The following is a 144,179-nucleotide window of genomic DNA, read 5'->3' as shown; positions in this document are numbered from 1 at the left end:
TCTGGACCAAATACAAACAACATGGGAAGGTTGTTAAAGGCAAACATACTGGTAGACCAAAGAAGACATCAAAGCATCAAGACAGAAAACTTAAAGCAATATGCCTCAAAAATCGAAAATGCACAACAAAACAAATGAGGAACGAATGGGAGGAAACTGGAGTCAACGTCTGTGACCGAACTGTAAGAAACCGCCTAAAGGAAATGGGATTTACATACAGAAAAGCTAAACAAAAGCCATCATTAACACCTAAACAGAAAAAAAACAAGGTTACAGTGGGCTAAGGAAAAGCAATCGTGGACTGTGGATGACTGGATGAAAGTCATATTCAGTGATGAATCTCGAATCTGCATTGGGCAAGGTGATGATGCTGAAACTTTTGTTTGGTGCCGTTCCAATGAGATTTATAAAGATGACTGCCTGAAGAGAACATGCAAATTTCCACAGTCGTTGTTGATATGGGGCTGCATGTCAGGTAAAGGCACTGGGGAGATGGCTGTCATTACATCATCAATAAATGCACAAGTTTACGTTGATATTTTGGACACTTTTCTTATCCGATCAATTGAAAGGATGTTTGGGGATGATGAAATCATTTTTCAAGATGATAATGCATCTTGCCATAGAGCAAAAACTGTGAAAACATTCCTTGCAAAGAGACACATAGGGTCAATGACATGGCCTGCAAATAGTCCGGATCTTAATCCAATTGAAAATCTTTGGTGGAAGTTGAAGAAAATGGTCCATGACAAGGCTCCAACCTGCAAAGCTGATCTGCCAACAGCAATCAGAGAAAGTTGGAGCCAGATTGATGAAGAGTACTGTTTGTCACTCATTAAGTCCATGCCTCAGAGACTGCAAGCTGTTATAAAAGCCAGAGGTGGTGCAACAAAATACTAGTGATGTGTTGGAGCGTTCTTTTGTTTTTCATGATTCCATAATTTTTTCCTCAAAATTGAGTGAGTCCATATTTTTTCCCTCTGCTTGGTCTAAAAAAGTAACCGTTACTGACTGCCACAATCTTTTTTCCTGATTTCTTATAGTGTTTCTTAAAGCCAGAAAGTTGCCATTTGAAATTACTTTAGTTTTGTGTCATGTCTGTGATCTGCTTTTTTCTACAAAATTAAACAACTGAATGAACATCCTCCAAGGCCGGTGATTCCATAATTTTTGCCAGGGGTTGTATAAACACAACAATGTGGAACTGAGAAGTGGCAGAGTAACCAGTCCCGGCGGCATGGGCGGGCCGTGCCCGCCCTAGGCTGGAATCTTTCTTTTATTTGGGTTTCTGTTTTTACATCGGAGTGGCCAACACTTTTTTATTCCTGTCTTGGTTTGTCGATCATCCAACTAACAAATGAAGGCAACGTTCCTGCCCATTACAGGTGGCGGGGGGCGGGTCATTGCGTCATACTCATGAGAGGCTACGCTGTTAGTACTCAGTGTCCATGGTCACAGCTCTGGTGTTCAGTATGGACATTTGTAAATTTTTTCAAAAAAATATGCGGAGAAGTGACGACGCGAACGGGAACAAGCAGGAAGCAGCGCCATTCACTTCTACTGGAAAACGTTAGCACTGAAGTCAACAGTAACACTGTAGTAACATTCATGCTAGGAGAGGTAGCTGCACCAGCTAGGAAGCACCAGGAGCAGCACCCAGCAGGGAACTCATCTGCATGGAAGAAACATGAGTGATAACGTTGACAACAACAACAACACAGAGGTTCAAACTGTTCACAGTAACATTACAGCTGTGAGTAACAGCAACAGGTCATTATAGCTGACTGACCTGGGCACAGAAGAGCCCCAAAGACTACTCATGCAGAGCTTTCCTTCGCTCCTTTTCTCAGGGAAAAAAGGTCATTCTGCAGTTCCTGGTTTGGAAAGCTTTCCCTGGCTGGAGTACTCAGTTCAAGCAGATGCTGTATACTGCTACCCATGCAGAATGTTTCAGGGACCCAGACACAGTGATCAAACTTTCAGTGTGACTGGTTTCCATGACTGGAAGCATGCAATGGAAAACAGAAAGGGACTAAACAGGCATGCTGCATCCAAAGAGCACCTGACTTGTGAGGCCATGTGGAGGGACAAAGGAAAAACGGATTCACACAAGTAAGGAAATCTCACACTAATTAACACTGATCAACTGCAGCGCAACAGATATTATGTGTCTGCAGTTATTGATGTTGTGGAGTTCCTTGCTGTGACCAACTCCCCTTTAGAGGTGACCATGATGCTTACAGTGCTGTGAATGAGAATGGATGTGGACTATTTTTGTCTCTATTTGATTTTGCACTAAGGAAAGATGCTGAATTAGCAAAAATAGCAAAAACTATTCCTCGCAATGCAACATACACAAGCCATGAGATTCAAAATAACTTAATAGATGTGATGAGTGCTTTATTAAGAGAGCACATTGTGAAAGAAGTTGGTGAATCATTCTACACGTTAAAAGTGGATGGAACCAGAGACCCAACAGGGAGAGAGAATATAGCCATAGTTATCCGCTTTCTGAACGAACTGAGTGGCTCCTAACAATAGCCACTGCTGAGCAGGGAGATGCGATTACATTGACTGACGCCATCTTAGGAGAACTGACCACAGCTGGCCTGAGCTCTGAGAAAATCATCAGTCAGGTGTATGATGGGGCTTCGCTCATGTCAGGTAAACATGGAGGGGTACAGAAACTGCTGCGGCAAAAAACTGGACAGAGAGATAGCAAGTAAACTGTAGGTTGAAAAAGTTTGCCCCCCTGAAAAAAATGTAATGCTCCCCCTTAAATGTTTTTCTGCAGCCGGGTCTGAGAGTAACCGAACCAGCGGCCTCATGTACAAAGCATGCTTATACCACAAAAATCTGGCGTCCGTCCGTCTCCAAGTCCATGTGTAAATATATCAAAAGTGACGTGAGCATGGAAATGTGCGGTGTGTCACGAAAAAATCCAAGCTGGTGTAGTTTGTGTAACTGATCCGAACATAAACCAGCGCGGGCACATTTGGGCATGTGCGGCATTCAAATGTTTATTATTATTAATGTCTTTTTTTTATTTTTGCTTGATGGTGAGCTGCAGAGCTTGTTAACAGGCTTCCTGTATGTCAGTATTTGTCAATAAACGCGTGTGTAAGTTGTGAATGTTACGCTGTCAGTGGAGGTGCACCTCATCTTTTTAAGCTCAGAGTGTCAGTCTCACACATACACACGTTCCGTCACTCTCACAAACAGTTTCTAGTTTCATGATTAATCCATTTAACAGTGCACTGAATAATTCGTCCCTGCGTCTCTCCACATAATTTCCAGTCATCTATAGTATAATTTCTTTTCTGTGTTCATGTTGTCTGATGTGACGTCGTGGGGAATCCCTGCTCTCAGGGCCTATTTCCATAAACCCCAGATGAACAAAACATGAAGAACCAAAGGAACACATGTGGGAGACAAAACAGACATAAATGCAGGACTGGGAGCACACACACACACACACACACACAAAACAGAACAATGCTATCATTTGCTTTGAGTGCACTGTCTACGTACATGGACACTGTATTATTTATTATTTTCACCGAGCACCCATACATCAGAGGACTTGAAAAACCACAAAAGCTTGGATGTGTATAAACCAGTTTCAGGGCTCTGCTCCAGCTTCCTCCCACATCCAAAGACATGAAGGTTATGTGGATTGGAAACAGTCTGGAATTTTGAAATGGAAAGTGTGTAGAAACCCTGAGTAGACATTTTCTGTCTTTGGCTGCTCTGGTAACTTCTCCACAACACATCTGTTAAGGATCTGAATGCTGAGTGTTGGTTATTCCTCCAGATGTCCCTCCTGAGCGAACGCCAGATCTCCAAGGACAAAGAAGCCAATGTGCTTGTTTTAATGGTGGACAGGATCCCACACAGACATGCAAAAAATATGGTCACACGGAAAGCAATTGGACAATGTGCCTATGTGCTGCCCTATCACAGTAAAATACAGTTATTCAAACGTGGTGTCTCAGATTGAACCTATATTTAATGAGCTATTACATCATTATCCTTTTACATCTTCACACCTTTACAAAACAGAGGTACAGCCATCATTTGTACATTATGTAAATGTACCACAAAAGGAATGTGATCATTGAAGAGTCCTTGGTGCATTGCAACAGGTTTTCATCTGTACACAGTATTTATACAATGTGGACACCATTATACAGTGTGTGTTATATCTTATGCATTTACAGGAAATTCCCAGTGTCCACAGACCTGGAAATGAAGAAAATGTGTAGTTCAAGTTCCAGGATGCTTTACTGTAAATGTCAAAATGCCACTGGTCCAACTCTTCATAAAGAAGGGCTAAAAATGGGCAGAAAGCTAAAGTCTTACCAGACACCTCATGGTGATTTATAGTGGCGGTGTCCCCACTGTTGATGATCAGCTGGATCGTGATGAGTCAATGGTACCACAGTAAATCCATAATGGTTTAGTTGACAAATATAAAGGCCATAAAGTTATAGTAAAACTACATCATACTTCATCAAGAGCTGTGGGAAAATGAATTACTGCAAATCAGCAGGAGCATATCAGTAGACAGGCAAACTGCACAGATTTCCGAGGTTCTCCAGGAAAACTCCCAGAGCAGCTTGAGGTTCTCAGACCAGAGACAAAAAATGAGGCACAGGCTTAAAAAATCGTGGAAGAATTGGACTTAAAAAGATGCAGCTTATTGCGCTTTGGAGTGTTGTATATCGCGCAGTTAACAGTCTATTAACTTTCCTCCACTGCTTTGTTTTAAGAAAATGATTCATCTCATCAATACTAGTATTAAGGCACTTCCAGTACACCTCGGATAAAATACAGTCAGGTACATATGGAAGTGGGCAGTGACATAATTTCTGTAATTTTTTTCTGTATGCCTGAGGCCCGTTCGTACCATCATCTCTCATCTCTGGATTCTCTAGCGTTAAGTGGATGAGCGTCAACAACTCATCCTGGAAGGGACACCAGCCCGACACAGGTTACTTTTCCAGCCAAGCCCGGTGCCCAAGGCTGGGTGGAATGGGACAATACAGATAAAGTATCTTGTCCAAGGACTCAGATGGGTAGTGTTACCAGGTCTGCATGTTGGTAACCAAACTCCTACCTTGGTAAACCACCTGCTGTGTACACCACCATGATGGATTTGAAAAGAAGCAAAAAAAAAAAAAAAAAAAAAGTGACTGAAGTGTAAACTTTCAGCTTTTACTGAAGGGGGGGGTTAAAAACAAAAATAACACATTAACCATTTACAAATTGCATCCACTTTTATTCATAGTCGGTCCAGTTTTGGAGGACTTAAGTATTTGGACAATTGGCTGAGAAGAGGAGTCATGGCCAGGTGTACCCCATTTCCTTGTGATTTCACAGCAAATTAAGTAGGAAAAACGTTTAATTTTAATTCCAACTGTTGAATTTGGGTTTAGAAGCCGTTCATTGGGACTCTCAATATGAGGTCCAAAGATGTGTCAAAGAGGTCATAATCAGGCTGGAGGAGAAGGACAAAAATGATCAGACGGACAAATGGCCAAAACAATGTGTGACATTCTTAAAAAGAGGGAGTGCGCTGGTGATCTAAGCAACACCAAAAAGCCCAGAATCCAAAAAGAGAATGTATACTCAACAAAAATATAAACGCAACACTTTTGGTTTTGCTCCCATTTTGTATGAGATGAACTCAAAGATCTGGACTGCAGGCAGGCCAGTCTAGTACCCGCACTCTTTTACTATGAAGTCACGTTGTCGTAACACGTGCAGAATGTGGCTTGGCATTGTCTTGCTGAAATAAGCAGGGACGTCCCTGAAAAAGATGTTGCTTGGATGGCAGCATGGGTTGCTCCAAATCGTGGATGTACCTTTCAGCATTGATGGTGCCATGGGCACTAACACACCCCCAATACCATCACAGATGCTGGCTTTTGAACTTTGCGCTGGTAACAATCTGGATGGTCTGTTTCCTCTTTTGTCCAGAGGACACGATGTCCATGATTTCTAAAAACAATTGGAAATGTGGACTCATCAGACCACAGCACACTCTTCCACTTTGCTGTGTGTTGCAGGCATCCATTTCAAAATGAGCAAATATTTGCACAAAAACAATAAAGTTTATCGTTTGAACATTAAATATCTTGTCTTTTCAGACTTCACCAGAAAACAACAAAAGAAACAAAAAAGTTCCCAGTTTGGGAACAAGATTCTTTGGCCCAATGAACTCAACTAACTCGTGCCAGAATGATGGAAGGCAAGAGGGTGGAGAAGGACAGAAAACAAAGTGCACTGCGTCATCTGTCAAACATGGTGGAGGTGGTATTTTGACATGAGAAAGTATAGCCGCCAATGGGAGTATTAAGTTTATTGAGCTGTACTATCTGCTCAGATTCGGCCAAACTGGAAGGACTGAGCTTCAAAGTGAAGATACATATGACACCCACCCAAGGTAACCAGGGGGGTGGGGTGGGGGGGGTTGGCATTTTGGTGATATCCATGCCAAGTACTAACAATAATCCTTACATTAGTTTGTGCAGTTACCTTGTGCCTGTGAAAATAGATGGACTGTGTATAAAAGAGCAAAATGGTTAATGAGGTATTTTTGTTTGACCCTTTGATTGAATATCACATCTTAATTGTGCGTCACCTCCATTGTGGTGGTGCACAGAGGCTAAATTACAGAATTGTGTCACATCAAAATACCTTTGGACCCAACTGTAAAAGGAAAACAAATGGCATGAAAAGGACGAAGAGATGCATGTTGAAAAAACTGTAAACATCTAAGTACTTAAACAGGACCAAGGCAAGCAGCAGAATACTATTAAGTACAAATGTGTGCATATTTGCCCCGTAAGTGGGTGAAACACTCAATATCCCTCCACAAACCAATCTGCTACACATTCTTTCAATAAGGCACATCAGGGCAGCAATTTAGTAAAAAACAAAACACACACACACACACACACACACACACACAAAACCCTGATTGTTACAGATGAGGGCTCCAAGGGGGAAGTCCAAATGATAAAAGACAGCATACTGAGGAGTAAAGGCCACGACGACACACTGTATCTGTACGAGAATATGGTGAAATCTGTCTCTTTAACAGTCAGAGTCTAGCAGTACAGATCGCTGTGGTCAGTCTTGGGCTTTGGAGACAGTGAGGGATTCAGTCTCTGGATCTTCCTGAGGAAACACTACAAAACACACCTTCTGGCCCAGGTAGGTGACTCTTTCTGCAACACAACAGAAAACAGTAGCACATCAGCAGGTGTGTGGGTAAGTGGTGGCCCTAGGGCTGACAACAAACCAAAATTTTACCCACTTGAATTTTAAACCACTTTGGCACACATATACTATTTCATGGGATAATTATACAAAACCTTTCCTGCAAACAAATGTTCCTCTAATTTAGCAGATGTGCAGCAGTGTTAGAGGTACAAATTTTGTTGTTTTTTTCCACACTTTCGACATACTCAAGATTCCTCATTAATAACAAATACACCATATGGTCTAAGGGTTGGAATAGTAGTTGGGGTTAATGGGGCCAAATGGCTTTTTGCACCTTGACAGAGGAATGTACACCAAATATCTCTATAGTTACTGTATTTACGAAACCTACACGTATTTAAAGACGCGTGGAATCAGTTTCACCACATATTCTCTTAATAATATCTGAATACCTTGACTGGAACAACAGTAAGTTCACAATTACATTTCTAGAAGACTCAATACCACTCACCGACTACTCTGTAGAGACATTTGGTTTTGTTCTTCCACTGAACAACCCACAAAGTAAACAGGGACTCCAGTCAGCATGATGACCATTCCCAGACCACAGACCACCAGGTTCAGAGTACAGGCTGAAGCCCAGCCAGCACCGCCCAGAAAATCAGGTAGCTGATGGGACCAATATGTTGACCTACATACAACAAAAGAGAGAGGATAAAGGATTAAAACCCAGTATTATTGTGTTGTCTCTTCAGTGAATAATGTCTGTAGTAGGGTTGAGTCGGACACTCGTTTCAGATGAGTATCCGGTAGGGTTAAAGCATTTTTGATGAGTAGGAGCATTATCCGAATAAAACTCATCAATATCTGTGCTCGTGCTGAAGGAAAATTCTCATTCGCTAACTGACTGTCTTCACGCTCTGTGATTGGCCAGTCACACACAGCGCCCCGCCCCTCCCTACACAGATACGTCGTCTGCAGTTTCTCTCTCTCTCTCACACACACACACACCCACACACACACACCACACACACACACACACCACACACAAACAACACACACACACACACACACACACAACACACACACAACACACACACACACAGGATCTCTCTCTCTCTGTGCTTGGTTTGATTCACCTAAGTTTTCTTCAGCTCGCCTCTTTTTCAGTTTGTATGATATTATTTAATGTTACTTGGTGAACTTGTTTCGTATCGTACGCGGAGCATATTTGACAAGACAGAGCTGAAAACGGCTCCTGTCACGTCAGTCAGTCTCCACTCCGGTCTGTTTTTTTTTTTTTTCTTTTTCTTTTAACCATTTGCTTGCTCTTCATTTGGTTGGGTGATATAAAATCAGTTGGAAAACTTTGCTCCTACTGAACGCGGTGCTTTGGAGAAGAATACAGTAAACAAGGCTGACATATTATTTCCCTGTTTGCCATCACTGGATGTTTGCATGAATCACCAAGTTCACATAGATCATTAAAAAATAAACAGTCTTACAGACCACTTACACACATATACAGTGCGGCAAAAAAGTATTTAGTCAGTCCCTGATTTTGCAAGTTCTCCGACTTAAAAAGATGAGAGAGGTCTGTATTTTCATCATAGGTACACGTCAACTGGGAGAGACAAAATGAGAATCACACTGTAGGATTTTTTAAAGAAAAACCCACTCTTTATTCAACACTGTGGTCTTTCAGTCTGAGAGCATGATTGATTCATTTTACTCATTCTCTAAGACTCAGCATGTTCTCTTTTAGATCTTGTTTTACAGCAGTTGGCATCCAACTTAATGCTCTGGAATGCACCACCTTCTATTCTGGAATGTTGATCAAACAGTACCTCATTCAGATCAGTATACAGGAGCAACTTCTTGTGTGTAGAAATTGCCATTTAGTGGCCATAGAACATCCATCCATTTTCTATACTCCAATTAAGGGTCGGGGCGGGTGCAGTCTATCCCAGAAGTCATAGGGCATGAGGTAGGATACATCCTGCACAGTATGCCAGTCTGACACAAGACCACATACAGACAGACAAACACATACACACAGACATTTTAAAGTTTCCACTTCAGCTAACCTGCATGTCTGTGGATTCAATTTCAATTAAATTTATTTCATTTTTATAGCGCCAAATCACAACAAAGTTGCCTTGAGGTGCTTCACACAAGTAAGGTCTAACCCTACCAACCCCTACAGCAAGCACACAGGCCACAGTGGTAAGGAAAAACTCCCTCTGATGATTTGAGGAAGAAACCTCAAGCAGACCAGACTCAAAGGGGTGACCCTCTGCTTGGGCCATACAACAGACACAACTGACAATACAAATATACAGAAAATTTAGGGAGTCCATGTTGGTGTACAGGATGGGAGACTTGCAGAAGAACACACCACCTCCACCTCTGGATGAAGTTGCACCTCAAGCAGAGAGAGAGAGACAGAGAGAGAAATAGAATCAGGCAGCAGAAAGACAACAAATATAGTATAATTTGTCAGCATTAAGCAGCAAGAAAAACAGAAGAAATACTAAGGTGCTCTCTAACCACTAGCCCTAAGGCTCACTAAAAGATCCATACTTTAGATAAAGTTGAGGCCACGGCCTGCTCCATTTCCTAATAAAATTAATTTAAATGGTAAATGGACTGCATTTATATAGCACTTTTCCATATGCATCAGACACTCAAAGCGCTTTACAATAATCCCTCACATTCACCCCGATGTCAGGGTGCTGCCATACAAGGTGCTCACTACCACCAATCAATTAGGTGATTAAGGACCTTGACCAAGGGCCCTTAGTGATTTTCTGGTCAGGCTGGGATTTGGACCAAGGATCCTCTGGTCTCAAGCACAACGCTTAACCACTAGACCATCACCTCCCCAAAAGGGTAAAAAGCATAGTAACATACTATACCAGTATGCTAGCCATACAAAATGGAAATAAGTGTTGTCTTAAGTCTGGACTTGGAAGACTCTACAGAATGACTGTTTTATTGATGCAGGGAGATCACTGCACAGAACAGGGGCATGATAAGAGAAAGCTCTGTGACCCGCAGACTTTTTATTCACCCTAGGGACACAAAATACCCCTGTGCACTGAGAACGCAGAGCCCGTGTTGTGAAAGTGTAGGTACACGGACCCACAACAGGGGCGCAAATGAACGGACAATGAAGGAAGTCAAATAACAACACTTTACTGTTGTGAAAAAGCACAACACACGGCGAATGTGAAATTTAATAGTCAGTCAATTACAAAGGTGACGTGTGGGCAGGCTCGAAGATAAGAGACGTCCATCCATAGCAGAACCGGAACCACACGATTTCCTCCGCCACCGAACCCCGGGAATACTGGAGCCGCCAAGTCCCGAACACCCAGGTGGCCACTGCCTCCACTTGTCGGATCTGGTACTGCTGGCGAGGAACAAAAACAGTTAGATGTGGGTGCGTGTGCACCCAGCAACACGTATGGTGGGAATGCCACCTCCACCTCTCGTCGAAAAAAGAAACAGAATATCTGCTGTCCAACACACACAAGCAATAGATATTCCTGTCAGAGAATCAACACAGTCAGCTGAGATCGTTACCTCCTTGGTAGAGCGATATCTCGGCAGAGAAGTGGAGATGACGTCTTGCAGATATACCGCTGCGGATCAGATGATTGGTAACAGCTGTCGTAGGTGACAGCTGTCACCCCGGCTGCTCCTGTGAGATGGCAGCGCCCTCTGGTGCCTGGAGCCCGCACTCCAGGCAGGGTGCCCTCTGGTGGTGGTGGGCCAGCAGTACCTCCTCTTCAGCGGCCCACACAACAGGACCCCCCCTCCTGGCGCCCGACCAGGCTTGTGGGTGGCGGCGGTAGAAATTGGCCAGGAGGGCCGGGTCCAGGATGAAGCTCCTCTTCACCCAGGAGCGTTCTTCGGGGCCGTACCCCTCCCAGTCCACCAAATACTGGAAGCCCCAGCCCATCCTTCGGACATCCAAAAGCCGGCGCACAGTCCAAGCCGGCTCGCCATCGATGATCCGGGCAGGAGGTGGTGCCGGACCCGGAGTACAGAGGGGTGAAGTGTGATGTGACTTAAGTCGGGACACATGGAAAACGGGATGGATCCGCAGTGAGGCCGGAAGCTGAAGCCTCACTGCGGCTGGACTGATGACCTTGAGGATCTTAAACGGACCGATATACCGATCCTGCAATTTAGGGGAGACCACTTGGAGGGGAATGTCCTTAGTTGACAACCACACTTCCTGCCCTGGCCGATACGTAGGGGCCGGGGTCCGCCGACGGTCTGCATGGGCCTTCGTCCTCATCCGGGCCCTCAGCAAAGCAGAACGGGCGGCACGCCACACCCGACGGCACTTCCGCAGGTGGGCCTGGACCGAGGGCACACCGACCTCTCCCTCAACCACCGGAAACAAAGGAGGCTGGTACCCCAGACACACCTCGAAAGGGGAGAGGCCGGTGGCTGACGACACCTGGCTGTTATGGGCATACTCGATCCAGGCCAAATGAGTACTCCAGGCTGCCGGGTGCGCGGCCGTCAAGCAACGCAGGGCCTGTTCCACCTCCTGATTGGCCCGTTCTGCTTGCCCGTTGGTCTGGGGATGATACCCGGATGAGAGACTCACCGTGGCCCCCAGTTCCCGGCAGAAGCTCCTCCAGACTTGCGAGGAGAACTGGGGACCGCGATCGGAGACAATGTCTGTTGGAATCCATGCAGCCGGACGACGTGGTGGACCAGGAGGTCCGCTGTCTCCTGGGCCGTCGGGAGCTTCGGGAGGGCCACGAAGTGGGCCGCCTTGGAGAATCGGTCCACTATCGTGAGGATGGTGGTGTTGCCCTGGGACGGCGGGAGGCCCGTGACAAAATCCAGGCCGATGTGGGACCAGGGGCGATGACGCACGGGCAGCGGCTGGAGCAGTCCCGAAGCCCTGCGATGATCAGCCTTGCCCCTGGCACAGGTGGTGCAGGCCTGGATATAATCCCGGACGTCGGCCTCTAGGGACGCCCACCAGAAGCGCTGCCGGACAACTGCCACGGTTCTTTGCACCCTGGATGACAGGAGAGCTTGGAGCCGTGACAGAAGTCCAGGACTGCAGCCCTAGCCTCTGGTGGGACGTAGAGCCTGTTCTTCGGCCCAGTTCCGGGGTCCGGGCTTCGTACCAGGGCCTCCCGGACGGTTCTCTCTACGTCCCAGGTGAGGGTGGCCATGATAGTGGACTCCGGGATGATGGGTTCCGGTGGATCCGACAACTCCGCTTTGACTTCATCTTCAAGTACCCGGGACAAGCCATCCGATCTCTGGTTTTTGGTCCCGGGACGGTAGGTGATCCGGAAGTCAAAACGGCCGAAGAACAGTGACCAGCGGGCTTGCCTGGGGTTCAGCCGCTTGGCGGTCCTGATATACTCCAGGTTCCGGTGGTCAGTGAAAACCGTGAATGGCACGGACGTTCCCTCCAACAGATGTCTCCACTCTTCAAGAGCCTCTTTCACCGCAAGGAGTTCTCGATTGCCGGCGTCATGGTTCCGTTCGGCCGGGGTCAACCTGCGGGAAAAATAGGCACGGGTGAAGGACCTTATCGGTCTTCCCGCTCTGGGAAAGCACAGCTCCTATCCCTGAGTCCGAGGCGTCCACTTCAACCACTAACTGGCGACTAGGATCGGGCTGCACCAGAACGGGTGCAGACGAGAAGCGCCGTTTCAACTCCTTGAACGCGGCATCGCAATGATCTGACCAGGTGAAGGGGACTTTTGGTGAGGTCAGGGCTGTCAGGGGGCTAACTACCTGACTGTAGCCCTTAATGAACCTCCTGTAGAAATTAGCAAAGCCGAGGAACTGTTGCAGCTTCCTACGGCTGGTGGGTTGGGGCCAGTCTCTCACCGCCGCGACCTTGCCCGGATCAGGAGCGACGGAGTTAGGGGAGATGATAAACCCCAGGAAGGACAAAGAAGTGCGGTGGAACTCGCACTTCTCGCCCTTCACAAACAGCTGGTTCTCCAACAACCGCTGCAGGACCTGACGTACATGCCGGACATGAGTCTCAGGATCCGGAGAAAAGATGAGTATATCGTCCAGATATACGAAGACGAATCGGTGCAGGAAATCCCGCAAGACATCATTAACCAATGCTTGGAACGTCGCGGGGGCGTTTGTAAGACCGAACGGCATGACCAGGTACTCAAAATGACCTAAGGGGGTGTTAAATGCCGTCTTCCACTCGTGATACGCATTTCTAAGATCTAGCTTAGTGAACATTTGGGCTCCATGCAGGGGCGTGAATACTGAATCCAACAAGGGCAATGGGTATCGGTTACGAACCGTGATTTCGTTCAGCCCCCTGTAATCAATGCATGGACGTAGTCCGCCATCCTTTTTCCCCACAAAAAGAAACCTGCACCCATCGGGGAGGTGGAATTCCGGATCAACCCGGCAGCTAGAGAGTCCCGGATGTAGGTCTCCATTGATTCGCGCTCAGGTCGTGAGAGGTTGTACAGCCTGCTGGACGGGAACTCAACGCCTGGAACCAAATCAATGGCACAATCGTACGGGCGGTGCGGGGGAAGGGTGAGCGCCAGATCCTTGCTGAACACGTCCACAAGGTCATGGTACTCCACCGGCACTGTCCCGAGATTGGGCGGGACTCTGACCTCCTCCTTAGCCTGGGAACCGGGAGGAACCGAGGAACCTAAACATACCCGATGGCAGGTCTCGCTCCACTGAACCACTACCCCGGACGGCCAATCGATCCGGGATTGTGTTTTAACATCCAGGGGAACCCTAGAATCACGCGGGAGGTGGCAGGAGTCACAAAAAACTCGATCTTCTCCCGGTGGTTCCCTGACACCACCAGAGTTACTGGAGGTGTCTTATGTGTGATTAAAGGGAGTAGGGAGCCATCTAGTGCCCGTACTTGCACAGGTGAAGTAAGTGCCACCAGAGGGAGCCCTGCCCCCTGGCCTATTTGCTGTCTAGCAAATTCCCTTCTGAGCCCGTGTCCACCAGTGCTGGGGCCTGAAGGGTTAAAATCTCATAAAGGATTGTAACCGGGAGTCGTGTGGACCTTTTGTCGAAGTTGAACGGGAACATTTGGCATCCTCACCCAGAGCGTCTTCAACTGTACGTGTGGCCCCTGAAGGGGCAGACTCCATGTTGAGCTCTTGTGATCAAGCTGTAGTGCAGACTATACTGAATGCCCATGTGCCCTCCACTAGGGCATTGTACGCAACAGATGGAAGCTTTTTACTTCTTGGTGCAGTACGCAAGCGTGGACCCTGAGCGTTGTCCTGTGCCAGTGCTGCTTAGCTATCTTCAATCGTTGTTTGACAGCGGTCTTTCTCTCTCCACAATTAAAGTTTATGTTGCTGCTGTCTCTGCGCGCCACATTATGGTAGATGGTCGATCAGTAGGATCGCACTGCCTGATATGCCGCTTTTTAAAATGTGCTCTTCACCTTTGGCCTCCAAGGATTGCACGTGTTCCATCCTGAAATCTTCCATTAGTTCTTGAGGGTCTATGCTCTTCACCGTTTGAGCCACTGAGTGCCAGTGACCTCAGTTGGTTGTCAGTTAAGACTGCATTTCTCCTTGCTATTTCATCCACAAAGCGCGTTGGAGAGCTCCATGCCTTGTCAATTGCTGACAACTGTGTGTGCTGGAATTCTGATGGGTCAGGGGTTACTCTATGGCCGAACCCCTCCTTTTAACCAAAGACGGTTTTACCATTCCATGCTAACCAGCTGGTTACCTTGGCTGCCTTTACCCCTCAATCTACTGCACAAACTAATTTTAGCCTGTTGTGCCCTGTTCGTCCACTTAGACGTTATATTGAATTGACAGCTGCATTTCACAAAAGTGATGCTCTGTTTTTCTGCTATGGGGGCCCCAGGAGGGGCTGTGCCTTGTCCAAGCAAAGGCTGGCATGGTGGGTTGTTAACGCTATATTGTAAGCTTACAGGAACGATGACCGTCAACCTCCTCCAGTGAAATATCGTTCAACTCGAGGCATATCCACCTCCTGGGCTGCCCTGAGAGGTGGGCCACTGACTGATATCTGTACTGCAACAACATAGGCTTCCTCCTGTATTTTTGCCCACTTCTACAGAGTGAACGTGGCTGCTCCTCACCCTGTGGCGACAGCCGTATTATCGACTTCCTCAAACTGCAGCTGAGGTTGGTAAGTGCACATTGGAGGTTTGGCAAGTGCACACTCCTCGTGACCTTGTTGGTATAAGGCCATCCAGGTGCTAAAGCACCGCCCTCTGGCTGTCAGGAGGAATGATATAGAATGAGAGTTACGTATATAACTATGAATTCTGGAAGACCGCCAGAGTTGGTTGTCAATCGGAGTCTAGGCTGTAGATTCCAAAAGAACTGAATGCTGGGTAATGTGCGCTTATATACTGTGGCTGACGTCACCCAGGTTACACCTACTGGCATGACTTTGTTGGTATAAGACTCGACCTCTGTGCATGCACGCATGGAATAATCCAGGTGATAAAGCACCGACCTCTGGCGGTCATCTGGAATTCATAGAACTGTAGTTACATACGTAACTCTCATTCTTCTTTCAGCAGCACAATAACCCTAATCTGTAGCTCATCACCTGGGTGTATATAAGCTTCACTGGTTGCACTAGTCCCTCACCAGATCGTTGTGCCTTCTTTCCAGCTCTGTTCGTGTGTTTTTTCTAGTCCTGCTTGCCTTGTCGTGTTTTTGATCACCTGCCTATTTACCTGACCACACGTCTATCCTGATGATTTTTGTACTTCTTTTGGACTGCTTTCATGTGTACTGACGTCTGCAAAATTTTTCAGTAAACCGTTTTAAACTCCAGAGCTGTTTGAGTCCTGCATTTGTGTCCAGCCATTCCTGACCATCAAGCCTGATATATATAGCACCTAATCACAACAAAGCTGCCTCAAGGCACTTCAGACAAGTAAGGTCTAACCTTACCAACCCCTAGAGCAAGGACACAGGTGACATTGTAAGGAAAAACGCCCTCTGATGATTTGAGGAAGAAACTTCAATCAGACCAGATTCAAAGGGTTGACCCTCTGCTTGGGCAATGGTACCGACACAATTGACAATACAAATATACAGGACATTTTGGGAGTCCATGTTGGTGTACAGGATGGGAGACTTGCAGAAGACACCCACTCTCACTTCTGGATGGAGTCGCACCTCAAACAGAGAGAGAGAGAGAGAGAGAGAGAGAGAGAGAGAGAGAGAGAGAGAGAGAGAGAGAGAGAGAGAGAAAACAGAATCAGGTGCCAGAGAGACAAAAAATATGGTATAATTTATTAGCATTAAGCAACAAGGAAAAATAGAAGAAATACAGTCTCTACAGAATCTGACTATTTTATTGACGCAAGGAGAACATTCCACAAAGCAGGTGCACGATAAGAGAAAGCTCTGTGACCACAGAGCTTTTATTCACCCCAGGGGCACAAAGTAGTCCTGCGCCCTGAGAACGTAGAGCCTGGGCCGGTACGTAGGGTTTAAGTAGGTCAGCTAAGTAGGGAGGTGCTCATCCGTGAATAATTTTATACGTTAATAGCAGAACCTTTAAATCTGATCTAACGGGGACAGGAAGCTAGTGAAGAGACCCCAAAATGGGAGTAATGTGGTCAAACTTCCTGCTTCCTGTTAAAAGTCTTTAAGCAGGATTTTGAACCAACTGGAGACCCCTAATGCTGGATTGTGGCAAACCAGAAAATAGAACATTGCAGTAGTCCAATCTAGAAGAAACAAATGCATGAATTAGGGTCTCAGTATCAGCCATAGACAGGAGGGAATGAATGTTCACTATATTTCACAGGTGGAAGAAAGCAGTCCTCGTAATATCTCTAATGTGGAGGTCAAAGGACAATGTAGGATCAAAAATTACCCCAAGGTCCGTCACTTTGTCAGTGTGACATATGTCACACAAGCCTAGGCTAAGCAGTAGCTGGTCAAATTGATGCAAATGTCTCACTGGACCAAGAACCATCATTTCAGTCTTGCCAGAGTTTAAAAGTAGGAAACTGCTAGACATCCAGCTTGTCACTGATGCAAGGCCATCTTCTAAGAATTTTATCTGGCTGAGATTACTAGCAGTTATCAGCATGTTATCAGCATAGCAATGAAAGGTAATCCCAAAATGCCACAATATGTGCACAAGGGGTGCTGTATAAAGGGAGACAAGCAGGGGGCCTAAGACGGACCCCTGTGGTACCCTAAATTTCATGTCATTAAGTTTAGAGGTAGTGTTGTACAAAACACAGTGATAATGACTGGTTAGGTATGATGTCAAACATGCAAGGGCATTCCCAGTTATCCTAAAATGATTGTCCAGCCTATCGAATAGAATATGGTGATCCACGGTATCAAACACAGCACTAAGATCTAACAGCACCAGAACCGTGGTGATGTCTGAATCCATTGCAAGCAGAAGATCATTTACCACTTTAGTGAGAGCTGTCTCTGTAGAATGACCCAGGTTCTTGATGGTCATCCCGATCTCCTCCCTCGACGTAAAAATCTCTTCATATCTGCTATTTACATTGTCATTATAATTATCATACGTTTGTTTATGGCAGTTGAAAAGGTCCTCAAAGTGGCTCTTCCAAATTGCAGCTATGGCAGCATCACCTGACACTCCATCCATGGTGGTCCGCAGGAAAGTGTTGCTTCGATTCATTTTTAAACCTCCTTCCAAAAGGATTTACATCCAAGTTGGAAAGCTTTTTGGCCAGTGACTCTTTCCGCATAATGTTTTCATTATTTGTTATAAACCTTATGGTGTACTTACATCTCACTTTGGCTGTTTTGTGAAGGTCAAAAATTAGGCCCTGTTTAGGCTTGCCTGCACCTAACCATATTTCTCTCATTTCACGTGAGGCTTTATATATGTCAGCCACATGTTCCTTCCATCCTGTCATATTAAATCTACTTTGGTTCCCAACATTATTGAAGACCTGACACAGCATTTTAACGGCAACTCATAATGTCATTGTACAATAATTTAACTCCATCTACATGTTGGATATTGCTACAGTTTGTATCGCTGCAATACACACAATAATTTGCAGGAACATCTTTTAACAGAACATCAATTATACAGGCATATCTATTATACTCTACTTCAGACAGAATTTCCCAGTTCAGTCTAGGGGTGCAACTGTTGGTAAGCCTAGACTGAAAAATACCACAGTTCCCATTTAAGCAAATTTTCCCAAAGGGTTTATGTGTAGACAGACAGTCATACACTAGACAGGGTTCCTATGCAGTATGGAAAAGTATGGAACTTGATTTTAGTCATTTCCATATCTGTATGAATATGAAAAAATAAATTTGGGTATGGAGAAATATTTGGTTTCCAGACTTTTACCACTGCATTGTACATTAAAATTCAGATAAAATGGTTGGACCAGAGAAATATGTTGTATTTTGCCAAGCAAAGACTTGCAGCAATGTGATTTGGTTCTGCATTGAATCAGTGGAGATGGTCTAGTGTGTTCATGTAGTTTCCCAATAGTGTTTTCACTGATGTCAGCATTATGCATGTGATCTAGATGTTTGGCCATCTTAGATGCATACAAAGCAGTAAAGCACGGTTGTTAATACGAAATGAAGATGAAATCAATTACTGGTGAAGATGTTATGCTGTAACTGAATGAGGTTTGAACCCACAATACAGGCAGTGATGAGGCAAGCAGTAGGTGCAAACACACAGGTGATTTATTGTCCAAATAATGACCAAACTTCCAAATAAGGGCAAAAATAAGGCGTGGCAATAGGGACCAAAATAAACACACAAGCAGAGTTCAGAGTCACTGGGAAAATGAGTCAACACTCAAGGTAGCACACAGGAGCATGCAAATTCTGAGTACTCACAATCCAAGGAGCAACATGAAAGAAGTGGCAAACTAACAGCACCAGAGGTGTGGCTTAAATGTAAAACAAACTGATGAATAAAAGAAAGACAGGTGTGTGCAAAAAGTCAAAGGTCAAAAGACAACAGGAAGGTGGCAAAAAACAGCACCAGAAAGTAAAAGATAAAACAGACAGGTGTGTGAAAAAGACAAATGTCAAGGGACAACAAAAAGATGGCAAAAAACTAACAGCATAAGAAGGTAAGAGGTGATAAAAAACGATAAGAACTGAACAAAAACCAATAAATTCAAACAGGAAAGCAATATGGGACTCAGCAGTGCGTTATTGGCAATGGAGGGGAAAAAACTAACACATATAAAAAGGAACAATCATAAATCTAACAACAAAGAGAACTGAAGCACATCCAAAAACTACGCCCAGAAATACAACCCCTGGCAATAATTATGGAATCACCGGCCTCGGAGGATGTTCATTCAGTTGTTTAATTTTGTAGAAAAAAAGCAGATCACAGACATGACACAAAACTCAAGTCATTTCAAATGGCAACTTTCTGGCTTTAAGAAACACTATAAGAAATCAAGGAAAAAAAATTGTGGCAGTCAGTAACGGTTACTTTCTTAGACCAAGCAGAGGGAAAAAAATATGGACTCACTCAATTCTGAGGAATAAATTATGGAATCACCCTGTAAAGTTTCATCCCCAAAACTAACACCTGCATCAAAACAGATCTGCTCGTTAGTCTGCATCTAAAAAGGAGTGATCACACCTTGGAGAGCTGTTGCACAAAGTGGACTGACATGAATCATGGCTCCAACACGAGAGATGTCAATTGAAACAAAGGAGAGGATTATCAAACTCTTAAAAGAGGGTAAATCATCACGCAATGTTGCAAAAGATGTTGGTTGTTCACAGTCAGCTGTGTCTAAACTCTGGACCAAATACAAACAACATGGGAAGGTTGTTAAAGGCAAACATACTGGTAGACCAAAGAAGACATCAAAGCATCAAGACAGAAAACTTAAAGCAATATGCCTCAAAAATCGAAAATGCACAACAAAACAAATGAGGAACGAATGGGAGGAAACTGGAGTCAACGTCTGTGACCGAACTGTAAGAAACCGCCTAAAGGAAATGGGATTTACATACAGAAAAGCTAAACAAAAGCCATCATTAACACCTAAACAGAAAAAAAACAAGGTTACAGTGGGCTAAGGAAAAGCAATCGTGGACTGTGGATGACTGGATGAAAGTCATATTCAGTGATGAATCTCGAATCTGCATTGGGCAAGGTGATGATGCTGAAACTTTTGTTTGGTGCCGTTCCAATGAGATTTATAAAGATGACTGCCTGAAGAGAACATGCAAATTTCCACAGTCGTTGTTGATATGGGGCTGCATGTCAGGTAAAGGCACTGGGGAGATGGCTGTCATTACATCATCAATAAATGCACAAGTTTACGTTGATATTTTGGACACTTTTCTTATCCGATCAATTGAAAGGATGTTTGGGGATGATGAAATCATTTTTCAAGATGATAATGCATCTTGCCATAGAGCAAAAACTGTGAAAACATTCCTTGCAAAGAGACACATAGGGTCAATGACATGGCCTGCAAATAGTCCGGATCTTAATCCAATTGAAAATCTTTGGTGGAAGTTGAAGAAAATGGTCCATGACAAGGCTCCAACCTGCAAAGCTGATCTGCCAACAGCAATCAGAGAAAGTTGGAGCCAGATTGATGAAGAGTACTGTTTGTCACTCATTAAGTCCATGCCTCAGAGACTGCAAGCTGTTATAAAAGCCAGAGGTGGTGCAACAAAATACTAGTGATGTGTTGGAGCGTTCTTTTGTTTTTCATGATTCCATAATTTTTTCCTCAAAATTGAGTGAGTCCATATTTTTTCCCTCTGCTTGGTCTAAAAAAGTAACCGTTACTGACTGCCACAATCTTTTTTCCTGATTTCTTATAGTGTTTCTTAAAGCCAGAAAGTTGCCATTTGAAATTACTTTAGTTTTGTGTCATGTCTGTGATCTGCTTTTTTCTACAAAATTAAACAACTGAATGAACATCCTCCAAGGCCGGTGATTCCATAATTTTTGCCAGGGGTTGTATAAACACAACAATGTGGAACTGAGAAGTGGCAGAGTAACCAGTCCCGGCGGCATGGGCGGGCCGTGCCCGCCCTAGGCTGGAATCTTTCTTTTATTTGGGTTTCTGTTTTTACATCGGAGTGGCCAACACTTTTTTATTCCTGTCTTGGTTTGTCGATCATCCAACTAACAAATGAAGGCAACGTTCCTGCCCATTACAGGTGGCGGGGGGCGGGTCATTGCGTCATACTCATGAGAGGCTACGCTGTTAGTACTCAGTGTCCATGGTCACAGCTCTGGTGTTCAGTATGGACATTTGTAAATTTTTTCAAAAAAATATGCGGAGAAGTGACGACGCGAACGGGAACAAGCAGGAAGCAGCGCCATTCACTTCTACTGGAAACGTTAGCACTGAAGTCAACAGTAACACTGTAGTAAACATTCATGCTAGGAGAGGTAGCTGCACCAGCTAGGAAGCACCAGGAGCAGCACCCAGCAGTGGAACTCATCTGCATGGAAGAAACATGAGTGATAACGTTGACAACAACAACAACACAGAGGTTCAAACTGTTCACAGTAACATTACAGCTGTGAGTAACAGCAACAGGTCATTATAGCTGACTGACCTGGGCACAGAAGAGCCCCAAAGACTACTCATGCAGAGCTTTCCTTCGCTCCTTTTCTCAGGGAAAAAAGGTCATTCTGCAGTTCCTGGTTTGGAAGCTTTCCCTGGCTGGAGTACTCAGTTCAAGCAGATGCTGTATACTGCTACCCATGCAGAATGTTTCAGGGACCCAGACACAGTGATCAAACTTTCAGTGTGACTGGTTTCCATGACTGGAAGCATGCAATGGAAAACAGAAAGGGACTAAACAGGCATGCTGCATCCAAAGAGCACCTGACTTGTGAGGCCATGTGGAGGGACAAAGGAAAAACGGATTCACACAAGTAAGGAAATCTCAACACTAATTAACACTGATCAACTGCAGCGCAACAGATATTATGTGTCTGCAGTTATTGATGTTGTGGAGTTCCTTGCTGTGAACCAACTCCCCTTTAGAGGTGACCATGATGCTTACAGTGCTGTGAATGAGAATGGATGTGGACTATTTTTGTCTCTATTTGATTTTGCACTAAGGAAAGATGCTGAATTAGCAAAAATAGCAAAAACTATTCCTCGCAATGCAACATACACAAGCCATGAGATTCAAAATAACTTAATAGATGTGATGAGTGCTTTATTAAGAGAGCACATTGTGAAAGAAGTTGGTGAATCATTCTACACGTTAAAAGTGGATGGAACCAGAGACCCAACAGGGAGAGAGAATATAGCCATAGTTATCCGCTTTCTGAACGAACTGAGTGGCTCCTAACAATAGCCACTGCTGAGCAGGGAGATGCGATTACATTGACTGACGCCATCTTAGGAGAACTGACCACAGCTGGCCTGAGCTCTGAGAAAATCATCAGTCAGGTGTATGATGGGGCTTCGCTCATGTCAGGTAAACATGGAGGGGTACAGAAACTGCTGCGGCAAAAACTGGACAGAGAGATAGCAAGTAAACTGTAGGTTGAAAAAGTTTGCCCCCCTGAAAAAATGTAATGCTCCCCCTTAAATGTTTTTCTGCAGCCGGGTCTGAGAGTAACCGAACCAGCGGCCTCATGTACAAAGCATGCTTATACACAAAAATCTGGCGTCCGTCCGTCTCCAAGTCCATGTGTAAATATATCAAAAGTGACGTGAGCATGGAAATGTGCGGTGTGTCACGAAAAATCCAAGCTGGTGTAGTTTGTGTAACTGATCCGAACATAAACCAGCGCGGGCACATTTGGGCATGTGCGCATTCAAATGTTTATTATTATTAATGTCTTTTTTTTATTTTTGCTTGATGGTGAGCTGCAGAGCTTGTTAACAGGCTTCCTGTATGTCAGTATTTGTCAATAAACGCGTGTGTAAGTTGTGAATGTTACGCTGTCAGTGGAGGTGCACCTCATCTTTTTAAGCTCAGAGTGTCAGTCTCACACATACACACGTTCCGTCACTCTCACAAACAGTTTTCTAGTTTCATGATTAATCCATTTAACAGTGCACTGAATAATTCGTCCCTGCGTCTCTCCACATAATTTCCAGTCATCTATAGTATAATTTCTTTTCTGTGTTCATGTTGTCTGATGTGACGTCGTGGGGAATCCCTGCTCTCAGGGCCTATTTCCATGAAACCCCAGATGAACAAAACATGAAGAACCAAAGGAACACATGTGGGAGACAAAACAGACATAAATGCAGGACTGGGAGCACACACACACACACACAAAACAGAACAATGCTATCATTTGCTTTGAGTGCACTGTCTACGTACATGGACACTGTATTATTTATTATTTTCACCGAGCACCCATACATCAGAGGACTTGAAAAACCACAAAAGCTTGGATGTGTATAAACCAGTTTCAGGGCTCTGCTCCAGCTTCCTCCCACATCCAAAGACATGAAGGTTATGTGGATTGGAAACAGTCTGGAATTTTGAAATGGAAAGTGTGTAGAAACCCTGAGTAGACATTTTCTGTCTTTGGCTGCTCTGGTAACTTCTCCACAACACATCTGTTAAGGATCTGAATGCTGAGTGTTGGTTATTACTCCAGATGTCCCTCCTGAGCGAACGCCAGATCTCCAAGGACAAAGAAGCCAATGTGCTTGTTTTAATGGTGGACAGGATCCCACACAGACATGCAAAAAATATGGTCACACGGAAAGCAATTGGACAATGTGCCTATGTGCTGCCCTATCACAGTAAAAATACAGTTATTCAAACGTGGTGTCTCAGATTGAACCTATATTTAATGAGCTATTACATCATTATCCTTTTACATCTTCACACCTTTACAAAACAGAGGTACAGCCATCATTTGTACATTATGTAAATGTACCACAAAAGGAATGTGATCATTGAAGAGTCCTTGGTGCATTTGCAACAGGTTTTCATCTGTACACAGTATTTATACAATGTGGACACCATTATACAGTGTGTGTTATATCTTATGCATTTACAGGAAATTCCCAGTGTCCACAGACCTGGAAATGAAGAAAATGTGTAGTTCAAGTTCCAGGATGCTTTACTGTAAATGTCAAAATGCCACTGGTCCAACTCTTCATAAAGAAGGGCTAAAAATGGGCAGAAAGCTAAAGTCTTACCAGACACCTCATGGTGATTTTATAGTGGCGGTGTCCCCACTGTTGATGATCAGCTGGATCGTGATGAGTCAATGGTACCACAGTAAATCCATAATGGTTTAGTTGACAAATATAAAGGCCATAAAGTTATAGTAAAACTACATCATACTTCATCAAGAGCTGTGGGAAAATGAATTACTGCAAATCAGCAGGAGCATATCAGTAGACAGGCAACTGCACAGATTTCCGAGGTTCTCCAGGAAAACTCCCAGAGCAGCTTGAGGTTCTCAGACCAGAGACAAAAAATGAGGCACAGGCTTAAAAAATCGTGGAAGAAATTGGACTTAAAAAGATGCAGCTTATTGCGCTTTGAGAGTGTTGTATATCGCGCAGTTAACAGTCTATTAACTTTCCTCCACTGCTTTGTTTTAAGAAAATGATTCATCTCATCAATACTAGTATTAAGGCACTTCCAGTACACCTCGGATAAAATACAGTCAGGTACATATGGAAGTGGGCAGTGACATAATTTCTGTAATTTTTTTCTGTATGCCTGAGGCCCGTTCGTACCATCATCTCTCATCTCTGGATTCTCTAGCGTTAAGTGGATGAGCGTCAACAACTCATCCTGGAAGGGACACCAGCCCGACACAGGTTACTTTTCCAGCCAAGCCCGGTGCCCAAGGCTGGGTGGAATGGGACAATACAGATAAAGTATCTTGTCCAAGGACTCAGATGGGTAGTGTTACCAGGTCTGCATGTTGGTAACCAAACTCCTACCTTGGTAAACCACCTGCTGTGTACACCACCATGATGGATTTGAAAAGAAGCAAAAAAAAAAAAAAAAAAAAAAGTGACTGAAGTGTAAACTTTCAGCTTTTACTGAAGGGGGGGGTTAAAAACAAAAATAACACATTAACCATTTACAAATTGCATCCACTTTTATTCATAGTCGGTCCAGTTTTGGAGGACTTAAGTATTTGGACAATTGGCTGAGAAGAGGAGTCATGGCCAGGTGTACCCCATTTCCTTGTGATTTCACAGCAAATTAAGTAGGAAAAACGTTTAATTTTAATTCCAACTGTTGAATTTGGGTTTAGAAGCCGTTCATTGGGACTCTCAATATGAGGTCCAAAGATGTGTCAAAGAGGTCATAATCAGGCTGGAGGAGAAGGACAAAAATGATCAGACGGACAAATGGCCAAAACAATGTGTGACATTCTTAAAAAGAGGGAGTGCGCTGGTGATCTAAGCAACACCAAAAAGCCCAGAATCCAAAAAGAGAATGTATACTCAACAAAAATATAAACGCAACACTTTTGGTTTTGCTCCCATTTTGTATGAGATGAACTCAAAGATCTGGACTGCAGGCAGGCCAGTCTAGTACCCGCACTCTTTTACTATGAAGTCACGTTGTCGTAACACGTGCAGAATGTGGCTTGGCATTGTCTTGCTGAAATAAGCAGGGACGTCCCTGAAAAAGATGTTGCTTGGATGGCAGCATGGGTTGCTCCAAATCGTGGATGTACCTTTCAGCATTGATGGTGCCATGGGCACTAACACACCCCCATACCATCACAGATGCTGGCTTTTGAACTTTGCGCTGGTAACAATCTGGATGGTCTGTTTCCTCTTTTGTCCAGAGGACACGATGTCCATGATTTCTAAAAACAATTGGAAATGTGGACTCATCAGACCACAGCACACTCTTCCACTTTGCTGTGTGTTGCAGGCATCCATTTCAAAATGAGCAAATATTTGCACAAAAACAATAAAGTTTATCGTTTGAACATTAAATATCTTGTCTTTTCAGACTTCACCAGAAAACAACAAAAGAAACAAAAAAGTTCCCAGTTTGGGAACAAGATTCTTTGGCCCAATGAACTCAACTAACTCGTGCCAGAATGATGGGAAGGCAAGAGGGTGGAGAAGGACAGAAACAAAGTGCACTGCGTCATCTGTCAAACATGGTGGAGGTGGTATTTTGACATGAGAAAGTATAGCCGCCAATGGAGTATTAAGTTTATTGAGCTGTACTATCTGCTCAGATTCGGCCAAACTGGAAGGACTGAGCTTCAAAGTGAAGATACATATGACACCCACCCAAGGTAACCAGGGGGGTGGGGTGGGGGGGTTGGCATTTGGTGATATCCATGCCAAGTACTAACAATAATCCTTACATTAGTTTGTGCAGTTACCTTGTGCCTGTGAAAATAGATGGACTGTGTATAAAAAGAGCAAAATGGTTAATGAGGTATTTTTGTTTGACCCTTTGAATTGAATATCACATCTTAATTGTGCTGTCACCTCCATTGTGGTGGTGCACAGAGGCTAAATTACAGAATTGTGTCACATCAAAATACCTTTGGACCCAACTGTAAAAGGAAAACAAATGGCATGAAAAGGACGAAGAGATGCATGTTGAAAAACTGTAAACATCTAAGTACTTAAACAGGACCAAGGCAAGCAGCAGAATACTATTAAGTACAAATGTTGCATATTTGCCCCGTAAGTGGTGAAAACACTCAATATCCCTCCACAAACCAATCTGCTACACATTCTTTCAATAAGGCACATCAGGGCAGCAATTTAGTAAAAAACAAAACAAAACACACACACACACACACACACACACACACAAAACCCTGATTGTTACAGATGAGGGCTCCAAGGGGGAAGTCCAAATGATAAAAGACAGCATACTGAGGAGTAAAAGGCCACGACGACACACTGTATCTGTACGAGAATATGGTGAAATCTGTCTCTTTAACAGTCAGAGTCTAGCAGTACAGATCGCTGTGGTCAGTCTTGGGCTTTGGAGACAGTGAGGGATTCAGTCTCTGGATCTTCCTGAGGAAACACTACAAAACACACCTTCTGGCCCAGGTAGGTGACTCTTTCTGCAACACAACAGAAAACAGTAGCACATCAGCAGGTGTGTGGGTAAGTGGTGGCCCTAGGGCTGACAACAAACCAAAATTTTACCCACTTGAATTTTAAACCAACTTTGGCACACATATACTATTTCATGGGATAATTATACAAAACCTTTCCTGCAAACAAATGTTCCTCTAATTTAGCAGATGTGCAGCAGTGTTAGAGGTACAAATTTTGTTGTTTTTTTCCACACTTTCGACATACTCAAGATTCCTCATTAAATAACAAATACACCATATGGTCTAAGGGTTGGAATAGTAGTTGGGGTTAATGTGGCCAAATGGCTTTTTGCACCTTGACAGAGGAATGTACACCAAATATCTCTATAGTTACTGTATTTACGAAACCTACACGTATTTAAAGACGCGTGGAATCAGTTTCACCACATATTCTCTTAATAATATCTGAATACCTTGACTGGAACAACAGTAAGTTCACAATTACATTTCTAGAAGACTCAATACCACTCACCGACTACTCTGTAGAGACATTTTGGTTTGTTCTTCCACTGAACACCCACAAAGTAAACAGGGACTCCAGTCAGCATGATGACCATTCCCAGACCACAGACCACAGGTTCAGAGTACAGGCTGAAGCCCAGCAGCACCGCCCAGAAAATCAGGTAGCTGATGGGGACCAATATGTTGACCTACATACAACAAAAGAGAGAGATAAAGGATTAAAAACCCAGTATTATTGTGTTGTCTCTTCAGTGAATAATGTCTGTAGTAGGGTTGAGTCGGACACTCGTTTCAGATGAGTATCCGGTAGGGTTAAAGCATTTTTGATGAGTAGGAGCATTATCCGAATAAAACTCATCAATATCTGTGCTCGTGCTGAAGGAAAATTCTCATTCGCTAACTGACTGTCTTCACGCTCTGTGATTGGCCAGTCACACACAGCGCCCGCCCCTCCCTACACAGATACGTCTGTCTGCAGTTTCTCTCTCTCTCTCACACACACACACACACACACACACACACACACACACACACACACACACACACACACACACACACACACACACACACACACACACACACACACACACACACACACACACAGGATCTCTCTCTCTCTGTGCTTGGTTTGATTCTACCTAAGTTTTCTTCAGCTCGCCTCTTTTTCAGTTTGTATGATATTATTTAATGTTACTTGGTGAACTTGTTTCGTATCGTACGCGGAGCATTTGACAAGACAGAGCTGAAAACGGCTCCTGTCACGTCAGTCAGTCTCCACTCCGGTCTGTTTTTTTTTTTTTTTTCTTTTTCTTTTAACCATTTGCTTGCTCTTCATTTGGTTGGGTGATATAAAATCAGTTGGAAAACTTTGCTCCTACTGAACGCGGTGCTTTGGAGAAGAATACAGTAAACAAGGCTGACATATTATTTCCCTGTTTGCCATCACTGGATGTTTGCATGAATCACCAAGTTCACATAGATCATTAAAAAATAAACAGTCTTACAGACCACTTACACACATATACAGTGCGGCAAAAAAGTATTTAGTCAGTCCCTGATTTTGCAAGTTCTCCGACTTAAAAAGATGAGAGAGGTCTGTAATTTTCATCATAGGTACACGTCAACTGGGAGAGACAAAATGAGAATCACACTGTAGGATTTTTTAAAGAAAAACCCACTCTTTATTCAACACTGTGGTCTTTCAGTCTGAGAGCATGATTGATTCATTTTACTCATTCTCTAAGACTCAGCATGTTCTCTTTTAGATCTTGTTTTACAGCAGTTGGCATCCAACTTAATGCTCTGGAATGCACCACCTTCTATTCTGGAATGTTGATCAAACAGTACCTCATTCAGATCAGTATACAGGAGCAACTTCTTGTGTGTAGAAATTGCCATTTAGTGGCCATAGAACATCCATCCATTTTCTATACTCCAATTAAGGGTCGGGGCGGGTGCAGTCTATCCCAGAAGTCATAGGGCATGAGGTAGGATACATCCTGCACAGTATGCCAGTCTGACACAAGACCACATACAGACAGACAAACACATACACACAGACATTTTAAAGTTTCCACTTCAGCTAACCTGCATGTCTGTGGATTCAATTTCAATTAAATTTATTTCATTTTTATAGCGCCAAATCACAACAAAGTTGCCTTGAGGTGCTTCACACAAGTAAGGTCTAACCCTACCAACCCCTACAGCAAGCACACAGGCCACAGTGGTAAGGAAAAACTCCCTCTGATGATTTGAGGAAGAAACCTCAAGCAGACCAGACTCAAAGGGGTGACCCTCTGCTTGGGCCATACAACAGACACAACTGACAATACAAATATACAGAAAATTTAGGGAGTCCATGTTGGTGTACAGGATGGGAGACTTGCAGAAGAACACACCACCTCCACCTCTGGATGAAGTTGCACCTCAAGCAGAGAGAGAGAGACAGAGAGAGAAATAGAATCAGGCAGCAGAAAGACAACAAATATAGTATAATTTGTCAGCATTAAGCAGCAAGAAAAACAGAAGAAATACTAAGGTGCTCTCTAACCACTAGCCCTAAGGCTCACTAAAAGATCCATACTTTAGATAAAGTTGAGGCCACGGCCTGCTCCATTTCCTAATAAAATTAATTTAAATGGTAAATGGACTGCATTTATATAGCACTTTTCCATATGCATCAGACACTCAAAGCGCTTTACAATAATCCCTCACATTCACCCCGATGTCAGGGTGCTGCCATACAAGGTGCTCACTACACACCAATCAATTAGGTGATTAAGGACCTTGACCAAGGGCCCTTAGTGATTTTCTGGTCAGGCTGGGATTTGGACCAAGGATCCTCTGGTCTCAAGCACAACGCTTAACCACTAGACCATCACCTCCCCAAAAGGGTAAAAAGCATAGTAACATACTATACCAGTATGCTAGCCATACAAAATGGAAATAAGTGTTGTCTTAAGTCTGGACTTGGAAGACTCTACAGAATGACTGTTTTATTGATGCAGGGAGATCACTGCACAGAACAGGGGCATGATAAGAGAAAGCTCTGTGACCCGCAGACTTTTTATTCACCCTAGGGACACAAAATACCCCTGTGCACTGAGAACGCAGAGCCCGTGTTGTGAAAGTGTAGGTACACGGACCCACAACAGGGGCGCAAATGAACGGACAATGAAGGAAGTCAAATAACAACACTTTACTGTTGTGAAAAAGCACAACCAACACGGCGAATGTGAAATTTAATAGTCAGTCAATTACAAAGGTGACGTGTGGGCAGGCTCGAAGATAAGAGACGTCCATCCATAGCAGAACCGGAACCACACGATTTCCTCCGCCACCGAACCCCGGGAATACTGGAGCCGCCAAGTCCCGAACACCCAGGTGGCCACTGCCTCCACTTGTCGGATCTGGTACTGCTGGCGAGGAACAAAAACAGTTAGATGTGGGTGCGTGTGCACCCAGCAACACGTATGGTGGGAATGCCACCTCCACCTCTCGTCGAAAAAAGAAACAGAATATCTGCTGTCCAACACACACAAGCAATAGATATTCCTGTCAGAGAATCAACACAGTCAGCTGAGATCGTTACCTCCTTGGTAGAGCGATATCTCGGCAGAGAAGTGGAGATGACGTCTTGCAGATATACCGCTGCGGATCAGATGATTGGTAACAGCTGTCGTAGGTGACAGCTGTCACCCCGGCTGCTCCTGTGAGATGGCAGCGCCCTCTGGTGCCTGGAGCCCGCACTCCAGGCAGGGTGCCCTCTGGTGGTGGTGGGCCAGCAGTACCTCCTCTTCAGCGGCCCACACAACAGGACCCCCCCTCCTGGCGCCCGACCAGGCTTGTCCGGGTGGCGGCGGTAGAAATTGGCCAGGAGGGCCGGGTCCAGGATGAAGCTCCTCTTCACCCAGGAGCGTTCTTCGGGGCCGTACCCCTCCCAGTCCACCAAATACTGGAAGCCCCAGCCCATCCTTCGGACATCCAAAAGCCGGCGCACAGTCCAAGCCGGCTCGCCATCGATGATCCGGGCAGGAGGTGGTGCCGGACCCGGAGTACAGAGGGGTGAAGTGTGATGTGACTTAAGTCGGGACACATGGAAAACGGGATGGATCCGCAGTGAGGCCGGAAGCTGAAGCCTCACTGCGGCTGGACTGATGACCTTGAGGATCTTAAACGGACCGATATACCGATCCTGCAATTTAGGGGAGACCACTTGGAGGGGAATGTCCTTAGTTGACAACCACACTTCCTGCCCTGGCCGATACGTAGGGGCCGGGGTCCGCCGACGGTCTGCATGGGCCTTCGTCCTCATCCGGGCCCTCAGCAAAGCAGAACGGGCGGCACGCCACACCCGACGGCACTTCCGCAGGTGGGCCTGGACCGAGGGCACACCGACCTCTCCCTCAACCACCGGAAACAAAGGAGGCTGGTACCCCAGACACACCTCGAAAGGGGAGAGGCCGGTGGCTGACGACACCTGGCTGTTATGGGCATACTCGATCCAGGCCAAATGAGTACTCCAGGCTGCCGGGTGCGCGGCCGTCAAGCAACGCAGGGCCTGTTCCACCTCCTGATTGGCCCGTTCTGCTTGCCCGTTGGTCTGGGGATGATACCCGGATGAGAGACTCACCGTGGCCCCCAGTTCCCGGCAGAAGCTCCTCCAGACTTGCGAGGAGAACTGGGGACCGCGATCGGAGACAATGTCTGTTGGAATCCCATGCAGCCGGACGACGTGGTGGACCAGGAGGTCCGCTGTCTCCTGGGCCGTCGGGAGCTTCGGGAGGGCCACGAAGTGGGCCGCCTTGGAGAATCGGTCCACTATCGTGAGGATGGTGGTGTTGCCCTGGGACGGCGGGAGGCCCGTGACAAAATCCAGGCCGATGTGGGACCAGGGGCGATGACGCACGGGCAGCGGCTGGAGCAGTCCCGAAGCCCTGCGATGATCAGCCTTGCCCCTGGCACAGGTGGTGCAGGCCTGGATATAATCCCGGACGTCGGCCTCTAGGGACGCCCACCAGAAGCGCTGCCGGACAACTGCCACGGTTCTTTGCACCCCTGGATGACAGGAGAGCTTGGAGCCGTGACAGAAGTCCAGGACTGCAGCCCTAGCCTCTGGTGGGACGTAGAGCCTGTTCTTCGGCCCAGTTCCGGGGTCCGGGCTTCGTACCAGGGCCTCCCGGACGGTTCTCTCTACGTCCCAGGTGAGGGTGGCCATGATAGTGGACTCCGGGATGATGGGTTCCGGTGGATCCGACAACTCCGCTTTGACTTCATCTTCAAGTACCCGGGACAAGCCATCCGATCTCTGGTTTTTGGTCCCGGGACGGTAGGTGATCCGGAAGTCAAAACGGCCGAAGAACAGTGACCAGCGGGCTTGCCTGGGGTTCAGCCGCTTGGCGGTCCTGATATACTCCAGGTTCCGGTGGTCAGTGAAAACCGTGAATGGCACGGACGTTCCCTCCAACAGATGTCTCCACTCTTCAAGAGCCTCTTTCACCGCAAGGAGTTCTCGATTGCCGACGTCATGGTTCCGTTCGGCCGGGGTCAACCTGCGGGAAAAATAGGCACACGGGTGAAGGACCTTATCGGTCTTCCCGCTCTGGGAAAGCACAGCTCCTATCCCTGAGTCCGAGGCGTCCACTTCAACCACTAACTGGCGACTAGGATCGGGCTGCACCAGAACGGGTGCAGACGAGAAGCGCCGTTTCAACTCCTTGAACGCGGCATCGCAATGATCTGACCAGGTGAAGGGGACTTTTGGTGAGGTCAGGGCTGTCAGGGGGCTAACTACCTGACTGTAGCCCTTAATGAACCTCCTGTAGAAATTAGCAAAGCCGAGGAACTGTTGCAGCTTCCTACGGCTGGTGGGTTGGGGCCAGTCTCTCACCGCCGCGACCTTGCCCGGATCAGGAGCGACGGAGTTAGGGGAGATGATAAACCCCAGGAAGGACAAAGAAGTGCGGTGGAACTCGCACTTCTCGCCCTTCACAAACAGCTGGTTCTCCAACAACCGCTGCAGGACCTGACGTACATGCCGGACATGAGTCTCAGGATCCGGAGAAAAGATGAGTATATCGTCCAGATATACGAAGACGAATCGGTGCAGGAAATCCCGCAAGACATCATTAACCAATGCTTGGAACGTCGCGGGGGCGTTTGTAAGACCGAACGGCATGACCAGGTACTCAAAATGACCTAAGGGGGTGTTAAATGCCGTCTTCCACTCGTGATACGCATTTCTAAGATCTAGCTTAGTGAACATTTGGGCTCCATGCAGGGGCGTGAATACTGAATCCAACAAGGGCAATGGGTATCGGTTACGAACCGTGATTTCGTTCAGCCCCCTGTAATCAATGCATGGACGTAGTCCGCCATCCTTTTTCCCCACAAAAAAGAAACCTGCACCCATCGGGGAGGTGGAATTCCGGATCAACCCGGCAGCTAGAGAGTCCCGGATGTAGGTCTCCATTGATTCGCGCTCAGGTCGTGAGAGGTTGTACAGCCTGCTGGACGGGAACTCAACGCCTGGAACCAAATCAATGGCACAATCGTACGGGCGGTGCGGGGGAAGGGTGAGCGCCAGATCCTTGCTGAACACGTCCACAAGGTCATGGTACTCCACCGGCACTGTCCCGAGATTGGGCGGGACTCTGACCTCCTCCTTAGCCTGGGAACCGGGAGGAACCGAGGAACCTAAACATACCCGATGGCAGGTCTCGCTCCACTGAACCACTACCCCGGACGGCCAATCGATCCGGGGATTGTGTTTTAACATCCAGGGGAACCCTAGAATCACGCGGGAGGTGGCAGGAGTCACAAAAAACTCGATCTCCTCCCGGTGGTTCCCTGACACCACCAGAGTTACTGGAGGTGTCTTATGTGTGATTAAAGGGAGTAGGGAGCCATCTAGTGCCCGTACTTGCACAGGTGAAGTAAGTGCCACCAGAGGGAGCCCTGCCTCCCTGGCCTATTTGCTGTCTAGCAAATTCCCTTCTGAGCCCGTGTCCACCAGTGCTGGGGCCTGAAGGGTTAAATCCTCATAAAGGATTGTAACCGGGAGTCGTGTGGCAATATGGGTGTGTCCCACGTGAATGTCTTGGCCCACCCCTAGCCCAGTTTCTAGGGGCGGGCATTGGTTGTTTAACCGCTCGGGGCAGTCCCTCACTTGATGCTCTATCGAGCCACAAACAAAGCACGCTCCGCGGACCAGCCTCCTCTGTCTATCCGGTGGTTTAAATGTGGCCCTGCTCGTGTCCATAGCTTCATCAGCAGGGGGAGCTGTAACCACACGGAGCGTAGAGGCAGTGGAGCGTGGGGAGGGCGGAGCTCGGTTGGAACCGGAAGGGAGAGGGACGGCGCGTGCCCGGCCACGCCCTTCGTCTCGTTCCCGACGGCGTTCTTCTAACCGATTGTCTAATCGTATAACCAGATCAATAAGCCCGTCTAAATCCCGCGGTTCGTCCTTAGCCACCAGGAGCTCCTTCAGGACCAACGACAGTCCGTTTACGAAGGCGGCACGGAGGGCAGTGCTATTCCAGCCGGACCTCGCCGCCGCGATGCGGAAGTCGACTGCATAAGCAGCTGCGCTCCGGCGCCCCTGTCTCATTGATAGCAGCACGGCTGAAGCAGTCTCTCCTCTATTTGGGTGATCGAACACTGTTCTGAACTCCCTCACAAACCCATCATATGTCTGAAGGAGCTGTGAATTTTGCTCCCAGAGCGCTGTAGCCCAAGCGCGTGCCTTACCGCGAAGCAGATTAATCACATAAGCTACCTTACTAGCATCAGTCACGTACATGACGGGACGTTGTGCGAAGACGAGCGAACACTGCATAAGAAAGTCCGCGCACGTCTCCACACAACCCCCGTATGGCTCTGGAGGGCTTATGTATGCTTCAGGAGAAGGTGGGAGGGGTCGTTGAACGACCTGTGGAATGTCAACGCTGCGCACAGGATCGACAGGAGGGAGAGCCGCAGCAGCGCCCTGAGGGCGCGCTTCTACCTGAGCGGCGAGAGCCTCCACCCTGCGGTTAAGGAGGACGTTCTGCTCGGTCATTAGATCCAACCGAGCCGTAAAGGCGGTGAGGATTCGCTGCAACTCACCGATCATTCCTCCTGCAGACGCCTGTGCGCCCGGTTCTTCCATTGGCCGTTCAACAGCCGGTTGACGCCCCTCGGGGTCCATGACGCTGGCCGAGATATCCTGTTGTGAAAGTGTAGGTACACGGACCCACAACAGGGGCGCAAATGAACGAACAATGAAGGAAATCAAATAACAACACTTTACTGTTGTGAAAAAGCACAACCAACACGGCGAATGTGAAATTTAATAGTCAGTCAATTACAAGGGTGACGTGTGGGCAGGCTCGAAGATAAGAGACGTCTGTCCAAAGCAGAACCGGAACCACACGATTTCCTCCGCCACCGAACCCCGGGAATACTGGAGCCGCCAAGTCCCGAACACCCAGGTGGCCACTGCCTCCGCTTGTCGGATCTGGTACTGCTGGCGAGGAACAAAAACAGTTAGATGTGGGTGCGTGTGCACCCAGCAACACGTATGGTGGGAATGCCACCTCCACCTCTCGTCGAAAAAAGAAACAGAATATCTGCTGTCCAACACACACAAGCAATAGATATTCCTGTCAGAGAATCAACACAGTCAGCTGAGATCGTTACCTCCTTGGTAGAGCGATATCTCGGCAGAGAAGTGGAGATGACGTCTTGCAGATATACCGCTGCGGATCAGATGATTGGTAACAGCTGTCGTAGGTGACAGCTGTCACCCCGGCTGCTCCTGTGAGATGGCAGCGCCCTCTGGTGCCTGGAGCCCGCACTCCAGGCAGGGTGCCCTCTGGTGGTGGTGGGCCAGCAGTACCTCCTCTTCAGTGGCCCACACAACAGGACCCCCCCCCTCCTGGCGCCCGACCAGGCTTGTCCGGGTGGCGGCGGTAGAAATCGGCCAGGAGGGCCGGGTCCAGGATGAAGCTCCTCTTCACCCAGGAGCGTTCTTCGGGGCCGTACCCCTCCCAGTCCACCAAATACTGGAAGCCCCAGCCCATCCTTCGGACATCCAAAAGCCGGCGCACAGTCCAAGCCGGCTCGCCATCGATGATCCGGGCAGGAGGTGGTGCCGGACCCGGAGTACAGAGGGGTGAAGTGTGATGTGACTTAAGTCGGGACACATGGAAAACGGGATGGATCCGCAGTGAGGCCGGAAGCTGAAGCCTCACTGCGGCTGGACTGATGACCTTGAGGATCTTAAACGGACCGATATACCTCTTCAGCGGCCCACACAACAGCCCGGGCTGGTACGTAGGGTTTAATTAAGTCAGCTAAGTAGGGAGGTGCTAGTCCATGAATAATTTTATAGGTTAATAGCAGAACCTTAAAATCTGATCTCACAGGGACAGGAAGCCAGTGAAGAGACGCCAAAATGGGTGTAATGTGGTCAAACTTTGTGCTTCCTGTCAAAAGTCTGGCAGCAGCATTTTGAACCAATTGGAGACCCCTAATGCTGGACTGCGGTAAACCAGAAAATGGAACATTGCAGTAGTCCAATGTAGAAGAAACAAATGCATGAATCAGGGTCTCAGCATCAGCCATAGACAGGATGGGACGAATGTTCACTATATTTCGCAGGTGGAAGAAAGCAGTCCTCATAATATCTCCAACTAGCTGAGTTACCCGTTCTACGTACAGGTAATAGAGAATTTTAGCTACGTCATTGTATATCTCATGTCACTTTAGTTAACGTACAGTAAGTTGCATTGCATTGTGTGTATGTTGTCATCATTAATTTTCGTAGAGCAATTTGTGACATTGACATTATGACACTGTGACCTTGATAAAAGGTCCTGTCATATCACTGCAATGCTCTGGCATGTTGTGCACAGCAGGTACATTTTAATTGAAAAAAATGCACTCCTTAACTCATACGCGGCATGCGCTGGCCTGTTCGGATGTAATGCACCCTAGCCAGTCGCTAGTATGTAGTAAGTAAAGTCTGGTGCTTGCTACCTGATCTGAGTACCACAAGAACTGCGAAAATAAGGGCTCCAGTGAGCGGATCATGATCAATTATATAAGGCTGACCGTGTATGTCTGTGTGTGTCTGTGTGTGTTCGTGCATGTATGCTTTCAACCTAAAGACCCTAGTGATTTCCCCCTTGGTGCCACCCGACGGAGCAGGTCGTGATGTAATATTTAAAGGCTGTCCGTGTGTGTGTTCATGCACGCACGCTTTCTACCAAAGGGCCCCAGTGACCTCCCCCTTGGTGCCTCCAGTCACCATAACAAATTTGGTGCAATTGCTTAATTGCTGTGGCTGTGCATAGATATAAGGCTGGCCATGTGTGTGTGTGTGTGTGTATATATGTGCGTTCATGTACATGCACTTTTATTTTAATAGAAGTCTTTCCATGAACTTGCCAAAAGTTCAGGATTGTTTATATAGTGCAAATTTCTGAGACATGGTTGAAAGAGGAGCATATGGACACTGTCCAGCTTGAGGGTTATGATTTCTTTCCTATAAATAGGATGAATAAATGGGGTGGTGGTGTAGCACTTTCCATTAGTTATGCTTATCACTGTGAAATCACTCAAAACGTGTTTTTCTTTGGAAAATGTAATGGAATGTGTCATTGTGGAAATTAAATGCGAAAAATAAAAAATATAATTATAAGTTGTGTTTACAGAGCACTAGGATCAAACAAAAAATTTGTGGGAAAGCTGACTGAGATGTACAACACTATTAAAAATAAGTTTTTATTTGTTTGTGGAGACTTCAACATAGACTTCTTAAATCCTCATGGTGAAATACATATCACTGAATTTATAAATTCTGTATTTTGTATGGGAATGTATCCAGTGATTACCCATCCAACTAGGATATCTGCGAACACAGCGACATTTATTGACAATATATTGACAAATGTTACCGTGGGGAATTTAGAGGGGGATTACTTATTAGTGATATCAGTGATCATTTGCCGGTTTTTGTAGTTTTCAATTCTTTAGTTGACAAAATTGACCATACTGTTGGGAAGGTGTCGTGACACGGACCCACAACAGGGGGCGTTAATGAACAGACAATGGATAAGCCAAAAGTAACAATTTAATGTTGTGAATCGCACAACGAAATACAGACAATAACAATAATGTGGATTGTCAATTATACACAAGGTGACGTGTGGGCAGGCTCGAAGATAGAAGACGTCTGGCGAGAGAAGAGCCGGATCCCACACAGCTTCCACCACCAACGGATCTGAAGAACACCGGAGCCGCCAAGCCCTGCGCCCCAGGTGGCCACTGTCTTCAGCAGTCAGACCCGGTACTGCTGGCAGAAAACAGAAACAGTTAATGGTGGGTGTGTGAATACACACCCAGCAATCGTGTAAAGCTTAGTTCCTCCAGGAGGGAAAACCTCCACCTCCAGATACAGAATCACCCGTGCAGCTCCTGTCAGTCACTTCCCTGGAAGGAGTGAGAGGCGAAGACGTCGCGCTCACACTATCCGCCAATCCAGCTTCAGACTGTCACCACAGGAAAACGGCTGCACACAGAACAATATTCAGTCTCAGAAAAATTCACAGCAGAGAAGGTTACCTGGAACGGTAGCTGATTTCTCGGCAAGGAGGTGGAGTTGCAGTCCGGCTTATATGGTGATGAGTTGAACGAGTGACAGCTGGTGCTGATAAGTGACAGCTGTCACTCCCAGCAGCTCCGACGCCCTCTCGTGCTTGAAGCCCGCACTCCAAGCAGGGCGCCATCTGGTGGTAGTGGGACAGCAGTACCTCCTCTTCAGCGGCCCACACAACACATACTGTAAGTACAAATTTCAAAAGCAAAATAACAGGAAACTTTGGAAAATTTTAGAATGGATTTAAGGGATCAAAACTGGAGTGACATTTACGTGAAGGATATTGATCAATCTTATGAATCACTCATTTCTATTATCTCCAATTTATATAATAAGCATTGCCCTTTGGTGTCAAATGTTGGAAATAAGCAAAATGCTGACAAACCTTGGATCACTAAGGGGCTGCAAAATGCATGTAAAAAGAAGAATTTTCTGTACAAGCAGTTTTTAAAACTAAGAACATTTGATGCCGAGAAAAGATAGAAGACATATAAAAATAAACTACCATTATGCAAGCTTGTAAAAGGCAATATTGTCATGATTTATTGGAAAAAATAAAACAAACACTAAGGGTACTTGGAAGCTTTTAAATGAAATCATAAATAAGAGAAAAGGTGTTAAAGAATATCCTGTCCTTTTTTACACCAGTACTGGTACAAGTTCTATCCATCCATCCATTTTCTTCCGCTTTATCCGGAGCAAGTACACTGGAGCACTGGTACAAGTTGTTAAAGAGAATAAAGCTATAGCAGATCACTTTAATGATTACTTTGTAAATGTGGGTAAAATTTAGCTGATTCAATTGTATCTTCTGTAGTGTGCTCTTTGGATTACAGTAAAACAATTAATTAAATTCAGGATTCAATGTTCATTAAAGAAACTGATGAATACAAAATAATTGACATTGTTCATAAACTCAAGGGGAAAAAAAATCAACTGATAGCAATCATTTTGATATGTTTTTGAAAAATCTTATTGATTCTATTATTAAACCTTTCTCATACATTTGTAACTTGTCACCAATGACTGGGAAATTTCCTTTCAGAATGAAATTGACTAAAGTGATACCGCTGTTTAAATCTGGCGACAAACATGCCTTTTCAAATTATAGACCAGTCTCACTCCTGCCACAATTTTCCAAAATTTTGGAAAAGGTATTTTTAAAGAGGTTAAATTATTTCATAACTAAACATCACATAGCGAACAGCAATATGGTTTTAGAAAAAATGCACTACTTCACTGGCTGTAATTGATTTTGTTGAACAGATTACAAATGCAACTGAAAATAAGCAATATACTGTAGGGTTTTTTTTTTTCACAGAAAGCATTTGATACTATAGACTATAGACTGTGCTATTGGACAAACTACAGAGGTATGGTATCAGGGGATTGGCATACAACTGGATAGTTAGCAATTTATACAATAGGTATCAGTGTGTACATATTGGTGGGACAAATTCTGAACTCATGAAAATTACTTGTGGTGTTCACTTCTGGGGCCATTGTTGTTTCTCCTGTATATTAATGACATATGTTTGGTTTCCATGTCCATCAGTTCTATTTTGTTTGCTGATGATACAACAGTGTTTTGTAGTAGGGATCACTTGGGACAGACCTTGTACATGATGGAGAAGGAGCTACACAAGTTTAAACAATGGTTTGATTCAAAAAAATTATCGCTTCACTTTGGTAAAACAGAGTGTATCATATTTGGAAACAAGTCCAGGAGTTCCTGCAGAAATTTATTATTAAATGATATTGAAACTGAAATTGTAACTGATACAAAATTTCTTTGTGTTGTTACTGATGATAAACTGAGCTAGAAAATGCATATAAATTTTGTTAAATCTATCAATTGCAATGTCAAAAGCCATTGTAATTCTGCATAAAGCACAAGATTTCATTTCCCAACATTCATTAACTATTTTATATCATTCATTGCTCATTCCATATATGACCTACTGCATTGAGGTATGGGAAGATACATATAAAACTAATACTAATCTAATATTTTTGTTGCAAAAGAAAGCTATAAGAAATATCTGTAACAAATCACATTGCAAGCCAACAAATCCATTGTTTGCTTGTTTACATGTTCTAAAATCCTGGGTCTTGGTTGATTACATTACAGTACAAATTATGTATAAAGTTAAGTTTAATTTTGAGCAATTAAGGATCCAAACCACTGCAAAAAGTCATTGTGTGTCTGTTAAAGTTGTTAACATCTGGAACAACTGTCCTGACAATATTAAAGTACTTAGTACTTGGCTTTAAAAGGCATTGCCAGAATAACAAAATTGCTTGCTATAGTTGAAGACTTAGGTCTATTGATTTGTTATTACTTTTGGGTTTGTGTGTTGTGTGCCAGTGTTTGTCTGGTTGTATTTTGTAAATTTGAGTTCACTGACTAACTTTGCATTGCTTTTGTCTTTTTGGTATTGTCATCATGTGTGTGCGTATGTGTGTGTGTGTATATATATATATACATATATATATATATATATGTTTGTTTTTTTTTACATGTGTGCATGCGTGTATATATTTTCTTAATTTTTTTAGTATAAGGGATGGGTATTATAAGCTTTGCTTCTGCCCACACCCTTTTGGTTACACGGGATCACTGTAAAGTTGTTTGCTATGAGTTTTTTGTTGAATTGTGTGCCGAATAAACTCATTCATTCAGTCATTCATTCATTCAACTTAAGGGCCCCAGTGACCTCCCGCTTGGTGCCACCAGTCACTACAGCAAGTTTGGTGTTGATTGTTTAATTACTGTGGCTGTGCATAGCTTAGCAGGTCATAATGTAACCTATAAAGGTTGACCCTGTGTGTGTGTGTGTGTGCTCATGCACGTACGCTTTCTACCTAAGGGCCCCAGTGACCCCCCCCCTTGGTGACTCCAGTCACCATAGCAAGTTTGGTGTCGACTGCTGTTCACCCGCAGCTGTCGACTGCAGTTCACCCCGAACACAAACCGTGCCACATATATAGCATTTTTTATATATATAGATGCCAATCAATCAATCAATCAATTTTTTTATATAGCGCCAAATCACAACAAACAGTTGCCCCAAGGCGCTTTATATTGTAAGGCAAGGCCATACAATAATTATGTAAAACCCCAACGGTCAAAATGACCCCCTGTGAGCAAGCACTTGGCTACAGTGGGAAGGAAAAACTCCCTTTTAACAGGAAGAAACCTCCAGCAGAACCAGGCTCAGGGAGGGGCAGTCCTCTGCTGGGACTGGTTGGGGCTGAGGGAGAGAACCAGGAAAAAGACATGCTGTGGAGGGGAGCAGAGATCGATCACTAATGATTAAATGCAGAGTGGTGCATACAGAGCAAAAAGAGAAAGAACAGTGCATCATGGGAACCCCCCAGCAGTCTACGTCTATAGCAGCATAACTAAGGGATGGTTCAGGGTCACCTGATCCAGCCCTAACTATAAGCTTTAGCAAAAAGGAAAGTTTTAAGCCTAATCTTAAAGTAGAGAGAGTGTCTGTCTCCCTGATCTGAATTGGGAGCTGGTTCCACAGGAGAGGAGCCTGAAAGCTGAAGGCTCTGCCTCCCATTCTACTCTTACAAACCCTAGGAACTACAAGTAAGCCTGCAGTCTGAGAGCGAAGCGCTCTATTGGGGTGATATGGTACTACGAGGTCCCTAAGATAAGATGGGACCTGATTATACAAAACCTTATAAGTAAGAAGAAGAATTTTAAATTCTATTCTAGAATTAACAGGAAGCCAATGAAGAGAGGCCAATATGGGTGAGATATGCTCTCTCCTTCTAGTCCCCGTCAGTACTCTAGCTGCAGCATTCTGAATTAACTGAAGGCTTTTTAGGGAACTTTTAGGACAACCTGATAATAATGAATTACAATAGTCCAGCCTAGAGGAAATAAATGCATGAATTAGTTTTTCAGCATCACTCTGAGACAAGACCTTCTGATTTTAGAGATATTGCGTAAATGCAAAAAAGCAGTCCTACATATTTGTTTAATATGCGCTTTGAATGACATATCCTGATCAAAAATGACTCCAAGATTTCTCACAGTATTACTAGAGGTCAGGGTAATGCCATCCAGCGTAAGGATCTGGTTAGACACCATGTTTGTGGGGCCAAGTACAATAACTTCAGTTTTATCTGAGTTTAAAAGCAGGAAATTAGAGGTCATCCATGTCTTTATGTCTGTAAGACAATCCTGCAGTTTAGCTAATTGGTGTGTGTCCTCTGGCTTCATGGATAGATAAAGCTGGGTATCATCTGCGTAACAATGAAAATTTAAGCAATACCGTCTAATAATACTACCTAAGGGAAGCATGTATAAAGTGAATAAAATTGGTCCTAGCACAGAACCTTGTGGAACTCCATAATTAACTTTAGTCTGTGAAGAAGATTCCCCATTTACATGAACAAATTGTAATCTATTAGACAAATATGATTCAAACCACCGCAGCACAGTGCCTTTAATGCCTATGGCATGCTCTAATCTCTGTAATAAAATTTTATGGTCAACAGTATCAAAAGCAGCACTGAGGTCTAACAGACAAGCACAGGAGATGAGTCCACTGTCCAAGGCCATAAGAAGAATCATTTGTAACCTTCACTAATGCTGTTTCTGTACTATGATGAATTCTAAAACCTGACTGAAACTCTTCAAAATAGACCATTCCTCTGCAGATGATCAGTTAGCTGTTTTACAACTACCCTTTCAAGAATTTTTGAGAGAAAAGGAAGGTTGGAGATTGGCCTATAATTAGCTAAGATAGCTGGGTCAAGTGATGGCTTTTTAAGTAATGGTTTAATTACTGCCACCTTAAAAGCCTGTGGTGCATAGCCAACTAACAAAGATAGATTGATCATATTTAAGATCGAAGCATTAAATAATGGTAGGGCTTCCTTGAGCAGCCTGGTAGGAATGGGGTCTAATAAACATGTGATGGTTTGGATGAAGTAACTAATGAAAATAACTCAGACAGAACAATCGGAGAGAAAGAGTCTAACCAAATACCGGCATCACTGAAAGCAGCCAAAGATAACGATACGTCTTTGGGATGGTTATGAGTAATTTTTACTCTAATAGTTAAAATTTTGTTAGCAAAGAAAGTCATGAAGTCATTACTAGTTAAAGTTAATGGAATACTCAGCTCAATAGAGCTCTGACTCTTTGTCAGCCTGGCTACAGTGCTGAAAAGAAACCTGGGGTTGTTCTTATTTTCTTCAATTAGTGATGAGTAGAAAGATGTCCTACTTTTACGGAGGGCTTTTTTATAGAGCAACAGACTCTTTTTCCAGGCTAAGTGAAGATCTTCTAAATTAGTGAGACGCCATTTCCTCTCCAACTTACGGGTTATCTGCTTTAAGCTGCGAGTTTGTGAGTTATACCACGGAGTCAGGCACTTCTGATTTAAAGCTCTCTTTTTCAGAGGAGCTACAGCATCCAAAGTTGTCTTCAATGAGGATGTAAAACTATTGACGAGATACTCTATCTCACTTACAGAGTTTAGGTAGCTACTCTGCACTGTGTTGGTATATGGCATTAGAGAACATAAAGAAGGAATCATATCCTTAAACCTAGTTACAGCGCTTTCTGAAAGACTTCTAGTGTAATGAAACTTATTCCCCACTGCTGGGTAGTCCATCAGAGTAAATGTAAATGTTATTAAGAAATGATCAGACAGAAGGGAGTTTTCAGGGAATACTGTTAAGTCTTCTATTTCCATACCATAAGTCAGAACAAGATCTAAGATATGATTAAAGTGGTGGGTGGACTCATTTACTTTTTGAGCAAAGCCAATAGAGTCTAATAATAGATTAAATGCAGTGTTGAGGCTGTCATTCTCAGCATCTGTGTGGGATGTTTAAAATCGCCCACTATAATTATCTTATCTGAGCTAAGCACTAAGTCAGACAAAAGGTCTGAAAATTCACAGAGAAACTCACAGTAACGACCAGGTGGACGATAGATAATAACAAATAAAACTGGTTTTTGGGACTTCCATTTGGATGGACAAGACTAAGAGTCAAGCTTTCAAATGAATTAAAGCTCTGTCTGGGTTTTTGATTAATTAATAAGCTGGAATGGAAGATTGCTGCTAATCCTCCGCCCCGGCCCGTGCTACGAGCATTCTGGCAGTTAGTGTGACTCGGGGGTGTTGACTCATTTAAACTAACATATTCATCCTGCTGTAACCAGGTTTTTGTAAGGCAGAATAAATCAATATGTTGATCAATTATTATATCATTTACCAACAGGGACTTAGAAGAGAGAGACCTAATGTTTAATAGATCACATTTAACTGTTTTAGTCTGTGGTGCAGTTGAAGGTGCTATATTATTTTTTCTTTTTGAATTTTTATGCTTAAATAGATTTTGCTGGTTATTGGTGGTCTGGGAGCAGACACCATCTCTACGGGGATGGGGTAATGAGGGGATGGCAGGGGGAGAGAAGCTGCAGAGAGGTGTGTAAGATGTCATCACAAACTTCTATGTGCGTGTTGCAGCTGTAGTCCAAAGAAGAGGAGCATGAATTGAACATGTCATCAATTATTGAACTTTGTAGAAAACAAGAGACAAAGTGGGAAACCTTTGGTATCAAATGTTAATTTGATGCTTCTGTTACAAGTCTGTAAATAGAATTTTCGAATAAGTTCTCATTTCAAAAACGTGTGTAGTGGTAAAGTGATAACATTTTATTGGCCCACCTTGTATATATATGTGTATGTCATGGGATATTCGTAGTGTCTCTGTAGATCTCTCTCCAGCTCTTACATTTCATCCTTTTAGCACGTGGGGTCTTATGATTTTTATGATCTAACGCCCCCTGCTTCTGGAAGGCATATCGACAGTTTGCATGCTGTACACAGCAGGTACATTTTAAGTCAAAAAGAACACACCTTGCATGCAGTGTGCACTGGCCCGTTCGGATTAGAATTAAAGTCCACCCTCACCAGCTGCTGCTATGCAGTATGTAAAGTGCGATGCTTGCTACCTGACCTGAGTACCACGTGGACTGTGAAAATAAGGGCTCAAGTTTGGTGTCGATCGCTTAATTACTGTGGCAATTCACCCCGAACCACATACATTGACATTCACACTGTGCCACATACATAGTGTTTATTATATATATATAGATGTGGAGGTCAAAGGACAACATAGGATCAAAAATTACCCCAAGGTGAATTGGGCTAGACAGTGGCCTCTCTCTCCTAGCCTGTGACTGGTTGGCAGCTGAGACACTGAGCTCAGCCTATACGTCAGCCTCACGTTGATGTGGCGCGAGCGCTGCTCTCCTATTGGTCATTTAGGAGAGGGAATTCCAGTGCTGCTCTCCTACTGGTCGTTTAGGAGTGGGAAATCTCACTCCAAAATGGAGCCCAATTCATAGCCGGGAAGGTTGTCGCGCTAACTTTGTCAGTGTGATGTATGTCACACGAGCCTAGGCTATGCATTAGCTGGTCAAATTGATGTCAATGTCTCACTGGACCAAGAACCATCATTTCAGTTTTGTCAGAGTTTAAAAGTAGGAAATTGCTAGACATCCAGCTTTTCACTGATGCAAGGCAATCTTCCAAGGATTTTTTATGTGGATGAGATCACCAGCAGTTATCGGCATGTAGAACTGAGTATCATCAGCATAGCAATGGAATGTAATCGCAAAATGCTGCAATATATGCCCAAGGGGTGCTATATAAAGGGAGAAAAGCAGGGGGCCGAACCTGTATATATGATGCCTGGAAGTAGGTTTAGGTTTGAGACATTCCCCGCGGGTTGTAGGTAGCAGACACAAAATATTTGATATTGCTGGAACAGCCAGCAGGCCATCCTCAATTTCAACGTCATCCAATGTAGTAATGGGTATTAAGCTTACAAAGCATAACCCTCTATGATTTTTATGGACGCGTCTGCGGAAACAGACCACAGTCTCAACTGGATGAATTTCCCTCCCAGCCACATACACCACACTATCACCATAGTAGATTTTCTGTACTACTTTACCTGCTAAGGTCATGGATTCCACATCCACATTCATCATAAGCCTTGCAGGGTCTCTAATCACCTGTTCCATGGCTTACTGTAAAGTCCAAATATTACCCTCCCTGTAGAGCTCTATCTATGTGTGGATGTGGGATGAACCCGGAGCACACAGAGGGAATCTGCACAAACACGGGGAGAACATGTAAACTCCACACAGAAATGCCACAGGTGGGAATTGATGCCATGACCTTAGGCAACAGTGCTAACCACTAATCCACCATGCTGCAGCCACAGAAGATAATGCAATAATTTTTTTTACACTGTTGTAAGACCAGCCAAACAAGTAAAAAAAAAAGTGTGACTTATAGTTGGGAAAACATGGTAAGCAAAAAGAAAGAAAGAAAGAAAGAAGACCAGAGGGGTGCACTTTCTGAAAGGACTCCTTTTCACTCTGCCACTTTACATGTGACTGTGTCCAGGACAGTCTGTCTCTGGTTCAGAAACCATGATGAAACAAGACCCTGTTGTCCTACTGCTGGATCCTCCTTTGCTGCAGGGAGAGGACCATCATCACAACATGCACGTGGTCCTTCTGCAATATGCTGCTGCGTCACATTAATACATTACAATACTGTCATACTTCAACTTTCAGTGGCAGGCAACATGGAATAGGAATGTTGAGTTTATTTAACAGTGTTCATCTAACCAGTCGCTGTGATGAAGTCTGGTTTTAGGGTTGTCATACCTTGATAGGTCTGTGCAGGTTGGGTCTCTTCCTGCGAAGGTAGAGGAGGCCAGCGATGGTAACCCCGTAGGACAGATAATTGATGAAGGACACATAGTTGATGAGGTTGTGTGTGTCTCCAATACACAGGATCAGTATTGTGGCAATGCACTGTGGGAAATGCCAAATCAAAAAAGGACATTTTAATACAAAAGAGTATATGTTTCTGTGTAGGCTCTCAGTTGTCCAGGTGGTTTCCATAGTAAAGAAGCTTGAATCTTCGACTGTCGAAGATTCAAGCTTCTCTACTACAAAAGAGTATAGAAAAATTGGCAAAAGGATACAAAAAAGTGGTGCAGATTTTACTGCTATTTCAGGACATTCCTGATTACATGCCTGAATGTTTTTCCATCACTATTTTCTCTTATTGTACAGTTTATTGAAATGAAAGTAAATTTTTTGAACAGTGATGTTCAGAGGTGGTTTTCTTGTTTGTGTAGTACTCACACAGACCAGCAGAGCGGGGATAGGGGTACAATTCTTGAGGTGGATCATGGCCAGCAGATAAGGCAGGTGGCCCTCCCTGGCCCCAGAAAAACACAACCTACAAAGACAAAAACACAACCTGTGTCTGAGTGGATTTCGTTTTGGCAAAGTGTGTTTTTAAGGAGTCTTTGACAACTGGATAAGACACCACTATGACCAATAACCTGTGGCCATGGAGTATTTGTTCGATTGTTCACTGATCTAAACAAGAGTCATCAGGAGATGACATATCACACTGGTCCCCACAAATCAGTAATACAAAGTGTTAGGGGATGAGCAAAGGATACATTTATGCTAAATATGAATGAGATTGGTCAACTGGTTTCTGAGATATCGTGCTAACAAAGGTGTCAATGACAATATCTTAAATATCTCGCTGTGACCTTCAAATTCATCCAAAGGTCAACGTAATCGACTGGTGTCAGGGGATCACCCAAGTACAGTGCATTAGGAAAGGATTCACAGTGCTTTCCACATTTTGTTATGTTACAGCAGTGGTGTCCGAAGTATTCTAGAAAAGGCCAAGAGGGTGCAGGTTTTCTTTTCAGCCACTGACTCCAGCAGGTGATTTCACTGATAAACTCATCCCATCTGATCAAACTGATGTAGTCTGAGGTCAAGAGCACTCTGCAGCAGGTTTTCATTCATGATGTCTCTGTACACTGCTGCATTCATCTTTCCCTCAATTTCCCTCAACTAGTCTCCCAGTTCCTGTCGCTGAAAAAGATCCCACAGCATGATGCTGTCACCACCATGCACCATGACGCCTAGCATTCACACCAAAGAGTTCAATTTTTGTCTCATCAGACCAGAGAATTTTGTTTTTCATGGTCTGAGAATCCTTCAGGTGCCTTTTGGGAAACTCCAGATGGGCTGCCATGTGCCTTTTACTAAGGAGTGGCTTCTGTCTGAACACACTACCATACAGGCCTGATTGGTGGATTGCTGCAGAGATGGTTGTCCTTCTGGACAGGGTGACCATAAATTTGCAAAAATCTAAAAAAAAAAAGAAAAAAAAAAAGAAAATGGTTTTCACATCGTTATTATGGGGTATTGTGTATAGAATTTTGTGGAAAAAATGAACTTCATCCATTTTAGAATCAGGGTGTAACATAACAAAATGTGGGAAACGTGAAGTGTTGTGAATACTTTCTGGATGCAATGTACACCCTTATGCTAAATATGAATGAAAGTGCTCAACTGGTGCTTGAGATATCACGCTAACAAGGGTGTCATTGACAATATCTTGAATATGTCTCTGTGACCTTGAAACTGACCCAAGATTACTGTAATCAAATGGTTTTGGGAGATCCCACAAGTACACCCTTATGCTAAATATGAATGAAATTGGTAAAGTGGTTCTTGGGTTATTGCTCTAACAAGGGTGGCAATGACAGTATCTTGACGATGTATTGTCCCCAAGGTTACCATAATTGACCAGGGGATCACCAAGAACACGCTTATGCTCCATATGAATGAAACTGGTCAACTGGTTCTTGAGATATTGTGAAAAGAAGCGAAAACGGACAGTTGGACGGATGGACATGTTGATCGCTATATCCCAATGTATTTCATATCGGGGGCATAAAAACATAAAAAGACAAAATGTGGACACAAGACAAAACCCAAAACAACTGGTACCTTTTGATTGTGCTAATAAATAAATAAAATTCAGTAAAGTTGCAAAAGGTGCAGGACAATTAAAAAACTACCAACTACATCACATTTCAAAATAATTCCATTAGGTAAAATGCATGACAACTATTCTTGAAAAGTTCATGGCCATTAAGCTTTTTAAGATTTAAGGCATGAAAAGAACTTTCTTTGTCACCACTACAACTTCATTTATCAGCCTTTAGATAGTATAACATTACAAATGAGCATGCAGCCTGCTGAATGTGACGTGCAGCCAATCAAAAAGCGGATGCATGGAGGACACATGGAGGACGCATGGAGCGAAATCTAAAATCAAAACGGCTTACCACAAAGTCTGGTGGTCACGCTGTCTCCACTCCTTTAAAGAATGCCGCTTCTTTTTCTGTCATTTTTTTTCCTCTGTCGTAATAGTCCATAAACTATCTCTATTTGTTTACTCTGAAGTCACGTTTAATCTCGAGAGATTTTGTGAGATTTCGTGTCTGACCTGGTAATGTTTGTACGTGAAATCTTTTTGTGTGTGGTGTGTTGTTTTTACCGTGTAGCTGCACACCACACAATGTACGACCAAACCTGTCAAATCTATGATTTTTTTTATCTCCATGTGTGTGGTCTCTCAGGTTTTGGAAAACTACAGATAATTTTAAAATGTGAACCAGGTGATTTAGGTCGACAACACTGTGATATAACAGGTCGCCAGCAGAAGGCAGTGTTCTATGCATTTTGACACCGGTTATATCACATGGCTGTTGACCTGAATCACATTTTATCACTTTTGGCTTTGCAAATGCCTTTTTTTTTACACAAATGAAAAAAATTACATATTTTAGAAAAGTGCATTTATTTGTAAACACCAACACACACGTTACATTGATTCATTTGTGTTGGTTTTTATATAGTATGAGTGGAGGCTAAGTTTACCCATAATCCCTTTGGGCATCTGTGTGTTAATTTTTCAAATCTTCAGAATTAGTGCATTATTTTAAAATTAACAGATATGTGTTATATATTCACTTCATACATTTTAAGAGTTTACATTAATGTAGTTATTCTATCTGGAATAATTTGATTTCTAAATTAAAACCATAAGTCAAACCTGCTTTCCATTTCAAGACCTCTGCCTCATGGCTGGCCCACTGGATGATGTTAAGGAGTAATGACTTTTTTTTTTGGCATTCTGCCAGCCAGGCCTTTTCTGTTGGGGGCAGAGTTTAGCGCCACTCCTCTTAACTAGCTCACTAATACAAATACAAAGCAGACTAGAGCAAAAGGGATTCTGAATGTTTATCAACATTACCAGCTATCCACCCTTTTCAGGTTTCAAATCCCACAAAACCTCGGAGAGGTCGCCGCGCTGCGAGATCTCAGTAACATTGAGAACTGTATTGAGATGCTCTGATCACGCTGCACTTTAACCGCTGCACACGGACAACACCATTAACATCGCAACATAAAACTATTTTTATATTGTGCCTAAAACTCTCATGAATATATTCTCTGGGTTATAGACGTTGTTATTGCATTTGTTTTATGTAAACACGCAAGAAGGCTCACAGGCTGTCTCTCCATTATTTTCAGTGGGAGTTGCTGTGAGCTACGCTCGCTTCCTGATCATGTCGTTCTGGGAGAAAGTGAAGTTTGGTCTTTAATGTCTTGATTATTGTTCTTTACAACACTGTTTGTCTTCTTTGTTCCAGACTAATATATATAATCAGTGGTGGGCACAGATAAGCAAAAAATTAACTTCAATAACAATCAGATAACTGAAAAGTTATCTTTGATAAAGATAAACCAATAAACCACCCAAAAATGTATTGGAAGTTACAGATAATCGATAAATTCCAGTATTGGCGCTGGTACATTTGCAATTATTGAGAAGCTGAAATTGACTTAACACGATCGCTTTGAAAGCATCAAAAGTGACAAAAGACCCAAAGAATGAGCCAGTATTTCCATGTTTGACCATGCTGCCCCCTGTAGGAAGCTGCACAAAAGAATCCTGAGAGCACCCACAAAAATGAGTTCTCTATTAATTATAATGCTCTGGTCAGGCGGAGGTCTTGAAAAATAAAGTCATACTAACTTATGGTTTTGTGAAAATACTGATAGAATAACTCCATTAATATCAATTCTGTCATTTGTACAAAGTTAAAATATAACATATATCTTTTAATGTTGAATAATGCACTAATTCTGAGGTTTTGTAACAAACACAGACTGCAAAGCATTCTGGGTAAAAGTGCCTCTGCTAAACACTGATTGGTTCAGTCATTCATTATGTAAACCAACACGTTAATGTGACGTGTGTCCTGTGTTGGTTTAAAGATAAATGTGCTTTTGTAAAATATTCCATTTTTATTTGTAAAAACAGGCATTTTTACGGAGCCCTGGAAGTGTCATCGCAAAATGTTTTGCATGTGGAGAGAATGTTTGATGATGTGCGCACGTTTTATGATGTTGTAAAACGTGCACTCAATATTAGTAAGTAAGTAAGTAAATTTATTTATATAGTGCCTTTCACAGACATAAGTCACAAAGCACTTCACAGGTTAAAATGCAATAATAAAACATAGATAAAACAAAGGACAAGGTTAACAATTGGTCAGTTCTGAAAAGCCTTATCTTGACACATAAATGTTGGCTTTACACTGTGCGTGTTTTGGCCATTTTTCAGATGATTTTTCATTCGTGCGAGAATTTTTTGGACCGAGTTTCAGGTTAATCGCGCGTCCTGCATCGTGTAGTGGAGTAACAAGTTTTAACATCTCACGACCACCTCCTGCTGCTGAAGAGCTACAAAACATCCAACCGCAGAGCTGTCTTGTAATGTTTTGTTTTTAAACTTAATTTGTAAAAAAAAAAAAAAAAGCCATTTGCAAAGCCAAAAAGTTGATTTGACTACCATCTGATATAACCGGGTCAAAATAAATAGAACACTGCCATCTACTGGTGCCCAGACGCTTAGTACTTGGGGCGAATACTGCCATGAACACTACTGGCCAGTAGATGGCAGTAGCGGCCTTGAAAACTTGCCAAACAAAATTCCAGATAATCCGTCTGCTACATTTAAGATGCGTGGAATTTAAACGCAAATACAATAACGTCTATAAACCCAGAGAATATATTCATGAGAGTTTTAGGCACTAGAGTTTAATGCTGTTGTCCGTGGAGCCTGAACAGAGTGTCTAAAATGCATTTGTCCTGTTGTGAACGGCTGAGATTACCCTATGCTACCCATAATGCATTGCTGCCGGGCACAGCATGTGCTCACAAAACCTAAAAAATTAGCACATTACTTTAAAACGAAAACATATATCTGATATTTTCACTTTATAAAACTTCAGACATGACAGTAATTTTAAACAACTTGTCCAAAATGAGTAGGTTAAAATTTGAACCATAAGTTAAAAATGTATGCCTCTGGATGACTTGGGTGATATTGCGGTTATATCAGTATGGTGTTAAAGGAAATGATTTTTTTTTTTGGGTCACCAGTTCTCCCTCAGTTCTCTCTCAGTACGAATTTAGGAGCACGCAGACACGCCATAGAGGTTTTAGTGCATGCAGAACTTTCGCTGTGGTCAGGCTGCGGATTCACCAGCAGTACAGATTCAAAGCAGCACATTTTCGTTCAATTACTATTGAATTAACCAAATCCGTACGTAGGCAGTACGGATTACAGCACTCACCACATACTATGGAGGCCGACAGACTTGCATGCACAATGCAGCTTCTCACTTGAACTTGGACTTTATTTCCAAACGTCAGAAACACACTCCACAGCTTCAGTATGATAACTAGCTGTAACTTTTCGAGGCAAGTAGCTGCAGGCTGGACATGCTCATGCATCGCCGACGCCGAAAAACACCTGCCGCTCTGGTCCCGCTCATAAAAAAGAAAAGCAATCCCACACACACACACAGCTTTATTGTCAACTCTCTTTATCGTTACACTCCTAGAGACGTGCGTTGAACGTACTCCCTCCCTCCTCTTGCTACTGCCTCCGTATGTTTTCACAAAAACGTAGTGGCCATGGCATCCGCAGAAAACGTACAGCAAAAAAAAAAAAAACGCACAGTGGGTTGTGACTGGTGCTTTATTAACGTGACGAAAAGCATAAAAAAAATACATTTTTTGTAGTATAATATTCATTTACAATTGTCATTGTGTGGATTCTCTATATTGTTTTGACTGCAGTGACTCTCTGGCGCGCAAGGGATTATGGGATACATGAAAACCCTGGATGTATAAAAAAAAACGTCTAAACGTTATCGGAACTAAATTTATCGGAAGATAATTGGTTGGTCCGATGATGATTTCAAAACTTATCTGAAAAGCTAATCGGTTAACAAAAACATTAGCTTTGATAATTATCAGTTATCAGATTAGCTGAACAGTGCCCACCACTGCATACAATTATATACTCAACAAAAATATAAACGCAACACTTTTGGTTTTGCTCCCATTTTGTATGAGATGAACTCAAAGATCTAAAACTTTTTCCACATACACAATATCACCTTTTCCCTCAAATATTGTTCACAAACCAGTCTAAATCTGTGATAGTGAGCACTTCTCCTTTGCTGAGATAATCCATCCCACCTCACAGGTGTGCCATATCAAGATGCTGATTAGACACCATGATTAGTGCACAGGTGTGCCTTAGACTGCCCACAATAAAAGGCCACTCTGAAAGGTGCAGTTTTATCACACAGCACAATGCCACAGATGTCGCAAGATTTGAGGGAGCGTGCACTTGGCATGCTGACAGCAGGAATGTCAACCAGAGCTGTTGCTCGCGTATTGAATGTTCATTTCTCTACCATAAGCCGTCTCCAAAGGCGTTTCAGAGAATTTGGCAGTACATCCAACCAGCCTCACAACCGCAGACCACGTGTAACCACACCAGCCCAGGACCTCCACATCCAGCATGTTCACTTCCAAGATCGTCGGAGACCAGCCACTCAGACAGCTGCTGAAACAATCGGTTTGCATAACCAAAAATTTCTGCACAAACTGTCAGAAACCGTCTCAGGGAAGCTCATCTGCATGCTCGTCGTCCTCATCGGGGTCTCGACCTGACTCCAGTTCGTCGTCGTAACCGACTTGAGTGGGCAAATGATCACATTCGCTGGTGTTTGGCACGTTGGAGAGGTGTTCTCTTCACGGATGATGCGAAGGAGATGTGTTGCACTGCATGAGGCAAATGGTGGTCACACTAGATACTGACTGGTATCCCCCCCAATAAAACAAAACTGCACCTTTCAGAGTGGCCTTTTATTGTGGGCAGTCTAAGGCACACCTGTGCACTAATCATGGTGTCTAATCAGCATCTTGATATTGCACACCTGTGAGGTGGGATGGATTATCTCAGCAAAGGAGAAGTGCTCACTATCACAGATTTAGGCTGGTTTGTGAACAATATTTGAGGGAAATGGTGATAATGTGTATGTGGAAAAAGTTTTAGATCTTTGAGTTCATCTCATACAAAATGGGAGCAAAACCAAAAGTGTTGCGTTTATATTTTTGTTGAGTATACATTTATTGTTATTTACATTAATTATTAAGATCTTAATGTCAATACAATAGTTATGTTTTAACGGCATCTGCAGGATGGCATGTGTGTGTACATACATGAGCTTTTGACAAGCATAAAAGTTAGCTTTGAGTTAGCGGAGGTTAGCATGCACGTTGACGTCGGTGAAATGGCTTGTAACTCCAGAGGTATTATTGGGTTACAGAGTTTTTGAAGTGTTTTTCTCACTAGCCTTTACATAATATATGACAAAGAGGTTATATTTACACACAAACAAAACAGAGTTTGCAGCTAGCTAGACTAGCCACTGATGTCACGGTGCCGCTCTACTCTGATTGGCTGTCACCCCGCTGCTCAAAAAAATCAAACAAAAAAAAACAAACAGAATGAAATAGAATGTGACTTTTTAACCTCTTAAAATAGGTCAAGGTTAGCCATCGCTGAACTTGTCCAAGGTCTGTGTCCCAAGAATGGTCCCAGTGAATTTGAAGACTCTGGCAATAATCGGACTGGAGTTATGCTGAGTACAGACAGACGGACGGACAGATGCAAAGGCTTCGCAATACCCGATGGCAAAATTTGATGGCCATCAGGTAAAAAAGAGCTTTGAATGCAAAATTTCAGAGTTCCACTTTAATATAAGGACATATTGTGTTCCTAAAACAAGACCCTGTCAGTGCCAGTGATCAAGTCTGAGGCTGAATTTGAATGTGTGTGTGTTTTTGGTTTACCTGGAGGAGGTGAACAGGTAACCGTTGATTCCTCCGAAGGTGGACAGAGCGACAGAGATTGGCATGACCCAAGAAAACATCCCCAGCAGCTTCTCACCAAATGTCTGAGCAACACGACAGATCAGAGACATTTTTTAGCGTCACCCGGCCACATATTAATGATGAAAATTACAACAATCCTTTCATTTTAAAGGTCAATAGTGGCCATGCCTTTAATTATGCCTGTTTAATCATAGAAAACGAGAACTTTTAGCATCAGAACGCAGAGAAAGCCTCACCACTGCCACGGCGTTAGAGGCCAGCAGCTCCTTGGGACTCATGGAGGAGAAGTAGGCGATGTTGGTCATGGTGTAGACCAGCGTCACCAGCGGGATGGAAATATAGATGGCACGAGGCAGATTCCTATCAGCAATAATCACAAGTACGAGAAATTATTTGGTCATTTTATAAAATGATCTATACTATAATAGATAAGTGGCCTTTGTGTGTGTGTGTCTGTGCGCGTGTCTGTGTGAGTGTGTGTGTATGGCTTAGATCATGGTGGAACTGGGGAGAGCTGACATTTGCCGTTTGGTAACCTTACGTATTTTGTGTCAAGGATGAATGCTACAAAAATGCAAAGTTGATAGGACAAATATTTTTGGAGAAATCAGTGATTTTAGCTAACCAGTAAACAATGGGCATTGTGCTGCAATGCAGCATGGGAGTTCTGGGTTTGGGGGTTTTAAATGTTGCTATTGTGGTTCATGTTAGCTTAATAGCACTTACAACAGAATGCAGGAAAGCCAAAAAAGTTGTGTGTGTGTGTGCAATTTTGATCACGCACAAACTGGGTAGAGCTGGCATTTGTTGTTTGGTATGTTTATGTATTTTGGGTCAAAGATGAACAGGTGCCAAAACTGAATGGTGATAGGACTAATAGTTTTAGAGAAGCCACATACAGTATATTAGGGCCCCTTCACACATAACACGAAAGACGCAGAAACCGGAAGAAAATCTACAAACCAAAAACGAAACGGGGAACCACGATACATTCCACCTGCGGCTTGCTGTGCACTTTGGCTGGCCACTCCCCATCTGTACATACATCAACATGTCATGCAAGGGGTTGTGGGGCACACAAAACACATGCACCCACATGTTGGGGGGTGCACAACACACATGCAATACACACGAACGGCCCATGTGTTGAGGGCGGAGCCGACACTGTGGCACGCCACGTGTTTTACTTGGCAACTCCACAGTCGTGGGAGCACTTACACAAATTCCACAGCCAGCTCGAAAGTGATCGTCTGCTCACTATTTTCATGCTGACAGTGCGAATGGCCACACATTTTCTAAGTGAGCGGTGTTGGATGTTCTTGGTGTCACCTGGAATTTTGCCGACACCTGCTGCGAGAGGGAGCAAATGGGCTCTTACAGGGTACTGTCTGTCTTTCGGCCGCTGGTGTACACGAATAGTTGTAGCGACAGGTGTATGAGGCTTTGGAAGCAGCTCCGATTTTTCATGACTGGCATGCAATTCCTCCTTCGTGCGCTAGTTGACTTCAATCGTGTTATGTGTGAAGGAGCCCTTTGATAACAAAACTGAACAATGGACACTGATATTTACATTCTGGACTCAAGTGCAAATCTAGCAGGGGGAGGTAAATCCTCTATATATGACAAGCGTGTGTGCGTGCGTGATTTTATTTTGTAAGTTGTAAATTGAAGTAAAATGCAAATACATTAACAATACATGTATGACACAAGAAAGTGAAAACACGTATTTCCATTTTGGTCCATTTAAAAATCAAATGACACAACAGAAGTAGAAATAAAGCAATTAACAATAATAATTACAAAAATACAGATAATAATAATAATATTAATAACAACAATAATAATAATAATAATAGTGTGTATATGATAAAACCTAAACAATTTATGTAGCAAATTGCAGTAAATTAACTTTAAGAAATTACGTATGTAATAAACAGAAAATAAAAGGGTTGAGTTACCCTTCTAAAAACGAGGTCTAAGGTTCTAAAACATTGTGGACTTGCACACCATTCCAACTCATTATGGATGGATGGATAGCTTTATTATCATTGTCATTACAACAACGAGATTTCCACACTCACATTCCACAGACAAACAGCAATCAATCCACAATTATTACTTGTTTACCGTAATAATGGCACACATCAGAATTAAGACAACACATATACATTTGACACTGTTTATGTGCACTAAACTTGAAACAGTCCATTTTCCAAATTGAGGTGTGTGAGTGTGTGGTAGCCGCTGCAACTGGAGTCGTGCCGCTGACTTATAGAAACATTGCATAATTTATTACCACCCTTGAAAAATGTCAGCTACCTATTTTATAAACACTCCCCAATCTAGGGCCCGTGGATCCCCACAGACAACACACTAGTTTACCTCTAATCAGATAGTGAAGTCTACGTGCATGCACTGGTGCTGTGCTTCAATGCATCAAAGACATCAGAGAACCATCTTGGGTAATGGATGGCAACCACCCAGGCACACAATCAGTCCATTCCCACTGCTAAGCAACCACTGGTTTCGTATCATCCTGGTGTTATCCAAGGATCCTCCGAAGAGACCTGGTGCCAAAGGCATGCCAAAGGTCTTCCAGCATGACAATGACCCCAAACACACAGCCAGGGCAACTAAGGAGGGGCTCCATAAGAAGCATTTCAAGGTCCTGGAGTGGCCTGGCCAGTCGCCAGACCTGAACTCAATAGAAAATCTTTGGAGGGAGCTGAAACTCCAAACCTGAAAGATCTAGAGAAGATCTGTATGGAGGAGTGGACCAAAATCCCTGCTGCAGTGTGAAAACCTGGTGAAAAACTACAGGAAACGTTTGACATCTGTAATTGCAAACAAAGGCTACTGTACCAAATATCAACATTGATTTTCACAGGTGTTCAAATACTTATTTGCAGCAGTAACATACAAATAAATTATTTTAAAAAATCATACATTGTGATTTACGGATTATGTCTCTCACAGTGGACATGCACCTAAGATGAAAATTTCAGACCCCTCCATGATTTCTAAGTGGGAGAACTTACAAAATTGCAGGGTGTTCAAATACTTATTTTCCTCACTGTAGAAAAACTGTGACAATGTAGAATCATCACAATCTATTCCTTCATCTCTGAAAATGTATTAAATTAAATTGATGTAAATCAGTAAGCCACAAGTTAGCTGTCAATTTTGATTTAATTTTTTGTCAGAATTACCACTAATTAATTCCATTAGAACATACTGCATGCGGTTCAATTGATTTTATTTTTACCATAGTAGTTACCAACAGGGCTCATGAACATGATAAATACTAGAACAAAGTGGTTGACTCTGAAATTGTTAAATGAATCAGAAGATACACTAAATCACTCAAAGTCTAGATTTCATAGATTTTATTGTCATACATTATGAGACCCACGCACAGTAGTAATGAGGGTGTATCATTTTCAGGTTCAGTGTATCTGAACAAAATCACTCAAAGAGGTTTGATCTGATTTGCACCAAACTTGGTGGAATGTTTGAGAGTCAGAAAAAGACAAATTTGATTTGACTGAGAGAGAAATCAGTTAAAATCCAAGGTCACAGCTCAAGGCCAAGGTTTTTGCTCCAGTATTTAGAGGGAATACTTGAAATGGCTATTTTAAGGAATTGGTTAAAACATACACCTATATGTATCACGCTTCTACTGGTCAAATGACCTTTGACTTTAGGTGACCTTGAACGGTCAAAGTCATTTAGAATGACTGTTTTTGAGGAGCTTCAAGACCAGTTGTCTATCTGGGTGGTTGTCATTCCGGACCAAGGGTGGGTGTGTTGGGTGGTGGATGGCGATGGCCTGTTGCACTAGCGTGTGCTCCTGAACAGTTACAGATACACTTATAGTTTGTGTTAAATGTTAATATAAAGTCGTGTCACTTTCTACTGTCACATGACCCTGAAATGTCAAATTCCAGCTCATAACTGTTTAAGGTGATGGTCTAGTGGTTAAGTGTTGGGGCTTGAGACCAAAGGATCGTTGGTTCAAATCCCAGCCTGACCGGAAAATCACTAAGGGCCCTTGGGCAAGGTCCTTAATCCCCTAGTTGCTCCCGGTGTGTAGTGAGTACCTTGCATGGCAGCACCCTGACATCGGGGTGAATGTGAGGCATTATTGTAAAGCGCTTTGAGCGTCTGATGCAGATTGGAAAACAGCTATACAAATGCAGTCCATTTACCATTTTTACCACTCCAACAGTTTCAAGCTAATGTGAATTAAATATGGATGAGTTGTGTGTTGGCAGGACAGAATTGAGCACATATTAATACCACAAAGAACCAAATATTATGACACTGATTGTTTAAGAATTAATTTGCATGAATCGGTGTCAAATGTAATGGCCCCTTCACACATAATATGATTGAGACTGAATGGCGCATGAAGGAGGATTCAAATGCCACTCGTGAAAAAATTGTAGCGGCCTTGAACATCTCATACAGCAGTGCCACATCCATTTGGGCACAGCACATGCACTCTGCATTTGCATGTTGCTCGCGCCGGAAACTCATCTGAACAATGGGCAAGATGAGGTGGCACTGCCATCTGATCGTGCTTGCAACATTTGCATGGCATGTCAAACGCAGGCTAGACATATGCCACGGCCAAGGAGCTGCACGAAATCATAAGCTACATTGAACCCTGGCCAAATGGTGCGATCAAGGCAGCCTTCACACCAGCAGCCGAATGATGGCTAATGGTGTGTGAGGGCCCCATTCAACCCAGTCTTGGCAGGAGTCAGGCAGAGTCCAGGTGCCACCCACGAACATTCAACATCACTCGTGGGGCACTTCGAAAAGGTGGGGCCATTCGTGCACCCAGCACGAAAGTAGAGCACAACCAACCACTTTCAAGCTGACTGTGCGAATGGCCCGCATTTTCTTGGTCCCCCTGTGAAGTGTGTCATTTTCTCCCGAGCAACACAAATGTCATGCAAGTGTGCAGTGTGCCCCCCGCAACACAAATGCCATGTGAGTGTGTCGTCTCCCCCACGCACACACACACCACAAGCCTACATTGTTGAGGTGCGGGTGAAGTGGCAATGGCGTGAATGGTGGCCAGAGTGCAGTGCCATCACTGTCAGCGCAGTGCGCACATCTGGACTGCTGTCATGTACATGATGGACCAGCTGGCAGCTGTGGAACACCATCATGGCATATCCAGCATGTCCCACTGGAGGTGGTATCACTGGCCAGCAGCATTCCCACACCACAACAACAGAGATAAAATAAAAACCCTTCTGTTCTGGCTGCGTGTCACAGCGCCAGCACGCCATCCAACCAGATAGGCACATCACGCGACACACAACTGCAACATCCACACGGTCTGGCCATCATGTGACAGTCTGACTGAAAGATCAGCCACATCCTGGAGGTGTGAGCCCATTCATGTTAGTGCGTTGCTGCTCTGGACCGGCGAGGTCATAGCTACTCACAGCCGGAGATCACATATCATGCTATGAACATCACCGCTCAACATGCCACCGTGATGCACATGTGTGGGCAGGCTCTTTTGACATGGTAAAAAATAAAAACAGCTCACCAGTCCACTGCGCCTCACATGACACGCGATTGCAACATCCACTCATTCTGTCCATCATGTGACAGCCTGAGTGACAGCCTCACTGACAGATCAGCGTGCTACCGTAATGCATATATGTTTGCATTCTCTCCTGACATGGTAAAAAATAAAAACATGTTACCTTTCCAATACATTCAGCAGCTCCTCAGTGCGCACTGGACACCATCAGGCTGCCCCATGTGAAAATATCCATCTGATCATGTGAACGGTTAGCTGGTGATCCAAATGTCACATCCACCACATGAATTATAGCCCACATGACATGGTGTCCTTTGGAGTGCCATGCGCTGGACAGCTGGACACACAGGGCCGGCTGATGTGTTGTTGATATGAACGCATCAATTCATTCATGTCAGTTCATTACACTTGTTTACATCATGCCATGGTTCATGAACATAAAGGAACAGAAGGATGATAACTCTTGTAGTTTCTGCTCGATACAACAGAAATTAAATATTTTAACAGACAAAACAAAATCCATTTGTTTCGTCATTTCCAACAGACAGTCAAGTCATCAGGCATCACTTACAAATCATTACCAGTAACATGATTGTCTTACATAATGTTCTGTGCTCTCTCATTTTGTCCTACCACATTTTCATTGATTTATGTTCATTTGTCCAACATTTAATTGCTGCCACTGCTGTGTGAGCGCAATGTGGTATCACACCTCTCACGTGGTCACACTATGTTTGTGTGCGTGCACACGAGCATGTACAAAACCATTGCCACAGGATCGTACGGCATCCGTACATGGCTGTCCGACCGTCTGTCCCTCCCGACAGCGGCTGGAATTTTTCGAGGTTCGCCAATTCTGTTTTTGTCCTGCATTTTTTGGCTGGTTTTGGTGTCATTCGCCCAATTTCGTGTTATGTGTGACGGGGCCCAAAGGCACGGGTGTCGTAACACTGACATGACTGTTCGTGTTTCAGAGATTAATTGGTGTGTGTGTTTGTTGCTGTACTTGCGTGGCTCCACGACCTCCTCTGTGACATAGTTGAGGAAATTCCAGCCACTGTAGGCGAAGGAGGCTTGCAGGAATGCTAACGCAATCTGCCCCACCGAGGGATCCTGGATGAACTCAAAGGCCACAGAAGGTCGCAGGGCATCATAGTAACCTGGACAAAATCAGACACCCTGTGACATCATCTTGTTAGGAGAACACGGTTTGACCTACTGGGCCATATGATATTTCTGTCATTGTTTGTTGGTAATGATCATCTTTTCTTCTTTTGTGCACGTGTGTTACCCCCTATTAAAACACCGTGCTTGTAGAGCACAAACCTCTGACAACACTAGCTTCCAATTCCACAAAATCTTTACCTTGGAAAACATTTCAAGGTCCTGTTAGAAGTGGCTTTTCATAAGATAAATTAGTTGTGATCAAATATCAGGAGTATGTATTTAGTTCATGCACTTGAATCAAAGTTTTTTGTGGTGTTATGAGGTTTTTTCAACTTTTTTGGTTTCTGAATTCTTTTTCAGATAGTTTTCACAGAACACTGTTATCCTGTTATCTTCTAATTGGTTATGCACAATTTGTCATTACGTTTTGGCACTTGGTTTCCGACTGATAACTGGAAGATAGACAAACAAGCATAACACTGGAACCTCCATCCAATTTTGGTGGTGTAGGTAAATCTATAACAGAAAAATGAGAGTGACTGAGGCACTTTTGATTGAGATATAATGCAAAATGTACATCAAATGGGCTTTTCAATATTAAATGTTGAGGCCTCATTAACCCTCCTTGTGGGTTAATGAGGCAAAACGCCTTCTTGATATCTTTATCATGAATAGCAGAGATACAGAGGAACATAATAACACAAGTTTCACTAAAATCCATAGGGGGCGCACCGAGATATGGCCAAATGAAAATCTCCAAATATCGCGTTCTTAACATAAAGAGCACTACCTATGCAAAAGCGCCCTAACTAAGCCACCGCCATTTATGCAAATTTGGAAAGAACTTGTCCCAGTGTATCCAAATATGCATAAATAAGCAAAGCTTATTCAGGGTGCAGGCCCTGGGAGGGTCCCAAATGTAGCCCAAAATGCCAAAAGTTGTGACTTGAAGCGCCACCTATAGGCAGCGCCCTCAGTTAGCCTTGAAAAATATAACGCTAAATGGCAGAACTCCATCCATACATTCATATACCATAAGCTCAATGAGGCTTACTGAGGGCGCACAACGATATTCAAAGGTCAAAATTCACATTTTGACTATGTCACTGTTTTGGCCCCTTTAACCCTACCCTAAAAAGGGCCGCAATTTTCTGCCCAAAGGGATCTTTGGATAAAGAACGTAATTTTTGTCAATTTGGACAATATATCTTCCCCTAAAAAGACTTTCAGTGGCCTACTGAAACATGATATATAACCCCTTCTATAAACCATTTCACAGTTACAGACTATGGCTCTTAAAGAAACTAGACACAAACCTTCAAAAAAAAAAAAAACAGACACAGCAGCACTATGGCTAAAGTTTGACTGAGGTGGATTACTGGTGCAACACTTTCCAAAAACACTGGGACAGGGGCAGGCTAATAATGGGGATTAAAAAAATGAATAATGTTCTTTAACACAGGTGATGTCAACATGTGCACTGTACACACACATATATATATACAGTAATAATAATACAGGTGAGCCCCATTAACTCGCACGAGTTGGGGTCTACAAAAGCGGACCGTGAGTAAAAGTTGACCAAAAACACTAATTTTAATAGTTTTGACAATTTGAAGCATGATTCCTTCCTGATGGTGATGGTTTCTACATCTGGAGTGGGTTTGTGATCTTCTTTGGTCCTCCTCCGACTGCTGCAAGCCAGTGAGGGCTTCGTCAGTGCATCATCTGCCTTCATCGCTGACCTGCAGCAGCCGGAGGAGGAAGAAGAAATCACTGTCCACAGTGATGATCCCTCCCACAAATGGTCAAATGAAAACAGACTTTTATAGGTAGTCTAAATTTTCAGGGTCCACAACCTGACCGGGAGTAAAGCCGAATTGGGACTTATGCGTGCGAGTTAACGGGGTTCACCTGTAATAATAATAATAATAATAATAATAATAATAATATAACAATGGGCATTGATCTTTTTAAAGACTAGCTCAGGTTTAGAAACCCATTTAGTTAAGTGGTTATACTGAATTTGTTCAACTTAATTTAGTCCGTGGGCCAACATAGGTATACGTGCACCCCCCCCCCCCCCCCAAAAAAAAACTCTACGAATCTATATTTTTCTGAAGCCTGTGTGTCCCATTAATGAAACTGAATGTTGGTCCTCACTACCTGTTTTCACACAACAAATAGACATACCCTATAATCGCCATTTTTCATAAGGCAAAAACACCAAAATTCTTCACTGTATTTCAGATAAAATAGCCCAACAGCAATGTCTAAAGTATTTTTAGTGTAAAACAATGTTAAAATGTTGAAATAGAGGTACCCCATAATTGTCCAGTTTCATGCTTTTCAAAATAGTTTTCCTTATGTAGAAACATAGGCCTATGACTCCCACAAATATGTATAACATACATCAGAATTCACACACACACACACACACACACACACACACACACACACACACACACACACACACACACACACACACACACACACACACACACACACACACACACACACACACACACACACACACTCATCTTCAACTGCTTATTCCAATTAAGGAATTCATGGTATGAAATTTATTATCTTTTTCATCACAGAAGACATATAAATAATTAATAAAGAAAATCAACAAGTACAAATGAACATATAAAAAGAGGTTTATTGATGTGTGCCAAATAAAAATGTTAGGGTCCCTTCACACATAGTGCGAATACGTACAACTCAGGGCGACTCATGGCGGTAGAGCTCATATGAGCGGACCATGAAACACTGCGCTGACAGGCAGGCATGCATGATGCCAGTGTGACGGTTTGTGCGTGCGATGGTGTCTTTCGAGCAGGAACACTGTGTTCCATGGGATGAGGTGCACCACATTGCGCCGCTGATATGGAGGAAAATTAAATAAAACCAGCTGTATAATTAGTGAATATCACAAGGGTTGATATAAATAATACATAAAAGGGGACACAATACAGAAGCCGCTGTTAAATAACCCCGGTTAAAAAAAAAAAAAAAAAAAAATCCATGGGATTGGAACCCGCACGCTCTGATTACCAGACAGAAACTTTACCACTGCGCTACACAGAATTGCACCCGGGCAAAACCCCCTCCGAGAGCTCCCCCGCCACAAAAATTTGCATAAACAGCCATTTTTAAAAATTATTATTTTATTATTAATATGTCACAAGTGCCCCTTCAATTGAAATTGATATCAAAAGACTGCAGGCTGCAAAATAGCTCAAAACATCCATGAGTTGCAAATTTGAATAAACACACCCTTAACATCTTAAATGTTTGTCATTAGATGCTTTACTTAAATCTGTATTTCAGGGACAAATAATTATCTCTTTTATTAAGGTGTATATTCGTCTCAACATTTAGCTAAATATTTAGCTTGATGTTTGTAAATATTTGGCTAAATGCGTAAATACTAGTTAAATAGTTAAGCATTAACTATTCTGCTAAAGTTTTAGGTTTGATAGAAATAATAAATAAATAAATAAATAAATAATAAATAATAAATAAACAAGTTAATTATGAAGAAAAGCTTCATTTTAAATGTTATTATTATTATTATTATTATTTTGTCAGTGTACATGATATTAAAGAGACTTGCCAGCTGCTGGAAATTTTTTGTAAAAACACATACACACACACTCTTGCAGGCACACAAAAAAGGGTCAGATTCAGTCACTTCAGCTAGTAATGTGACCACAGCATAAATTTGAAGCCGTCTTTGGCTCTCCTTTCTGCAAACTTTTTTTTTTTCTGCAAGTGGGCAGTTTGTTCTCTGCAGTGACATTCAAACCCGTTCTTACACCTTGTCTGTCTGTTTTCAGAGTTTTTAATTTGCCAATTCCACACACTGACACAAAAACCATTTTGCGGTGGAGATTATTTTTTTGTTCAGTGCTCCTGCGCACGGTGCCACCCCACCAAAAATGGCCCCCGGGTGGCGGCTCGTACTAAAAACGCTACTGGCGCCACAATCACTGTGTTGTAACAGGAGTGTGAAATGGCTAGCAACAAGCAAATAAACGTATTTTCTAAAAAAAGAAAAAAAGTGCTGTGATAACTGACCAAACACTGTTTGGTATGGTGTATTTCTGCTGACACGTGACTGCGTCCTGCGGCGCGCCTCTCACAGCCCGACACGTGGGTCCTGTCAGACGTGACACAGATCGCCTGCTGCATGTCCAAATGGACTGATGGTCCATTTCTCCTCCCATCAGCTGCAGCTGTGATGTCCAGAACTGGAGCTGTGGGCAGCCAGCCATGCCCCCTGTCCTGTCAGCGCACAGACCAAGATGTCACTCTGTGATCAGATGAGAGATGCCTCGCCTACAGGGGCACAAACCACACGCACAGATGTGTTGGGGGGGGGGGGGGGAGCACACACACGTGTTGTGGGGATAGCCGACACTCTGGCACGCCACATGTGCACTCGGCAACTTCACAGTCGTGGAGCACTTAAACAAATTTCACATCCACCTCGACAGTTATCGTCTGCAGACTGTTTTCATGATGATAGTATGAAGGGCACACATTTTCTAAGTGCCACGCGAGCGGTGTTAGTTGTTCGTGTGTGTCAGTTGGACTTTGGCCGACACCTGCCGCGAAAGGGTGTGATGGGCTTGCACAGCGCACCCTCTGTCTTTCAGCCACTGGAGGGCAAATAGATGTAACAACAGGTGTAGGAGGCGTTAGAAGCAGCTACGATTCTACACGTTTTTCATGCGCACTTTATGCGCAAATCAACCAAATTCGCACTGTGTGAAGGAGCCCTTAGAGATAAATTATCTCTCATTTATTAAAAACAAAAGTAGATTTATAAATAATAACAAGATGTTTTGTTCTCTTTTAGTAACAAAATAATATATATTTATATATACACAGTATGCCACTTTTCATAATTCATATATTCTACAAATAATGAATGTTTATGAAATCAATGGTACGAATATTCCATTCGCCTCATTGAATGGTGTGCTCCAGCTGTCACCTCATTAAATATTCGTTCCATTCAAAGAATGTAAAAACATTCATTATTTGTTTTATATAACGGCTAAAATAGATCCTTGTCATTTGATATTTTATTAATTTATAAACAACAGAAAAGGGACTTACATTTTGGTGTTCCACTGCTCTAAAGTCCAAATTGTAACGTGTTTATTTTAAAACCATTTTCAACCTACATCCAACTGTTTTTTTAAGTGAACAATGTTGTACCAACATCTTGGAAGTTATCAACTTACTAAAATTGTCGTGATAACGTGGTCACGTGGTACAGAAGGTGGGAGGACACAACATGTAAACTCAGACAATGCGTTAGAGGTAAAAGGAACTTTATCTTTTAAGCAAGCCAGGGTCCGGTACACAGAATGGCAGGCAGCACAGCAAAGGTGCAGGTAAGTACGAGGCAAAATGCGTGGTCAAAAACAGGCTGAGTTCAAAAGGCACGGAGAGACACAGTTTCATACGCTGAAGCAAAAGGCAAAATCCAAGAAAACAGAGCGAGGTTAAAAACACTGTGTGGCAAAACAAGACAAAGGCTGGAACAAGGATGCAAAGATCAATGAGTTGGCACCGAAGTGGAGAAAGTGAAGGCCTTAAATAACACAGGTGAAGTAATCAGTGAAACACAACACAAGTGTTAGAGAAGGTTCTGGAAGGAGGTGTGGTTTGGTGAATCAAAGAAGAGGGAAGAGAGGCAAGAGAGTGAGTGAGTGAGTGAGTGAGTGAGTGAGTGAGTGAGTGAGTGAGTGAGTGAGTGAGTGAGTGAGTGAGTGAGTGAGTGAGTGAAAAACAAAACAGACCAAAGCAAGAGGAGTAAGTGACAGGAAAAAACCAATGGTGAAAAATACAACGTGCTCAAAGACCAGCGATACTAAACATGAATGAAACAAAAGGGACAACCTAGGAAACAGAGTGACAACCCTAAAAAGAGGACAAGAAAACTAAAAGGCTATAACCAAACCAAGAACTGAACTGATCATGACTGAAGAATAAATGTTCCAACAATCACAGATAATAAAAACAGCAAAACAAACTATGGGCTGACCATAAAATGCATGTTGAACAGATAACAAAACCAGAATAAAACAGGAAATGCCATAAATGACAAAACAAAAGACAAACAAGAACCGAGAACAACACAAATGACAACCAGAATGTAACCAGATAAAACCAGAGAATACCATAACACAAACCACTCAAAACCAACGGGAAAAAGAGGGGCATAGAGGGGAAGACAGACACAACCATGGACGAATCCATAAGGCGGACCCGGGCAGGGCAAAATCTGACAAAAAATATCAACATGCAAAAACCTTATTTTTTCATGCTGAAAGAACTGAACAATTTAAGTTTAGCAAACTAACCCCATGAAGCATTTTTTTATAGTGCTAACACACTGTTAACTCACTGCTAACACAAACATTTTAGTTTCATCAGTAAAAGACGTTTAGGGATACGTACCTCTGCAGATCTGGACGAGTCCCACCACTATGATGAGCCCCAGAGCCAGCAGTTTTCCGACTGTAAAAACATCCTGTATTCTTGTCGCCCAGCGCACACTGGAGCAGTTCACCCAGGTCAGGAATACTACACACACACACACACACACACACACACACACAGAGAGAGAGAGTCAATATTACCAGTGTCAATATTAAAAGAAATTAATGCACTTTTATGAACTCAAACCTTAAACTTAAAGGGATGCAACTTATTAATTAATTAGATTTTCTAAAGCATTGAACAAAAGTAACTAGTACGAAGGCCGGGCAGTTCAGTGGCTGGCAGTCTTTAGTCATGCCAAGAAGGTCTGTGGTTGGGAACCGTTCTGTTTTTGGTGTACCCCACTCAAACAGGATACTGGGTGTTGTTATTATAATATTATGGTAAAAATAATATTTTGGCTTACTTTATAGTAATATGGTTGGTGTTAAATACCTGCTGAGATTATGCCATGTGGCCTCCAACAAGTAAGTGTGCTATATGTTTCGTTGAAGGAACAGGTCATGAGGCTCATTGACGTGTCACTGTATGAAGCAACAAAGCTTCATATCACCATCACTGCTCTGTTTGCCAATATCCAATAATTTGTCAAAATTCCATCTTCCAAGATATGCTACAAGTGCACACTCCATCAGCAGTTTCATTAAAAAAAAAAAACAGGTTTCATCTTTGTCCACTGTTGGAACATCTTGATGAGTTCCAAAGACAAACGAACAAGCAAACAAACAGGACATCATGTAGTCTGAGGACATAAACATAAGTAAAATTATGTCTTTCCAATGGTTGAGTCCTGTGCTAAAAATATGGAAAAAAAAAGATTTGACAACTTTTCAAGACAAATGTACAGTTACTGCAATAGAGGATAAATACATTCACATTCACACCCTCACTCACATCAACGGCCAGTTTAAAGTGTCCAATTCACCTAACATGCACATCTTTGGAAGTGTGGAGAAGCTGGCACACCTGGAGGTAAACCCACATAAACATGGGGAGAACATGCAAACTCCAGGCAGGTCATGAAATTTTCAGCAGCTGTTCTTAGATACTACATGCCTAACTACTATTAAAGAAGATCCACAATTTCATATTTGTCACTTTATAGCTTGCTGAAAATGAATAAAATGCTTTGGAGCAGTTTTGGCCTTCTGTATTTCCACATTGAAGCACTTCAGAACTTTCAAATTTTAGCATTTACCTCTCAACTTATAGTATTATTTTTGTAGCTAAGCATTTTTCCGATAGAAATAAAATTTTCTGATATATGAGGCATCAAAAATGGGGGAAAAAACATTTCATGCCTATATTTCAATTTCAATTTATTTTCATTTATATAGCACCAAATCACAACAAAATTGTCTCAAGGCGTTTCACACAAATAAGGTCTAACCTTACCAACCCCTAGAGCAAGCACACAGGCGACAGTGGTAAGGAAAAACTCCCTCTGAACAAGAAACCTCAAGCAGACCAGACTCAAAGCGGTGACCCTCTGCTTAGGCCATGCTACAGACATAAATTACAGAACAATTCACAAAACAAACATACAGGAAATGTTACTGGTGCACAGGACAGGAGGGTTTCAGAAACAGACACCATTCCCATCTCTGGATGGAGCCGCACCTCACACAGAAAGAAAAAAAAAGAATCAGGCACAAGAAAGACAACAAATACAGTATAATTTGTCAGCATTAAGCAACAAGAAGAACAAAAGAAATACTGAGGTGATCGCCGGGCACAAGCCCTAAGCTTCACTAAAAGACCCAGAATTTAGATAAAGTTGAGGCCGTGGCCCGCCTACTAAAATGAACTTAAAAGAGTAAAAAGCATAGTAACATACTATGTCAGTATGGTAGCCATACGAAAGGGAAAATAAGTGCGTCTTAAGTCTGGACTTGAAAGTCTCTACAGAATCTGATTGTTTTATTGACGCAGGGAGATCATTCCACAGAACAGGGGCATGATAAGAGAAAGCTCTGTGACCTACAGACTTTTTATTCACCCTAGGGACACAAAGTAGTCCTGCATCCTGACAACACAAAGCCTGGGCTGGTATGTAGGTTTTAATTAGGTCAGCTAGGTAGAGAGATGCCAGTCTGTGAACAATTTTATAGCCTCGTAGCAAAACCTTAAAATCTGATCTCACAGGGACAGGAAGCCAGTGAAGAGACACCAAAATTGGTGTAATGTGGTCAAACTTTCTGCTTCCTGTCAAAAGTCTGGCTGCAGCATTTTGAACCAAATGCAGACCCCTAATCCTGGACTGCGGTAAACCAAAAAATAGAACATTGCAGTAGTCCAATCTAGAAGAGACAAACGCATGAATCAGGGTCTCAGCATCAGCCATAGCCAGGATGGGACGAATCTTTGCTATACGAGGTCTATTAGAAAAGTATCCGACCTTATTATTTTTTTCAAAAACCATATGGATTTGAATCACGTGTGATTACATCAGACATGCTTGAACCCTCGTGGGCATGCGAGAGTTTTTTCACGCCTGTCGGTTACGTCATTCGCCTGTGGGCAGTCTTTGAGTGAGGAGTCGTCCACCCGCTCGTCGATTTTTTTTCATTGTTTAGGAATGGCTCAGAGACTGTTGCTTTGTTTGATAAAAATTTTTTCAAAACTGTAAGGCACAACTGAGTGGACACCATTCAATAAATTCAGCTAGTTTTCGGTAAAAATTTTAACGGCTGATGAGAGATTTTGGTCTGGTAGTGTCGCTTTAAGGACGGTCCACGGCGCCTGACGGCGATCTGCGCTTCGAGGCGGCAGCGTCTCGCCGTTTCAAGTTGAAAACTTCCACATTTCAGGCTCTGTTGACGCAGTAAGTCGTCAGAGAACAGAGAACTTTCAGAAGAAGTCGTCATGAGGAGTTTATTCGGACATTCCATTGTTAACGGTCATTTTGTAATGAAAGAACGTGCGGGCAGAGTCGCATGTCAGGCTGGACCCGACCGCGGGGGGTCGCGGCAGGAAAAACACCTCCGTTGGAAATCTTAACGGGCAAGTTGGAACATGCCCAAGCTGTTAAACAATTTCTCAGTTACTCACTTGTTGAAAGCCATTAAAAGCCGCCTGAATTCTACAAATGGTTTTCAACACGGAGGTGTTTTTCCTGTCGCGGCGCACACAGATTTGCCGAGTCGTCACGGAAACGACTCGGCGAATTTGCGCGTACGTCTTTCATTAAAAAAATGTCCTTAAACAGTGGAATGTCCGCATAAATTCTTCATGCCGGCCTCTTCTGAATCTTCTCTGTTCTCTCACGATGTCCTGGGTGAATTAAGCCTTAAATTAGGATGTTTTCAGCTCGAAACAGGCCGACGACAGTGCCTGGAAGCGCTGCAGGACGTCCCGCTCTATGGGAAGTCCTTACACCGACAGAAACACCCCATAATCTCTCATTAGCCGTTAAACTTTTCACAGAAAACCATCTTAATTTCTCGAATAGTGTCCACTCGGATATTCCTCACAGGTCCAGAAAAATTTTGATAAAGCAACGCGCGCCGTCTCGAGCAGCGTGTGAAACAAAGGAATTCAGCCGAGAAGGCGGGACCACATCTCACTCAAGGCCTGCCCACAGGGAAATGACGTCACCGACACGCGTGAAAAAACTCACGCATGCGCACAAGGGTTCAAGCATGATTGGTGTAATCGCATGTCATTCAAATCCATATAGTTAAAAAAAATAAATAAAAGGGTCGGTTTATTATCTAAGAGACCTCGTATTTCGCAGGTGGAAGAAAGCAGTCCTCGTAATATCGCTAATGTGGAGGTCAAAGGACAATGTAGGATCAAAAATTACCCCAAGCCTCCTCACTTTGTCAGTGTGATGTATAACACACGAGCCTAGGCTAAGCGTTAACTGGTCATATTGATGCTGATGTCTCACTGGACCAAGAACCATCATTTCAGTCTTATCAGAGTTTAAAAGTAGGAAATTGCTAGACATCCAGCTTCTCACTGATGCAAGGCAATCTTCTAAGAATTTTATGTGAACGAGATTACCAGCAGTTATTGGCATGTATAACTGAGTATCACCAGCATAGCAGTGAAAGGTAAACCTAAAACACCGTAATATGTGCCCAAGGGGTGCTATATAAAGGGAGAAAAGCAGGGGGCCTAAGACAACCCCAATTTTCATGTCACTAAGGTTAGAGGTAGTGTTATTATACAAAACACAGTGAGAACGACTGGTCAGGTATGACGGCAACCACGCAAGTGTAGCGGCTGCAATCTGCGTTGTGTTGTTATGACTCCACCCATTCGCTCCCCTCGGGATGCGAACTCACGAGCTCCGGGATGGGAGTCGGACTCTCTAACCAGAAGGCTAAAACCCAGGGCTCTGGCCTGGGTTTTCTCTGGGTTTTCTCTGTGACCAGAGAATCCTTTTGAGCTGCTGGGAGTGAGGTTTACTAACTACATCTGCACAGCGACACCTGCTGGCCTCCATTACAGTAGGGCACTCCCAGTAATCCCAAAATGATTCTCCAGCCTATCGAGTAGAATATGATGATCCACAGTATCAAACACAGCACTGAGATCTAACAGCACCAGAACCACAGTGGTGTCCAAATCCATTGCAAGCAGAAGATCATTCACCACTTTAGTGAGAGCTCTCTGTGGAATATTTTCTAAAAGCAGTGACTGCAGTGACTCAAAAAGATTATTCTCAGTAAGGTGGTCCAGGAGCTGCAGTGAAACCACTTTTTCCAGAATTTTAGTGCAAAATGATAGATTTGATATCGGCCTCTAGTTTTTCAATACACTAGGGTTAAGATGAGATTTCTTAAGTAATGGTTTAATCACTGCAGATTTGAAACATTTAGGAACAGATCCAGAAGTTAACGATTAATAATTTCCAGCACAGTCGGCCCAAGAGTGGGCCACAGGTCCTTAAACAGTTTTGTTGGTATAGGATCAAATAAGCAGATTGTGCTTTTTGTAGAGGTTATAAGTTTCATCAGCATGCCTAGTGAGATACTATGAGTTTATGCAAATCTAAGTAACACCTCAGCAGGGTTCTAGCTAGAACCATTTTAGTGCTGGGTAAATTACATGATCATGACTCACAGCTGGGGAGCCCCAGTGGTGGTCAAGCTATATTAAATGGACTGCATTTATATAGCGCTTTTCCATCTGCATCAGATGCTCAAAGTGCTTTACAATTATGCCTTACATTCACCCCGATGTCAGGGGTGAATGTGAGGCTATATTAGGGTTTTGTACCTCTAAAACCTTATTGGCAAGCTCTATTTTAACTAATTTTGAGTGGTTTTAGATGCATTAAAGAAAGAATAATAGACAAAAAAAAAAAAGACATTTATGTTGGAATATTTGTATTACCAAAGTTGTTGTTTAAATGTTTCTGTCAAAGTCTAAGCTCATAAAATAAATAACATTGAAAAGGTTAAAATACATTAACACTTTATGATCCATTTTTGGACAAATCCAGCTATTACTCCTGTGCAACCTATAGTCCAAAAAATATGGTAGCCAGATTTGTCTCATGAGGACTAATGGATTGTTGATCTTTCATACGATGGATGAAGAATAAGGCTGTTATGACCCAGTTGCTGGGACTGTGGAAAAGACCCGGGTCATGTAAAATACTTGAGTGAATTCAATGAGGACACTCCAAGGTTAAGAACATGGTCGTCATCACTGATATAAGAGTTCAGTACTTCCCTTCATCTGACTGTAGCACAAAATTGACAGGATTCTTATCGATTTTATACTCTTCTTGCAGCCTCCTGCCTTTTTACTCAGAGAAGAAAATATGGAAACATTCAAGACTAAAGGCTGCCAAGTGTTTTGATTCTCCATCTTTCTTTCTTTCCTTCCCATCATCTTCATTCCTGCACATCATTTTTCTTTTCCAACATGCTCCTCAGACACACCATTTTGTGCATGCACGTGCACACACACACACACACACACACACACACACACACACACACACACACACACACACACACAAACAGGTTGTGTGTGTACACACACATGCAGGAGGGGGCATCATCAGCCATGTCATCAATCAAAGAGGCAACACTTCCCCTCCCACCACAGAAATCTGAACAAACTGTTTCCGCTATGAGCGTGCACGTATGTGCACACACACACAGGAGTGAATTTTTGGCAGGAGGTTGCGGTGGCACCGGGTGCAGCTTGTGTTTTATCGTCAATTACCCGATGGGTGTTACATGCATTTCCGTTCTTTGTGCTTCTGTGACACCCATCCCCTGCTCCACCTCCGTCTCCATTTCTCCCAACTTTCCTCTGTTGACCCTGACAGGAAGGAGGTGCCAGTGGGCCTTTGAATCCAACAGCGCAGGTAAATCTAAGTCCTGCCATCAGAGCTGCTACTGAAGGCAGACTCTGCACCGGAATACTAAACTCATCACTGTTTTTAAACTTAATGCATTCTGATCCAAACTCTGTGCAGATTTATCAAAGGGCTTTAACCCCAGGAACGCCTGCGACTGGCCCAAGAGCTGGTCACTGTACTCATGAGACAACTTAAGTCACTTATCATGAGGCGATAAAAGAACAAGCCATCATTACCATTATTTGACAACACCAATGAACTTATTCTCAGATCCAAAACAAGTCAAACTTTGATATAATATCCTGAAACCAGTACAAATTTAACACTCCTCTTCCACAGGGCACCCTTCTACTATGATCGCCCACAATCCAAACAGTGGGGGGAAAAAAAACGGGGTGAAACAGTTTATAAAGTGCAGACCTGGCAACAGGCTTATAAAATGTAGAACTGGCAACACACCTAAAAACACAAGTAAGGAGCTTAGCTCTCGGCCAGAACAACAACAAATGCTGCTTTGGCTCCAAATTTTTTCCAAAATAAAGCATGATCAAGCAAGTTTCAAGCTGTAGTCACTAGGACTACCCTGATTAAACACGTTTGAACATGATTGAAGCTGTTAAGACGACGACACCTGGAAGTTACCACGCACTTGACAATTTTATGAATTGGATGAAATTTTGTATGGGTCCAGTCGGAATTAATAACTTCAAAATGAATTGCCACTTTAAATAAAATGACACCTCTTACAAACGTTGTATTACAGACAAGAAACTACAAGCGACTAAATCATTTTTTTTCCTCCTAAAATGAGACGTCTTGCATTCTTTATTATAAATTACACCCTAATGTGCAGCACAGCACAGCTGCAAGAGTTCAGCTCATATGTACAACCCCTGGCAGAAATTATGGAATCACCGGCCTCAGAGGATGTTCATTCAGTTGTTTAATTTTGTAGAAAAAAAGCAGATCACAGACATGACACAAAACTAAAGTCATTTCAAATGGCAACTTTCTGGCTTTAAGAAACACTATAAGAAATCAGGAAAAAAAGATTGTGGCAGTCAGTAACGGTTACTTTTTTAGACCAAGCAGAGGAAAAAATATGGAATCACTCAATTCTGAGGAAAAAATTATGGAATCACCCTGTAAATTTTCATCCCCCAAATTAACACCTGCATCAAATCAGATCTGCTCATTGACATTGACCCTATGTGTCTTTTTGCAAGGAATGTTTTTGCAGTTTTTGCTCTATGGCAAGATGCATTATCATCTTGAAAAATGATTTTATCATCCCCAAACATCCTTTCAATTGTCCAAAATATCAACATAAACTTGTGCATTTATTGATGATGTAATGACAGCCATCTCCCCAGTGCCTTTACCTGACATGCAGCCCCATATCATCAATGACTGTGGAAATTTACATGTTCTCTTCAGGCAGTCATCTTTATAAATCTCATTGGAAAGGCACCAAACAAAAGTTCCAGCATCATCACCTTGCCCAATGCAGATTTGAGATTCATCACTGAATATGACTTTCATCCAGTCATCCACAGTCCACAATTGCTTTTCCTTAGCCCATTGTAACCTTGTTTTTTTCTGTTTAGGTGTTAATGATGCCTTTCGTTTAGCTTTTCTGTATGTAAATCCCATTTCCTTTAGGCGGTTTCTTACAGTTCGGTCACAGACGTTGACTCCAGTTTCCTCCCATTCGTTCCTCATTTGTTTTGTTGTACATTTTTCGATTTTTGAGACATATTGCTTTAAGTTTTCTGTCTTGGCGCTTTGATGTCTTCCTTGGTCTACCAGTATGTTTGCCTTTAACAACCTTCCCATGTTGTTTGTATTTGGTCCAGAGTTTAGACACAGCTGACTGTGAACAACCAACATCTTTTGCAACATTGCGTGATGATTTACTCTCTTTTAAGAGTTTGATAATCCTCTCCTTTGTTTCAATTGACATCTCTCGTGTTGGAGCCATGATTCATGTCAGTCCACTTGGTGCAACAGCTCTCCAAGGTGTGTTCACTCCTTTTTAGATGCAGACTAACTAGCAGATCTGATATGATGAAGGTGTTAGTTTTGGGGATGAAAATTTACAGGGTGATTCCATAATTTTTTCCTCAGAATTGAGTGATTCCATATTTTTTTCCTCTGCTTGGTCTAAAAAAAGTAACAGTTACTGACTGCCACAATCTTTTTTTCTTGATTTCTTATAGTGTTTCTTAAAGCCAGAAAGTTGCCATTTGAAATGACTTTAGTTTTGTGTCATGTCTGTGATCTGCTTTTTTTCTACAAAATTAAACAACTGAATGAACATCCTCCGAGGCCGGTGATTCCATAATTTTTGCCAGGGGTTGTATGGAAAGACATTTATGCCAATAATGTCTGAAAGGAAATGCTTTTGACAAAAACTACAGATTTTGTTTATTCCTATTTATGTCCAGATATCAAGGATCCACCACGCAAAGTTTATGTCCAAAGTTTAAGGATCCAGTGACCAATTTCATATTTATTTACTTTAAGACTCAATAAAATGTTGTTCAATTTAAGTTCAATTTCAATTTAATCGGCTTATAAAGTGCCAGATCACAACAAAATCCGTCTCAAGGCGCCTCACATAGAACAGTTCAAAATAAAAAAATTAAAATAAATAAATAAAAATTAAAAAATTCAAATACATAATTAAAAACAGAAGTAAAAGAATAAAACAGATACAAAAAAATAAAAACTATTCATAATAAAGAGAATAAAAATAGGCTTTAAGTCTTGACTTAAAAATGTCCACGGGCTCCAACTGTCTCACGGTTGCAGGAAGACTGTTCCACAGAGCGGGTGCATGATAAGAAAAAGCTCTTTGACCTGCTGACATAGAAAACCTGTAAAGCCTACTTTTAGCACAGAAAAAATTCACAAGAGGTTTCCTTGTGAATCGATTCCCTTATTCATATAAGGAATCGGATCAATAAGTGGAATCGATAATGTTATCGATATCAATAAAATCTTATCGATACCCATCCCTAATAAACACAGGGGCAAAGTCGAGGATCATCGACATGCCAGTCTGCAACATCGGCACTGGCAAGGTGATTTTCGATACACTTGATGAAGTTCTGAGGTATGATTCATTATTATTGTTCATTATATTTGATTTATTTTTCATTTTATTAATGTATTTCCATTAGTGACACACAGTTCTTGTTTCTGTAAAAAAAAAAAACTAAATTTGACGCATTCAGTCCTATAAAATTCAGCTTTACGCATGAATTCTAGATCTCTATTGTCTGAAATTCAACTGTGGAGGACTTTAATGTCATTGTGGCAACTCATAATATGTGGTCAAAAACCCAGTTATGTGATACCGCTATGCGGTTGTGTGTACTGTAATAAAACTGATTTTGGTGCAGTTTGGAGGTTATAAGGATTCTGTGTTGATTTTATGGATTTTCTCACTTGGTTATACAGGTGGACCCTCAAAGGGGTTGACATGTATGTTTAGCCATTATATAAAACAAATAATGAATGTTTTTACATTCTTTCAATGAAACAAATATTTAATTTGGTGAAAGCTGGAATGTTCATTCATGAACATGTTCATGAACATTCCAGCTTTCACCAAATTAAATATTCGTACTACTGAACTTACAAACATTCATTCATCCATCCATCAATTTTCTTCCGCTTTATCCGGAGACGGGTTGCGGGGGCATATTATTGCACAGTGTGCTGAGCGTACATATATGGTGAACCCGTTTATGTCAAGTGTGTCACTAACCACTAAGCCACCGTGCTGCCATTTTTTATCATCATCATCTCCCTTAATGTAAAAATTATACTGTAAAAGGCTTTCTGGCAACTGGCACAAAGTCAACAAAAGCTGTGTGAGGAAAAATGCCCAAAACTCATAAAAGACATCCAAAATCTCACAAAATGCCCCCCCCCCATCCCCACTCTCCCAAATAAACAGGTCAATCTTTGTATTAAACAGCCCAACAGGTCTCACTATACATGTAATTGACAAATATGATGTATGTAACAACAGTCTCCTGTGACAGACTGGCGCCCTGTTCAGGGTGTACCCCGCCACACACCCTATAACTGCAGGGATAGGCTCCAGACCCCCATCATCCTTCATTGGAGTAAGTGCGTACTGCAAATGAATGAATGAGCAAACTTAAAGACGAACCAGAAATATTTTCCCTCATGCTCCCATTATAATGTGACATTTCAGTGAACTCCCCAAACCGCTTTAGGAGGAGTTGCACTTAGAAAATCCAGATCACATGATGCATCCAATGAGCAAAATCCAATTATTTCCCCTTGAGGATTGGCTGGAGTTATTTTCTTTCATGCACATATGGCGTTACCTTACCACTGTGAGAAGTTTCTCTAAATTACATTAATATGTTTAGGAGGAGTTGTGTGATTCCTGTAAACCTCCTAAAGTTTTAAATAAAGTTTTACATAAAGACGCAAGTAGGTCATAAAAGGTTGTCAAGTTTCCGACTGTTGTATGGCTGGGGGGCCTGGCTGCCTTTTTGTTTCTGTCTTTTGTTTTTCCTTCCAGGTGGCTTGCATTTGGGACTGAGTGGCTGTGTAGCTGAGTTTATCAGGACCTCACCCTGATCACCTGCGGCTCGTCAGGACTCACAGCTGTGGTGCATCTGTGGTGGTGGAACATGGTGGCATTTAAGACTGGAGTACACGGTGTGTATTTGCCAGAGACTCGACCTTGTGACCAGACGGGTGAGATCGTTGTCTCGAGAGCCATCTCATCATCAGTGGATGCAGAGAACGTCCAGGTTTGATGCATGGTCTGTGAAAGAGGAGGGGGTGAGGTCTCACGCTCGTCAGCACACTTCCTGAGGTACGTTAGATTTTGTGACTAACATTTATACAGTCAGTAAATGTGGTGTCCCTCACACCTTATTATATTGAGCTGTATGTTGGTCGTTTAAATCAGCTTCCGCTGCAGTGAGTTTGTGAACTGGATGTTCCATGCCTGCAGGGTGGGAAGCTGATTAGTAATTAAGCCAGGAAGTGTTTGCTGTTTGTACACCTTTGAGCGTTCTCTCTGTGTGTTGAGTGTGGACTCACATGATGATTTCTTCTTTCACAGACTCGGTCTGTCGCGGCCACCTGGGGGGTGTCGGCGGGGTCCTTGGGTCCGAACCAGTTCTGGCTCCGGACCGTTAGCGCTGCTGGGAGCGCACCGCAATCCACCACGCCAGACCGCACACTTCTATATTTTTCACAGCACTGTTATGTTCATTAAACTCTGTTATCCTTTGTACCGTGCTCTGCTTATTTTATACTGGGTCCTTCAAACGCTGGTCGGTTCTCCGGGCTGCGTCCGACACATAACACCGACATCATCTCTGTTCTGTAGAACCTTGTGATCTCAAAAACCACAGGGAGGTGTGGCACAGAGCAGCCAATAGGAACACCCGATGCTCAATCAGAATGCCAGGCAGCCAATGGAAATCCTAGTGTCACAGTAACCGCTGTGAAACAATGCATGTCAGCATAGAAATGGCACGTGATTATCGGCAAGCACAGAGACTGACATCATTATGCCCTGAGACACAGATACAGACATGCAACGGGTACGCCGCAAAGCACGGTCCCCTGGCTCAGTGAGGCAGCAGTTGCAACATTCTGTGGCCAGAAATAGTGGATGTCCAGAGATGTGATGTGGAAATGCTAAATCCAGCTCAAAGCAAAAGCACACGGTCAGGCACATGCTGTCCAGCACACAGTTTATCCCCAATCATCTGGTTGGGACCAGCTGTAACTGGCTGGCGTGCAGACACGCTGCAGCTGACTTCTGCTTCCGGCTGGGTAAATGCAGGCTGCTGTTCTGGATCAGCTCACAAGAGATACTCATCGGATTAAAGCATGGGTGCTGCTGCAGTGACACCCATCAGCACGGCGAAAAGCAGACATTAAATGGGTTTTTATGCACTTATTACACACCAATGTGCATGCTTCAGCTGCTTGCTCGTACTGTACCACACGGTCAACAGGGAGCTCCCGACAGCTCGTACTTATCTGGCTGATTGTATCGATTTTACAGTTTTCTGTGCCAGTTACAGAAATAACATAAGTCAACATGATTTTTCTCGCATGGAGCTTTTCAACGGATTTTGGGTAATCTGGGGGCGCTGAATCCGAATCTGGTGTTAGTTTTTGCCAATCACATTACATTTTTGAGATATGAAAAACATATTTCTCGTGTTAAGCAGTGAAGCAAAAGCTGCAGTCTCATATGACATCTGATAATCTGGCCATGAGCTCATGCTTTCAAATTTCCATTCATTCATCCACTTAATGCAAGCGCAGCGGTTTATAGTGTCACGAAAATACACTTTAACAGGGTTACGTTGATACAGTAAAATATGCAGTACTCCTGGGACTTTCACAAATACTGAGCTAACTTTGCCTCCAAATCTGAAGGTTTGAAACTACCAGTAGGACGTCCCCCTCCAAACGCACATGGAGGTGGGCCTCCAGCAAACCCACTAGTGGGTGTGCCTGTCTCTAAAATGAACCAGTGGATGTCTGGGTCGAACTGGACCACACATCGGACCACCTCTGCAAGCCAGGCCAGGCTCGACAAAGTACGCTGTACCTGAGCACGGTCCACAGCTTTTACACTAGTCAAGCAAATTGAACTTTGTGTGTCCAATGTGCCTGGGCACGGTAAGGATTGCCTAGAGTGAGTACATCCTTCACCAAAGACGACTGGATGGATAATCTGTTGATGATATACTCTATATGCAGTATTTATGAAGACGTGAAAACCCACAGGAACTATCTCACTGAGCAAATAGACTGGTGGACAGCATTCAGGGAATTTTTGTTGTTGTTTAAACCATTGAGCATGTGAATGCTTGCAAATGTGGAATCTAAAGCAGTCTACTGTTGGATGATCACCAACACAAACTATGCTGATGTACTTGTAGTTTGCATTGTTAGTCCATGGCCCAAGCAGATTTTTCAGTACCAGTTAAGGGGATGAAACAACACTTAGAATCCAGCATCAGTGTACCATGGCCTACACAAAATGTATGATAGCCATCCCATGGTGGTAGTTATAGCCGGGTAGGGGACAATGAAGAATTACACAGGGGTCAAAATATAAAAATGCTCCAGTCATATTGAGAAATATACATTATTTTTCTGATTATAATGATTCCAAAAAGGTATAGTTTAGACTATCTATGACTGAATTCTATGGAGTTATGGGGTAAAAACAACAAAAATGGTGACAAAGGTCAGTTTCAGTTTGTACAGGGGTCAAAAGTTAAAGTCCCTCTAATTTTGGTAAAAAAGTGATCCAAAGTATTGCTTGATTTAAGAGGGTTTTATAAAGAAATCATTTTCACCATGCGTCATGCTTAGTTATCACGTTACATGGTAACATATGTCACATGTCATAGAATCCAACATACGTCGACCTTATTTGGCGTTTACTTTGGAGACCAAACATTCAACACAGTCATAACTATTCCAGACTGACCTTTGTCACCATTTTTGCTGTTTTTATCCCGTAATTCCACAACATTCAGTCATAGTTAGTGATTGGACGATCCATCATAAACTGCAGGATGGCTACTAAAAAATAACTAACTGGCCAAAAACAATACAGTTAACATTAGTGTTACGAACACGTTAAAAATGGAGTGGCTCAGCAGTGGATCAGCACTTTGGAACTAGTGTTCCCCACATTTTGTAACCTGTGTTTCTCAACAAAATGGTAATATATGAATTTCAATTTCAATTTATTGAACTTATAGAGCACCAAATCACGACAGTGTCGCCTCAAAGCGCTTCACAGAAAACAACTCAGCAATGAAAAACCAAAATAAATTAAAAGCATAATAAAAAAGTTAAAAAGAAAAAATTAAGGTCTAACCTTACTAACCCCCAGAGCAGCAGTGGTAAGGAAAAACTCCTCTGAGGAAGAAACCTCAAGCAGACCAGACTCAAAGGGGTGACCCTCTGCTTGGATCATGCTACAGACATAAATTACAGAAAAATTCACAAAACGAATATACTATACCCTAGGGACACAACGTAGTCCTGCACCCCGAGACCGCAAAACCCGGGCCAGTACGTAAGGTTTAATTAGGTCAGCTAAGTAGGGAGGTGCTAGTCCATGAACAATTTTATAGACTAGTCGCAGAACCTTAAAATCTGATCTCACTGGGACAAGAAGCCAGTGAAGGGATGCCAAAATGGGTGTAATGTGGTCGAACCTTCTGCTTCATGTTAAAAGTCTGGCTGCAACATTTTGAACCAATTGGAGACCCCTAATGCTGGACTGCAGAGAATTCACATCAGGCAAATCCAAGGGGGAGAACCGATTCACATTTCGCAATGGCGAGTGTGATCAGGGTATCACAACTGGGCACCAAGCCCTACGGGGCTTCCCCCGCCTAGCCACAGTCCAAAAGGCGCCCTCCACAACCGGCGTTTCTAGGCTGATGCTAATGGTCACACTAGCCGGCCGAACACTAACCTCATCTGGAGTGCCCATAACATCTAACTCCACTGAGCTAAGAAGCTGAGTAATGTGGGAGTAATGTGGTCAAACTTTCTGCTTGATGTCAAGAGTCTGGCAGCAGCGTTTTGAACGAATTGAAGACTCCTGATTCTGGACTGTAGCACCCCAGAAAATAAAACATTGCAATAATCCAATCTAGAAGAAACAAATGCCTGCATCAGGGTCTCACCATCAGCCATAGACTAGATTGGACGAATATTCGCTTATAGTTCACAGATAGAGGAAAGCAGTCCTTGTGATGTCATTAATGTGGAGGTCAAAGGACAACGTAGGATCAAAAAATTACCCCAAGGTTCCTGACTTTGTCCGTATGATGTATAACACACGAACCTAAAGGCCCCTTCACACCTGCCGCAAAAGGGATCGATGGGTTTGCACAGTGCACACCCTGTCTTTCAGCCTCTGGTGTGTGCAAATAGTTGTAGCAACAGGTGTACAAAGTGCATAAGATTCCTGCTTCATGTGCATTTCGTGTATACTTCGACCAAACTATGTATGAATGGGCCCTAAACTAAGCGCTAGCTGGTCAACCCAATGCCGATGTCTTGCTGAACCAAGAACCATCATTTCTGTCTTATCAGAGTTCAAAAGCAGGAAATTACTAGACATCCTGTTGTGGTTTGCCCCTGGTCTGCTGGTTTGTCTGTCTTTGTGTTTGCAGGTGAAGTTGAGGTGGAGCTGCTGGGTGAAGTTGCCACAGGTGTATCTGCTGTGGGTTGCTCGTGGGCCCCGCCCCATCTGTCAAATTGGCACGTGAAGTGACAGAGCAGTGTCTCACAGCTGATTTACATTCTGCTGAGTGGGAGCTTCACAGCTGAATCTCATGGCAGCTCATCATCATTCTGGATTTAACCTCGGAGCTTCGACTGGTTCGGGGCCAGAATCTTTTCTCACACCACCTGAAAAACCTCCACGTCCTCCTTGGTTGGAACCGGGTTGCCACGGGTACCCAGCTGTGCCATGCCATCGCTCTCAGCCGGTAACCGTCCTCTATATTTTGTTTTGACTTTAGTTGGCGTTCCGCCGTCACTAATGTAGCTCTGACTTTTTTCCTTGCTGTGAGTCTCTGAGCTCATTAATTTTTTCCTGTCATGCTGAACTTTGATCCTGACTCCTACACTGAAGGAACTATCGAAATTTGTATTGGTGTATTTATGTCTAGGTGTGCACCTGCACATTCTCAACCGCCCTCTCATCTCCCTTGCAGTGTTCCCGCCCCAGTAGCTCCACAGGCTCACTTCACCTGGTCCCTGTCCAGTCAGTCCCAGTCCTGTCAAATTCTAGTCCTGTTGTCCTGTCGGTCCCTGTCCAGTCAGTTCCTGGTTCCAGTCCACTTGCCCTGTCTGTCCTGTCTACTGCGCAGTTCCCCCTTATTCAATAAACGTTTGTGTTTACCTCCTGTGTCTGCCTTATTGCTCCTGCACTTGGGTCTAACTCGCAACCCGGTCCCCAACCATGACACATCCAGCTTCTCACTGATGTAATGCAATCCTCTAGGGATTTTATATGAATGAGATTACCAGCAGTTACTGGCATGTACAATTGAGTGTCATCAGCATAGCAATGGCAATTCCAAAACACCACAGAATATGCCCAAGGGGTGCAAGATAAAGGGAGAAAAGCAGGGGGCTTAGGATTGATCCCTGTGGAACCCCAAATTTCATGTCACTAATGCTACGTTTACACATAACGATGACAGGTCACAAATGCCACGAAGTCCACATTCTTGGCCACTGATCACGAATGTGATGATTCGGGGCAGAGGCATCAGGTGTCCTCAGGAACTGCTGCAACCTGTTACCACACGTTACGATTAATGGCACATGTTACCGGAGAATTATCAGGAACCATTACGCACGGTCAAGAATAGTGTTCCTCGTTGTTACGCGCTACTGCGCCTAACAGCGCATCGTTAAGTTCTGTCACGTTGTGAACGAGGTGAATTGTCTCCACACACACACCCATATTCATCCAACCAAATTCAGATCGCTCCAGTTTTTCAGAAGAACTTTGTGACTGCATGCGTAGTTGGGCTCTGTGCCATGGAGTGGCGCAGAGAGGAGGAGGAGGACAGCGCCAGATGTGTGGCTTCATGTGGCAAACATCAGGCACATGCAGCAGGTGGAACACCTGCATGAGCGCGCTGAAGAGCACTGAAATTTGACTTTTAGCCGACTTGGTGTCAGCAATCAAACAATGTTGTGCAGCGCAGGGTTTAATTGTGCGCGCGCTTCTTCCTCCGCCGAAATGGAGGAGGTGCAGAGATGTCTGGCTGCACGTGAGTCTCCTCTCGCTCCTCTGGTTCAGACTCGTTCTCCTGCTCATCAGTTACAGCAGGTGGAACTCCTGCAGGAACGTCCTGAGGAGCTTCAGCAGGAACTGTGGAATGACATTTGGAGCCGAGTTTAATTGTGTGCACATGACAGAAAACTGATCCGTCATGGCGCGCAGTGAAATGTGACGCCGCGTTACAAGTCGTGTCAAAACTTGACAGTTTCCGTGTCACTTCGTAATAACGCGTGACAGTTTGGGCTCCAAGAACCATCACAGGAACCACTACGAACGTTGTCACGTTCTATTAAGGATCAATACTCATCAAGACGGATCAATACGCTCAGTTGCGACCTCCACGACGTGAGACGAAATGAGGGTGGTGTGTGATGTTCATGGAAAATTTTTTGACAGGCAAAAACATGCTCCACGAATATCAAGAATATCACGCACCAACACGCCCTATTAAGAAACATATTCAGATGCGTTAAGTCACATTAAGAATGTCAGGAATGTGTCATAAATGACAGAAAAATGACATTCGTAACGCGTCTTGCTTATGTGTAAACGCACCTTAAGGCTAGTGGTAGTGTTATTGTGCAAGACACATTGAGAATGACTGGACAAGTATGACATCAACCATGCAAGGGCACTTCCAGTAACCAAAATAATTCTCCAGCCTATCGAGTAAAATATGATGATTCATGGTATCAAACGCAGCACTAAGATCTAACAACAATAAAATCACAGTGGTGTCCGAGTCCATTGCTCGCAGATGGTCATTCACTACTTTAGGGCCCAGTCCCACTGGTGTTTAGGAAGATCCGCATATGGATTGCGCATAAAATTGGCTCATATTCGCCAAACATCTGCAATATCCGTGAAACATGCTTGTATGAGTCAGCCAACACCCGCACACGTCCGTAATTATCTGCAGAGGCACATTTTTCCGTTGCCAGGATTTTTGAGCTGCAAAAAATTTTGGTTGCAGATGCCATCCGCCTTACATACTCAATACATACTGACGCTATGCGCTGTACATCCGCCGTTAGCCGCTGATATCCGCAAGTGACTGGGATTTGCGGCTTGGCAGCGGACTGGGTTTTAGCGAATGCATACAGATTGGCCACGGATAAAGCATTTGGATTACGTCTGCTTTGCAGACAATCTGCGACTGCATAACAAACACGTCACGCAAACCCAAAGTACACCATCTCACAACCCCCAGCGGCTTCCCCTCTCCCGCTCCCTAAACTCATCATATATTCGCAGTACATTATTAATATATCCATAATTCATACTGGGACATTTGCCATTTTTGGCCAATTTTGTTGCAGACGACAACAAACGCCTGTACTTTGTATACTCAATTCATGCGCAATTAATCCTCTCCCCAGTGGGACCAGGCCGTTAGTAAGAGCTGCCATCTGCTTCCTAAAAGCAGATGACAGTGGCTCAAAAAGATTATTCTCAGTACCTGATGTCCTGGGTTGCTGGACCACTCAGCATTACCCAGTGAGATTACACTTTTCCCCCACATAATGTAGGAATTTGTATTAGTTCTTATACAGATGTCTTGCTGGACCAAGAACAGGGATGGGTATTGATAAGATTTCGATATCGATATCGATGCCATTATCGATTCCACTTATCGATCCGATTCCTTATCGATTCCCTTATCAATACCTCTTGTGAAATTTCTGTGCACTAAAAGTAGGCTTTACAGGTTTTCTATGTCAACAACATTTTACTGAGTCTTAAACTAAATAATTATGAAATTGGTCACTGGAACCTTGATCTCTGGACATAAATAAAAAATAAACCAAATCTGTAGTTTTTCCTCAAAAGTATTTCCTTTCAGACATTAATGGCACAAATGTAACTCCATACATAGCCTCTAAGCTGAGCTCAGCCGGCTGCGCTGCACATCACCATCAATGTATAATTCATAAAGAAAGCATGATGTCCCATTTTGGGGGCCAAAAAAACAAACAGTTTTGGTCAATTGTAGTTTAATGTTTGTACTGCAACGTTTGGAAAGATGTGGCATTTGATTTACAATGACAATTCGCTTTGAAGTTATTATTTCTGGCTGGACGCTAACTTGACTCGGCAGAGAGCGCCCAGCGTTTGTTGCCTGCAACAAGACAAGAGTCCCAGTTAGTGACTTTAATCCACACAAAACTGACTCATGATTGACATCTTTAAATGGCTTTGAGAAGGGTTAAGAAGCGGACTTGCCGCTTCTGAAAAGTAGTGAAGCAGAGAACCAATGAAGCAGCGGATCGGAGCACTGCTTCAATGATTCAAGCTTCAAGCAGAGTCATGCTGCAGAAGCGGTTGATTACAGACCCCCAGGGTCTGCAGAGTAATGCCCCCAACCTCCCTGTGAACCAGAATGGGCAATGTTCAAAGCTTCCATTGCTGAAGCTGCAGCGGGGAGCTGTGGCCTGAAGGTCTTAGGTGCCTTCCCTGGTGGAAGTCACTGAGGTAGTCAAACAACTCCGCAGTGGCAAGGCCCCGAGGGTTAATGAGATCCATCCAGAAATGCTGAAGGCTCTGTGTGTGGCGGGATTGTCTTGGATGAGACGTCTCTTCAACACTGCGTTGAGGTCTGGGACAGTGCCTAAGGAGTGGCAAACTGGTGTGGTGGTCCCCATATTTAAAAAGGGGGAGCAGAGAGTGTGTGCCAACTACAGGGGCATCACACTACTCAGCCTCCCTGGTAAAGTCTACTCCAGGGTGCTGGAAAGGACGGTTCGGCCGATAGTTGAACCTCTGATTGAAGAGGAACAATGCGGGTTCCGTCCTGGTTGTAGAACAACCGACCAGCTCTTTACTCTCACAAGGATCCTGGAGGGTGCCTAGGAGTAGGTAGAGAAATTATATCTCCACACTGGCCTGGGAATGCCTCGGGATCCCCCAGTCAGAGGTGGTCAATGTGGCACGGGAAAGGGAAGTCTGAGGTCCCATGTTGGAGCTGGTGCGCCTGCGACCTGAACCCGGAAAAGTGGCTGAAGATGAGTGAGTGAGTGAGTGAGTGAGTGAGTGAGTGAGTGAGTGAGTGAGTGAGTGAGTGAGTGAGTGAGTGAGTGAGTGAGTGAGTGAGTGAGTGAGTGAGTGAGGATCAAGCAGTAGCAGAAGGTTTGACCACATTACGCACATTACATTAGGGGAGGTGATGGTCTAGTGGTTAAGGTGTTGGACTTGAGTCCAGAAGATCATGGGTTCAAATCTCCACCTGACTGGAAAATCACTAAGGGCCCTTGGGCAAGGCCTTTAATCCCCTATTGCTCCCGGTGTGTAGTGAGTTTGTATGGCAGCACCCTGACCCGGGGTGAATGTGAGGCATAATTATAAAGCACTTTGTGCATCTGATGCAGATGTAAAAGCGCTATATAAATGCAGTCCATTTACCATTTACCATTACGCCAGTTCTGGCGTCCCTTCACTGGCTTCCGGTTTCTTTGAGATCGGATTTTAAAGTGTTATTATTGGCCAATAAAATTGTTGACGGACTGGCACTGCCCCTACCTGGCCAGCCTGGTTGAGCCCTACGTACCAGCTTGGGCCCTGCGTTCAGAGGGTGCAGGCCTATTGTGTGTCCCTAGGGTGAATAAAAAGTCAGCGGGTGGCAGAGCCTTTTCTCACTGTGCCCCAGCTCTGTGGAATGATCTGCCCGCGCAGATCCAACATTCGGACTCTGTGGAGACTTTTAAGGCTAGATTGAAGACACACTGTTTTCCCTGTTTTATCATTAGTATTTTATACGATTGTGTCTTTTATTCTTTTTATTTATTTTATTCCTTTTACTTATTTATGTTTTCAATTTTTTATTGTTTTTAATCTTATTTCATTTTATTCTGCCTTTTAAATGACGTTTGTGAAGCGCCTTGAGGCGACTTGTTGTGATTTGGCGCTATATAAATTAATAAATTTGATTTGAATTTTAACTACTTGTCCCAGACACAGGGCACAATGGGTCAGTGAATGATTTAATGAGTATGAAAATTACGTTAGTCATCTGCTATAACCTTTGCAATGACAAGATCTCACCCAACACCGACCACCCACAATACATAGATGTGGGTCGGCCACACCCTCCAGCAGCATTATCACAACACCAAGAGCCCAATGCTGAGGTTTGAAGGGGCACAGTTTAAAACTCCACAATGCAAATTTATTTTGGGGTGTGTCCAAGTCCTTGCTGCAATATTACGAGGTGGGTAAACTGAGCGCAAAGTTGGGCGCAGCGTCATAATTCATGGGTGGTTTTTTTAGGCATATCCTAAACATCAACTCAAGTGCCATGTGCCAAAATGCCGTGCAGGTGGCACAGCATTATGTTACTGAACAGATGCACATGAACACACCTCATGTTAGATCAGTGCACCTTTGAGTGCAAATATACTCTAGTTACACAAGGATGGTGATCAACATGATAACAACCAACAAGTGTGCAGCTTTGCACCATGTGACTGACAGGACATGACCCTGTAAGCTGGATCTTGTATTTTTCAATCAACTGCATCCAACGCATATACAGTAAATCAGTACAAACTGTAACCCGAAAACCACATGGCTCTGAACAATCAGGTCAACAGGAAATCAAAAAAGAACTTCATGTGACCAACGTATAACAAGTATCCTGCACTGACTCCAAGTACACCACAGAATAGATTTCAAAATTCTACAGATTTTAAGGCTGTAAAGCTGCTCACACCTGGCAGAGCTTGGTGGCATTTTGCACCACAACAGGCCGAGTTACAAGCACACCTTGGAAGTCAAAAACAGGAAGTAAAAAAAAAAAAGAAATGAAAGAACCCCTGCACTGATGTTGCTTGATCTCACTGATGACTTTGACACTGTTGATCATGATCCCTGGACATAGTCCAACATTTACTAAGTCTGTAAAGTTCAGTTTTTAAGATACAAGTTCTTGATTGGCCATTTCAAACCAGAAGGCTCAAGCCTCATGGACGTTAAAGCTGGCACAGAATTATGTCCAAACAACATGAAAGAGAAACTGGCAACTGGACAACCATGCTCATTTGAAGCCCCTGATTATGTCCGCCAAAGACGTAATAAAAGCATCGGCGCTTATTTATTTGTCTGTTCTGTTAGCAGGATTATGTCAAAACTACTGCACGGATTGTGATATAATTTTCACCACAGATAGATATTCGGTCATGGAAGACTCCATTAAATTTTGGCGGTGATCCGGATCCGGATTCTGGCTCGGGATTTCAGTTTATAGGCTTTGAAGGATTATGTCAAAACTACTGCACGGATTTTGACGAATGTTTCATCACAGACAGATATTAGTGCATGGAAGACTCCACTGAATTTTGGAGGTGATCTGGATTCTGGATCAAGATTTCACTTAATTGGCTTTGAAGGATTTCTTCAAAACTACTTCACAAATTCTCACTAAATTTGATTCACAGATAGATATTAGGGCGTGGAAGACTCCATTCAATTTTGGAGTGGATCTGGATCAAGATCTGGATTATTTCTTAAATTTTCACCATTTCGAGGATCATCTCAAACCTGCTTGGTGGATCTTGAAAAAATGTAATTTACATGTTGTTATTGTACAAAGGAAGACCCTGTTAGTGCTGGATGTTGGGAGTGATCCGGTGTGGCAGACTGAACGGTCCACCCCTAAAAATGGGTCCACCTGCCTTTACTGCGCTTGCGTCATTTTGGACCACAGCAGCACGTCTGAGACAGAGTCTCTTCACCCAAAGCAATCAAATGGATTAATGTGATTATTAACCATCAGATGACAAGGTAAAACCTCTTAAATCTTGGCGACTCTGTTTTGAGAAATGTGAAGTTAGCGACACCAGCAACCATAGTCAATTGTCTTCCGGGGGCCAGAGCAGGCGACATTGAAGGAAATTTGAAACTGCTGGTTAAGGCTAAGCGTAAATTTGGTAAGATTGTAATTCACGTCGGCAGTAATGACACCCGGTTACGCCAATCGGAGGTCACTAAAATTAACATTAAATCGGTGTGTAACTTTGCAAAAACAATGTCGGACTCTGTTGTTTTCTCTGGGCCCCTCCCCAATCAGACCGGGAGTGACATGTTTAGCCGCATGTTCTCCTTGAATTGCTGGCTGTCTGAGTGGTGTCCAAAAAATGAGGTGGGCTTCATAGATAATTGGCAAAGCTTCTGGGGAAAACCTGGTCTTGTTAGGAGAGACGGCATCCATCCCACTTTGGATGGAGCAGCTCTCATTTCTAGAAATCTGGCTAATTTTCTTAAATCCTCCAAACCGTGACTATCCAGGGTTGGGACCAGGAGGCAGAGTTGTAGTCTTACACACCTCTCTGCAGCTTCTCTCCCCCTGCCATCCCCTCATTACCCCATCCCCGTAGAGACGGTGCCTGCTCCCAGACTACCAATAACCAGCAAAAATCTATTTAAGCATAAAAATTCAAAAAGAAAAATAATATAGCACCTTCAACTGCACCACAGACTAAAACAGTTAAATGTGGTCTATTAAACATTAGGTCTCTCTCTTCTAAGTCCCTGTTGGTAAATGATATAATAATTGATCAACATATTGATTTATTCTGCCTAACAGAAACCTGGTTACAGCAGGATGAATATGTTAGTTTAAATGAGTCAACACCCCCGAGTCACACTAACTGTCAGAATGCTCGTAGCACGGGCCGGGGCAGAGGATTAGCAGCAATCTTCCATTCCAGCTTATTAATTAATCAAAAAACCCAGACAGAGCTTTAATTCATTTGAAAGCTTGTCTCTTAGTCTTGTCCATCCAAATTGGAAGTCCCAAAAACCAGTTTTATTTGTTATTATCTATCGTCCACCTGGTCGTTACTGTGAGTTTCTCTGTGAATTTTCAGACCTTTTGTCTGACTTAGTGCTTAGCTCAGATAAGATAATTATAGTGGGCGATTTTAACATCCACACAGATGCTGAGAATGACAGCCTCAACACTGCATTTAATCTATTATTAGACTCTATTGGCTTTGCTCAAAAAGTAAATGAGTCCACCCACCACTTTAATCATATCTTAGATCTTGTTCTGACTTATGGTATGGAAATAGAAGACTTAACAGTATTCCCTGAAAACTCCCTTCTGTCTGATCATTTTTTAATAACATTTACATTTACTCTGATGGACTACCCAGCAGTAGGGAATAAGTTTCATTACACTAGAAGTCTTTCAGAAAGCGCTGTAACTAGGTTTAAGGATATGATTCCTTCTTTATGTTCTCTAATGCCATATAACAACACAGTGCAGAGTAGCTACCTAAACTCTGTAAGGGAGATAGAGTATCTCGTCAATAGTTTTACATCCTCATTGAAGACAGCTTTGGATGCTGTAGCTCCTCTGAAAAAGAGAGCTTTAAATCAGAAGTGTCTGACTCCATGGTATAACTCTCAAACTCGTAGCTTAAAGCAGATAACCCGTAAGTTGGAGAGGAAATGGCGTCTCACTAATTTAGAAGATCTTCACTTAGCCTGGAAAAAGAGTCTGTTGCTCTATAAAAAAGCCCTCCGTAAAGCTAGGACATCTTTCTACTCATCACTAATTGAAGAAAATAAGAACAACCCCAGGTTTCTTTTCAGCACTGTAGCCAGGCTGACAAAGAGTCAGAGCTCTATTGAGCTGAGTATTCCATTAACTTTAACTAGTAATGAGTTCATGACTTTCTTTGCTAACAAAATTTTAACTATTAGAGAAAAAATTACTCATAACCATCCCAAAGACGTATCGTTATCTTTGGCTGCTTTCAGTGATGCCGGTATTTGGTTAGACTCTTTCTCTCCGATTGTTCTGTCTGAGTTATTTTCATTAGTTACTTCATCCAAACCATCAACATGTTTATTAGACCCCATTCCTACCAGGCTGCTCAAGGAAGCCCTACCATTATTTAATGCTTCGATCTTAAATATGATCAATCTATCTTTGTTAGTTGGCTATGTACCACAGGCTTTTAAGGTGGCAGTAATTAAACCATTACTTAAAAAGCCATCACTTGACCCAGCTATCTTAGCTAATTATAGGCCAATCTCCAACCTTCCTTTTCTCTCAAAAATTCTTGAAAGGGTAGTTGTAAAACAGCTAACTGATCATCTGCAGAGGAATGGTCTATTTGAAGAGTTTCAGTCAGGTTTTAGAATTCATCATAGTACAGAAACAGCATTAGTGAAGGTTACAAATGATCTTCTTATGGCCTCGGACAGTGGACTCATCTCTGTGCTTGTTCTGTTAGACCTCAGTGCTGCTTTTGATACTGTTGACCATAAAATTTTATTACAGAGATTAGAGCATGCCATAGGTATTAAAGGCACTGCGCTGCGGTGGTTTGAATCATATTTGTCTAATAGATTACAATTTGTTCATGTAAATGGGGAATCTTCTTCACAGACTAAAGTTAATTATGGAGTTCCACAAGGTTCTGTGCTAGGACCAATTTTATTCACTTTATATATGCTTCCCTTAGGCAGTATTATTAGACGGTATTGCTTAAATTTTCATTGTTACGCAGATGATACCCAGCTTTATCTATCCATGAAGCCAGACGACACACACCAATTAGCTAAACTGCAGGATTGTCTTACAGACATAAAGACATGGATGACCTCTAATTTCCTGCTTTTAAACTCAGATAAAACTGAAGTTATTGTACTTGGCCCCACAAATCTTAGAAACATGGTGTCTAACCAGATCCTTACTGTGGATGGCATTACCCTGACCTCTAGTAATACTGTGAGAAATCTTGGAGTCATTTTTGATCAGGATATGTCATTCAAAGCGCATATTAAACAAATATGTAGGACTGCTTTTTTGCATTTACGCAATATCTCTAAAATCAGAAAGGTCTTGTCTCAGAGTGATGCTGAAAAACTAATTCATGCATTTATTTCCTCTAGGCTGGACTATTGTAATTCATTATTATCAGGTTGTCCTAAAAGTTCCCTAAAAGCCTTCAGTTAATTCAAAATGCTGCAGCTAGAGTGCTGACGGGGACTAGAAGGAGAGAGCATATCTCACCCATATTGGCCTCTCTTCATTGGCTTCCTGTTAATTCTAGAATAGAATTTAAAATTCTTCTTCTTACTTATAAGGTTTTGAATAATCAGGTCCCATCTTATCTTAGGGACCTCGTAGTACCATATCACCCCAATAGAGCGCTTCGCTCTCAGACTGCAGGCTTACTTGTAGTTCCTAGGGTTTGTAAGAGTAGAATGGGAGGCAGAGCCTTCAGCTTTCAGGCTCCTCTCCTGTGGAACCAGCTCCCAATTCAGATCAGGGAGACAGACACCCTCTCTACTTTTAAGATTAGGCTTAAAACTTTCCTTTTTGCTAAAGCTTATAGTTAGGGCTGGATCAGGTGACCCTGAACCATCCCTTAGTTATGCTGCTATAGACGTAGACTGCTGGGGGGTTCCCATGATGCACTGTTTCTTTCTCTTTTTGCTCTGTATGCACCACTCTGCATTTAATCATTAGTGATCGATCTCTGCTCCCCTCCACAGCATGTCTTTTTCCTGGTTCTCTCCCTCAGCCCCAACCAGTCCCAGCAGAAGACTGCCCCTCCCTGAGCCTGGTTCTGCTGGAGGTTTTCTTCCTGTTAAAAGGGAGTTTTTCCTTCCCACTGTAGCCAAGTGCTTGCTCACAGGGGGTCGTTTTGACCGTTGGGGTTTTACATCATTATTGTATGGCCTTGCCTTACAATATAAAGCGCCTTGGGGCAACTGTTTGTTGTGATTTGGCGCTATATAAAAAAAAAATTGAATTGAATTGAATTGAAATCATTCTAAAGTCAGTTTTAAGCAGAAACTCAGCGAAACTCCATGACGCTTTGAAATGATGACGCGCAGTGAACGCATCAGCTAGCAGCTCATGTAGCCGCGGCACTCTGATCACTTCATCCGCCTTTTACAATGAAATAATGCTGAATTTATGTGGAAATGATTGTTGTACAAAAGCTTCAGATATCTGTCGCTGAGATGGATGATGACTAGAGTGCAGTTTGAAGCAGAGGCGAGGTGATAATCCAGGAACCGCGGCTAATGACTTATGCGCAGTGAAGGCACGGCGGACAGATTTTTAATGGGGAAAAGTTCGGTCGGCAACACTGGATCAATATGTAGGTTCTGCAAGGGAAACATATGACATCACGATGTAAAGCCAAGATCAGGAAGATACTATTTTGTTTCAGCTTTTGAATTAAATATCAGATTACAACATCTTGATCAGTCTCACCATTGTGGATCAGTATGTAATTATTGCATTGTGTTGTGGACTCCAGATCCAGGTAAAGTCTGGGTTACCATGTGAATCACATACCTTTTATTCTGAGTCCTCGTCAACCCTTGGCGGATGTCTGAAATCTCAGATCTATTGCTCTTGTTTTAAATTTATTTAGTTGCAGATTTCAGATCTGAGAGTTTGTTGCATAGAGTTGGACCAAAGTAGATATAATTCTCAATAGACCTTAACCTCCACATTGTACAAAACAAAACGACAAATCCAGAAGCAATATCCAAAGAAATGTGTTGGTAAAGAGCAGCAGTCAGTCTGAGAAGAAATGAAGGCGGGTTGTGACTCACACACACAGATGGTGGCGAGGAGTCTGGTGGCGATGTACGGAGGCACGCAGTTCTGGAATGCTGGTTGCAAAACATAGTTGGAGAAGGTGAGAGCGATGACAGCCAGTGTGGTCGGATACATGATGAGGACGGCGCTCCATAACAACAAGAAGCTGCAGGATGAAGAGAACAATTACATGTGTGAGTTTTTATATCAATATCAGTTTGTGCAGACTAGTGTCGTCAAAAAATAAATAAATAAAAGATACTCTGATACTGAAACTTACTATCAGATTAAATACACATTTGCAATAGTATTGACACCTATAGTGGTGTTTTCACCTCCTGAAGTTATCACACAGCTTCATACAGCACAGCTGCAGACGGGCACACAGCACCTCCTATCACTCATTTAATTCCAAACACACACACACACACACAAAACAAACAAAGAAAGGCAAAAATAAAAAATAAAGACACTCCAATTGCTCTCCTTTAGGTTCAAAATGGATAAAGAACCAGTGCTTCGTAGCTCCTCCCTGGGACAAAGTGTCAGAGACATCCAGCCGTGAAACAATATTGCTGTTGGTAGTACAAATGAAAGGTGGCCAAAAAAAAGAAAAAGTAACAAAGGGGTGTAATATATGACAAGACTGCATAGTGTCTCCTGTAAGTCGAACCCATGACTTCCCGGTCCAAGAATGCTGCATCAAGATATCCCAAGTTGGAAACTTCCTTAAACAGGGTTCACTTGATGAACTCTGAAAATATTATAGATGTGGACAGAAACATATTTAAGCTTTGTTGTCTATACAAGGAACAGTTTTACTTCACAGGGATAAGTTCAGGAAAGCGGCTGCTCCTGGTGCCATCCGTGGGCACACTTCATACTATTGTGCCAACCAACTCGACAGATGTGTGTCGACTTTGGCAAGATACACAATCTGGAACATGTCAATCACCATACGTCCCCAAATCACAAAATTTTAAAGAACTAAATGAGTTCAGACCTGTTTCACTCACATCACGTGTCATGAACATCTTCCAGAAAATTTTAAAAGATATTATTGTGTCTTTTATGGACCGCAAAGTTGATCCCTGCAATTTGTTAAAAGCCAGATGAAGGTGTGGAGGACACAAAACATTTCTTGCTGGATACTATGTACAAGCACCTAGAAGTACCCAGATCTTACGCAAGACTTCGATCCGCTGACTTTTCCTCAGCTTTTAAGAAGATGCAGCCTCTGATATTCTGAGTGAGAGATCTGCCTCTTATTTTAATCTCCCAGACCACCTCATATTGCTGATTTTAAGCTTTCCCACTGAGACGGGCCAGCGGGTCTGTTGGGAAAGTGTAGTGACACGGACCCACAACAGGGGGCGTAAATGAACGGACAATGGAAGGAGTCAAATTATAACACTTTACTGTTGTGAATGTCACAACCAAACACAGCAGATTCAGAATGTGCAACAGTCAATTAATAAAGGTGTCGTGTGGGCAGGCTCGACGATAAGAGACGCCCGTCTGGAAACGAACCGGAACCACACGATTTCCACCGCCACCTGAACCCGAGGAATACTGGAGCCGCCAAGTCCCGGAGTCCCCAGGTGGCCACCTTCCCGGCGTGTCGGATCTGGTACTGCTGGCAGAAAGCAAAAGACAGTCAAAGGGTGGGTGTGTGAACACCCAGTAACAATGGTGGGAATGCCACCTCCACCTCTCACTCAACACGTTGCAGCGGTCTCAGATGAAAAGGAGCGCCGTCTTGCACAGCCTCCGCAAAAACGACCGGTTCTCCTGCGAACACTCACAATAACAGATTTATAAATCTCACAAAAAGGGCTGAGAGTATTACCTCCAGATGAAGATGATATCTTGGCAGTTTGGTGGAGGTGTCTTCCTGCTTTTATACCAGATATGTTGATTAGTGACAGCTGTCACGGATGATGGGTGACAGCTGTCACCACGGCTTGTTCCTGAGGCGGCAGCGCCCTCTCGTGCCTGAAGCCCGCACTTCAGGCAGGGCGCCTTCTGGTGGTGGACCAGCAGTACCTCCTCTTCAGCGGCCCACACAACAGGACCCCCCCCTCAACGGGCGCCTCCTGGCGCCCGACCAGGCTTGTCCGGGTGGCGACGATAGAAATCGGCCAGGAGGGCCGGGTCCAGGATGAAGCTCCTCTTCACCCAGGAGCGTTCTTCGGGTCCATACCCCTCCCAGTCCACCAAATACTGGAAACCCCGGCCCATTTGACGGACGTCCAAGAGCCGGCGAACTGTCCAAGCTGGCTCCCCGTCGATAATACGGGCAGGAGGCGGCGCTGGACCGGGTGCACAGAGGGGCGAGGTGTGATGCGGTTTTATCCTGGAGACATGAAAGACCGGATGGATCCGCAGTGAGGCCGGGAGTTGGAGCCTCACTGCGGTAGGACTGAGGACCTTGAGGATGGGGAAGGGTCCAATGAATCGGTCCTTCAACTTGGGGGACACGACCTGGAGTGGAATGTCCTTGGTGGAAAGCCACACCTCCTGCCTGGGCTGGTAAGTAGGGGCCGGGGACCGTCGACGGTCTGCATGGGCTTTAGCCCTCGTCCGGGCCCTCAACAAGGCCGAACGGGCGGTGCGCCACACCCGACAGCATCTCCGCAGGTGGGCCTGGACCGAGGGCACACCGACCTCTCCCTCCACCAATGGAAACAAAGGGGGCTGGTACCCCAGACACACCTCGAACGGGGAGAGGCCGGTGGCAGAGGACACCTGGCTGTTATGAGCGTACTCGATCCAGGCCAGATGTTCACTCCAAGCCGTCGGGTGTGCGGAGGTCATGCACCTGAGGGCCTGCTCCAACTCCTGGTTGGCCCGTTCGACCTGTCCGTTAGTCTGCGGGTGATACCCAGACGAGAGGCTTACAGTGGCCCCCAGTTCCCGGCAGAAACTTCTCCACACCTGCGAGGAGAACTGGGGACCGCGATCCAAAACGATGTCTGTTGGTATCCCATGCAGCCGGACAACATGGTGGACGAGGAGATCCGCCGTCTCCTGGACCGACAGGAGCTTCGGGAGGGCCACGAAGTGGGCCGCCTTGGAGAAACGGTCCACTATCGTGAGTATGGTGGTGTGTCCCCGGGACGGCGGGAGGCCCGTGACAAAATCCAGACCGATGTGGGACCAGGGGCGGTGAGGCACAGGAAGTGGCTGTAGAAGTCCCTGTGCCTTCTGGTGGTCAGCCTTGCCCCTGGCGCAGGTGGTGCAGGCCTGGATGTAAGCCCGGACATCAGTCTCCAGGGACGCCCACCAGAAGCGCTGCCGGACTACTGCCACGGTCCTACGCACCCCTGGGTGGCAGGAGAGCTTGGACCCGTGACAGAAGTCCAGAACGGCAGCTCTGGCTTCTGGTGGGACGTATAGTCTGTTCTTCGGCCCTGTTCCGGGATCCGGGCTCCGTGCCAGGGCCTCCCGGACGGTCTTCTTCACGTCCCAGGTCAGAGCAGCCACGATAGTGGACTCCGGGAGAATGGGTTCCGGTGGATCCGACAGCTCGGTCTTGACTTCCTGTTCATGCACCCGGGACAGGGCATCCGATCTTTGGTTTTTGGTCCCGGGGCGGTAGGTGATCCGGAAGTCAAAACGGCCGAAAAACAGTGACCAGCGGGCTTGCCTGGGGTTCAGCCGCTTGGCGGTCCTGATATACTCCAGGTTCCAGTGGTCAGTGAAAACCGTGAAAGGCACTGACGCTCCCTCCAGCAGGTGTCTCCACTCCTCAAGGGCCTCTTTCACCGCAAGGAGCTCTTGATTGCCCACATCATAGTTCCGCTCTGCTGGGGTCAACCTGCGGGAAAAATAGGCACACGGGTGAAGAACCTTATCGGTTTCTCCGCTCTGGTATAGCACGGCTCCTATCCCTGAGTCAGAGGCGTCCACTTCAACCACAAACTGGCGACCAGGATCGGGCTGCACCAAGACCGGTGCAGTCGAGAACCGGCATTTCAACTCCCTAAACGCGGCTTCGCACCGATCCGACCAGGTGAAGGGAACTTTTGGTGAGGTCAGGGCCGTCAGGGGGCTAACAACCTGACTATACCCCTTAATGAACCTCCTGTAGAAATTTGCGAAGCCGAGGAACTGTTGCAGCTTCCTACGGCTTGTAGGTTGGGGCCAGTCTCTCACCGCTGCGACCTTGGCCGGATCCGGGGCGACGGAGTTGGAGGAGATGATAAACCCCAGGAAGGACAAAGAAGTGCGGTGAAACTCACACTTCTCGCCCTTCACAAACAACCGGTTCTCCAACAACCGCTGCAGGACCTGACGTACATGCCGTACATGGGTCTCAGGGTCCGGAGAAAAGATGAGTATATCATCCAGATATACGAAGACGAATCAGTGCAGGAAGTCCCGCAAGACGTCATTAACCAAAGCTTGGAACGTCGCGGGGGCGTTAGTGAGGCGGAACGGCATGACCAGGTACTCAAAATGACCTAACGGGGTGTTAAATGCCGTCTTCCATTCGTCTCCCTTCCGGATCCGAACTAGGTGGTATGCGTTCCTAAGATCCAACTTTGTGAAGATTTTGGCTCCATGCAGGGGGGTGAACACTGAATCCAACAAAGGCAACGGGTATCGGTTGCGAACCGTGATCTCGTTCAGCCCCCGACAATCAATGCATGGACGAAGACCGCCATCTTTTTTTCCCACAAAAAAGAAACCCGCTCCAATCAGAGAGGTGGAGCTACGGATCAGCCCGGCAGCTAAGGAGTCCCGGATGTAGGTCTCCATCGATTCGCGTTCAGGTCGGGAGAGGTTGTACAGCCTGCTGGACGGGAACTCCACGCCTGGCAACAAATCGATGGCACAATCATATGGACGGTGCGGGGGAAGAGTGAGTGCCCGATCCTTGCTAAAAACGTCAGCAAGATCGTGGTACTCAACCGGCACCGCCGACAGATTGGGGGGAACTTGGACCTGCTCCTTAGCCTGGGAACCGGGAGGAACCGAGGATCCCAAACACATCCGATGGCAGGTTTCGCTCCACTGTACCACCACCCCGGACGGCCAATCAATCCGGGGATTGTGTTTCAACATCCAGGGGAACCCCAGAATCACACGGGAGGTAGAAGGAGTCACAAAAAACTCAATCTCCTCCCTATGATTCCCTGACACTACCAGAGTTACTGGTGGTGTCTTGTGTGTGAGTAAAGGGAGTAGGGTGCCATCTAGTGCTCGCACCTGCAATGGTGTAGGTAGCGCCACCAGAGGGAGCCCTACCTCCCTGGCCCATCTGCTGTCTAACAGATTCCCTTCTGACCCTGTGTCTACCAGTGCTGAGGCCTGAAGGGTTAAATCCCCACTAAGGATTGTAACTGGGAGTCGTGCGGCAATATGTGTGTGTCCCACGTGAATTTTTTGGCCCACCCTAAGCCCAGTCTCTAGGGGCGGGCGTTGGTGTTTAACCGTTCGGGGCAATCGCTCAATTGATGCTCCATTGAGCCACAAACAAAACACGCCCCGCGTGGAAACCTCCTCTGTCTATTAGGTGGTCTAAATGTGGCCCTGCTCGTGTCCATAGCTTCGTCAGCAGGGGGAGCTGTCACCCCACGGGACGTAGAGGCCAGGGAGCGTGGGAAGGGCGGACCTTTCTCGGACCCGGAAGGAAGAGGGACGGCGCGCGCCCGGCCACGTCCTTCGCCTCGTTCCCGACGGCGTTCCTCCAACCGATTGTCTAACCGTATAACAAGATCAATAAGCCCATCTAATTCCCGCGGTTCATCCTTGGCCACTAGGTGCTCCTTTAGGACTGACGACAGTCCGTTTACAAAGGCGGCGCGGAGCGCAGCGTTATTCCAGCCGGACCTCGCAGCCGCGATGCGGAAGTCGACTGCATAAGCGGCTGCGCTCCGGTGTCCCTGTCTCATCGGCAGCAGCACGGTTGAAGCGGTCTCTCCCCTGTTAGGGTGATCAAACACAGTTCTGAACTCCCTCACAAACCCAGTGTATGTGTGAAGGAGCCGTGAATTTTGCTCCCAAAGCGCCGTAGCCCAAGCGCGTGCCTCTCCCCGAAGCAGAGTGATCACATAAGCTATTTTGCTTGCGTCTGACGCGTACATGACGGGACGTTGTGAACACTGCATAAGAAAGTCCGCGCACGTCTCCACACAACCTCCATACGGCTCAGGAGGGCTTATGTATGCTTCAGGGGATGGTGGGAGGGGTTGTTGAACCACCACTGGAACATTAATATCTAGCACAGGATCGACAGGAGGAGGAGCTGCAGCAGCGCCCTGAGAGCTCGCCGCCACTTGCGCGGAGAGAGCCTCCACCCTGCGGTTCAGGAGGATGTTTTGCTCGGCTATTTGATCCATTCGAGCCGTAAAGGCGGTGAGAATATGCTGTAGCTCACCAATCACGCCTCCTGCAGATGCCTGCGCTCCCTGCTCTCCCATTGGTTGTTCAACAGCCTGGTGACGCCCCTCGGAGTCCATGACGCTGGCCGAGATATCCTGTTGGGAAAGTGTAGTGACACGGACCCACAACAGGGGGCATAAATGAACGGACAATGGAAGGAGTCAAATTATAACACTTTACTGTTGTGAATGTCACAACCAAACACAGCAGATTCAGAATGTGCAACAGTCAATTAATAAAGGTGTCGTGTGGGCAGGCTCGACGATAAGAGATGCCCATCTGGAAACGAACCGGAACCACACGATTTCCACCGCCACCTGAACCTGAGGAATACTGGAGCCGCCAAGTCCCGGAGTCCCCAGGTGGCCACCTTCCCGGCGTGTCGGATCTGGTACTGCTGGCAGAAAGCAAAGACAGTCAAAGGGTGGGTGTGTGAACACCCAGTAACAATGGTGGGAATGCCACCTCCACCTCTCACTCAACACGTTGCAGCGGTCTCAGATGAAAAGGAGCGCCGTCTTGCACAGCCTCCGCAAAAACGACCGGTTCTCCTGCGAACACTCACAATAACAGATTTATAAATCTCACAAAAAGGGCTGAGAGTATTACCTCCAGATGAAGATGATATCTCGGCAGTTTGGTGGAGGTGTCTTCCTGCTTTTATACCAGATGTGTTGATTAGTGACAGCTGTCACGGATGATGGGTGACAGCTGTCACCACGGCTTGTTCCTGAGGCGGCAGCGCCCTCTCGTGCCCGAAGCCCGCACTTCAGGCAGGGCGCCTTCTGGTGGTGGGCCAGCAGTACCTCCTCTTCAGCGGCCCACACAACAGGGTCTTTGTGAATGGACAGTTGTCCAACAGGATTTTGTCAAACACAGGCTGACCTCAGGGCTGCTGTTTATTGCGTCCACTGCCAGCTGGAGGACTTCTCGGTAGAACAGGTTTCTTCTCTCTCAAACTTCCATGTATTGAAAACAAAAGAAATAACTGACTTCAGATGTAACAGTAAACACAAAGCTGGTGTTATACACGGTGAAGGCGTCCAGATTGTGGAGTAAATACCTTGGGACAGTGTTTGACAATCAACTGAAGTCCAAACATGAATACAGACTATTGTCACATGTGGACACCAGAGGATCTTTTTGAGGATGACAATGAACTCCTTCAATGTCAGGGATTTTAGAAAGCCTTTATTGTTCATTTACTGAAAGTCTTTTAACATTCTCTTTTATCTGTTGGTTTAATGCATTATCCATTAAGGACAAGAACAGCCTGCACGGCATTGTTATGCCCATTGGCATCAGGCACACAGATTTGTGTTTCGTTTTGAGAAACGGGTGAAAAAACAAAGAATATTATTAGCCACCCATTTTAAGGATTTCTATAATATTATTATGTTTATGCTAAAGCAACTGTTATTTATCATATCCCACGTTTTTGAAAAATTACACAACTTTGGAGCTGTTGAGCTACCAGTAAATATTATTATAATACATCCAAATTATGTCAACTGTTTTCTTTTCACATGATGAATAAATTTCTGGGGTGGGACAGTAAAAATTAGAAACTTTATTTTTCACCCTAGCTGGTGTCGCAGACAAAACAGCCCCTCCTAAAAATCGGTCCGCCCTGCCTTCACTGCGCATGCGTCATTTCTGTGCGTCAGCCGCGGTTTACTCATTATCACCTTGTTTCTGGTTCAAACTGCACTCCAGTCATCATCTATCTCAGCAACAGATATGTGAAGTTTTTGTTCAAGAATCATTTCCACATACGAGGTCTGTTAGAAAAGTATCCGACCTTTTTATTTTTTTTTAAAACTATATGGATTTGAATCATGTGCGCTTGCATCAGACAAGCTTGAACCTTCGTGCGCATGTGTGAGTTTTCTCACGCCTGTTGGTTGCGTCATTCGCCTGGGGGCAGGCTTTGAGTGAGCACTGGTCCACCCCCCTCGTCGGATTTTTATTGTTTAGGAATGGCGGAGTGACTGCCGCTTTGTTCCATGAAATTTTTTTCAGAAATTCTGCCAGACAGCCAGATGGAAACCATTTGGAAGATTCAGATGGCTTTCGGTGAAGATTCTATCGGTATCACACGGATTAAGGACCATTAAAACTGGATTAAAAATGGCCCGCTGCGGCGGAAGGCGCACCGCGCCCCGAGCGGCCATCGACAGGCTGGAACGAGCAGATCACTTCCAAGTTTAAGGCTCTGTTGATGCAGGACGTCGTGTGACTAGCAGAGAAGTTTCAGAAGAGGTCGGGATCAGCACTTTATCGGCACATTCCACTGTTAAAGATTTTGTAATGAAAGACGTGTGGACGGATTCACGCGTCGCGACGCGGCCGCTCATGGCGCGGGACAAACAACACCTCCGTGTTGGAAGTCTCACAGGACAAGTTGGAACATGCCCAGCTGTTAAACAACTTCTCGGATACTCACTCGACTGAAAAGCCACCGAAAGCCGTCTGAATCTTACTGCCCTGGGCCGTTTTTAATCCAGTTTTAATGGTCCTTAATCCGTGTGATACCGATAGAATCTTCACCGAAAGCCATCTGAATCTTCCAAATGGTTTCCATCTGGCTGTCTGGCAGAGTTTCTGAAAAGATTTTCATGGAACAAAGCGGCAATCGCTCCGCCATTCCTAAACAATAAAAATCTGACGAGGGGGTGGACCAGTTTTCACTCAAAGCCTGCCCACAGGTGAATGACGCAACCGACAGGTGTGAAAAAACTCACGCATGCGCACGAAGGTTCAAGCTTGTCTGATGCAAGCGCACATGATTCAAATCCATATAGTTTTTGAAAAAAATAAAAAGGTGGGATAGTTTTCTCACATACCTCGTCAATTCAGCATTATTTTATCATAAAAGACAGATGACGTGATCAGAGCGCCGCAGCCAGAGGAGCTGCTGGTGCTGCATTCACTGCGCCTCCGTCATTCCAAAGCGTCAGCAGCGACTCACTGATTATCGTGTCATTTCTGCTTAAAACTGACTTTAGAATGATTTAAAAGGTTTTACCTTGTCATCTGATGATTAATAATGACATAAAGTCCTGGTCCCACTGAATAATGAAGGATGAATAATGAGCCACGTAGCATGTTTTTTTGGAACAAGTTCAGTTATTCAACAAATATGGGAGAATAGTGGCTTTCAGAGGGTCTTGGAGGCAGAATATTCGGCTAACAAGGCTCATCTCTGAGTGTGGTGCTAATTTCAGGAAGTTCAAAAAGCAACAACAGAGTGGGGCAGTTTGTGTATAAGGTACTACGAGGACAAAAGAGGATTTTAGAGGCATGTTTGTGATGAGGACGAGGCTGTTAAAAGCCCATTATCTGAGCGCCTGGCGGCTACAAGGAAGGGACAGGCTATTTTGGACAGGCTCTTTTGGCTCAGCCCTCTTGTGCACTACAATCCCACCTGCTTTGTGCGCCAGACGCTGTATATAAAATAATTTTTTGGTAGCAGATTAATCATTTTCTGTCACAGTTTGGATGTCAAAAACACCTCTAATCATTTCTGGAATCACACAGGACATTTGGAGCTTTTTTCCTGTCTTTGACTCATGCACTGAGGTGGAGAACATATTTGGAACAGCTTAAAAGGCAATTATTTGTAATGTTTATATTGTAATAGCTTGGTAAAACAGTTGCATGTTCATTCCTTCTTTATAAGCAGCTGTACAAGTATGTTTATGATTAAAAATGTCAATCATGAGTCACTTTTGTGTGGCTTAAAGTCACTAACTGGGACTCTTGTCTTGTTGCGAGAAAGAAGGGAGAATCGTCCTCCGTTCCATTGGCACAGCTCCAAACGCTGTGCCACTCTCTGCTGAGTCAAGTTCAAGTCCAGCCGAAATTAATAACTTCAAAGCAAATCTCTGTTTAAATCAAATGACACCTGCTTCCAAACGTTGAAATACAAACAATGAACTACAATCGACTAAAATGTTTTTTTCCTCCCAGAATGAGACGTTCTGCGTTCTTTATGAATTACACTGATACGGACATGCAGCCGGCTGAGCTCAGCTCAGAGGTATGGAGTGACATTCATGCCATTAATGTCTGAAAAGAGATGCTTTTGGGAAAAACTACAGATTTTGTTTATTTCCATTTATGTCCAGAGATCAAGGATCCACAATGTAGAGTTTATTTATGTCCAGAGATCAAGGATCCAGTGACCATTTTCATATTTATTTACTTTAAGACTCAATAAAATGTTGTTGAGATAGAAAACCTGTAAAGACTACTTTTAGTACAAAGAAAATTCACAAGAGATATTGATAAGGGAATCGATAAGGAATCGGATCGATAAGCGGAATCGATCATTTTTTTTTATTTAACCTTTATTTAATCAGGTAAGTTATTAAGAAAAAAATTCTTATTTACAATAACGACCTGGTGGATAGAGAAAAAACACAGAGGTAAATCACAAAAGTGGATCAAGAGATAATGACATGGCTATCGATAAAATATTATCAATACCCATCCCTAGGCTGAAATGACATGGTGAGATGCTGAAGAGCTTCACTCTTTCATGTCTGCGACATATACATATTATGAGTGATGTCACTATCATGCTTTTTTTTTTACTATTTGCTGTGTATTTTTTTCTCCCATACGTTTCACTCTATTTCATGACTCTATTAGCTTTTTGTATGAGCGAAATGATGTGCAGCAGTGCAAAGCTCGCTCATGGTATACTGTGTCCCAAACAGGAAGTGCAAAATTTTGAGTACACAGTGAAACAGGAAATGTCAAATGTTGAACACTTCCTGAATCAACACTTCCTGGTTTGAAAATAAATGAGTGGGAATTCAGTGGCAAGTTTAGACTGAAACAGGACGTGCCAAATTTTGAGTTCACATTGAAACATGTTGGATGTGGAGGTCCTGGGCTGGTGTAGTTACACGTGGTCTGCGGTTGTGAGGCCGTTTGGTTGTACTGCCAAATTCTCTGAAACACCTTTGGAGATGGCTGATGCTAGAGAAATGGCTTCAGAATTCTTCACTGGCATCTTGCCAATGTGAGATCAGATTTTAAGGTTCTGCTATTAACGTATAAAATTGTTCACAGACTGGCACCTCCCTGCTTCGCTGCCTTAATTAAACCCTATGTACCGGCCTGGGCTTTGCGTTCTCAGCGTGCAGGAATACTTTGTGTCCCTAGGGTGAATTAAAAAGTCTGTGTACTTGCCTTGTGGAATGATCTCCCTGCATCAATACACAGTCAGATTCTGCAGAGACTTTCAAGTCCAGACTTAAGACGCACTCACTTTGCCTTTCGTATGGCTAGCATACTGGCATAGTATGTTACTATAGTTTCTACCCTTTTAAATTCAGCTTATTAGTTAACAGAGGGGCTCGCGGCCTCAACTTTATCTCAAGTCTGGGTGTTTTAGTGAAGCTCAGGGCTAGTGCCCAGCAATCATCTTAGTATTTCTTCTGTTTTTCTTGTTGCTTAATGCTGACAAATTATAATGTATTTGTTAACTTTCTGCTGCCTGATTCTGTTTTTTTTCTCTCTCTTTGAGGTGCGGCTCCATCCCAAAGTGGGAGTGGGTGTCTTCTTCTGCAGGCCTCCCGTCCTGTACACCAGCATGGACTCCCAAAATTTCCTGTATATTTGTATTGTCAATTGTGTCGGAAGCTTGGCCCAAGCAGAGGGTCGTCCCTTTGAGTCTGGCCTGCTTGAGGTTTGTTCAAATCATCAGAGGGAGTTTTTCCTTACCACTGTTTCCTCTGTGCTTGCTCTAGGGGTTGGTAAGGTGAGACCTTGAGGCAGCTTTGTTGTGATTTGGCGCTATATAAATGAAATAAATTGAACTGAAATGAACATTCAATTCACGGGCAACAGCTCTGGTAGACATTCCTGCAATCAGCATGCTAATTTTGTTTAAAGAATTACTGCACACTTTCTGTAAATCCTATAAACTTCATTTCACTTCTCAAATATCACTGAGTCTGCTATATGATATATTTAACTGAAATTGCTGATCCAAACAACCAATGATTTATAAAGGAAAATCATGGAAATCATCAGCGGTGCCCAAACTTTTACATACCACTGTAATTCTCACTCACTCACTCACTCACTCACCTTCAACCGCTTATCCGGGATCAGATTACGGGGGCAACAGCTCTGGCAGGGGTCGCTAAACTTCCCTTTCCCGGGCCACATTGACCACCTCTGACTGACGGATCCCAAGGTGGTCCCAGGCCAGTGTGGAGATATAATCTCTCCATCTAGTCCTGGGTCTTCCTCAGGGGCTCCTCCCAGGTGGATGTGCTCGGGAACACCTTCTTAGGGATCCGCCCAGGGGGCATCCTTACCAGATGCCCGAACCACCTCAGCTGGCTCATTTCAATGCGAAGGAGCAGCAGTGCTACTCCGAGCTCCCCACGAATGACCGAGCTTCTCACCTTATCTCTAAGGGAGACACCAGCCACCCTCCTAAGGAAGCCCATTTCGGCCACTTGTACCCGCGATCTAGTTCTTTTGGTCATGACCCAACCCTCATGACCATAGGTGAGAGTAGGAACGAGGACTGCCCAATAGATCGAGAGATTTGCCTTTTGGCTCAGCTCCCGCCCCTCCTGCGCCAATTTTCCGGCCAATCTCACTAGTCCAGCAGTTAAGGGATAGAATCGTGCACTTTTTTACAAAATGCCAAACTTTGTCCAGGAACTCTTTAGGTTATATTAAGTCATGTCAAAGCGGGAGACATTTGATTTTAGCCCTGTATCCTGCTTTTTTTAAAAGGGTGTTTGCGTGGTTATAATACAGTGTATATTTTGCTATTCATATGACAATACGATCATATGGTTATTATGTAGGAGGCCAGTGATCAAGATTGGACATTGTTAAGCTGTAGAGAATGGCTACTGCAACTAGTGCAAAGCTATACTGAGCTTATGTGATCATGTATCGTCCATAGTGCGGCGTCATACGTCGTCGTACATCCTTATACGTTAGCAGGGTGGTATGTTTCAAAATGGAAAGAGGTACAGGACTCATTTCAGGCCTGTAGGGATCTTTAACAGGCCTCTACCTCTGAGACATAAAATTAGGTCACTGTGATCTTCCTAGCATGAAAGCTGTAGAGAGTATTTCATTAAAAATATTCATGAAACATTTGTGCATATCTAGGAAGTTTGCCAACCAGGTATTTACAATGTTTTCAGTTAAAAAATATGGTGATAATCGTATTAATACCAATAACATAAAATAATAATGATAAAAACAACAACAACAACAATAATAATAATAGTTATGGCCATAAAAACAAAACTGATTTCTTGTAATTAATAAAAAAGCATTTCTTTCCGTTCAAACACTGTTGTTATTTTAGAGTGTAAATATGTTAGAGTGCAAGAGTAGCATCTTTCCTTTGCCCTATGCTTGCAAACAGCCATATTGCATAGGTATATTGATATTCACAATGAGTTAGACAATATTTAGTCACTTTCCATAGATTAACGCTTTTTCTAAGAGTGTAAGCACACTGAAGTACATTCGAAGCATCCCTACTTAGCCTTAATACATTTTTCATAACCTTCAAGTTTATATTATAAACTTAAATAGACATTTGGATAAGAGTTTGTCATGAATTATATGCTGTAGAAGGCTGAAAATGGTTATTCTCTTAAACCCAAGTTTTTAGAGTGTAGACGTTTATGGATTCAATGTCTCCCGATCTTATATACTTCAGGACACTATAAAGTACCTCTGATAAAGTTTTGGCGCTTTTGTATAAAAGTGCATGATTCCCCTAAAATTTGTCCCTTAGCCGCCGGACTACACACTCTATTGTCCCCTCACTCATGAACAAGATCCCGAGGTACTTGAACTCCTTCACGTGTGGTAAGACCGCATTCCCTACCCGGGAATTAATTCATCACAAAGCTTGTAGGTAAATTAGACTTATTTGCCTGACAGCTCCAGTCATCTCAGAATAACAAGGACCTCCATATTCTACTTTTTTATCAACCAGATCAGTGTTTTACCAATGTAAAACCCCACAGATGTGTCTACCACCTGCTGGATGGAAAGTGTATGGTGGATTGATGATGATTTGGAGCACGTGTGATTGCCAGTGAGAGAACAAACATTTTCACATAATGTATTAAATCACAGAAGTAAACATTTTTGCTCAGAAATTTACCAAATTCTTTTCTGATTGATTAGCAGTGGTTTCATTTATACAAGCGAAGCTCGTTCATGGTACACTGAGTCCCAAACAGGAAGCGCCAAATTTTGAGTCCACAGTGAAACAGGAAATGTGAAATGTGTTAACTTTTGATCTGATTTGAAGTTTTGATCTGTTTTTTTTTTTTTTTTTATGAATCTGTTCTTTGGTATGTTGTTTTTGCTGTTGTATGTAATCATCTGTAAGGCTTCTGTGTAATTTTTTGTTTGTCTCACTAAATTAGCTACCTTTTATGTATGCAAATACAAAAGAGAGAAATGAGACCCAACAAGACTTTCTGAGTGTGACAGAGGATTTTTGTCCATGTTCATCTGAAGAGGGATAACAAAGATGTAAAAAAAAGTTTTTTTTAAAATTATCAGCACTTACCCCACCAGCCCTCCAAAAATTTCTGTCACATACGAATAGTCTCCTCCAGACTTTGGGATGGTGACTCCCAGTTCAGCGTAGCACATGGATCCCAGGGCACAGATCCCTCCTCCCAAAACCCAGACAATAAGTGAGAATCCCACTGATCCCGCATGCTCCAACACTCCTTTTGGGGAGATGAAGATTCCAGAGCCGATGATGTTTCCTTTAGGAGCAAAGCAAATGTTCAGTTGGACATTTACCTGGAAAGACTGCAAGATGTTTTACAAGAAGGAAACTAAACTTGGTTAATAATTAGAATCAGGTCCATGAGCATGTGGAGAGGAACAATTTTTACAATTTTTCCACAGTAGACTATGGGCTTTATTTCACTAACTATACAGGAATTACAGGCACTTTCATGCTCAGTTCCTCCATTTTCAGAGGCCATAAGGTTCTGGACAAACTAAACTGAAGTACTTTGATATAACTCATTTTGGCCTATACCCATACAGATATCTACACTCTAAAAAAATGAATCAAGAATCTACACTCAACAAAAATATAAACGCAACACTTTTGGTTTTGCTCCCATTTTGTATGAGATGAACTCAAAGATCTAAAACTTTTTCCACATACACAATATCACCATTTCCCTCAAATATTGTTCACAAACCAGTCTAAATCTGTGATAGTGAGCACTTCTCCTTTGCTGACATAATCCATCCCACCTCACAGGTGTACCATACCAAGATGCTGATTAGACACCATAATTAGTGCACAGGTGTGCCTTAGACTGCCCACAATAAAAGGCCACTCTGAAAGGTGCAGTTTTGTTTTATTGGGGGGGATACCAGTCAGTATCTGGTGTGACCACCATTTGCCTCATGCAGTGCAACACATCTCCTTCGCATAGAGTTGATCAGGTTGTCAATTGTGGCCTGTGGAATGTTGGTCCACTGTTCAATGGCTGTGCGAAGTTGCTGGATATTGGCAGGAACTGGTACACGCTGTCGTATACGCCGGTCCAGAGCATCCCAGACATGCTCAATGGGTGACATGTCCGGTGAGTATGCCGGCCATGCAAGAACTGGGACTTCCAAGAATTGTGTAAAGATCCTTGCAGCATGGGGCCGTGCATTATCCTGCTGCAACATGAGGTGATGTTCTTGGATGTTGGCACAACAATGGGCCTCAGGATCTCGTCACGGTATCTCTGTGCATTCAAAATGCCATCAATAAAATGCACCTGTGTTCTTCGTCCATAACAGACGCCTGCCCATACCATAACCCCACCGCCACCATGGGCCACTCGATCCACAACACTGACATCAGAAAACCGCTCACCCACACGACGCCACACACGCTGTCTGCCATCTGCCTTGGACAGTGTGAACCGGGATTCATCCATGAAGAGAACACCTCTCCAACGTGCCAAACGCCAGCGAATGTGAGCATTTGCCCACTCAAGTCGATTACGACGACGAACTGGAGTCAGGTCGAGACCCCGATGAGGGCGACGATCATGCAGATGAGCTTCCCTGAGACGGTTTCTGACAGTTTGTGCAGAAATTCTTTGGTTATGCAAACCGATTGTTTCAGCAGCTGTCTGAGTGGCTGGTCTCAGACGATCTTGGAGGTGAACATGCTGGATGTGGAGGTCCTGGGCTGGTGTGGTTACACGTGGTCTGCGGTTGTGAGGGTGGTTGGATGTACTGCCAAATTCTCTGAAACGCCTTTGGAGACGGCTTATGGTAGAGAAATGAACATTCAATACACGAGCAACAGCTCTGGTTGACATTCCTGCTGTCAGCATGCCAATTGCACGCTCCCTCAAATTTTGCGACATCTGTGGCATTGTGCTGTGTGATAAAACTGCACCTTTCAGAGTGGCCTTTTATTGTGGGCAGTCTAAGGCACACCTGTGCACTAATCATGGTGTCTAATCAGCATCTTGATATGGCACACCTGTGAGGTGGGATGGATTATCTCAGCAAAGGAGAAGTGCTCACTATCACAGATTTCGACTGGTTTGTGAACAATATTTGAGGGAAATGGTGATATTGTGTATGTGGAAAAAGTTTTAGATCTTTGAGTTCATCTCATACAAAATGGGAGCAAAACCAAAAGTGTTGCGTTTATATTTTTGTTGAGTGTATGTAAGAATTTGCATAGATTTTTTTTTTACTTATTTCAACTTAAATAGAGAAGTCTTGTAGCATTAACTTGAAAGTTGAAAGTTGAAATAACTTTAAAAAAAAATCTATGCAAATTGTTACATCAATTTTTCTAATTGAGACAGCAGTTCCTTTTTAGAGTGTAGGCATGGGTTGTTTTTGTGTGTGTGTGTGTGGGGGGGGGGGGGTCTCTTCAAATTGATCTGTGGTTCTGTGATGGCCTGCCTCTTGTAAATACAGACACAGAAGATGACAAACATTTGATTTTAATGCATCATTTCCAAAGGTAGGGGGTGGTGGCCAAGTGGTTAATGCACTTGGTTTCAGTGCAGAAGGTTCCGGGTTCAAATCCCACCCCTGCCACATTTCTCCATGTAATGTGGAGTTGCGTCAGGAAGGGCATCCGGCGTAAAACCTGTGCCAATTCAACATGCAGATCCACCTTGGATTTGCTGTGGCGACCCCGAGTGCAAACAAGGGAGCAGCCGAAGGGACTTACACATTTGTAATTACAGTTTAATGATGGATGAGATATAAATTATATGCTGGTCCCATATTTAATTTTTATGTAAAATGGAAACAGTAAAATTAAGAACTATGCATTCATTCACCAAGCAAAAACAACAAGTATTGTGCCATTCAGGCTTGAATAATGAGGATTTTGGTCCTTTTCTCCATTGTAATATGAGTGTAAACTGAATATATGTAGATTAGACTGTTTGTTGGACAAAACAATACTTTGGAAAAAAATCATTTTGTGCTTGAACAAAGTGAGTATTTTTATTGAGGAATTTATTAAATCAATGTAGAATTTGTGGATTACTTGATCATTTAAATAGCTGCATTTAGTTTCTCTTCAAATATTGTTTTGACATTGACTTCAGCAACAGTAGACAACATTGGTTTTCTTGACTTTAAATATCAAAGAAAAACAGTCATAATAAAAAATGGGGCAGATGAATGATGAATGACAACAGATGGAAAAAAGCAACGCAATTTCAAGTTTTAACTGGCAACTCTGTGTAGCCAACAGCTGCCAACAACTTTACCACAACAACAACTTCATACGTGAACATTTTTGTTCATTTTAAAAGTGATTTTATGCAGAACACACAGACAATACATTCATGAATGTTGTGATAGTGAGTTTACACAATCCTACACTACTTTCTCTGACGAAACTGAAGGTTTATTTTAATACTCGTGCTAGTCACAACAGAAAGAGGAACATGGTACACACACACACGCACTCACAAACACACACACGTTGAGTAACTTGTGACAGACTTATGACCTCATGTGTTGCATTAGTACACTTACAGACTGGTATCCTGCTGCTGTGCGGTTTGAAAATAGGAGAACAGTAAAACACCAGTAGGTGGCAGATACGTCAATGGGATATTAGAGTGCTTACATACAGAGAGGCGCCATTGGCTCCATATTGTTTCCATATTGGTGGGTTGTTAGATGCATGCATTTACTCTCCAAAAAGATCCGCAATGACGGGAAAATTGTGCATATGGATGCAAAACCTGATCCAAAAACTGATGTAAAATGTATAGCTCTCCTGCAGATACATAAAAGAGTAAAATATGGGAAACTGGCTAGTGGCTATAAAGGTACTTTAGTTGTAGCATCCCCTCCCCCATTTTGAAAAAAGGTTATTTTTGATAAATACTGGATTTTCTTGATTTTATGGCCTAGCACTGGCGTGTCCAACCATCGATCGCGGTTGAATGGTTGATCACCGACTGAGTTCCAGTTGATCGCATGACGCTGGTGCTGTAATGGACAGTGCTGTTATAATGGATTGATGTAGAAGATGGCAGCACTACACCAATAAGAATGGAGGGTGCCGTTAAACACCATAAAAGTAGAAGAGGGCTCTTCTTCTTCTATGGTGCAGAGGAGAAAAATTAAGCAACATAACAGCTTAAAGAGTTGAAATAAGTTGCACTGTGGACAAAAACGGAATGAAAACAGTTCAAAAGTATTTTTATTAATTTTTTTTTCATGCATTTGTTGTTTGTGAATGCAAATAGTGAGCCATTAGCTCAGTTAAACTGTGACTATTCTGTGATTAGCTGCTTTTGTTAAAGATGATGACCATGTTTGGGATTTTATTTTTTTATTTATTTCTTTTTTTGTGCATTTGTTTTGTGTAATGTCTACAAAAACAACATGGGTGAGCTGTTCCTGTAACGGTTTATAAATATAATACAGAGATAAGCTGTGATTATTAATTTTCCAACTTTAATAAGCATTGTGTAGTTTACTTGTTTGGTGTTGTGTTATTGTGGGCCAGTCCTAGGCCTACTTGTGCTTATTCTTTGCACAATGCACATTTACTTCAACGATGCATTATTATTGTTAAAACTTGATCCTTTTGCCAGGAAATTGTTTCATTATATTGGTGCACAATAAATTTCGGCTGCACTATGGCATTTGATATGACTTGGTAGATTTCGATACACTGTCAAATTTAAAAGTAGATCTCGGTATAAAAAAGGTTGGGCACCCCTGGCCTAGAAGATAAAATATGGATTATGGACATAATGATTCATCCTGATCCTGGGTGCCAACAACAATGCACCTTTTCCTTCTGTATCTGCTTTTTGTCTGATTGCTGTGGATAACGCTGGAAGACATGCAAAGTGTACAGTGCTCCAAAACGCCAGGATCCACAGAGATAAAATACAAGATCCAAAAAGAGGATAAACTAGATTCAGATTCAGGTAGATACAAAGATGTGATACTGATGTTCCTTTATGCAACACTAAACCCCCAGTGCCAGCCTACAGTGTCCTACAGTCATCAGTCCAGTTCTGGTTTACTTATGGATTAATCTCATCTAAAACTTTGGTTTAATTGTTAAAATTAAGGCCAGCACTGAGATTTCACCTCCTGAGGAGCAAAAAATAAATAAATTAAGAAGTAGCAGCTGCAACAACAAACATTCTGTGTGTTTTCATCCTTTCCAAAGGAGTTTGGGACAAACAGAACTGTCCTCTCATGTCTGTTGGTAGTTTTGTTGGCAGAACAGCTCAGTAATGTTCTGGTGATGGTTGTGAGGGTGCTGGGGGTCCCCTAACGTCAAATTTGTCACTGTTCCATTTGATTGTAGAGGCCACAGTGAGTTACATAATGCTGTATTGTCTGTTATGCCAGAAACTCAAAACTGGGCGGGGGACGTGTCAAGGCAAAGGAACTTGACTTGCACCAAACCAGTGGTTTGTTGCAGCAGGAGTTTTACGTATGCTTTGGCTGCACTGCTTTTTATGATGTACTATGCAACTAGAACAGTTAAAATATTTATTTTTATATAACAGCTGAATGGATCCTTGTCATTTGATTGGTGGGTTGTATGTCACATGACATGGATTATTCATATCATTTGCCGTTGTGTTTCATTGACCATGCAATAGCTCTTTTTAGTGTGCAATTTTGGTACTATGTGAAATGTGCTATTTCACGCCCTGGCCACCGTACCTGCTCACACTACCGGGGGTCGTGTTTAGCTAAACATTGGGGAGTGTTTTTTTTTTTTTTTTTTTGGCTGGCAGATGACGATTGGAAGGAGCTAACTGACGCTGCTAATTCTTGTAATACACACACACACACACACACACACAAAACAAATCCCCTACGCTGTAAGCCACCTGGAGGCATGAAGAGCTGTTACGATGAAAAGTTGGACAAATTTCTTATGTGATTTTTCACTGGACTGAGGAACTACGCCAAGTCTTTCTTTTTTTGAAAGTACATCAAGTCAGTGCACAGCATCACGGACTACATCGTCGCAATTTTGGACCCCAATTTAAATTTCGTGTTTAGCACCAGTGGAATGCCAAAATGCAAGTCCCTTTTCTGTTGTTCATAAATTAATAAAATATCAAATGACTAGGATCTATATTAGCCGTTATATAAATCAAATAATGTTTTTTTCATTCTTACAATGGAACACATTTAATTCTGTGAAAGATGAAACATTTCAGTCAACTCAGCTTTGCCTCGTTGACTGAAACGTTTCATCTTTCACCTCATGAAATATTCGTACCACTGAACTCATAAACATTCATTATTTGTATAATACCTAACATCGAATGAGGCCAAAGGCCTAACGAGCTGTTCGGGTGATGACAGATGTGCAAATAATCAATAAAGCAATCCTCCTATGCCATTCACCTCATCCACCATGACAACCCCTAGAACCGAAGGGCGCCACCATTTTGAATGGGTACTTCATGTGATCTAAAATAGCGTGGGGGAAGAATTGATTCGGTACGGCAAAATCACTTCCGGTGTCGCCGACCGAATGATCCCCCCCTAAAAATCGGTCCGCTCTGCCTTCACAGCACATGCATAATTTCTGAGCGTCAGCAGCACTTCACCGATTATCACCTCGATTCTGCTTATATCTGACTTTAATTGATTAAGAGGTTTTACTTTGTCATCTGATGGTTAAGAATCACGTTATTCCCTTTGATGACTTTGGGTGTAGAGAGTCAGACTCGGACGTGCTGCTGTTTCACTCTGATTGGTCCCCCGTCTTTTATTATGAAATAATGCTGAATTTATGTGGAAATGATTGTTGTACAAAAGCTTCATACATCTGTGGCTGAGACAGATGATGACTGGAGTGCAGTTTTAAGCAGAAACTAGGTGATAAAAGGTGAATCGCTGCTGACTCTCAGAAATGATGCACACGCAGTGAAGACAGGGTGTACTCATACTGAACTATATTTGAGAGAAATAGGTCTTTTGTGTATACAGAAAATGTTTTAGATCTTTGAGTTCAGCTCATAAAAAATGGGAGCAAAAACAAAAGTGTTGCGTTTATATTTTTGTTCAGTGTATATTTTGTTGAAATTCACATACTGAACAATCTTCAAAAAATTTACATCAACCAACATCGATGTTCAGTCCAAGGCTTATTATATATACAGAACTATACAAAAGCTTTAGGCATCCCAGAGTTATAATAAAAGTAGTGTTTGAAGCTCCCCACCACCTTTTTTATTGGCATGTCAACACAAAATTAATTCCAACAAAAGTGAATATGTGAGCTATATTTTTTATTCCATAATAATAATAATACTTGTAATTTCTTTGTAAGTGTACTGGTCAGTAGAAATTTCTTACTTTTAAACTCGGACAAGACCGAAATGATGGTTCTTAGTCCAGTGAGACATCAGCATCAGTTTGGTCAATTCACGCCTAACCTAAGCTCGTGTGTCATACATCAAGTGAGGAACTTCGGGGTAATTTTTGATCCTATGTTGTCTTACATTGACATCCACATTAGAGATATTACAAGGACTGCTTTCTTCCACCTGTGAAATATAGCGAAGATTCCTCCCATCCTATCTATGGCTGATGCTGAGACCCTGATTCATGCATTTCTTTCTTCTACGTTGGACTACTGCAATGTTCTATTTTCTTGTTTACCGCAGTCCAGCATTAGGGGTCTCCAACTGGTTCAAAATGCTGGTGCCAGACTCTTGACAGGAAGTATAAAGTTCACCCACTTTACACCCATTTTGACATCTCTTCACTGGCTTCCTGTCTTTGTGAGGTCGGATTTTAAGGTTCTGTTATTAACTTATAAAATTATTCATGGACTAGCACCTCCCTATTTAGGTGATCTAATTAAACCCTATGTAGCAACCCAGGCTCTGCTTTCTCAAGGCGCAGGACTAGGGTTGGGTATCGAGAACCAGTTCTTTTCGGGTATTGTTAAGAAATGATTCGATCTGCCAACATCAATAGCCTTTTTTTCCTGCCGAGTCACGTTGGAGTCCGGTCGGAATTAATAACTTCAAAGCGAATTGCCGCTTTAAACAAAATGACACCTCTTTCCAAATGTTGTAATACAGACAAGAAACCAGCTATACTAAAATCCGAAATGGACAAAATGGGGCGAAACAGAGCCTAATAATCACAAAATAGGGGTATAAAGTAACAAAATGGAGCAGACTGACTCCAAATATGATTAAATATGGTTCAATTAATTACTTTTATTTAATTATTTTTAAGCGAAATGGAGCAAAGTGGGGACTGATAATAACGAAACGGGGGTTAAAACATAGCGAAATGGAGCAAACTGACTCCAAATATGATTCAGTTAAGTACTTTTAGTGAATTTTTTTAGCAAAATGCGATGAAATGGGGACTGATAATAATGAAATGGGGGTAAAATGTAACAAAATGTAGCAGACTGACCCACTGACTGAAGTTTAATCTCTTGAACGCCAGATGGTGCTGCTGCCCCTACTACATGTCCTGAGCGCATCTCACAAAAAACAAAAGCTTAATAATTAAATAAAAGTAATTATTTGGAGTCAGTCTGGTTTACTCTGCTCCATTTTGTTACATTTTACCCCATTTCGTGATTTTCAGTCCCCATTATGCCCCATTTCACTCCATTTCGTATTTAGTATGGCCCCAAGAAACTACAATCGACTAAAATGTTTTTTCCTCTCAAAAGGAGACGTCCTGCATTCTTTATGAATTACAGTGTGGCTGACGTGCAACACAGCCAACTGCAAGTGCTCAACTCAGAGGTATGGAGTGAGATTCATGCCAATAATATCTGAAAGAAAATACTTTTGACAAAAACTACAGATTTTGTTGATTTCTATTTATGTCCAGAGATCAAGATCCACCATGTAGAGTTTATTATGTCCAGAGTTTAAGGATCCAGGGACCAATTTTATATTTATTTACTTTAAGACTCAATAAAAAACTAAAAAATAGAAAACCTGTAAAGCCTTAGGACACAGAAAATTTACAAGAGGTATCGATAAGGGAATCGATAAGGAATTGGATCAATAAGCGGAAATGATAATGGTATCGATATCAATAAAATCTTATCAATACCCATCCCTACACAGGGCTACTTTGTGTCCCTAGGGTGAATAAAAAGTCTGCAGGTCATAGAGCTTTCTGCCCCTGTTCTGTGGAATGATCTCCCTGCATCAATAAAACAGTCAGATTCTGTAGAAACTTTCAAGTCCAAACTTAAGACACATCTATTCTCCCTCTCATATAGCCAGCATACTGACATAGTATGGTACTATGCTTCCTATCTTTTTAAAGTCATTTTTATTAGCAATGGAACAGGTCTTGGCCTCAACTTTATCTAAATTTTGGGTCTGTGAGTGATGCTTAGGGCTAGCGGACGGTGATCACCTTAGTAATTTCTCTGTTTTCCTGTTGATTTACTGCTGATGATTTATACCTTAGGTGTAGTTTTTTCTCACCAACTGATTCTGCTCTTTTTCTCTCTGTCCGAGGTACGAACAGATGGATCCGAACTGAAGGGCCCAGGCGGACTATGAGGTGGAAGACCTGAGGTGGGTGCTGCAAGCTGCAGTCTTCATGTGAAAGGCCCACTGACGGCGTGGGGACCCCTGCCTGTGGTGCTGATGCCTGTGCGGCTACACACAAGTGCAAATGAAGGTCGATTACGGCAGTTGCAAAACGGAATATGCTTTAAGACTGGATCTGTGGTTGGTAAGGTTAGACCTTACTTGTGTGAAGCACCTTGAGGCAGCTTTGCTGTGATTTGGTACTATATAAATGCAATACATTAAATTGAATAGAATACCACACAAACACAGTTGCAAATTTTCATGCAATATTAAAATCATTGTAAAACATAATTACTCATACTTTAAGTGTCATTTTTCTTAAAATAGTTTTTGAAGTCCTGCAACTTATACTCTGGTGCAACTTATATACAAAAAAATCAAAAGTAAATAGACCCCAATTTATACTGATTATCATCATTACACTTGAAATTCATGACACATTTAATTTATTTATGGATTTTTATCAGTTTTCATAGTTTTTAATGCATTTATAATGCATTAAATGTGCCTAAAATATGCCTAAACCATTTGCACAGTACTTTATATAATATTTCTAAATTAAATAACTCACATTTTTATAGTTATATATAGTTTTATGAGGATTTTGGTGTTTTTTGAACAGTTTTTTGGGCTGGAACCTAGGGGTGGGCGGTATAAATTATATATTCGGTTCACGATATAAATTTGGCCGATGGTAAATAATTAGCTTCCATCAACCAATCCCGGTAATGCTTGTTGATAACATCATCATATCTTCCTCAGTGACTCTGAACGACTGGAAAAGGCTGCACTCAGTGCTTTGGTCACAGAATTATGATTAATAATTTCCGCAATGTTTTTTAGTGAATGTTACGGTCATATTTGGTGTACATATCTGCAGAAAACCACAGTAAACAGTCTCACATTTCCTCATTCAACTGCACTGAGAGCTCCGTCTCGGGGCAGGAGAGCAGAGAAAAAACCCCACGCCTTCCGCTTTAACATTGGTGGAACCCCACGACATGAGCCAATCAGGATCATCAACCCACGTGGTGGCGTCTCTGAGTCTGACGTCTTTCTGGACAAAACACCACCAAAACCAGACAAACTATCACTGCCTCCTGCTGGACAGAAGCAGGAAAGGCGAAATGAGATTATTCCAATGCACAAAAATACATGTCTAACAAGTCAGGCGCTCAAAATATATATCTGTTTGTGTTTTTTGTTGTTGTTTTGTTTGTTGTTTATTTAATCAATTTAGCTTTGCAAAGGGATGACATGACCCATTCAGAAAAGGTCTGGGAATCACTGATCTACATAATCTTTACTATTATTAGTCACTTATTTAGGTAAGTTCACTTTTTTAAAGTCTTTGTCAAATTAAATCATTGTTAGCAATCAAACCTATCAATGTTCTCATCAACTTTGCTGATTGTTGTTTTGCAAGAAATCATTTTATTTACTTATTTCAGAAGTTCTTTCAAAAGCAATCAACAGGCCAACCTAAAACCTCAGTGTATGCTCAGAAAGTAACAAAATAATGCCAGGTTGGTGCAGCGTGCTGCAGCATGCATCGCACCACGTAACCACCTCTGGTTCTGAACGACCGGTCTATCCCCATCGTAAAAATAACTAGCTATCTGCCACAGGCAGTTGAAAGTATGCCAAATTATTTGCAAGGCACAAGTTTTTATCTGCTCTGTTTGAACACTTCACTAGAAACTGAAGCGTTATCATGGTAACAGCCAAATGCAAAAAGGATTACCCACTTCTCCAGTTTCAAGCCACAGGGCAGATTTTGTGCTAAAATTACTCAGAGACCACAAAATGTTATTTGATACAGTAATAAAATAAAAAAATTACCAAGCTTTGCTGATCTTAATGAAATACAACACCAATTCCAATTAAGTTGAGATGTTGAGTATTTTCTCTGCTTTCCTGTTGATTTAATGCTGTTGAATTATACCTTAAGGGTACTTTTCCAGCCGAATGATTCTACTCTTGGTGCGATGCCATCCGAGGTGCGGATGGCATCGCACGCAGGATTGACACCTACAGATCGCGGGGTGCCAGAATGTTTGTGAGATGCCATGCCTGACACTGATGCAGCACACTGCAGTCTGCTTTTGGAATGGACTCTGCCGTCAGAACAAGCCTACTGATGGCACTGTCAAAAACCTTCAATAGATAGCAACTTGTGTTCATGTACCATTGTGACCAACATCACAATGATCAAGCATAAGGCTAGAGGTCTAGAATAAAAATGGCGTAATTCAAAACTATAAGTATTCCACCTCCCGTGGTGCGATGCTATTTTAGACTATAGGCATGCACTATTGTCTACAAAGTGGGCCTATTACTCTGATTTGATCAACAAAAACAAGCATAATTCAAGGTTCCTCCTTTTACGGCCCCAGAATTTTTACATTACTTTGTAAAGAAAATAGATGGCATTAGGTTATCCCAGCATGCCGTTATCCAGCCACTACACCCTGTTATCAAGGTGGGTGCCATCACTGATATATTACCTAGATTTACAGAATTTGATAGCATCTCACTGGGCGTGCTAATGAAAGTAAAAGTACAACCTGCTTATTCGACCCTATACCAACAAAGGACCTGTGACCTACTCTAGGGCCTACTGTGTTGGAAATTACTAATCTGTCATTAACCTCGGGATCTGTTCCTAAATGTTTCAAATCTGCAGTGATTAAATCAGTACTTAAGAAATCTAATCTTGACCCTAGTGCACTGAAAAATTATAGGCCATTACCAAATCTATCATTTTGTTCTAAAAGTCTGGGAAAAAAGTGGTTTCACAGATGTAAAATGTAATTAAAAACAGAATTCAATGATCTGCAAATCCTCTTCAACCTATATTCAACTGAATACACCACAAGGACAAGATATTTAATGTTCAAACTGATAAACTTTGTTTTTTTGCAATTATTTGCTCATTTTGAAATGGATGTCTGCAACACATTTCAAAAATGCTGGGACAGTGGTATGTTTAACACTGTGTTACATCACCTTTCCTTCTAACAACACTCAATAAGCGTTTGGGAACTGAGGACACTAACTGTTGAAGCTGCCATCATCTACAGTTTATAATATTATCAGAAGATTCAGAGAATCTGGAGAACTTTCTACACATAAGCAGCAAGGCCGAAAACCAACATTGAACGCTTTGTAGGTGGAATTCTTTCCCATTCTTGCTTGATGTACGACTTCAGTTGTTCAACAGTCCGGGGTCTCCGTTGTCGTATTTTGCACTTCATAATACGCCACACATTTTCAATTGGCGACAGTTCTGGACTGCAGGGAGGTCAGTCTAGTACCCGAACTCTTTTACTACAAAGCCACGCTGTTGTAACACATGCAGAATGTGGCTTATCATTGTCTTGCTGAAATAAGCAGGGACATCCCTGAAAAAGACGTTGCTTGGATGGCAGCATGTGTTGCTCCAAAACCTGGATGTACCTTTCAGCATTGATGGTGCCATCAGAGATGCTGGCTTTTGAACTTTGCGCTGGTAACAATCTGGATGGTCTTTTTCCTCTGTTATCCGGAGGACACGACATCCATGATTTCCAAAAACAATCTGAAATGTGGACTCATCAGACCACAGCACACTTTTGCACTTTGCGTCTGCCCATTTCAAATGAGCTCGGGCCCAGAGAAGACGGCAGCGTTTCTGGATGTTGTTGATGTATGGCTTTCGCTTTGCATGGTAGAGTTTTAACTTGCACTTGTAGATGTAGCAATGAACTGTGTTAACTGAGAGTGCTTCTCTGAAGTGTTCCTGAGCCCACGCGGTAAGATCCTTTACACAATGATGTCGGTTTTTAATGCAGTGCCACCTGAGGGAGCATTCAATGTTAGTTTTTGGCCTTGCTGCTTATGTGCAGAAAGTTCTTCAGATTCTCTGAATCTTCTGATTATATTATGGACTGTAGATGATGGAATCCCTAAATTCCTTGCAATTGAACATTGAGAAACGCTGTTCTTAAACTGCTGGACTATTTTTTCACGCAGTTGTTCACAAAGTTTTGATCCTCGCCCCATCTTTGCTTATGAATGGCTGAGCCTTTTGGGGATGCTCCTTTTATACCCAATCATGACCCTCACAATTAGTGTCCTCAGTTCCCAAATGCTTATTGAGTGTTGTCAGAAGGAAAGGTGATGTAACACAGTGGTAAACATACCACTGCCCCAGCTTTTTTGAAACGTGTTGCAGGCATCCATTTCAAAATGAGCAAATATTTGCACAAAAACAGTATCAGTTTAAACATTACATATCTTGTCTTTGTCGTGTATTCAATTAGGCTGAATATAGGTTGAAGAGGATTTGCAAATCATTGTATTCTGTTTTTATTTACATTTTACACAATGTCCCAACTTCAATGGAATTGGGGTTGTGTAAACCTCACCATCAGTGGCCACAGAAGCTGCAGTGTGGATAACAGACACAAAATAAGAGATGCAAAGTTCCAAAAATGACCACAAGTCTATGTCTGACCCCAATGAAAAGGTGCATCATTGTATCTCAGTAACCAGCAGCTGATGCATTTGATAGGTCAGGACAACAGAAGTCTGTGCAGAAAAGAATGTTTCTGTATCTCATCTCGTCCCTGAGAAACGGGCATTATGCACCTGTGGCCTTGACAAGACACTGTTGTGATAGGATGGCCCACTGAATTTACCTACCAGGCTTGACTGAAAAGTCTTTGCCACAGCCAATTATAAATAAATAAATAAATCAAATAGAAAATCACCTCTTTCTGCTTCATGCCAAAGCTAATGAGGCTAAACAGCAATTTGTGGGCTTAAATTACCAAAGATAAAAAGTTTGCTTTTGATTCAGTATAACAATTTCTCCTGCCATGAGCAATGACAAATGAAATCTGCCTTCACTCCTGACAGAAATGAAATACTGCGTGCCATGCATGGCTGCACATAAAACAGAAAGTGGGTACAAGCAGAGCAGGATGCTGTTGATTGGTGTCAGACAAGTAATCAGTTGTTCTCTGGCAACACCAAATGTTATGTACTTTATATTGTGCATTTTTCAAAAACGTTTATTTGCTTGGATGAACTTGTGCAATGTTCCTAAATATGTACGAAGGTTTCATAGTTATTGAACAAACTGAATAAATAAATTAGGAAAAATAAATTAATAAATACATTAAAATAAAAAATAAATAAATTAAACTAGGTTTTGGGTTCTCCAGGTTCTGAATGTTCAGTGTTTTATTTATATTATGTCTGGTTGCCGTGGTCTTGCTTCACTTATGATTGATATTGTTTCATTTAGTCTCTGTGTATCTTTTCTTTGCCACGTATTTAGTTTTGCTTTATTGTTTATTATTTGCTTTCACTCTTAGTTCCGTATGTTGCTTTAGTCTTAGTTTAATTCTGTATAACACATTTATTGTATTATACTTTAGTCACAAGTTTTGGTTATCATTTATCTTCAAGTGTTTTTTATCTGATTATGTTCCTTTTGTTATTTATTGCATCTTCTGTTTATCAGTTATCTTGTTTTATTGCATTACCGTATTTTCCGCACCATAAGGCGCACCTAAAAGCCTTAAATTTTCACAAAAATCGGCCATGCGCCCTATAATCCGGTGCGCCTTATGTGCGCACTGAATTCCAAAATCTGTAAAAACGACAGACGTTGTCTTTGACCGTCGGAATATCGGACCATTTCCCGCTGACACAAGGACGTAATACGTAAAGTACGTACGCTAGCAGCGTAGAGTACATACCCTGGTAGCGATAAACCAATCGGAGAACATTACGTAATACGTAAAGTACGTACGCTGGTAGCGTAGAGTACGTACGCTGCCAGCGATAAACCAATCAGAGAAGAGCCCGTGAGTCCATGGTACGTACACTTACCTCCGCCACTCCTCCGGTAGTTACCGTATACTACAGGTATCCTGCAAAACAACATTTGTTTGTCTAACGACCCCCGAACATGGCGCCAGCGAAGAGACATGCTTACGAGGCACAATTCAAACTGCAGGCTATTAGTTACGCGGTTGTTCATGGGAATAGAGCAGCTGCGAGAGGAAACAAGAAAATGAACTGTGCCAAGTTAAAAAGACCAAACGGAGTTTCCGTAGAAACAAAGCAAGGTTGGCACAGCTAGAAGACCAGCTGTTCAATTCAGACACAGAAGAAGAAGACTTCGATGGATTTGTGACAGAACCATAATAAAAAATAATGTGAGTACCATATTGTTAAATACTGGTAGTTCAAAGTTGTTAAAAAGTTCAAATAAACTCACCGTTTTGCTTCCGTGACCTTTTTTTTTTTTTTTGTAGACTATATGTTTTAGCGTGCGCCTTTTGTAAGGGGTAAGTACCCGCTAGTTGAGGGCGTGCCTTATAATCTGGTGCGCCTTATGGTGCAGAAAATATGGTATTCTGTAGTCACCGGGTCTGTTTATTCTCTGTTATACCAGTAGTTTGTTTTTTCTTCATCATTTATTGTATTCACTTTTATGTCTCAGTCAGTATCAGTTCCATCCTAGTTTGGTTTAATATTAGGGTTCTTGTTTTTCCGCTTCTTAGACTAGTCACAGTATTTCTTAGTTTTGCCACGTTTGTTTTGCTCACACATTATTGTTTGTCTGGAACACGTCACATTATTTACAGTTAGTTTTTCTGTCACTTACTTAACTTGCTTTGCACTGCTTTTTTTGCCCTCCCGCACACTCTTGCCTTTCTTCCCTCTTTGTTTCACTAAACCACACCTCTTTCCAGAACCTTCCACACACCTGTCTCACATCACCTTGATTAGTTTGCTCCTTATTTAAGCCCTCACAGTCTCACTGCTCACTGCCAGATTGTTGATTTCATGTCACTTTCCAGCCTCCATCCCGTGCTTAGTTTTGTCCTGTCTTGCTTGTTGGTATTCTGATTTTGCCTGTTTTTGACCTCGAGTTTGTTTTGCCTCTGATAGCCCAAACACTGTGTATTTTGACCTGTGCCTGTTTATTGACTACGCCTCAGCATCTTGTCTGTCTGCTACCTCTGCCACGCTGCTGGACCACACGTGTACCGACCACCTGCCTGTTGTACCCATTAAACCTCTTTCGAACTCTATTAGTCATGTGAGTTTGCAGTTGTGTCCATACAGTTTGTGCCACGCCTGCTAGGTACCAACAATTTTGTCCACATCTGTATAAGAACAAAGACAAATTCCTACATTATGTGGGGGAAAAGTGTAATCTCACTGGCTAATGCTGATTGGTCCAGCGACCCATCAGTCAAATCCTCTGCTTGTCTGCTGTCAAATTAAAGAGGAGGACTTGAACATTCAAACACCTCCCAGAAGTGTTTTAATCAGAAAATAAGGCATCTACACTTTCACCCTAAGGATATCTTGTGCTTCCATCAGATTGCAAAGCTATTTCACAGAACGCAGAAGTTTTTTTTGACACGGTAGCATTTCTCATTCATTGCACAATAGCCACCTGTTAGTCACTCTCCTTTTTCCAGCACAAGATTTCCTGGAATATTTCAAAAAGAAAAGATATTAGGTCGAGCATTTCTCAGCATGACTTAACTCAGCCACTGCACCCTGCTACTGAGGTGGTGCTACCATTGAGATGCTACCTAGATTTACAGAATTTGACAGTATCTCACTACGCGCACTGATGAAACTCGTGACATCTACAAAAAGCACAACCTGCTTATTTGATCCTATACCAAGAAAACTGTTTAACCCCCTACCACCCTCCTCATTTTGGCTTGTCAGTATCTCACAAATAAAAAGTGAAATTTCCAATCGATGGGATATATAGGTTTAGAAGGGGTTAAGGACCTGTGGCCCACTATTGGGCCGACTGTGCTGGAAATTATTAATCTGTCATTAGCCTCTGGATCTGTTCGGAAATGTTTCAAGTCTGCAGTGATGAAATCATTACTTAAGAAGTCTAATCTTGACCCTGGTATATTGAAAAATTATAGGCCGATATCAGATCTCTCCTTTTGTTCTACAACTCTGGAAAAAGTGGTCTCACGGCAGCTCGTGGACCACCTTACAGAGAATAATCTTTTTGAGCCACTGTGGTATGCTTTTAGGAAGTATCACTCCACAGAGACAGCTCTTACTAAAGTAGTGAATGACCTTCTGTGAGCAATGGCCTCAGACACCATTACAGTTTTAGTGCTGTTACATCTCAGTGCTGTGTTTGACACCGTGGATCATCGTATTTTACTCGATAGGCTGGAGAATTATTTTGGTATTACTGGAACTGCCCTTGCATGGTTGACGTCACACTTGTCCAGTCGTTCTCAATGTGTCTTGCACAATAACACTACCTCTAGCCTTAGTGATATGAAATTCGGGGTTCCACAGGGATCCGTCCTAAGCCCCCTGCTTTTCTCCCTTTATCTTGCACCCCTCGGCATATTCTGCAGTGTTTTTGGGATTGCCTTTCATTGCTATGCTGATGGCACTCAATTGTACATGCTGATAACTGCTGGTAATCTCATTCATATAAAATCCTGAGAGGATTGCCTTACACCAGTGAGAAGCTGGATGTCTAGTAATTTCCTCCTTTTGAACTCTGATAAGACTGAAATGATGGTTCTTGGTCCAGCAAGACATCGGCATTAGTTTGACCAGCTAGCGCTTATTTTAGGGCCCCTTCACACATAGTGTGAAGTTTGGTCGACGTGCGCATGAAGCAGGAATCATGTGCAAAACGTGTAAAATCATCCCTGCTTCGACCGCCTTGTACACGTGTTTCTATGACTACTTGTGCACACCAATGGCTGAAAGACAGAGTGTGCGCTGTGCGAACCCATTAATCCCTCTCGCGGCAGGTGTCGGCCAAATTCCATCTGACACTCATGAACATCTAACACCTTTCGTTTGGCCCTTAGAAAATGTGTGGCCATTCGCACCCTTGGAACGACAACAGTCTACAGACAATCACTGTCGTGCTGGCAGTGAAATTTACGAATCCCGTGGGTGGTGTTTATATATATATATATATATATATATACGAGGTCTATTAGAAAAGTATCCGACCTTATTATTTTTTTCAAAAACCATATGGATTTGAATCACGTGTGATTACATCAGACATGCTTGAACCCTCGTGGGCATGCGAGAGTTTTTTCACGCCTGTCGGTTACGTCATTCGCCTGTGGGCAGTCTTTGAGTGAGGAGTCGTCCACCTGCTCGTCGATTTTTTTCATTGTTTAGGAATGGCTCAGAGACTGTTGCTTTGTTTGATAAAATTTTTTTCAAAACTGTAAGGCACAACTGAGTGGACACCATTCAATAAATTCAGTTGGTTTTCGGTAAAAATTTTAACGGCTGATGAGAGATTTTGGTCTGGTAGTGTCGCTTTAAGGACGGTCCACGGCGCCTGACGGCGATCTGCGCTTCGAGGCGGCAGCGTCTCGCCGTTTCAAGTTGAAAACTTCCACATTTCAGGCTCTGTTGACGCAGTAAGTCGTCAGAGAACAGAGAACTTTCAGAAGAAGTCGGCATGAGGAGTTTATTCGGACATTCCATTGTTAACGGTTATTTTGTAATGAAAGAACGTGCGGGCAGAGTCGCATGTCGGGCTGGACCCGACCGCGGGGGTCGCGGCAGGAAAAACACCAGCCCAAGCTGTTAAACAATTTCTCAGTTACTCACTTGTTGAAAGCCATTAAAAGCCGCCTGAATTCTACAAATGGTTTTCAACACGGAGGTGTTTTTCCTGTCGCGGCGCACACAGATTTGCCGAGTCGTCACGGAAACGACTCGGCGAATTTGCGCGTACGTCTTTCATTAAAAAAATGTCCTTAAACAGTGGAATGTCCGCATAAATTCCTCATGCCGGCCTCTTCTGAATCTTCTCTGTTCTCTCACGATGTCCTGGGTGAATTAAGCCTTAAATTAGGATGTTTTCAGCTCGAAACAGGCCGACGACAGCGCCTGGAAGCGCTGCAGGACGTCCCGCTCCGTGGGAAGTCCTTACACCGACAGAAACACCCCATAATCTCTCATCAGCCGTTAAACTTTTCACAGAAAACCAGCTTAATTTCTCGAATACTCGGATATTCCTCACAGGTCCAGAAAAAATTTTGATAAAGCAACGCGCGCCGTCTCGAGCAGCGTGTGAAACAAAGGAATTCAGCCGAGAGGGCGGGACCACATCTCACTCAAGGCCTGCCCACAGGGAAATGACGTCACCGACACGCGTGAAAAAACTCACGCATGCGCACGAGGGTTCAAGCATGATTGGTGTAATCGCATGTCATTCAAATCCATATAGTTAAAAAAAAATAAAAGGGTCGGTTTATTATCTAAGAGACCTCATATATATATATATATATATACATATATATATATATATATACATATATATATATATATATATATATATATATATACACTCAACAAAAATATAAATGCAACACTTTTGGTTTTGCTCCCATTTTGTATGAGATGAACTCAAAGATCTAAAACTTTTTCCACATACACAATATCACCATTTCCCTCAAATATTGTTCACAAACCAGTCTAAATCTGTGATAGTGAGCACTTCTCCTTTGCTGAGATAATCCATCCCACCTCACAGGTGTGCCATATCAAGATGCTGATTAGACACCATGATTAGTGCACAGGTGTGCCTTAGACTGCCCACAATAAAAGGCCACTCTGAAAGGTGCAGTTTTGTTTTATTGGGGGGGGGGATACCAGTCAGTATCTGGTGTGACCACCATTTGCCTCATGCAGTGCAACACATCTCCTTCACACAGAGTTGATCAGGTTGTCAATTGTGGCCTGTGGAATGTTGGTCCACTCCTCTTCAATGGCTGTGCGAAGTTGCTGGATATTGGCAGGAACTGGTACACGCTGTCGTATATGCCGGTCCAGAGCATCCCAAACATGCTCAATGGGTGACATGTCCGGTGAGTATGCCGGCCATGCAAGAACTGGGACATTTTCAGCTTCCAAGAATTGTGTACAGATCCTTGCAACATGGGGCCGTGCATTATCCTACTGCAACATGAGGTGATGTTCTTGGATGTATGGCACAACAATGGGCCTCAGGATCTCGTCACGGTATCTCTGTGCATTCAAAATGCCATCAATAAAATGCACCTGTGTTCTTCGTCCATAACAGACGCCTGCCCATACCATAACCCCACCGCCACCATGGGCCACTCGATTCACAACACTGACATCAGAAAACCGCTCACCCACACGACGCCACACATGCTGTCTGCCATCTGCTCTGAACAGTGTGTACCGGGATTCATCCGTGAAGAGAACACCTCTCCAATGTGCCAAACGCCAGCAAATGTGTGCATTTGCCCTCAAGTCGGTTACAACAACGAACTGGAGTCAGGTCGAGACCTCGATGAGGACGACGAGCATGCAGATGAGCTTCCCTGAGACGGTTTCTGACAGTTTGTGCAGAAATTCTTTGGTTATGCAAACCGATTGTTTCAGCAGCTGTCCGAGTGGCTGGTCTCAGACGATCTTGGAGGTGAACATGCTGGATGTGGAGGTCCTGGGCTGGTGTGGTTACACGTGGTCTACGGTTGTGAGGCTGGTTGGATGTACTGCCAAATTCTCTGAAACGCCTTTGGAGACGGCTTATGGTAGAGAAATGAACATTCAATACACGAGCAACAGCTCTGGTTGACATTCCTGCTGTCAGCATGCCAATTGCACGCTCCCTCAAATCTTGCGACATCTGTGGCATTGTGCCGTGTGATAAAACTGCACCTTTCAGAGTGGCCTTTTATTGTGGACAGTCTAAGGCACACCTGTGCACTAATCATGGTGTCTAATCAGCATCTTGATATGGCACACCTGTGAGGTGGGATGGATTATCTCAGCAAAGGAGAAGTGCTCACTATCACAGATTTAGACTGGTTTGTGAACAATATTTGAGGGAAATGGTGATATTGTGTATGTGGAAAAAGTTTTAGATCTTTGAGTTCATCTCATACAAAATAGGAGCAAAACCAAAAGTGTTGCGTTTATATTTTTGTTGAGTGTATATATATATATATTCCACATCAGCGGCACGATGTGGTTCCACAGGTATACCAGCTGGTTTTTACTTTTTATTTATCCCACATCAGCGGTGTGATGTGCATGCCTGCCCATCGGCACAATGTTTCGTGGTGCACTAATTTGAACTGTTTTGCGCTGTTTTGCCGTGTTCACCCAAACTTTGCACTGTGTGTGAAGGGGCCTTTAGGTTCGTGTGTTATACATCATACGGACAAAGTCAGGAACCTTGGGGTAATTTTTGATCCTGCATTGTCCTTTGACCTCCACATTAAAGACATCACAAGGACTGCTTTCTTCCAACAGCGAAATATAGTGAAGATTCGTTCGATCCTGTCTATGGCTGATGCTGAGACCCTGATATATGCATTTGTTTCTTCTAGATTGGATTATTGCAATGTTTTATTTTCTGGGTTGCCGCAGTCCAGAATCAAGGATCTTGAACTTGTTCAAAATGTTGCTGCCAGACTCTTGACACCAAACAGAAAGTTTGACCACATTACTTCCATTTTGGCATCTCTTCACTGGCTTCCTGTCTCCGTGACATCAGATTTTAAGGTCCCGCTACTGGCCTATAAAACTGTTCATGGCCTGGCACCGCCCTATTTGGCTGATCTACTTAAGCCCTACGTACTGCCCCAGGCTTTGCGTTCACAGGACACAGGATTGCTTTGTATTCCTAGGGTGACTAAAAAGTCTGTGGGAAATACAGTCTTCTCCTATCATGCGCTGGTCCTGTGGAATGATCTCTCTGCGTTTGTGAGGCAGTCAAACTCTGCTGAGACTTTTAAGTCAGCAGCGGTGAAATTCGTGCCGCTGCTGACGGAGCAAAAGCGCCACCATGTTGAATTCTCACAGGACATGCTGGACTCCGAAAAATGATGCCCACCTCTTCCACCATTCGGAAGATTCAGACGGCTTTCGGTGGCTTTTCAGTCGTGTGACTATCCAAGAAACTGTGGAAGAGGTGGGCATGTCACAACATGTCCTGTGAGACTTCAACATGGTGGTGCTTTTGCTCTGCCCTCAGCCATCGGCATGAATTTTGCTGCAACTCTTTTCATGGCCAAATCTTCTGTCACAGTGGAATGTGCCGAAAAAGTGCTGATGTCCACCTCTTCCGCAATTTCTCAGATAGTCACACAATGGTCCCGCATCACCACAGCGTTCACTTTCGAAATGATCTGGTCATTTCAGCATGTTGATGGCCGCCCGGAGCGCGGCGCGCTCTCCACCATTGTGCGGACGTCTTTAAACCAGTTGTACCGCTCCTTAATCTGTGTGATGCCCATAGGCCCGTTACCGAAAGCCGTCTGAATAATCCGAATGGTTTCCACCTGGCTGTCGCGCAGTTTCTGGCAAAATTTGATGCAGTCATGCTGCTCCAGTTGTTCCACCATTTTCCTTGCAAAGAATACAAGAGACTACACCCATCCTCACACAAAGGCTGCTTACAAGCAAATGACGCAATCAACAGGCGTGAAAAAACTCATGCTTGCGCACGAAGGTTCAAGGTTGGCTCATGCAAGCACACGTGATTCAAATCCATCAGGTTTTTGAAAAAATAAAAAGGTCTGATACTTTTCTAACAAACCTCGTAGAGCATAACATCAACAGATTATCCATCCAGTCGTCTTTGGTGAAGGATGTACTCACTCTAGGCAATCCTTACCATGCCCAGGCACATTGGACACACAAAGTTCAATTTGCTTGACTAGTTTGAAAGCTGTGGACCGTGCTCAGGTACAGTGTACTTTGTCGAGCCTGGCCCGGCTTGCCGAGGTGGTCCGATGCGTGGTCCAGTTCGACCCAGACACCCACTGGTTCATTTTAGAGATGGGCACACCCACTAGTGGGTTTGCTGGAGGCCCACCTCCATGTGCATTTGGAGGGGGACGTCCTACTGGTAGTTTCAAACCTTCAGATTTGGAGGCAAATTTAACTCAGTACTTGTGAAAGTCCCAGGAGTACTGCATGTTTTACTGTATCAATGTAACCTTGTTAAAGTGTATTTAGTGATACTATAAGCCGCTGCGCCTGCAATAAGTGGATGAATGAATGGAAAGTTGAAAGCATGAGCTCATGGCCAGATTATCAGACGTCATAACCAGATAAAGTAAAAATGGAATGTACAGCCTGTTAAGAATGTACAGTCATACACAAAGCTTGATCTGTTCCTTCAGCTGGTCACATTTTAATTATCAGCGGCACAAGGCTGATTTCAATCCCACACAGTAAAGAGTGGTCAACTGCTGACTCATCGTTTAGCTGATGTGCATCTGTCTGTCTTTTGGCTCTACCAGTTTGCACATTTTACGCTGAAGAATCTTCACGATGAAATTCCAGAATTACAAGAATGGGCAGAGGTCGGCTTGAACCCAAGACTTTCTTGCTGTGAAGCAAAGGGGCTAACCACAGCGAGATACTCAGCAATTAACCGATCATCTAAAAAATAATCGTGAACCATTTTGGAACACAATTAACACCTTTTTTAAACAAGCAATGTGCATGCTGGTGCAGATACAAACCCTGTACTGACTCCAACTTTGAGTGTTTCAAAACACTTGTTTCAAACAGTTGGTGATGTAGTGAGGCCTCATTTAGCAAAGTAACTATTATGTCTCCCTGATTCAATTAAATTTATTTGCACATTGCCAAATAACCTAAGTCGCACTGAGGTGGTTAGCAAGAGTCGAGTCATTGGCAACAGTGTTTAGGGAAAAATTCCCTCAGGCCTTTTTTGATTACAGGAAGAAACCTCGAAAGACTGGCGTCCTGTCCAGGGTGTACCCCGCCTTGCGCTCTATGATTGCTGGGATAGGCTCCAGCTCCCGCAACCCTTAACTGGACTAAGCGGTTGAAGATGAGTATGTGTGTGTGTGAGGAAGAAACCTCAAGCAGGCCAAACACAGTGGAGTGACCATCTAAATGGTAAATGAACTGCATTCATATAGTGCTTTTCCATCTGCGTCAGACACTCAAAGCGCTTTACAATAATGCCTCACATTCACCCTTATGTCAGAGTGCTGCCATACAAGGTGCTCACTACACACCGGGAGCAACTAGGGGATTAAGGACCTTGCACAAGGGCCCCTAGTGATTTTCTGGTCAGGCTGGGATTTGAACCAAGGATCCTCTGGTCTCAAGCCCAATGCTTAACCACTAGATCCCCTACATCTACTTTGGCTGTACGAAGCACAGATATGAATTACAGTCTCACACCCTTCAAAGGTAAACCTTAAGTAGCTACACATTTTCCACCACTTCCTGCAGGAACCCAAGGCATTCCCAACCCATCTAGGAAATGTAATCCCTCCAGCATGTCCTGGGTCTTCCCCGGAGCTTCCTCACAGTTGTACGTGCCTGGAAGACCTCGCTAGGGAGATGACCAGGGGCATCCTCACCTGGTGCCTGAACCACCTCAGCTGGCTCCTTTCGATGCCAATAATCAGCAGCTCAACTCAGAGTTCCTCCCGGACAGTCGAACTTCTCACCCTGTCCAGGAGTGTAAGCCCAGATACCCGACAGAGGAATCGCATTTCCACCGCTTGTATCTGCGACCGTATTCTTTTGGCCATGACCCAAAGTTCCTGACCATAGGTGAGGATAGGCGTGTAAATCGATTGGTAAATTGAGACCCCAAAAGGTTTATTATTTTATGTGTTATTGGGGCTGCACCTAATGATTATTTTCATCATTGATTAAGTGATTTGTTGTTTGCTCCATAATAGGTCACAAAACAGTAACAGAAATAAATAATGGAGTGTTCCCTGGCTCAATATGTATCTGTGATGCAAATGTGGTGAGAATCTGTGAAGTAGGTTTGACATAATCCTTCAAAGCCTATATAATGTGAAACTCGATCCAGAATACGGATCCGGATCACCTCCGAAATTTAATGGAATCTTCCATACTGTGCAGTAGTTTTGACATAATCCTGCTAACAGACAGACAAATAAATAAATGCAGATGATTTTATTACATCCTTAGCGGATGTAATAAACATGTCTTGTTTTGTCGACAAACTAAAGATGTTCCGTTTAATGTTCCAGAGGAGCAAAGAAACTAGAGCCTGTTTATATTATTCAGCCCTAAGGGGGTTTGTGTTAGAGCACGAAGTGGCAAAAAAAAATAACAGAAGGAAAATTGTTGGGAAATAATGACCCGAAACTAGAAGTGAAACCAGAAAATATTCACACTTAAGAAACTGAAGTCAAAGAATTTGGAATTTTAAAAACATGACTTAAATCAAATGTTTACAACAATAGATGGCAGGTAATTTCATACTCTGTTAAGCCTTGCAGCTCAAGTCAGAAAGCATTTGTTTCATTTTATCTTTGCCTGCTTTGGTTTGACATCAGTTTTAAATTTTTCAGCTAAACCTGTAAAATCGGATGATGAAACATCACTTTTAGATTTCATGTTTGCCTGGGTTATAGCTCTGTTAACAGTTAGTTAACAAAAGCCCAACCCTGTGCTGCAAAAACCTGCTTGGGGAGGTGGGGGGATCTGTGAGCAATCCATTCCCGAAGTGACAAGCAATGTGATGTCACAAAGAGAGAAAAGGGCCTGTGAGATCCCGGCAGTGTGATAAAGGCTTATCTCACCATTTAAGCTGCATAACAACAATAATATATGTGGCCGACCGGACGCTGATCTTGGGCTGATTCACGCGTCGGACTTCAGCGGCACAGTAAAGTGCTGAGTGCTGCACACTGACAGATGCTCTCTGCAACTTCTGCAGGAAACTACAAGAGCTCAGCTTCCTGCATCTAACCGCTCGGTCTATTTGATTTCCCTGTCATGAGGTTTGAGCACATTTTAATGTGCAGCACGACCTGGGACACAATGATTTCTTTCATGCGCCGAAGAGTGAATTTATGTCTGTGCGCCACATGTCAGCGCTCTTCAAGTTGAACTCGACAACATCCAGCCACGTATGCACACCGATACCCCGACCACAGCAGCCTGCAGACTGATGCAACAGTTTCCACGTCGAACATCAGAACCACGCACACCGAACGAGAAGGCCCGTCCGTGCGTAAAAGTGGCTTTCACTGCGCGTATTTTTTGGCGATTTTTGTGTGCCAAAAAATCCGAATATGCCCGAGTGATAAATCAAGCTACAGAAGTAGATCTAAAACTCTCGTGATCGTCTCCTTGCCTGTTTCATGATGTCATCACGTCAATAAATGTGCACATTCAGCAGCGCGCTGAGGCTTCTGTCCCGTTCGTCACACACTCACCGATGATTATAGCGCAGGCGCTCAAAAGCCCAATTTCTTTTTTCAGAGTTACTCTGTCGCTCCTGGAGGAGTTTTTATCCTTCTCCCTTTTCTTTTTGTCTCCCATCTCCTCGGCCGTGGAAATGTCCTCCCTGGCCGCCTCGGTCCGGTCCACACAGTGGAAACTGAACCAGGCTCGGCGCGCTGGGCTGCCTTTATAACATCCCACTGGTGGGCGAGGGAGACATGCGCATGCGCACGACTCAGGACGCGCTTCTGAACCTGCACCTTCACTGCAGGTACTCACCACTAGAGTGCCTTTATTAGAGAGAGTGGCGACATGACAAGTCGAACAAAAATCGGTCACGTGACTCATGGTACCACCTTGGGTTCAAAATAATTGTTAATCTGTCTGCATGTAAATCCAGCTATTTTATTTATTAATTCGCCGAAAATGCCGGGTTGTTGTGCATTTGGATACACAAATAGACGCAACAAGGGTGTCAAGATGTACAGATTCCCTGCAGATTTGAACAGAAGAAAAATTTGGGAAAATAAAGTCAGCTGTGGGATGGAAGCTTTGAGAGGTAAATTTATTGTTCAGTCCCAAGTACAGTAAAACTCACCTAAACCATCATCGTATAAACCAGATATTTGCAGTCACCGGACAGAAAAGTCCCAAAGTTTTTGTGTTGTTTTCCATTTAATAAACACCATATATAACGGATTTTGTACAACAGATTTTTCACTCACATCAGATAAAATGTCCCATCCGATCACAATGTATTTCCATTAAAAACCCCTCACATGTGGGACCGGAGTCATTTCCGTGATTAAAAGCCTGACCGTTTATTTTTTCACACCGTGCTCAGACTCGGACCTGCAGCCTGAGGCGCATGTCAGGCTGCCTCAGGCTGCAGGCTGTGCATGCCATTTACATTTTGATAATGGATCAAATAAATTTGGCAGAAAACACAAATTCAGAGGAAATTTTGACCCGGTCATTAAGTGAGGTGCAGGTCCCGATTCAGGATTCCCCAGAGATGTTCGGCGCCTCCTTACTGTAACTAATCCGTTACATACATCTCGCTCACATCGGATAAAATATCCCGTCCGATCACAATGTATGTGTGTGCAGAGGTACAAATTAAAGTTCAGTTATGACACTCACCGATTTGAGGAAAGCGGGACCGGAGTCATTTCTGTGATTAAAAGTACGACCGTTTATTTTTTCAAATCGTGTTCGACTGGGACCTGAAGTCTGATGGGCACCTGTTAAATCAAACACACATTTTCTGCTTTTAATCCTTCGTCTGCCATAATATTATATTAGTTTTTACAGTGCGCACGCTGATTACAAATGGATCAGAAAAGTCTGCAAATTTACAGCACAAAGTCATTAAAAGAGGAAATTGTACAGTTTACCTTTGAATTAGAGGTGATGATTGTCAAAAGAAAAGCTTATTGAGGGTCTAATTAGTCCATAATAAAGCATAATCCAGCGACAGAGAACTTTAAAACTGTCATGCACGTCATTGCATGACAGAGTTACAGCTGTGCAGCTGCATAAATCAGGCTTTAAATTAATTAAATAAGTCATCATAAATTGTAAGTTTATGTAAATTTGATATCTTAACTATTTTTATATTTACTTTGATAACACCTGTACCTGGATGTGTCGCTGTATGTGGTTAAATTATTTTTTAAAAATGTTGAATTAAAGGTTCATTCAGTAGTTCAGCACAGTTGGAACCAAAATGGTGCCATGTTCTAGGTTGATGCTACTTTCTCCAATCAAGGCACTCTACTCACCATCGCCCCACCCAGACAAGTCTGTACACGTTGGTGCTTTTTTCCCCCTCCCCTTTAATTTTAGTTGGCCACAAAGGAAAACAACAAACAAAGGAGGTGATGTTCAAGTAGGTTAAGTGGATTTATGACCAGCGCATCCTCTGTTCAAATCCCGGTTCGACTGGAAAATCACTCAGGGCCCTCGAGCAAAAAGTCCTTAATCCCTTACTCCAGGTGTGTAGTGTAGCCGCATCTCACCTTGACATCAGTGTATGAATGGATGAATGTGAGGCATCACTGTAAAGCACTCTGACCACAAAAGCACTTTACAAATGCAGTCCATTTACCAGTTGTCCTGTTGGTTGCTCCTGTTTTGTATGGGGTTGCCACAGTGGATCCAGCACAGATTCATATTGGAATCTGGCCAGTGGCGGCGCCAGCAAATTTTTGTTGGGGGAGCTGAGGGGGGCTGGGGTAAAAGTTGGAGGGGCTCCAAAAAATGTCATCGAAATGAACAATATATAGCAAATTGCTTTATAAATACCAAGGTACATGTTTTAGTCACTCGTGCTCCTCTAAAATGTGGTATCAATGCGCACACACACATCACTTAATCACATGCTTTGTGATCCACAAACACAAATTTCTGATTTGTAACTTGTGTGTGGATTTTTACAAATAAATATTTATTTGCAAAACTGAAAATTCTGTTTGTGAAGGGTGATTCAGCATTGGTGGATCACCGAACACACACATTCATCGGTTTGCTCAGCTATGCAATACTGAGACATTCTCAGTGCAAAACTGCAGTTGAGATCCACAAATATGTCAGTCGCTATTCACATTATTGTCAGAATTATTGGGGGGGGCTGAGGGGAGCTTGGCTCATTATTGGTGGGGGGCTTAAGCCCCCCCCTTGGTGCCCCTGGATCTGGCACAAGTTTTACACCAAATGCCCTACCTGACACAACTCCAGTTTTACCCAGAGAAACACACACAGCCCCTGGTCTACTAACCAGGACCCACTCTGCTTAGCTTCTGAGATCTGGCAGGATCAGGCTCACATAGAGCAGACTGAGTGTGGGTTCATTTACCACTGGGCATATCAAAAATGACAATGAGAGGTATCAGAGGGCTGACGCAAACCCTACACCCTCTGAACAAACATGACATCCTTCTGTCTTCATCATGACACCACTTATACTCATCAACCACAAATACTTTGCTGATTAATATAAACTTAAGATCATCTCTCAAGCCCTACTGGTTTCAGAGATACAGGAGAAAAAGTTTTTTCACACCATGTTGTTGTTGACTTTGACTTTGACCTTTGGCCAAGCCTCTCTAAAAATTAATCATCTCAAGATATCTGCCCGGGTAATATTCCCACCAAGTTTGGTGAAAATCTGTTCAGCTGTTTTTAAATCACTCCTACAGGCAAACACACACACACACACACACACACACACACACACACACACACACACACACACACACACACACACACACACACACACACACACACACACACACACACAGGACTGATTTCAATACCCTATTGCACAACTTCACCAGAGCGCAGGATAAAACAAGAGCAATCATAATTCCTGATGTCTGCCGATCCGGATCGGGATCAGCTCCAAAATTCAGTGGAGTCTTCCATGCCTTAATATCTATGTGTGGTGCAAATTTGGTGAGAATCCGTGCAGTAGCTTTGACGTAATCCTTCTTACAGTAATCCTTCAAACTCTATATAAAGTGAAACTTGATCCAGAATCCTGATGCAGATCAGCTCCAAAATTTATTGGATTCTTCCATGGCCTAATATGTATCTGTGCTGAAAATTTGTTAAAATCCATGCAGTGGTTTTGACGTAATCCTGCTAACAGACAGACAGACAGACAGACAAATGAATGCCAATGATTTTATTACGTCCTTGGCGGACATAAAAACTGTCCATGATAGAAACAGGTGAAAACAACAGACTGTACACACTTACTATATGCATGTCATGAGTTTAAATAAGGAAATGTGAGTTGTATAAATGTATGTGGGAGCTCATGTGTATGAGTCGTGGGCAGGCAGTTAGTGCACTTCTTTCCAAAGCAGAAAGTTTCCAGTTCAAGACCACTCGTGCCCATTCTCTATGTAATGCAGAGTTGCTTCAGGAAGTGCATCTGATGTAAAACGTGCAAATTCAACATGCAGATCTACATCAGATCTACTGTGGCAACCCCAAGTGAAAAGGAGGGCATCCCCCAACTGCTGCAACCGGGCACAAATCAACACCATCAAAACTACCAGCTACCTAAAGGGTGACCCACATTGTACAGAGAGGCCGCCCCCATCCCATTTCACAAAATTACCACCTCCTACCAATCCCAGGCCTGTACCCCCCTACACCCAAGGGACCACCAGATGACAGCAGCTCAAACAAAACTAAAATGGTAAATGGACTGCATTTATATAGCGCTTTTCCATCTGCATCAGACGCACAAAGTGCTTTACAATAATGCCTCACATTCACCCCGATGTGAGGGTGCTGCCATACAAAGCGCTCTCTACACACTGGGAGCAATAGGGGATTAAAGACCTTGCCCAAGGGCCCTTAGTGATTTTCCAGCAGGGATTTGAACCGAGGATCTTCTGGTCTCAAGCCCAATGCCTTAACCACTATACCATGTTATTGACTTTGCTTTGTTTTTTGACTTGTTTTCACAGAGCTTTCTCTTATCCTGCCCCTGTTCTGTGGAATGATCTCCCTGCATCAATAAAACAGTCAGATTCTGTGGAGACTTTCAAGTCCAAACTTAAGACACACTTATTTTCCCTTTCGTATGACTAGCACACTGGTATAGTTTTGTTTTAAGCTTTTTACTCTTTTAATTTATTTTATTAGTAAACGGAGCCTGCCGTGGCCTCAACTTTACCTAAATTCTGGGTCTTTTAGTGAAGTTTAGGGCTAGTGGCCGACGATCACCTTAGTATTTCTTCTGTTTTTCTTGTTGTTTAATGCTGACAAATTATACAGTATTTCTTGTCTTTCTGATGCCTGATTCTGTTTTTTCTCTCTGTTTAAGGTGCAGCTCCATCCAGAGATGGGGTTGTATTTGTGCTGGCGACCCTCCTGTCCTGTGCACCAACAGCATTTCGGTATATTAGTTTTGTGAATTGTTCTGTGATTTATATCTGTAGCATGGCCCAAGCAGAGGGTCACCCCTTTGAGTCTGGTCTGCTTGAGGTTTCTTCCTCAGAGAAAGTTTTTCCTTACCACTGTTGCTCTGGGGGTTAGTAAAGTTCGACCTTACTTGTGTGATGCGCCTTGAGGCAAATCTGTTGTGATTTGGTGCATGCGGGTTACATATGGGCGAGTGGGCCCCACCTGGGCTGCCCACCTGGGTCCCAGTCAGTTTTGTCCGGGGCTTTCATCGTGGCCCCTTGTTGTGGGCTTCGCATGGGCCCTACCTAAAACCCGCATGGGCAACCCAGGTTTCTCTCATCTGGAGCC

At 43.4% G+C, this 144,179-nt stretch overlaps 1 protein-coding gene and 1 long non-coding RNA gene across 2 annotated transcripts; one reads left to right on the top strand and one right to left on the bottom strand.

Moving 5' to 3' along the window:
- Positions 1-26,091: 26,091 nt before the first annotated feature.
- Positions 26,092-139,104, bottom strand: slc7a10a (solute carrier family 7 member 10a). Its single transcript, XM_034185275.1, has 11 exons — positions 138,902-139,104; positions 112,103-112,307; positions 97,143-97,294; positions 69,334-69,459; positions 62,690-62,843; positions 56,354-56,477; positions 56,076-56,179; positions 48,114-48,210; positions 47,628-47,777; positions 27,776-27,953; positions 26,092-27,267 (listed from the first exon to the last, which is right to left on the bottom strand). Exons 1-11 carry the CDS (start codon positions 139,005-139,007, stop codon positions 27,170-27,172), a joined length of 1,494 nt encoding a protein of 497 aa, XP_034041166.1. The 5' UTR covers positions 139,008-139,104; the 3' UTR covers positions 26,092-27,169.
- Positions 92,129-105,190, top strand: LOC117523692. Its single transcript, XR_004564584.1, has 3 exons — positions 92,129-92,199; positions 97,898-97,899; positions 105,126-105,190. It is a non-coding gene; the product is annotated as an uncharacterized LOC117523692 (long non-coding RNA).
- Positions 139,105-144,179: the final 5,075 nt, after the last annotated feature.

Source organism: Thalassophryne amazonica, chromosome 2 (assembly GCF_902500255.1).
Source record: "Thalassophryne amazonica chromosome 2, fThaAma1.1, whole genome shotgun sequence".
Classification (NCBI taxonomy): domain Eukaryota; kingdom Metazoa; phylum Chordata; class Actinopteri; order Batrachoidiformes; family Batrachoididae; genus Thalassophryne; species Thalassophryne amazonica.
The sequence above is the reverse complement of the archived record's forward strand: the minus strand, read 5'-3'. Positions and strand labels throughout refer to the sequence as shown.

Excerpts from the sequence above, each read along its gene's own strand:
- slc7a10a (XM_034185275.1), bottom strand. The coding sequence starts at position 139,007 with ATGGGAGACAAAAAGAAAAGGGAGAAGGATAAAAACTCCTCCAGGAGC. Across the intron at positions 97,295-112,102 it reads ATTTTTGGAGGGCTGGTGGG|CTTCTTGTTGTTATGGAGCG; the intron begins GTAAGTGCTGAT and ends TTCATCCTGCAG. Across the intron at positions 56,180-56,353 it reads CCTCTAACGCCGTGGCAGTG|ACATTTGGTGAGAAGCTGCT; the intron begins GTGAGGCTTTCT and ends CGTGTTGCTCAG.